The sequence below is a fragment of the Muscardinus avellanarius genome (assembly GCF_963383645.1).
Source record: "Muscardinus avellanarius genome assembly, chromosome: 14".
NCBI classification, from domain to species: domain Eukaryota; kingdom Metazoa; phylum Chordata; class Mammalia; order Rodentia; family Gliridae; genus Muscardinus; species Muscardinus avellanarius.
This window is the reverse complement of record NC_137800.1, coordinates 83,390,085-83,534,263: the sequence shown is the minus strand read 5'-3', so window position 1 is coordinate 83,534,263 and position 144,179 is coordinate 83,390,085. Positions and strand designations below refer to the sequence as shown.

Sequence of the window (144,179 nt, the reverse complement as noted above, 5' to 3'; positions counted from 1 at the left end):
CAGATGTAGAATGACCCTGGATTCAATTCCTAGTACTATAAGAGGAAAAAAATAAAGGAGGAAAAACAAAAGAAAAGAAATCAAATGAGATTGGAATCAGCTTGATTGAACCCAGGGACACTCTGCCTCTGAGCACACCTTCATCCCTTTTCATTTTTTATTTTGAATCAGTCTGGCTAAGATGCTGAGGCTGGCCTTGAACCTTCAAACTTTGATCTCCTGTCTAAGCCTCCCAAGTACTGGAATGACAGGCATGGACCACCATGCTCTGCTCCATCTCTGTTTCTTAACTGAAACATTTAGTCAATCTATATTTTAAGTGATTACTTAAATATTTTGAGTTTCACATATCATCTTACTATTTGTGAAGCCCATTCTTTTGGATTATTACTTTTTGTTCCTCTTTGGTCAAGTTTAGGAGTTATAAATGCTTGCACTATTCTTTTAACAGTTATCGTAGACATTGAAGCATGCATCTTGGGCCTATCAGAATCTAAAGTACGAAGAAAACTTTCTACCTCATTTTAAGATGGCGGCGGCTGCGGGCGCAGTGGAGACTGTGGCCGCCGAAAAGGACAGCATTCCTCGGAGAAACCCTGGACACCAGATTTTGGTTTAATATTTGATTGGGATAACTTAAGGAGGCACTTCCAGCCATGATTTCCTATCTAGAATACAGGAGAGAGAGTGAATAATGGTGGAACTAGAAGTAAGATGGCAAGGAGGTGCCTGCCATGCAAGAAAAGTTATTTTTGGAAGAACATCCCAGAAGAGATTAGAGAAAAAGACTCTTAACAACATAACTTGTAAGAAAAATAATCCGGACATGGTGCAGGGAGCCCAGCAGTGCCAGGCGGGAAGCCCAGCTACGCATCCTGGGGAACTCAGTGTGCCTGGCCACCTCACTCCTCTATGCTGCTCTGGGGGCTGGGATGTGCTCAGAACAGCAGATCCTTCTCCATGCGGTGAGGCTGTGGGTCTTCGCTCTTGGAGGGGAAATAAAATTCATTGCTGCTGAGTGTCGGGTCTCACAACCTTTTCAAAACACACATACTGTCTTCTCTTATTAAAAAATATTAGAGAGGGCGGCGGTGGCAGCCAGGATTCGGGAGATGCAGACAAATCCTATCCAATCCACCTTGAACTTTTGGAAAAAAAAATCTTCATGAAGGGGGACTGCTCCTGCCACACAGGCTTAAGAATTCTGGACATCATAACATGTAAGGAAGGTGCTCAGCAAAGAACCAGGAGGAAGGCGGCGGCAGTCAGTATTTGGGAGAGGCAGAGATCTGATCCAATCCACCTTGTTCTTTTGAAGAAATCTCCCCAAAGGTAGAATGCTACTGCCATGCATGCTCAGGAATTCTGGATAACATGCTGTGTGGGAAAAGTGTTTGGAAGAGAACTGAGATGGTGGTGGCAGCAGCGGTGATGGCAGCCAGTATTTGGGAGAGGCAGAGATCTGATCCAATCCACCTGGATCTTTTGAAGAAATCTCCCCAAAGGTAGAATGCTACCACTGCACATGCTCAGGAATCTAGGACAGCATGCTGTGTGAAAAAGGTGCTCAGAAGAGAACCGAGATGGCAGTGGTAGTGGCAGTGGAGGTTAATATTTGGGAGAGGCAGAGATCCAATCCAATCCACCTTAAAATTTTAAAGAAATTTTCCCAAAGGTAGATTGCTACTGCTGCACATGCTCGGGAATTCTGGAAAACATGCTGTGTGGGAAAGGTGTTCAGGAGAAAACGGAGATGGTGGTGGCAGTAGCGGCAGTGGTGGTGACCAGTATTTGGAGGGGCAGACAGATCCAGTCCAATCCACCTTGAACTTTTGAGGAAATCTCCCCAAAAGTAGACTGCTCCTGCCACACATGCTCAGGAATTCTGGACAACATGCTAAGTGGTAAAAAAAAAAAAGTTTGGGGTGTATCAGAGGGAGTTCCACATAGCTGAGTTGGGCCTCCATGCTGTGTGTTCTTGGAGACATCAGCCCTCATGGCCACTGTGCTCCTCTGTGCAGTGCTGGAGGCCAGGGTGCACATGGAGCCGCAGAACCTGCTCTCTGAAGTGAAGCTGTGGGCCTCTGCCTTCGGAGAGGAGACAAAATTCATTGTCAGTAGGTATTCGGGGTCCCAGCTTTTGCAAAAGACATGTACTGCTTTCTCATATTAAAAAAAAAAAAATGGAAGAACACCAGGCGTGGTGGTGCATGCTATAATCCCCGCGCTTGGGAAGTAGAGACAGGAGGATCGGGCAAGTTTGAAGCCAGCCTCGCTGGCTTAAGAGACCCTGTTTCCAAATAAAAATATAAAAAATGGGTCTCTAGGAGTGTAACCCAGGGGTAGAAAGGTTTCCAGGAACCCCAGTACCACCAAAAAAAAAAAAAAAAGAAAAAAAAGAAAGAAGAAAGGAAACATCTCTAGACAACCTGCTCACAGTGACAGAGACAAGAGCCCGCTGCACAGCAAGGATGGTGCCGGGGTCTCTGAGGCCAGAATAGGAGCCTGCCGGGTGGTGAGGCCAGTGCTGGGGCCAGTGAGGCTGGGATCAGAGCCTGCCATGTGGTGAGGCCAGTGCTGGGGCCAGCGAGACTGGGAAAGGAGCCTGCCTTAAGGCAAGGCCTGTGCTGGGGCCAGCGAGGCTGGGATCAGAGCCTGCCACATGGTGAGGCCGGTGCTGGGGCCTTAGAGACCAGGATCAGAGCCTGCCAAGAGGCAAGGTCGTGCTGGGGTTAGCGAGGCTGGGATCTGAGCCCGCCATGAGGCATGGCCAATGTTGGGGCTTTTGAGGCCAGGATCAGAGCCTACCGAGCAGTGAGGCCAGTGCCAGGGCCAGCAAGGCTGGAATAGAAGCCTGCCTTAAGGCAAGGCTGGTACTGGGGCGTCCGAGGCCAGGATCGGAGCCTGCCAAGGGGTGAGGCTGGTGCCAGGGCCAGCAAGGCAGGATGGGAGCCTGCTGAGGGGTAAGGGCATTGCTGGAGCCAGTGAGTTGGGATCAGAGCCTGCCGAGGAATTTGGCTGGTGCCGGGGCCAGTGAGGCTGGGATAGGAGTCTGCTGTGAGGCAAGGCCAGTGCTGGAGCCTCTGAAGCTGGGATCAGAGCCTGCCATGCGGCGAGGCCAGTGCTGGAGCCAGCAAGGCCGGGATAGGAGCCTGCCTTAAGGCAAGGCTGGTGCTGGGGCCTCATAAGCCAGGATCAGAGTCTGCCATGAGGCAAGGCTGGTGCTGGAGCCAGTGAGGCCAGGATCAGAGTCTGCCAGGTGGTAAGGCTGGTGCCAGGGCCAGCGAGGTCAGGATCAGATCCTGCCATGAGGCATGGCCGGTTCTGGGGCTGCTGAGGCCGGGATTGGAGCCTGCCGAGCGGCAAGGCCAGTGTTGGGGCCTTCGAGAGTGGGATCAAAGCCTGGATTGCAGCATCCACAGAGAAATATCACAGAAAATAATCAGATGCTTTCCCTAATATGCAAAAACTAGGAAGAAATGAGTAATAGGAGGAAATCTAGTTGAAGAAAGGGCCCTATGAAGGAGCAATTAAGGTGACCTATCAGAGGGAATGGGATGGGAAAGATGTAATCTCTTTAAAGCACATGATGTGCTTAAACAAATATATCAAAGTCAATCACTAAATCAAGCATGGGATTGAGGGAGGGGGAGCCAATGGGATGGGGATTGGATAAAGGCTAATTGGATGATGTGTGCTTGGATATCCTCACAAGTCTTGTATTCCATTGAGATGTTTGACTACAATGCACCAATAAAAATATATTAAATTTAAAAAAAGAAAAGAAAATCTAAAGTATGTGTAATTATACTTTATTTTCATCCCAAACCATGCAAAGAACTGAGAGATTTTTTTTTTTTCTTTTTCTTTCTTGGTGCTGAGGATGGAACTCAGGACCTCAAGCCTGCTAAGTATTCTATCTCAGAGCTGCACCCACAGCTCAAGGATCTTAGAATGAGGATTTGGTTCTACTTCCTTCACCAACTTCATTACCATTATTATTATTACTATTATCATTGTTGTTGTTGTTAGTAGTAGTAGTAGTAGTAATAACACTTGGTTTTGGTTCTGGGGGTTGAACCCAGGGGTGCTCTACCTTTGAGTTACACCCTGGGCCCTTTTTCTGAAGCAGAATCTCACTGAGTTGCTAAGGGTTTTGCTAAGTTTCTGAGAGCAGCCTCAAAACTGATTCTCCTGTATCAGCTTCCTAAACACTGAGATTACAGGTTTGTGTCATCATGCCCAGCTATTTTATTATTTTTTTAATTGTGGGGGGAGGGTCATTCCATATTTCCCAGGCTGGCCTTAAACTCACAAGCTCAAGTGATCCTCCTAGGATCAGCCTAGGCTGTTACCGTGGGAGACTGTTACAGGGGCCCTGTTGGGCTCCCAAACTATAAGATTAAGAGATGTAGCTGCGGGTTCTTGTTCTGAGCTTTGTGTAGAAAATAATAGCCCAAACTCTTATTCTGTAAGTTTATGCAATTTTATTATTATGAAGATGGAAAGATAGAACAGAAAGTAAAGCCCTATACCCCAAAGTGGGGGGATATAGGGGGATGACTTGAAAATAAGTCACTGGGGTTCTAGATACAGAATAGTTTTTATAGATACATGGTCTTTCATCTTGCTCTACCAAGTAATCTTCTGACATGACTAGATCAACCCCTTCTCCAGGGCAAGTCTTTGATGTGGGATTCCTTCCTGTGACCTGCCCTGTCTCCTGTACAAACCCCAAGCCTTTTGTTACACCCCAAAATGTGTTCATCGATTATCCAGTCTGGAATCTCTTGAAGGCGCATAGCATTCCCCCACATCCTTAGGGAAGTTTATCATTAAAAAGTAAAAGACCCTGGGCTTCCTCTATTTTCTTGCTAATCACCCTTGGTGCCTGGAACTCTGCAGGGTCCTTTACATTTTGAAGCCCTTTCCCAACACCAGCACATGGGCAACTATAGCTGTGACTCTAGATGTGTACCACCACATCTAGTCTATCACTTATCTTATTTCTGTGTGTATTTGAAACTCCTTAGATAATTTTACTACTATTATATATGGTTGGTGTTCATTTAAATATATAATATTGACAATTTCTTTGGCTTTTTATTTTCTTCTTACAACTCTGGCACTCCTTGTGAATTAAAATCATTCATTAGAATTTTTCTTTGAAGTCTGCTGATGTTGTACCCTCTGTTTTTGTGTGTCCGAAGACATGTCAGAGGCTATTTTTCCAGGATCTGGCAGGTTGTTTCGTTTTGTTTTCCATAACACACTGAAGGACTCACTCTGTGTTCTGCAGACTTTCGCAGTTTATCTCTAGATCTCTGTGAGTGTTTTGTCTCTCTCTTGATGGCTTCTCTAGTTTCTTTCATGATCTTCTGTCTTTGGACTTTTGCAGCTCCACCAGTGGACTTCTATTTCCTGCTTGGCCTTTGAGTGGGGTTGCAGAATTATGTGGATAGATAAACTTTTGTTTTGAAATAAACAACTTGAATATTAGCACTTTATACATTATTCTGTCATGCCATCTCTTTTCTTCTTTTCTCCTACTAAGCATCTTCTTCCTAATTCCTTTGAATTTCTTATTCTACCTTTTGTATTTTCTATCCTTTTGACTTTTGGGGGTTTATTTATTATATTTGTCTCTCTTGAAAAAACTAAAATTGATAGCCCAGTATTTAATTATTTTAATGGATCACTTCCTCAGACCTTAAAATTCACACATTTTTTCTTTATTTATCTAAGTTCCTATTAAATCTTATCCATTGACTTCATTTGTTATTGTATGTTTCTCACCAACACATATACAGGAAGGAGAACAAAAAAGGGGAATGCAGGTTATGAGTAGGTGTCTCTTTAATTGAACAGTTTAAACACTAGAGGGCTGTAACAGAATACAAATCCTGCAGATCTAAAAGAGAAACAGCAGGGAAGGCAAGATGGTTTCCATAACTGGGGCCCTTAGTGGGGCATTCGCCAATATTTCAGTTGCTTATCTGTTTTCAATCCCCCTTTAACAGTCAGGGTGGCTATCTATTACACCTTTTAAAATTCTAGCTGTAAAAAAAATGACAGGCTTTCATATCAGCAAACATGAAGGAAATTAATTAGCAATTGTTATTGTGAGTCCATTCATTTAAATAGTGCTGTTATTACTTTACTTACATAAAATTGATTTTATCTCCTCTGTTTGCCTTATTCTCATTCCACATTGAGAAACAAGTGAGTTTGGAAAGAGTCACATTTTCCCATAGCTGTCAGGAGACTGTGGCGATTTTTATAGGTGATAGGTTGGGTCTCCCCCTTCCCACATGGGACACCACAGCAGGGCCAGGAGGTGGAACCCCAGAAGACAGAAGCGAAGATATCACAAGAATACAGGTGCCTCAAGACTCCAGACATTGTGAGGCTGATGCCAGAGGTCGCGAGATCATGGATGTCGCAAGAGGACCAGCATTCTAAACCTACCCCAAAGCCTGGCTATATAATACCCTGACTTCCTCTCCGCCACTGATGGAGAGACTACAGGGTAGTCTCTGTCTGCTGATCGGGACTACTGACTGACCCTGTACGCCTGCGTGGCTTTGCTGCTCAGTCACTGGTCCTTTCCCCACAGGTGGGCAGACCTCACCCGAAGGTGCTGGGTTTGATTAAAGCAGCTTTTTCTGATGACCTGACGGATGTTTACCTCCTTTGCGACTACCCAGCTCAATTTCAATGTACAATAGGTAGTAACTACACTGTCAAGAATCCATATATCTGATTTATTCTTAAAAAAAAAAAGCTGCTGCATTCAAAAGCGATCACTGGGGTTTTTAATATTAAAATAATTATTTAAAAAACACATGCTAAAACTTATGGATATAAAAAGCCAAAAGGTCTGGTCTTATAAAAGAAATTAGATTTGATTGTACATAGTAGTTTCATTGGTATAGAAAAGTGAAAACTGTCACCGTTAAAACCACAGGTAGCTGATAAAGTCTAAGCTTGAAATGGCATTCACAAAGTCTCCTTCTCCTAAGGAGAAGCAAATCTGCCAAAGAACAGGATGTTAGCTGTGGGGTTGTGCCGAATAAAGAAAAGGAATGGGTGGTCGGCTGTGAAGTATTGCTCATCCATCAACATGCAGTAGGCGACAACTCCAGCGGTGGCAGCCGCTGCCTCTGTGCCCTCTTCATTCACCTCCACGAAGGACTTGTGGACAACTTTCGATATAAAAAGATCCCTGGCTCCAGACATGCCCGACAGGTCTGCCTTGCTGCTGTTAAAGAGATCCTGCACACCCAGGCGGGCCAGGTCGGAGTTGAGGATGTAGCTGTCTTCCAGTTTGAACCTGGGCAAACTGACATTGATCTCAGTCCTCCTCAGGTTCCTGGGGTGGGTCCACTCACGCAGCTTCTCCAAAGTCAGCTGTTTCTCGATCTGGAATTAGAATAAGGCAATAAAAAAAAAAGGCGAAATCAATTTTATGTAACTAACAAAGCACTATTTTAAATGAATGACCTCACAATAACAGTTGCTAGTAGGCTGTCTTCATAGTTTGTGCCAAAACAGACTCCAGTTGGAGGATATCATTCCTGTCTGGCAGTTGGTGAAACAGAACAGAGCTATGTTTTAAGTGCTCAAGGATCTAAGAACAGGATCTTTGGTCATCAGGCTCATCATCTATCCACTACCCTCCTATCCACTTACCCACCCACTCATCCATCTATCCATCCATCCCTGCATTCATACATTCATTCACACATGTCATCCTTCTATCATGTCCATCCATCCCATATCCTCCACTCTCTCCCACATCATATTGTATCTATCTATCCTCCCATCCATCCCTCCATGCATTCATCCATGCACCCATCCCTTTATCCATTCAAGACATAGTAAATTTGTACCACACTGGATCACTGTGACTTCCCTCCCTCCCTCCCTCCCTCCTATTTTATCCAGTCCTATCCTATCCACCCTTCCATCCCTGTACCCTCCATCCCTCCTCCATCTTATCTATCCCTCATACAGCCATCCCTCCCTCCTTCCTCCAAATGTATCCATTCATCATCCCATCCAACACTCATTCAGGACCCATTAAACCTCTACCACACTAGTTCACTGTGACATCCATCCATCTATCCACCTTTTCTCCCATCCATCCATTCATTCATTCTCTTATCCTATCGTATCCATCCCTCCATCCACCTAGGATTTAATAAACCCCTACCACACTGGATCACTGTCACAGGCCACGATGAGTCTATATATTTTCTTCTATGTATTCTGAAACCCACTGAACCTATGGTAAGTCTGTAAACCTCAACTGAGAAAATCCCTAATAACTTTATGAAGAAAGGTAATGTACCAGATCTTGTTCCTCATTTAAAATGGAGATAAAAATTGCACATACCTTAGAGCATGATTGTGAACATAAGTGTTTGGCACATAGGAAGTGCTTGGAATATAACAAACACCATGTAAATGTCAGGAGGAATTAACATTGCTACTATTACTGTTGCTGTTGGATTAGAACTGAACCATCGTTCCACTTATCTTATAATTCCTCTCATAAGACTTTCACTTTGCCATCAGAGAAGAGACTAACACAAAAACACAAGTAAAAGGAGGAATGCACTGACTGAACACACTGAGATGTACATGCAAATGGCTAACACTACATCCTCCTTGATGGCAAGTTGGGCTGGGAAGGAGCGATAGAGAACCACACAGCAGGCGAGAGTCACTGGAGGAAACTGACCGTGACAATTTTACCTGTTTCTAACCTTGTCAAGAGATGCCCCGGCCTTTAAGTTATACCCAAGGTGGACGTGACGTAAAGGGCATATTAGTTCAAGCTAACCTGGCGTAGGAATCTTGTTCTGTCATGAACCAATTTGAAATTCAATTCATGATCCATATAAGTTATGGAGAAAATAAACAGTGTAATAACAAAGTAAAGCTGTAGACTAACATGCTTTAGAGTTTGATACCTCTTGCCTCTGTAAAACAATCATCATCTTACAATACTTTCCTCTAAAGTTAACTCAAGAGAATTTTCAGGAGTTGCCGCCACGTGGTATAAATCTGAAACGTTTACATTTAGTATAAATCTTTACATCTTCCCCATCACAACTGTTCACTGAAAGCAGCTGGGCATCGTGAAAGTGTGAACTTGGGGATTCTGGACCAGGGAGGCTGCTCAGGGCTATAGCACCTGCCTGCCATGCACAGGGCCCTGGCTTTGATCCCCAGCACTGCAAAATAACAACAACCTCAGCAACAATAATAAAGTAAATGTAGGGTTTCCAAGTAGTTAATGCTGGTTGCTCTACTGACAAGGAATGGCAGAGCATTGAGAAGAAATGTTCAGGTAATGGCAGTGAGCACAGATCTAACAACGCAAAGGATTAAGATAGCCAAAGGACACACGAAACCATGAACAGAGAGAAGCAGTTACCTGCTTCAGACCTGTGGACTCGTCCTGGATGTCATCTGGCAGCAGAATGATCATGCTGAGCTCCCGGCCTTGGTAAGGCAGCTCTAGCACCTGGCACTTGAGGTCCCGGATGTAGCCATATGGAAAATATTTCTTCTGAACCATCATCTTCACTGTTTTTGTGTCTTTCTGAACAAATAAGAAAAATCACTCAAATTATTCTCTATGGTCTTTTAGAGCAAAGGGTAATTTGGGGAGTTGGGTGTATCTTAGTGGTAAGCGTGCATGCAAAGTAGGAAGAAGGCCCTGGGTTCAATTTCCAGCATAAACAAACAAACAAACAATCAGGGCTGATGGTATAGGCCTGAAATTCCAACACACTTGGGAGACTGACAGGAGGAGGATCTCAAGTTCAAGCCCAGTCTCAGCAATTTCGTGAGACTGAGCAACCTAGCAAGACCCTGTTTCAAAATAAAAAATGAAAAGGGCTGGGCGTGTTGGCGCACGCTTGTAATCCCCGCGCTTAGGAGGTGGAGACAGGAGGATCGCGCAGGTTCAAAGCCAGCCGCACTGGCTTAGGAGACCCTGTTTCCAAACAAAAAGTATAAAATAGGTCTTGGAGTGTAGCCCGGAGGTAGAAGGGTTTCCCCAGTACCACCAAAAAAAAAAAAAAAAAAAAAAGAAAACGGCCGGTTGTTTAACTTGGAGGTAAAATGTCCTGAGTTCAATTTTCAATTCCCCAGTAACACACACACACACACACACACACACACACACACACACACACACACACAAATAAATATAGCCATGAGTGATAGAGTGTGATCCCAGTACTTGGGAGGCTGAGACAGGAGGATCACAGGTTCATGGCTAGCCTCAGCTACTTGGTCAGGCTGCCATAACTTAGTGATACCCTATTTAAAAATAAAGAATAAAAAATAGGGATGGTGGTGTAGCTTAGAGGTAGAGTGCTCCTAAGTTTAATCCCCAGTACCGCAAAAAATTAAAATAAATAAATAAACTTACAAAAAAGAATACTTTGGTCATTTAATCACTTTACCTTGTTCAGTCTGAATGGTGCATCAGTTGTGGATGTCTTCATGAATTTCTCCTCCCAGAGTCCCTTGAAGTAGATGGCATTCACGAGCACGAGTTTAGTCATGTCATCAACCGTACCTGACGCCAACAGTTCTGGAATTTTCCCTGTACGGAGAAGTAATCTTTTTGAAAGCTCCATATTGGCATTCTAAATTTGAACCGACGATTTATTAGCACTGAGATGTAATTCAAATGCATACGTTCTAGTTCATTTTCTTGTAACATGGTGTTAAGAAAACCAGACTGGGGTAGTTCCACTTTAAATAAACCAATTTGTGAAGCAGACCAGGATGATACACAAACCAACATTTTAAAAACAAAGTCAACACTTTAAAAGCGGTCAAATGTGGGGGTTGGAGGTATTATTCAGGGGTGAACGTATAACCAGCATGCATGAGGCCCTAGGTTCCATTACCAGTACCTCAAGAGTAAAATTTGTTTTAAAAGTCATTAAAACAAGTCATATGTTCTCAAAAGCTAAAACCAAAAAAAAAAAAAAACCCAAAAAACAAAACACAATTATCTTTTCCTGGACTAAGATGAATGGTTATACTTTACAGAAAAAAAAAATTATCACAAAAATGGTTTGGGCCACTCATAAATCACTTCTTCAAATCTGCCAACTTCACTCAAAAGCCTTTCACACACAAAGATTTTAACAAATATCCAAGAGCTAGAACAATTACTCCACAGCAAGCAGGCCTGCCCATGATCACAGCGCTGCCCAAGGACGAGTCCTCTAATACAGACAGGCGATCTCTGGGTGCGCTGACTCACACACAGTGACTGCGTTGGAGAGAAATGTAATAAAGTGAGTCCCGATTTTCTATCACAGGCCCCACCCACCCCGCCTGATTCACTGCACTACATGTTGGCCAAGATATTCATGACCAGAGCAGACTGTGAATACTGTTTATGTATTCCAGGAAGTTCCATCTTCTGCTTCTTTCTGTCTGGGTATTAGAAAATTAGGGGCCGGCACTTTCATTCCTTTATTCTACATTCAAAGTTGGTTTTAACTCTAAGATATGGTTTAGGGAGCTTAGGGTAAGAAGGTATCTAGCTCTTTGGTTAAATCATGGCTGCATGTCTCCTTGGCTGGATTCCTGACACCCAGGCGCCGTCCAGCCAGTGGGCACTGGAAACGTCACACGCTCAGGGAGCAGCCTCTGGAGGAAAGTGTGTATAGGTCAGGGCTGGGGAGGTAACAGGAGAGAGAGGAAAGAGGACGCAGTGATTCTGCCATGGTACGGCCCGTGTTGAAGGCTTGGTCCCCAGCCCCTGTTGAGATTGGGAGGGGGTGGTGAAACCACGGAGAGGTGGGAGGTCACAGACTCTCCACCAGGATGCACTGTGTGGCCACAGGCCCGAAGCCACAGGACCCATTGGCCACCAGTGGAAACCTGCAAGGCTGTGACCACAGCAAACATTTCTTTTCTTTTCTCTCTATAAGATGGTTATCTTAACCGGGCGTGGTGGTGCACTCTTGTAACCCCAGCATTCGGGAGGCTGAGACCGGAGGATCGTGGTTTGCAGACAGCCTCAGCTAATTAGTGAGGCCCTCTGCAACTCAGTGCGACCTGGTTTCAAAATAAAGAATAAAAAATAGGGCAGGAGGTGTGGCTCAGAGGTCGAATGCCCCTGGGTTCCACCCCCAGACCCGAAAAAAAAAAAAAAGATGGTTATGTCAGGTTTGGTACAGTACCTAGAGCTAACAGAGCCACGCGGCCCAGTCTCTCACCTTCTGTCTGACCTTTGACCCACTGGTTAATTTCCTTCCTGGCTTCCTCAGAGGCATTCTGGAAATCCACACTGGCCAAGTCAGCACCGTACATCTTCTGCGTGGAAGCCAAGAACTCCTGTTGGGGGGGGTGGAGGAGAAATTAATGGAAAGACTATATTTTAACCCAGAAGTTTTAAATTTTAAATCTTATAGTGTGTGTGTGTGTGTGTGTGTGTGTGTGTGTGTGTGTGTGTTGTGTGGTGATGAGGTTTGAACCCAGCTGCATTCTACCTCCAAGCTACACCACCAGTCCGATTTTCCATTCTTTATTTTGAAACAGGATCACACTATTTTTTTTTTTTTGGTGGTACTGGGGTTCCTGGAAGCCCTTCTACCTCTGGGCTACACTCCCAGACCTATTTTATATATTTTTTTTAATTTGGAAACAGGGTCTCTTAAGCCAGCGAGGCTTGCTCCGAACCAGCGCGATCCTCCTGTCTCCACCTCCCAAGCACGGGGATTACAAGCGTGCGCCACCACGCCCGGCTCACACTAAGTTTTGAGGGCCTCAGTAAGTAACCTAGATCTTCCTGTCTCAGCCTCTCAAGTACTAGGATTACAAACGTGTATCACCACGCCCGGATACCCTTATGCTTTTTATTTATTTTTATTTTTATTTTTTTATTTATTTTTTTTTTGGTGGTACTGGGGTTCCTGGAAGCCCTTCTACCTCTGGGCTACACTCCCAGACCTATTTTTACATTTTTATTTGGAAACAGGGTCTCCTAAGCCAGCGCACGGGGCTGGCTTTGAACCTGCGCGATCCTCCTGTCTCTGCCTCCCAAGCGCGGGGATTACAAGCGTGCGCCACCACGCCCGGCTCCCTTATGCTTTAAAAAAAAAATCATAGATAACATTTATTAACTTCTTGTTCATTTGTTTTGCAGTGCTGGGGATGGAATCCAGGGCCTTAGGCATGCAAGGTGAGTATTCTTCCACTAGCTAGATGCATAGACCCCTCTTAACCTTTTTGTTTCTTTACTTTCTTTCTTTTTTCTTTCCTTTTTTTTAATGAGGATTGAACTCAGGAGATTTCCACATTCTTTCTTTCCACCTTTTTCTTTCTTTCTTTTTTTTTTTTTTTATGCAGTAACGGGGAATGAACCCAGAGCCATTCTGCCTCTGAGCTACACCCCCAACCCAATTTTTTATTCTTTATTTTTATTTTTATTTTTTGTGGTGCTGGGGGTGGAACCCAGAGGCTTTCTACCTCCAGGCTATACTCTCAGACATTTTTTATATTTTATTTGGAAACAGGATCTCACTAAGTTGCTGAAAGCCTCACTAAGTAGCTGAAGCTGGCTTTGAACCTGTGTGATCCTCCTGTCTCCGCCTCCTAAGCGCGGGGATTAAAAGCGTGCGCCACCACACCTGGCTTATTCTTTATTTTTAAACAAGGTCTCACTAAGTTGCTGAGGGCCTCACTAAGTAGCTGAGGCTGGATGCGAACCTATGATCCTCCTGTCTCAGCCTCCGAGTCCTGGGATTACAGGTATGCACCATACCCTGCTCTTTGCTTTCTCAAGGGCACAGTTAGGTATATCTTTGTTTCCACAGCAGGGATTCTACCCAGGGTCTCACATGCTAGGCAAGCACCCTACAACTGAGTTACATCTCCAGCCTTTTTATTTTGATTTTTACTTTTATTTTGATACAGGGTCTTTCTGAATTACCCAGGCTGGCCTCAAACATCCTCCTGCCTCAGCCTTGTCAGTGCCTGGGATTACAGGTGTTTGTTGTCGTGCTCAGCTGACCCTTATACTCTGGGTATCCCGTAAGCTTGCCAATTATCTTCAAACATTGGATGAACATTTTCATACCTAAGCAAATACTGTGCTCAGAAGTGAATCAGGGGATTCGCACTTGCTTTAAGAAAACATTCCAAAGTGCTCTGTGCATTGTAAAGACTATCAACAAAACCACCACATCAGGTACAGGGGCACTGTCTGCCATACATTTTCATTCTGTATTATTTTAATGAATGTTAATAAATATTAAAACTGACTTCTGCCATTTGATTGTACTGGGAAAAACACTTGCATGCTCTTTCTAGTAGAGCTTTAGAATATGAAATACGAGATACTCACAGGGAGGAAGTTATAGGCTTTCTCTCCATAGAGTCTATTAGCAAGTTTCAGAATATAGGGAGTTCCGGCCTTGTTCATTTCCACACTCAGGCTCTGAAATCTTGAATGGACGTCCTCAACCGAATCAAAATGGAAAGCCTAAAATGGAGAAAACATTCTTTCTACAATCATTTGTTTGGAAATTACCCAGAGACCCCTTGGTGTTTGCTTCCATTGAATTAAATGACTATTTTTTATTCCTAATTATTAATAATGCCCAGCCCAATACTTTATTAACTGGTCATTGGAGAATAAACAATGGGAATTCCAACATTTCTGAGTTTGTGCAACATAATAATTACAATAGAAAGTGATTTTATGTCACTTTTTATTATAATTGCGGTTCCACAAATTTAAGTGGTTAATACACTAAATATTTACATGTTTAGTCTGCTTTTTCTCCTAAAAAAAATCCTGAGTGGTATGATCCTATTTTCAACATTCCATATCAAATACATTTTTACTAAAAGTTCTCAGAAATAAACAGTAAAAATAAGAATCATCCTTTATGCCAGATCACATGATATTACAGATTAAGACCTTTTGCATCGATTAACTTGTGAGCCTCCATAACTCACTTATGTAAAAATAACTTCTTGAAACTTAACCTTCTCGAAGAATTTTAATTTCCCATGTGTCAGATACAAATTAAGAGACCCTGAACGATGTTACGAGGCCTGGGCTGATTCTTTGCTTTTACGATACAAAGAACAAAGCCAAATAGTGTCCAAAGTCCACACTCTTCACCGAGATATGCAATGTTTGCACTATCACTAAGATCCATCTGCTTTAATAAAAAATGTGAAAAAGAAAAAACCCTTAACACTATTTTTTGCTGAGATTCTAAAGTCCCTGGAAAACCTCAAGATATGAGCTCATAGAATTGTCCAAGAAGCAAGCTACAGCATTAGTGGTTTTTAAAAAGCACATTTTAATCCCCCCCCCCAAACCTTCAAATGCTTCCATATCAAGAGTGACTCATAGAGAAGTGTTGTAACTCAGGAAACTTCTTGAACTGGAGCCCAGGGCTACACATTGCTGGGAAACAGGTACCGCCTTCTTCCTGGCGGCTGTGCTGGGGAATCCTCCACTTCACACTCCTTCCGGTTTCTAGAGAAAGCTGGCGTTCCCCTTTCAGAACTAAAGAACAGTAAGCACGGAAGTCCTCCATGCCCATTAAGGGAGGCAAGGAAGCCGGTGCCCCTGCCTCTCCTCTTGCTGGAAGAGTGACCTGTCAGTGCCAGGGGCTTGGTCCTGCTGCCCAAGCTGCCGGGCCTCCTGGCTCCCCTCCTTCTTCGGGGCCTTCTGCTACACCATTGCTCACAGAGATGGGCTGTGCCAGGCCCAGGGCCGATGCCTGGGCAGAGAGTATCGCATGCTTAGATTTTTCCTTGTCCCTGTTAAAAAGACAACCCCACCAACTTCTCTGTAGTGCACTCCCCATTAGAGTAATGACTGTCATGCTCAAAAGGGACATTATGTCGCAGGCATTATTTGCAAGTAGCTGGTCATCACATGCAAAGCAAAAACTGGAAACTGCTCACTCCGGGGGAGGTGGTGGGACTCTCAGGAAAGCTGCCAAAGATTCTCTCCCAGAAACGAGACACCACCCTACAGGGCTTGCTGCAGGATCTGTTCCCTCATCCCCAAAAAACAAAATGCTCAGTAAAGAGCTAAGGACGGACTTGGAAGCCAGCAGGCAACTGGGCTGCCCCTGAACCTTTTCAGAAAGTCTGGCCTCACGGTGGAGCCTTGCTCAACACAGTTCGACACAGGTTTGAAAGCACAAGGTGAGAGACCGAAGGCGCTTGGGATTGAACCAGGGGCATTCTACCTCCGAGCTACACTCTTACCCTACTTTTTTATTCTTCATTTTGAAATAGGACTTCACTAAGTTGCGGAGAGCTTCACTAAGTAGCTGAGGCTGACTGCGATCCTCCTGTCTCAGCCTCCTAGGTATTGGGATGACAAGCATGCGCCGCCATGCACAGCTAGATAGCTGGGGTTTTTTTGTTTTTGTTTTTGTTTTTGTTCTGTTTTGTTTTTAATTGCAGACCCAATGCTGGCAGAGAGACGGCGGGGACAGGCTGCTGACCTTGCTGAGCTGCGTGGCAGTGTCGCCCCTGGTCCCTAGAAGGACCATGCCCATAGCTGATGAAATGCTGAAGGGGGAGAAGAAGATGTTTCCTGTGGGGTTGTTTTCACTCAGGGCGTGGAATAGGTCCAAGGTGAAGAGGGTGTTTGCGGTGCTCAGCTGCTCCATGGTGAGGCTGCAACACAAGCCAGGACAGCCCGTGTCACCCGCGGCCCACACCCACAGCCAGCCCCCTTCCTCCCATCTTCCTCAGCCCTGCCCACCCAGAGCACCCTGACCTGGACTCCTCCCCTCCCTCCACCTTAGTCCAGGGCCCTCGTTCATCTGGGCACGGAACACGCTGCCTGCATTGCCTGAAACAACTTCTCTATTAGGAAAATCAATAGCAATTTGCACTGAAGCAAATGCGAGCAGCTATAATTAATAATATAATTCTTCCCAGTTTTGAGATTCAGCTGTAATTGTCCAAGAGGCCCAGTGTCTCAAGCCTCAGAGTTGGTGTAGGACAGGAGAGTCTGAGACACCCACAGAATCCAGGGTCAGGTGGGCAGGTGGGCAGGGGGAAGGGGACAATGTCCTCTGTCCCTGTCACAGATGGGCTGGTGCCAGCCGTGGGTAGACGCTAAGAGCCCACTGCCCACCTGGCCCTCTACTCTCAGAGTCTTAGAGCAGGGACAGGACAGCGGGGCTGGCAGCTCAGTGCCAGCACCAGGCTGTTTTTTTTTTTTTTTTTTAGGTACTTGGGTGGAACCCAGGGGCATTCTACCTCTAAGCAAACCCCCAACCCTATTTTTCATTCTTTATTTTGAAACAGGGTCTCACTAAGTTGCAGAGGGCCTCAGTACGTAGCTGAAGCTGTCTGCGACCAGCGATCCTCCTGTCTCAGCCTCCCAAATGCTGGGATTACAAGCGTGCGCCCACCACACCGGGCTCAGGCTGAACTAGTGATCTTTGGAGATGCTCCAGCCTCCTCCTGGCTTTGCGGCTGCAGAAAGAAGCAGCTGCGGGCTTGTCCTGGGCTGCCTGGAAACTGTCACAGCTGGTTAAGTGAGGAGGGAGCTCCAGGAGAAAGAGAAATACTGCGGTGTCAGTGCTGAGGGTCCAGCTGGGCCTGGGCAGATGGCTTGGGGATCCGCCCCGCCCACCCAGCCACCTCCCCAAGCAGTCCTCAGGCCTTACCAGCTATGCAGGGCTCTGGCTCGGGCTCAGGCTGGGGTGCGAGGTCCAGGAGAAATCCCAGAGTGTCCGCCCAAGGCGGCCTTTGTAGCTTGTGAAAGGGGAGGGGCTCCTGGGTTGGCCTCGGGCGGGGCTGGTTGGCTGCCTGAGTTCCTGGATTCCTGGCTTCCTGGCTTCCTGGTTTGCTAAGTGGAAGCTGAGGTTTCCTGGACTCCACACAGCGCCCCCTTCCGGAGAGCAGCTCTTTTCTCAGCTCCAAGCCTGACCCCAAATCTCTGGCAGGGACTATAATTGCCAAGGTGTGAATGAGATGATATAGTGGGTCTGCTCTTTACAGCAAACTATTCCCATTTGAACCTCATCTCTAGACCCCAAATGCTAGGGATTTTTTTTTTCCGGGGTGAGGGAGAAGAAAGAGGAGTAAACAAATTTGGGGCCTCTTGCATAGAAGGAAGTGGGGACTCCAGGACATACCACATACCACCCAAAGGGAAACTGTGTGAATAAAGTATCCTACCCATTTTACTCATCTGTAATAGAATAGCAAGCCAGAATGATTAGGGTGGGATAATGAGACACTAACAGTTTTTGTTTGCCCTTTCAAATGCCTGGATATGTAGCATCTCCAAAACTTAGAGTGCTTGAAGGTTTGAACTAATTCTGTGTCCCTGAAACTTCTCCACTTCCTTGAGGCTCATTAAAAAAAAAAATGAAGCCAGGCGTGGTGGCACATGCTTGTAAATCCAGTGTCTGCAGGCGGAGTCAGGAGGATCGCAGGTTCGCAGCTAGCTGCAGTAACTTAGGGAGGCCCTCCCCAACTTAGTGAGACCCTGTTTCAAAAAATAAAGAATAAATAAACACTGAGAGTATAGCTCAGAGGTAGAATGTCCCTGGGTTCAATCCCCAGTACCACACACACACGTGCACACACAAAGACAAAGGGAACATCCGATTGTTTTGTTAGGGTGAATCATACCTTGTGAAAGGGCTGGTAGACTTTTGACTCAGAGCCTATCGCTGATGAAAGGGGCAAAGAAGATCATTGTAATAGGTGATAAAAATATTTTTCATAGTTTGGAAAGAAGCAGTGAAAGTTCAATAACCCTGATTGTATTTTTTTTTTTTGCAGTTTATTAGAATAAAAGAAACAGCTACTTATTGATACCTGGTCATAGCTAAGTTGGTTTGAATCTATCTAGTAACCTGATGACTGTTTCCCACAGAGCTACAGAGCTGCCTCAGTGTCAGAAAATAAGAGTGAAAGGCTTTTTGTTGTTATTGTTGTTTTAAATAAAAGTCTGAGACATACTTACTAAGGAAAATAATATTCTGACTTTGTACTTATTTTTTTTCTTTTGATGCTGTATTTTGCCCAGCTGGAATTTAGAAATGTGGATCACATGTAAAATGACATCATTTCCTAAATAAATATATGTATTGTAAATCTAATGCAAATGTATCTACATTCATTGCTGTACAATTCACCATTGCCAAACTAGGAACCAGCCAAGAAGTCCATCAACAGATGAATGGATTACACAACTGTGGGATATGCACACAATGGAATTTTACTCAGCCATAAAGAAAAACAAAATCAGGTCATTTACAGGGAAATGGATGGAATTGGAGAGCATTATGCTAAGTGAGATTAGTCAGTCACAAAAAGTAAGAAATCAAATGCTCCCTAATATGCAGAAGCTAGGGAGAAAATGGATCATAGGAGAAACTCTAGACAAAGGAGGAGATAGTATAGACGGGCAGATAAGGGGACCTAAGTGAGAGGGATGGCGGGGGAAGAGGGAAATTCCCTAAAGTACATGATGCACATTCACAAAAAACATGAGAAGGAAAGAGGTGGGAGGGAATGGGGCGGGAACTGGGGAAGGGCTGAGTGATGTGTGCCTGTATGCCTCTACCATCTTGTACTCCATGAAGATGCATGACTACAGTGCACCAATAAAAAGAATGACCCTCATACATCATCCAATATATATACTGTCTGAGGTCGAATCAAAAATGTTTATTCTGTAATTTGATAGTGGCCAAGACCACGAGTGAAGCCTCATATTATAAACTGACTTGTCTAATAAGGTTGCCCACCCATCTGGAAGGATCAGGTGTCCCCACCGGCAGGACCCCACTAGCACCCTGGCATTCCTTGGTCCACCTCCCACCTCTGTAGGGTCTCCTAGAGAGAAGTGGCCCAGGGGAAGCACTGCTCCAGGTTAGAGTCATGGTGCCCATGCTGCCTGGGACACCGTGGTGGCCTGAACCACAACCATCCCGATGTTGACTCTGCAGGAGGAAAAGGGAAAAGAATGTCTGGGAACACCGAGGCTGGACTTCTCAGGTCAGTCACTCAGGTGGCTGCCCATCCACTTCCACCCTACGCCCTCAGTGTTCTCTCAGTGTGTCACAGGGCTGGGCTTCCCTGGTGCAGGAATGCAAGCTTGAGTCCATGTTGCCCTAGGCAGACAGCTCCATCTTGCTGTCCTGTCTTCAGTAGCTCCACCCATCAGTGGGTGGGTGGTGGGCTGCGTGGAGAGTCTACCATACCTCACGAGAGTGTCGCCATTGCCGGGGTGCTTGGACAGGGAAGGATGGTTGTTAATCCTAGTGAAGCCCCTCAGTATATATGAACATAAGGTTCCTCTCAGGGGTGGCCATGATAGACCCAGCATCATGTGGGTGACTTGTATGTGTCCCTGTGGGGCAGCAAGTTGTAATTAGTTAGTAACCCAGTCCAGGAGGAGGCCTCGTGCCATGGTCCCTGTCCCCACGCAGGGAATCCTTGAGTAGTCCAGGCACTCAGAAGCCATTCTCCTGACTAGATGGCTCATGAGCTGGTGAACATTTCAGGAAGACGAGGGCGTGGAGGCGACCTGCAAGGCCATCAGCCCCGCAGGAGGTGTGGCCCGTTGAACAGAATGTCCTGTCTCGTCTCAGTCAAAAGATGGTCATCCAGGGACCACAGGGCCACTGCAGCCCAGTGGGCCCCATCAGCGGATCACTTGGTCCCTTCTGGTGAGCTAGCCATTTGTTCATGGAGCCTGTTTGTCCCCGGGGGTCCTGCTTTGGTGGGATCTTGAACGTACCGCTTCCAATAAACAACCGAGCTCTGTTAAGCCTGTTTGTCTCAGTCCGTTTGTGCTGCTGTAACAAAATGCCTCAGACTGTGAAGTTAATAAACAATGGAAATGCACCTCTCACAGTTATGGAGGGTGAGATCTTGGTCAAATCCCGAGATCAAGGCAGAAGCAGAATTGAGGCTGCTCTGTGCTTTCAAGATGGCGCCTTCTTACTGTGCCCCCCAAAGACGAAAGGCTGAATGCTGGTCAGTTGATGTGTCTTGTATAAGGGTCATGATCCTGTTTGTAAGGGAGAAGTCCTCGTGACTTAATCAGGTCCTATAGGCCCCACTTCTAAATGCTATTACACTGAGGACTAAGTTTCTAAATGAATTTTAGAGGAAACACATGCCTTCAAACTATAGAGCCTCACTCTTGGCCTCATGCTGCCTGATGTGGTTTGGGTATGGTTTGCATCTGTCCTCCAAGGGTCCACATGTTGAGATACCACCTCGTGAGGTAAGGAGAGGTAGAAAGTTGATTTAGTTATAACATTTAGGGGTGGGGCTTTGGGACAGGATTAAGATTAGATTAGGATTAGAAGTTATCAGAGTAGAGCCCCTGTGATTGAACACGGGTGGCTTTATAACGCAGGGAGGGAGACTGGAAGAGACTCATGTATGTCTTATTATATGGGCCCCATATTGCCTAGGTACTCAGCATATGAGTTTCTAGGAGACATATTCAGACCATCACACATCTCTTTTGCCATGTGAGACTGCAGCATTCACTCCTTCTGCCTGTCCCATCATTATAAGATGCAATGAAAAATCACTGACCAGACGCTGAATCTGCTAGGGCTCTTCCTGGGAAGACAGCCACGCCTGTATCCCTCCCATTCAGGAGGAGCAAGCAGACACTGCCACGTCACTCTGCCCTCCCCTGAGTCTTCCTGGACCATCTTAGATTATAATATTATGGGGAAATATTCTTTCTTTAAGGGATTTTATTATCTTCTGCCTTGAATTATGGTGGTCCCTCTTATCCATGGGGGACATTTTCCAGGGCCGCCAACAGATGCCTAAAACCACAGATAGCATCAAACCCTATATAAACACCATGTTACCATGATGGTGGATGTGATAACCAAGATGGATACCCAATGTCTAAGAAGTAAGTGGTGTATACAGCATGGACACAGTGGTCAACAGTTGATTCATCCCCCGGGCAGGGCAGAGAGAGCATGAGATTTCATAATGGCATTCAGAGTGGCACACAACTTACAACTTATGACTTGTTTAGTTGTAGAATTTTCCATCTGATATTGTTGAGCTTTGGTTGATCACCAGTAACTAAAACCATAAAAAGTTCGAGACTACTCTATTTCTGAATTCTTCCTCCTGTCTCCAGCTCCTGAGGGAAGAAGTGATTCACTCTTGGACTTGTTTTGATGTACACACAAGCTGTTGATTATTCAGAACTCTCACAAACATCATGAGATTTCTTTGTTGATTCCTCAAAATTAATTTTTGAATTAAGTTGTTTTCTTGTTTAGTTTAGCAAACTCTTTTTAAGTAAATTGCCATGGTTTTAATCGATTTGGAGCTTAGTGGAATTACAATTCTCATCATAGTGTTATATAAAAATGTGAAATGTGATTCCTAGGAGTAAATTATTTTTGAAATTGTACTTTCCAAATACTTTTATTTTAGAAAATTAATCCTCCAAATGTAAACAAAAAAAAATTTTTTGTGGGTCTGGGGGTGAAACCCAGGGGCATTCGACCTCCGAGCTACACCCCCTGCCCTATTTTTTATTCTTTATTTTGAAACCGGGTCTCACTGAGTTGCAGAGGGCCTCACTAAGTAGCTGAGGCTGTCCGCGAACCACGATCCTCCAGGTCTCAGCCTCCCGAATGCTGGGATTACAAGCGTGCGCCACCACGCCCGGCTAACAACAAAATTTACATTAACCCATGAGCACTTTCATACTTGGGAACATTTTAAATTAAAAAAGGAATACTATAATAAAAGAGAAATATAAGAAATAACTTGATATTTGTTTAAATAATTGCTATTTTAATAACATCTTTTAACTTGTTAAAATAACTAGAAAAATAACTCGAAATCACTCTACAGACAGTGTTTTCCCATTACTGTCTAAGGATGTTGTGTGAGACAGTAATTTTCCGACAACGAATACTTTTGGAGCCTGAGCTGTAGGTAACAAGACACTCCTAAGAAAGCCTAGAACCATTTTAAGTTTTTCTATCTCAGGCAGAGTAAGCAATGAACAGAAACAGTTAAATAACGGCTCTGTGTTTCTTCTGTCTTTGTTCTCTGCCATGAATGCATGACTCAGCATTACCATGTCAACCATGAACAGAGTTCCACCTACAGAGGGCAGAATTTCACCAGGATAAAACAACACAGACCCGCTGAGATGCCTGAATGCCAGCACCTTCCTGTCACTTTCCTCTCTCAACCAGCTTGGTTCTCCTTACCCGGGTTGCTAAAAACCCATCATTTAATGTTCTCCTGCAAATAGACGAGAGGTATTGTTCGCTACTAATTCTTATAGGGTCGCTATTCCACTGCCCCATACTCTAGCCCGGCCTGTGTGGAGGAAGGGATGGCTTTCGAATGAATGTGCCACAGTCAGAGAGAGATGCGGGGGATGTTCTGTGACTCGTTTTGGAAGGAATAAGAGAATAAATATCTGACATAGACAGAGAAAAAAACCACAAAGGAGACGTAGATCATTGGATACAAGAATTTGAAAGAGGTTGATGGGTATGGTGGCACATGCTTGTAATCCCAGCGCTTGGGAGGCTAAGACAGGAGGCTCGTGGGTTCAAGTCCAGCCTCAGCTACTTAGTGAGGCCCTTCACAACTTAGTGAGACCTTGTTTCAAAAATAAATAATAGCCAGGCGTGGTGGCGCACACTTGTAATCCCCGCGCTTGGGAGGCGGAGACAGGAGGATCGCGCAGGTTCGAAGCCAGCCGCGCTGGCGTAAGAGACCCTGTTTCAAAAATATAAAATAGGTCTGGGAGTGTAGCCCGGAGGTAGAAGGGCTTCCAGGAACCCCAGTACCACCAAAAAAATAAATAAATAAATAATAATAATAATAATAATAATAAATAAAACTGGGGGTATAGCTTGGAGTATTGGGTTTCGTGTGTGTGTGTGTGTGTGTGTGTGTGTGTGTGTGTGTGTGTGTGTGTGTTGGTTACTAGGGATTGAACCCAAACTTATTTTATACCCAAGCTGTACTCCCAGCCCTTTTAAATTTCTTGTTTTGAAACAGAATCTCCCTAGGTTACTGAGAGTCTCACTATGTTGCTGAGGCTGGCCTCAAACCAGTGATCCTCCTGTCTCAGCCTCCCACGTACTGGGATGGCGGGTTTGCACCACCATGCCCGGCAGCAACTCTTTTGACTCTGACAACTTGCACAGAAGCCTCCACCTGTAAATGGCTGGTTTCTCATATCCCCAGAGCTGCCTCCTATGCATTAAATATAATAGCAGCCTCCTAGGGTTTGGAGGTGAATTGAATGTTGAGTGGACCAAGTCTCCAAATGTTAGAATCCATCTAGATGAGGACTGGAAGTGCAGGTGGAGCTCCCTGCCTAGACTACAGCACATGCCCAGTGTGGGGTTGCAGTCGGTCACGGACATCAGAATGCCTGGGTGTGTTTCAAGTCAGATAATAGGAAGCTTCACGCCAATGAGATTGCACATTCCAGGAACTATGCCCTTTACCCCGCTCACTAGGGCACACAGCACCATTGATCACAGACGCTCATCAGCAGGGCCTCGGCGCTCTGGCTGAGAGACAGACAGATATATTCATTCCTACACCACCTGGGTGTGGAAGGTGGGGACACCTGCTCCACCTGCCCTGAGGATGCGGGCTGATGCGTGGGACGTCGTCCCCTGGACAGCAGGCTCTCAGAGCTCTGGGGACTGATGGACAGACGAGGTAGGAGCGGTGCTGCATCAGGACCATTCTCATCCACAGAGAGCCCTTTATGGAAAAATGATGCTCTTTTTTGTCTCCAGAGTCAATTTGGCCATCTATTCAGGGATAATGCAGAGGAAACTTCTACCTTGGACCAAGGTATGAACGAGTTAATATCCCTCTTCTAATTGTTTCTGTTCATTCTAAACTGTGAAGCCCAAAACTCAGGCTACAGTTTTGTAAAGAACCCAGCGACTGCCCATCACTCTGCATTCTGACAGAGACCGGTACAAGGAGTAAAGGAAGAAATATCTGAGTTCTGTTTGTTGGTTGTGGTGCTAGGGATGGAACACAGGGCTTCATATATGCCAGGCCAGTGCATCGCCACTGATCCACATCCCAGCCTGAGATCATATGCTTTTTAGTGACCAGGGCACTTAGTTTAACACAAGCAAGAAAACACAGTGAGCCTGATGTACCTCTGAGAAATAGCTGCCGTGGAGGAACGGTTTAATACCAGGGGCCCTATGTCCCACCCCAAGTACTGACTCACCAGGGGAATGGTCCTTGAAACCTCCTCCTCCTCCTCCTCTTCCTCTTCCTCTTCCTCCTCTTCCTCCTCCTCCTCCTCCTCCTCCTCCTCCTCCTCCTCTTCTTGGTATTGGAACTTGAACCCAGGAGCATTATACCTCTGAGCTACACTACCAAATGTCTTTCTTCCCCTTCCTTCCTTCCTTCCTTCCTTTCTTTCTTCCTTCCTTCCTTCCTTCCTTCCTTCCACTCGCTAAGTTACTGAGGCTGGCCTCTAACCTGTAATCCTCCTGTCTCAGCTTCCCAAGGACTGGGATTACAGGTGTGCACCACCAGCATTTTCTTCACAGGAAAGGCAGAGCAGAGCATGCGCCTCCTTTCATCTCCTTACACACTCTCTCTCTCCTCAGTATAATTTTTCATTTTCCAAACATGCTCAGAAAAAAAAATGATACTTAGAAAAAAATATTTTTTCATCCCATAGTTCATCCTTGTCCCACAAGCTTCCTGCAGTGGAAAGGCATCTCGTCACCTTCTACCTCCTGATAAAACTCTCTGACACCAGAGTGTCCTGCAGTCCAACTATTCTGACGCTAATGCCCCAGAATCATCACTGGCCCACGTGTAGAGGGCTCAGTTCTACATGACTTCCTGCTCTTCCAATCCAGCCACAAGCTCCGGGCCACTTGCTCCTGTCTGAGTAGACAGGAATCTGCTTGAGCAGACATGAACCTGGGGTTCCCACGATCTCCTTTCTAGCTCAGTGGTTTGGCAAAATGCTTCACAGAATTCAGAGATGCTGTACACTTAAGATGCCAAGTTCTATTATTAGAGATTAAGCCAGGAGCAACCAGGTGGGGGAGATGTATAGGGCAAGGTCGGGGCGCCGGGTGGAGTGTCCGTGCCCCCTCTGGGTGTCCCCCTTCATGGTGCCCTGATGTGCTCAGCAAACCAGAAGCCCCCGTTAAATATTAATTATGGGAGGCCATTGCTGGGTACTAGGTTTCTATCCTGAGCCCAAACCAATAAGACTATAAATCAAACTAGAATCACTCAGGCCAAAATTCCACATCACCACACTGAAGCTATTGTCTGGCTTTCTGAGAAGTGAGAAAGGGCGGGGAGATAACAGCCAAATTCCCCGAGCATTCCAGATTTAGTTGGCATGAGAATGAATTTCCCTCTGCTTTAATCCTTATGACAAGTAACTGGACATAACTTGATGTTAAGGAATATGTTATCTCTATTATTCTGTCTTCCTGTCCTCACCATTAACAAAAGTAACTGCTTTAGGCGCTGATGATGTGATCGTCTTCCGTCTCTGGCCTGAGGTCAGGACTAAGGCTGAAAGCTCTGATCACGACCTGGTCTTTCTGGCAGAGCTAGCCTCTTCTCTGAGGCTATCCAAGGGCCCTCATGAGTTGCCTCATTAGCAAAAGATCAAGTTCAGTCAAAAGGGGCTTTTTATGAATGACCAAAGATGCTCCCATCACTCGGGAAACTCCAAGACTCTTTTTTGTCGTTGATGTTTTATTTTGTTGTGTTTCTACCACCGACCTACATCCCCAGCCTGATTTTATTTTTCATTTGAAACAGAGCCTCCCTAGCTTACAAGGCATTGGCCTTCAATCTGCTATCACCTGGTGACCCTGTTTCAGCCGCCCAAGTCCAAGTCCTGGGGTTACAGGCATAAGCCACCAGGCCTGGAAAAATCAAAGAGGGTTTAAAGCTCTGTGCCAGGACTGAGGGACAAAAACCAACCGTGTTTTGACTACTCCAGGCCTGCATGGAAGAACAGCTCAGCTCTCAGAAATGTCTTAAGTCAGACCAGAGCTCTCACAGGGAGCAGCAGAGAACTCATGAAACATTTAAAATCAGAACATTGTGGGCCTTTGAAGGACCTCCTCCATCCTCCAGTTCACCCCATTTCATTTTCTGGAAACCTGGGGAGCCGAGGAGTCCAGAGACTAGCTCAAATCTTTCTAGTTGGCTGATAGCACAGTATAGAAACTCTTTGCTGTTGTAGCCAAGAGGGGTTTGAAAGTCAGGGATGACCGAGGTGGGGTCCTAAGTTGTCACCCGCGGGTGTATCCTTGACAGTCCTTTACAGACCCCTGCCTATTTGTCAAGCCTCTCCTGCAGTTCCGCATGGTGTCATGTTTCTTTCATGGTTGAAGAAGGGTTGTGGTCTTTGGGGGGGAGGGGGGGAGAGACTACAATGGTGAACTGCTCTTCTTCAACATGGCCAGTCTGGCGGGTGTGGATCTGGGTCTCTTGGCTGAGGAAGTGTATTTTCAGGTTTCTCTACTGTAACTCTCTGACTCCAATGATGGGAAACCTGGCCTCCCCCCACCCCGCATGCATGTACCTAATTGTTTAATGACTAATATCTCTTCTGGTCAAGACTCCAAGCATACCAAAGCGTCTCATCCTTCCTTGATGCTGATACTAGGCAAGAAATGTCACCCGGTCACGATTCCCTCAGTGAAAGCCCCTTCACTGCCCCATGGTTTCATTTCTTTGTCTTTAATCCATCTCTTTAGTAATCTCTGGTATAAGCTTGCTTTCTAGTGTTGGGGAACTTGGAAAGTTTATGTGAAAAATGCCAACATTAAATTTTGGGGCATTTCCAAAACACTCAAAACATGCCCTAGTCTTTTATAGAAGTGGATCTGAACCTTATGCTCTATGGAAAATGTTTCAATTATTTATTCTTTTAATTGTACAAATTTAAGGATAGGGCTTGATAATTTGATACAGTGTGTGGTGATCAAATGATGGTAGTTAACACTTTCATCTCTTTAAATTTTAAAATAATTTCTTAACTAACATATAATAACCATACACATTTTTAGTGTACATTATAGTATTTCAGAATATATTTAAAATATGTACTGATCCTATGAGGGTAATTAATGTTTCTATCACCTTGTCATTACTTTGTGTTTAGAGACATCGAGTTCCTGTCATCCAGTTACTTGTAAAATATAAAAGATTATTGTGAATTCTAGTTACCCCATTGCACTGTTGAACACTAGAGCTTATGCTTCCGACTGGGTTCTGGTACCCGTTATCCATCCTCCTGTTGACTCCTTGTTTCTCTCCACCCTTCCCGGCATCTAGTAATCACTAATCTACATTCACATTGACTTTTTAACATTCACATATGAGAAAGAGCATGCAGTATCTGTCTCTCTGGGTCTGACTTATTTCACGTAACCTTGAATTTCAATCATTTTTCTCAAATAATAGGATCGAATTCTTTTTATGAATGCTATATTTTCTCTATTCATTCATCTATTGATGGGCAGTTAGGCTGATTCTATATCTTAGTTATTGTGAATAATGTCAAAGGCACACATGTATGCTGATATCATTTCCTTTGGCTATAGACCCAGAAGAAGAATAGCTGGATCACATGTTAGACCTATTTTTAGTTTTTTGAGGAGCCTTCATACTGTTCTCCACTGTGACTCTACTAATATACATTCCCACCAACAATGTTGGGAGCTTGTTCTCTGCATCCTCACTAGCATTTGGTGTGTGTGTGTGTGTGTGTGTGTGTGTGTGTTTTATCATTTTTATAATAGCCATTCTAACTAGGGTAAGAGAAAAGAATGAATGTCCAGAATATATATATAATAAATTTTATACATTCTAGAATACATAAGAAACTTGAAGATCTCAACAACAACATAATCCTACTTAAAGTGGGCAAAGGATATGAATAGACACTTCTCCAGAAAAGAATATCAAATGGCGAAAATATTATGCAAAAAAATGCTCAACATCATTAGCCATCAGGGGAATGCAAATTAAAATCACAAGAAGATATCAAACCTACAGCAATTAAATTATTTCCTTCCCTGGAAATAATTCCTTTGGAACTTCTTCTTATAACCCATAGAATGTTATGCCTGTGTGGGTGTCCAAAGGTCTAAAATTCCACTGTTCTATAATTTGTGTTAAGCTCTTTTTGAAGATCTTGTGCCTTAAAAGAAATCAGAATTCACAAACAAAACCAAAGGAAATATGCAAGAGTCTGAAGAGGGCCTATAGGATAGGAGAAAATCTTTGCTAGCTTCTCCTTTGATAGAGGACTAATATCTAGAATATACAAAGAACTCAAAAAACTTAACACTAAATACTAACAACAAATGGCTCATTTTTAAAAACATGCAGTTGAACTAAATAGACACTTTTCAAAATAAGAAACACAAATGGCAATAAATATATAAAAAATATTTAATATCATTGGCAGTCAGGGAAATGCAAGTCAAAACCACCTGAGATTTCATCTAACTCCAGTTAGAATGGCAATCAACAAGAACAAAAACAATGATGAGGACTGGTGGGGATGGGGGAAATAGGAACTCTTCTACACTGCTGGTGTGAGTGTGAATTAGTACAACCATTATGGAGATTAGTATGGAGGTGCCTCAAAAGACTAGAAATGAACTGCCATGTGACCCGGCTATATAATTCCTTGGTATCTTTCCAAAATAATTAGAGTCAGAATAGTGTAGTGACACATGCATGTATTTGTTTATAGCAACATAATGCAAAATAGACAGATTGGAGAATCAACCTAGCCATCCATCAACAGGTGAATGGATGAAGGAAATATATACACAATGGATAGAGTTTGCTCAGTCATCATAAAGAAGATCAAACTATGTCATTTGCAAGAAAATGGATGGAACGAGAAAACATTATACTAAGTGAGATCGGCCAGTCTTAGAAACTCAAGGGTCATATTTTTTGTCTCACGTGAAGAAGCTGGAGCAAAAATAGGAAACCAAAGGAACTTCAGATAAATGAGGAGAGACCAGTAGAATAGTGGAAGAGGATTGGGGTAGGGATGCGGACAGAGAGATAAGGAGGTGTGATGAAGAAAACAGTTCAGATAACGCAATGTCCATATGTGAAGATATCACTACCGATCTCACATCTACAGGGCGGGGTGGGGGGTGGGATGCTGAGAGAAACACACCAAATGCTGTGTGCATGTATGTTTGTTCCACTTTGAATCTCACTATGATGTAGAATGCACCAATAAAAGCCTTTGTAAAAAAAAATACTTGTCTTTATTAAACATTTCCCTCTCAGAAAGAGAGAAAGAGCATGGCCATAAGGTGAGCCAGTTTCTGTGCTAGTCAGCTTTACTCTGCTATTACAAAATACCTGGAATAAACAACTTAAAAGAAGGGAAGATTTATCTTGGCTTAGTTTCAGAGGTTTCAGTCTATGGCTAGTTGGCCTGTGGTGAGTCAGTCCATCATGATGTGGAGTAGATGGCAGAGAGAGAGAAAAGAGGAGAGAGAGAGGGAGAGAGAGAGAGAGAGAGAGAGAGAGAGAGAGAGAGAGAGAGAGAGAAAGAGAAGAGAAGAGAAGAGAAGAGAAGAGGGAGGAGAGAGAAAATAATTGGGGTTTCACAGTCTCTTTTAAGGTCATGGCCCCAGTAACTTATTTTCTCCAACTAGGCTCTACCTCCTAAAGTGTCCATTACCACCAGTGGCCCCATCAGCTGAGCACCAAATGCCAAGAATTATGATATCCTTTGGATGTTTATATTAAACAAATAGTTTTTAATGCAATGCAATGCAATATAATTGTGCTACCCCAAATTAAGTAGGAATTGGAAAACCTTGTTATATAGTTTTTTATGGAACATGAGCTTAATTTTATAATAAAAGTATTTTATATCTAAAAATTTATTTATTTATTTATTTATTTACTTACTTACTTACTTACTTACTTACTTACTTACTTACTTACTTACTTATAGAGTCTCACCAAGTTGCCCAGGCTGGCCTCAAAATACTGGGCTTAAGTAGTCCTCCTGCCTCAGCCTCTCAGGTAGCTCTGACTATAGCTACCCACTACAGTATCCTATTACCCATCTTTTTACTATATCTATCTCTGTGATTCTATGTGATTCTATGTGATTCACTAGAAAAAAATTTAACAGTTTAACTTTGAGGTCTTTTCAATTTTATTTTATTATTATGGAGATGGAACCCAGGAAGTTTCTACCTCCGAGCTATTCCTCCAGCCCTTTTTTTTTTTTTTTTTTTTTTTTTAAACAGGGTCTAGCTATATTGCTGAGACTGGCCTAGAACCTACGATCCTCTGGCTCAGCCTCCCAAGTACTGGGATTACAGGCATGTGCCACTACACCTGGCTGGTAGTATTTATATATATAATCTGCCACCCTGCAGTTATTCATGTATTGCTTGGTAAATGATATTTAAGGGTCTCACATCTCACTGGCAAAGAATTCCACCCACCTCTGATCCTCTGAGTCATTTGGCACCTGATATCTGAGTAATTTTGAAGTGCTAGAAGGCTTTATCTTGGTATGTCTTCTTACATCTAAAAACAAAAATGAAAGTATCTAGGCTATAACCAACTGGCCCAAACAATTCATACAAAGGGGGAACCAGTTGTCCCATCAGGTTTTTGGAAGAAAGAAAAACTAGTGTTTATGGAAAATGGAATCCATATGGCATTTCCACTGAAGGTGGGGACAGAAAGCCCTATTTTCAACTTCCATGAGAAGGCCAGGATGTTGTGGCTAAAACACACGGTTTGGATGTCTTTGAATTCCATCTGGCAGCCTGTAGCACAAAACAAAACCCCCTTTGGAGCACAGAGGCTCTGCTGCCAACTCTGCTGGAGGCTGGGGCAGAAGGCCTGGGAAAGGCAGCCGGCAGCGTCCCCAGATGGTATAACAAGAAAACAGTATTGATGGTGTTCTGTGAAATCTGTCTGGTGTTTTGACCAGGAAGAGAGGACCGCAGTTCCAGGCAGTGTCTGTCCATGGGAACAGAGGTGACGAGCTGACCTGCTGAAGCAAGACAGGGGCTGTGACAGGAGGATTTGCTGATAGGCAGTCAGAACCAGGCCGGGAGGCCCCAGACGATCTTTTAAAAATGAGCAGAGTTGCCGGGCGTGGTGGCGCACGCTTGTAATCCCCGCGCTTGGGAGGCTGACACAGGAGGATCGCGCAGGTTCGAAGCCAGCTGAGCTCTGGCTTAGGAGACCCTATTTCCAAAAATAAAAAAGTATAAAATAGGTCTGGGAGTGTAGCCCGGAGGTAGAAGGGCTTCCATGAACCCCAGTACCACCAAAAAATAAAAAAATAAAAAGAGCAGAGTTCAGTACTTGAGAGCCTGAGACAGGAGAATCACAAGTGTGAGGCCAGCCTCAGGAACTTAACAAAACCCTCATCAACTTGGTTAGGCCCTGTTTCAAAATAAAAAGGGCTGGGAATGTTGCTCAGAGGTAGAACATTTCTGGGTTCAGTTCCCTGTAACACACACACACACACACACACACACACACACACACATACACTTTGCGGGGGGCAAAGAAGGGGCACAAGTAATTTTACAAATAAGGTTTCCAAAGCTGGCCTCAGCCAGGGTCTGTTAAAGGAACCACTTCTTGTTCTCCCTAAAAATATGCTACTTAGAGTGTGGAGTCAAGTTGTAGCAGGACTTTGTGTCATTGCTTCTGACCTTCCCCCACTTGAGTCCTCTGTGAAGAGCCAACGTGATGTGTGAGCACCCAGGCTGCTGTCCCTGCCCCCTTCTTACTAATGGCTGGCCCTCCTACCCTGTTTTGCCACAGAAAATATTGTGGCCTGCTCACTGGAAAGGTGTTTATGGATAGAGAAGTACCTTTCCATATAGAAAGAAAAGTGAAGGGCTGCTGTTTTAAAACCATTGGGCAAGACAGTCCCTGGTCCTACTTTTATGCACTTGAAATTAGGTGCTGCGGCACATAACTGTGGTCCTAATATTCCAGAGGCTGAGACAGGAGGATCATTGGTTCAAAGCCAGAATGGGCAACTTAGCAAGTCTCTGTCTCATCATAAAAATAAATAAATAAATAGGGTTGGGGGAATAGCTCAGTGGTAAAGCACTCCTGGGTTCCATTTGCAGTATCAAAAAAAAATGAAATAAAATAAAAGAGAGATCCAGTGGATAGAAATTCAGGTCAGTATGGTAATAGAACAGACACAACATGTTCCATGTGAGTGGGGGCTAAGGGTTAAAGAAATATATGGTCAGGGGCCGGCTCCAGACAAGGCATAGGTGGGCCTTCCGGGAGAGAGGGCATTTGAGATATGGAGCAACATATCAATGTTGCAGGAGTTCTCTGGAATAACTGACCCGATGCCAATTAGAGTGGAAAGAGGAAGTTTATTACACCAGTGGGCCAAAGTGAGGATAGCTTTTGAAAATCGCTGGCCCCAAACTCTACATAAGCTCTCATTTTATAGAACAAAGGACAGAAATTGGCAGGCGGGCCTACAGAAGTTGAAACATGGCAGTTAGTGATTGCAGGACATTCTTTTTTTTTTTTTTTTTTTTTTTTGGGGTGGTACTGGGGTTCCTGGAAGCCCTTCTACCTCCAGGCTACACTACCAGACCTATTTTTTATTTTTGGAAATAGGGTTTCTTAAGCCAGCGCGGCTGGCTTTGAACCTGCGCGATCCTCCTGTCTCCGCCTCCCAAGCGCGGGGATTACAAGCGTGAGCCACCACGCCCGGCATTTGCAGGACTTTCTTGAGCAAGCTAAGGCCTACATGACATTCAACCTATGTGACTTGGAGATCTTTTCTTGATGTGGTTGGCTGGATACATGGCCTTCCATTTTAGTAACTTTTCTATAACACAAACAAGTGGCTATGAGTAATGTTCCTGTTTTCACAACAAACGTGGGGAGATATTGAAAAGAACACAGAATAAACATCAGAAGTGGAAGGAAAGGTTTCAGCTGAGGACAGAGAAGGGAATGTGGAAAATCTTGCTTTTCTCAGGACTTAGATGTGTTTGCAGTCGACAAGCAAGGGTAATTTCTCACGGAAATCAAGAATGACCTCAGGCAGCAAGTGTGACACTTGGAGAAAGAGTTTATTCTTATTTATATTTTTAAAATGAGGAATAATATTTAAAGCTTAAGCAAGAAAAATGAAAAAGCCCTAGGCAAAGAGAGGGTGCCTCACCCAAGAGCCCCTGCTGTCTCTTGTCGGTGTTTATGTAGTTGAAAGCCTTTTAGATCACTCTGATCCCTTTTGCCATATCTGGGTTTGCATTTTTTAAACTTTGTTTTTCCCCCTGAACTCCAAGATGGATCACCTCCTGCACTTATTTTCTTTCATCTTAAGGTGATTTATGAATGATCTCAGAATGTACTTTTCCCGTGGGCCTTCTCCCTCTCCGCCTACATTTAACTCCTCAGTAAGAGATATTAGGCCTTAAGAGCTTCTATCTATTCTTCCCTCCCTTCCTGCATCCCTTTCTCTTTCTGTCTTCTTTTCCTTCTTTTTTTATGCAGCCACAAAGAAATAATTCTATTCAAGGCCTGCAAAAATCAATTTAGTTTCCTTTTTATTTGCTTTTCTCCAGTTGACTGCAGGTGACTTTCCTGTCGAAACCGGTCATATTTTCCTGAGCAAACAGAGAATTTTGGTGACAAATTCATGGCCTCACTTCTGACTCAGATCCACCCACACCTTGCCAGCCTCTGCTGAGCTTCCAGCTCACTCTGTGAACCAGGGCTTCGGGTGTTTGTTCAATAAACACATGAAGTGTACTTTCCATTAAAGTGCCAGGAATCTGGTTAGATTTGGGGGACTCAAAGCAGAATAAAAGAATGTCCCAGCTTTTAGGGGATTCTGTACCTCTGCTGGTCACAAACAGTGGCTCTAGAATTAACTACAAATACAGCTGTAATATGCCCCTTGCTCTCATGACTCTGCTCCCCACCTCTTCTCTGTGTGTAGCCAGTCACTTCTGTGACTTTTTATGGGGTTTCTCTCTCTACATCTTTACTCGTGTTGGTGCTCTGCTTTGGTGCTTCCTCTCAGCTGTACAGCTTATTATCCCTTCCCCTGAGCTTTTAAGTTTAACCTCCCTCCTCCTCTGTGTTATCGAACACCTAAGGTTAACTTTCAGTTCTGTTGCTCACTACCCATGTGACCTTCCACAAGTATCTTGTTTGATTTTAGAGAAGTTAGTATTGCTCTCAGTTCATCATTTGTAAAAGGAAGGTAATGGGGTCCTGTCTTGGCTGTGGCTCTAAGCTGTTACAAAAAAAATAGCAAGTATAAATAAATGAATAAAAATCAAATAATCAAGATAATAAGCATTGGCAAGGATATGGAGAAAACAAACTCCTTATATTCTTGTTCCATTCAACATTCCTACAGCCATAATCTAAAGACCTGACCATGTAGCTTAGAGGGAGAAAGATTTATTTTCCTACACTTTCAGTTCAGTCCATGTGAGACTGGGGACCCCAGACCTCGGCATGGCGGCAGGAGGTGGAGAAAGACAGAGCACACGAGCTGTGCTCCTCACATCATGGAGGCTAGAAGCAAGACAGCAAGCAAGAGGAGGAAAACTATATACATAACTCCCAAGGAAGCACCTCCAGGGATCCATCCCCTCCAGCCACCACCCAGATAAATCCATTAGAGTGGATTTATCCACTGCTAGGATTATAACCTTCAAGACTCAATGATATCAATTCCAAAAGCCAGGTTATGTGCTCTTTAAGGAACCATTCTATAGCCAACCATAATGACACTGTTGGTAGGAATGTACATTGGAACCAACACTGTGAAAACAGTCTGGAGGTTTCTCCAAAAATTAAAAATAGAATTATTATAGGATCCAGCACTTCTGGGTATATATCCAAGGAAATGAAATTAGTATGTCGAAGAGACATACTAATACAAAGAGACTCCCATGCAGCAGTTCTTACAATAGCCATCACAAGGAATCATCCTGTGTCAATCAGCTGCTACATAGATAAATTTGGTTTATATACACAAGTAAATTCTAATCTGCCTTAAAACAGGAGGAAATCCTGCATTTTTAACAATATAGATGAACCCAGAGGATATTATGCTAAGTTAAATAAAAAAGGCATATAACGACAAATATTGTACAATTTTACCTATATATGAAATCTAAAATAGTTGACAGCACAGAAGTTGAGAGTAGACTGGTGATTTCTAGGGGCTGATAATGGGGAGAAATGAGACATGTTGGTCAAAAGGTATAAAGTTTTGTAAGAGTGCTGTCTGTAAGAAACAGCCCCCTCCCCTTTGAATTGGTGAATTGTAATCATACATTGTAAAAGTACTGAGATGCAAGCTTCTGCTTAAAGGGTTAACGAAGCAACTCTGTCTCCTGAGAAGCAGCTCCTAATGCCAGGCTGGGAGGCAGGCATACTTCCTCTAATCAGTGAGCTATGAGTCTTGCCAAATGGCCTTCAAGGTCCTCTCGCTAAAGGTCCTTCCCCGCATAGACATCTCCCAGGAAACTTATTGGCATGATAAACTGCTTCTGTAGAACTGTTTGCTTATTCCACACCTGCTTTGTCATTAGAAAATGTTGCCTGTGTCGCTCCCTTATCTGGGCTCACACCCGGTACAAAGGGAGGTAACATCCTAACATCCTGCCCCGAGCTCTCTTGACATCCTTTCCCAAGCTTTCTTGAATAGATATGAACCCCACGTGAATACCTCTTCTGTGACTATAAATGTAGAGCTTGAAATGTAGTCGGGGTCTCTTCTCTGAGGACTGGCCTGTGTGCTGGTTAAGGAGATTTGACCCTGGTATACCAGCAATAAACCCTGCCTATGATTTACAGCTTCTGGTGAGTTCTCTGTTGTCGGGGAAGGGGTGACTCTCAGACCTTAACAAGTTTCAGCTGTGCAGGATAGTAACTATAGCTAATAATACCATACTTGCGATTAGCTAAGAGTAGATTGTGTGTGTGTGTGTGTGTGTGTGTGTGTGTGTGTGTGTGTGTGTTACTAGGGACTGAGCATAGAGGCATTCTTCCTTTGAATAATCGCTCCACCCCTTTTTATTTTATTTTTTGAAACAAAGTCTTGCTATGTTGCTGAGGCGGCCTTAACCTGTAATACTCCTGTGTCAGCCTCCTGAGTACTAGGATGTTATTATGATCAGATATAGAATGTTTCCTGAAGAGCTCAAGGTTGGTATAGTTAAGTTATGATGGCTGTAATCTCATCAGTAGAGAAATCCACTAATGGATTTACTGGTGGTAACTTAGGGCAGTGGAGTATGGAGAAGGTGGGTCCCTGGGGGTGTGGCCATAGGAACTGTGCTTGTGTCTCTTAATCCCCTTGCTTGCTTGTTCCCCCTGCTTCCAGCCTCCCTGAAGTGAGGGCAGAACCTTCCCCTCCCTCTCTCTGCTTCCTGCTGCAATTCCAAGATCTGTAGACCTTGGCCTCACATGGACTGAACCTGGAATCTCCAAGAAACTGTGAACAAATCAAATCTTCCTTTCTCTAAGTTGTGTGGTCAATTGTTTTGAGAAGATTGACTAAGAGATAGCTGGGCGTAGTGGTGCACACTTGTAATCCCAGTACTTGGGAGGCTGAGACAGGAGGATTGCAGGTTCAAGTCCAGGCTCAGCTACTTAGTGAGGCCCTTTAAAACTTAGTGAGAAACTGTTTAAAAGAAAGAATAGGATGCTTGGGAGGCTGAGACAGGAGGATCGCACAGGTTCAAAGCCAGCCTCAGCTACTTAGTGAGGCTCTCAGCAACTTAGTGAAATCCTGTTTCCAAATAAAGTATAAAATATGTCTGGGAGTATAGCCCAGAGGTAGAAACTCCCCTGGGTTCCACCCCCAATACCACCAAGGAAGAAAGAAAAACAGGAAGAAAGAAAGAGAGAAAGAAAGAAAGGAAGAAAGGAAGGAAGGAAGGAAGGAAGGAAGGAAGAAAGAAAGAAAGAAAGAAAGAAAGAAAGAAAGAAAGAAAGAAAGAAAGAAAGAGAGAAAAGGGCTGGAGGTGTAGCTTGGAGGTAGAATGCTTCTGGGTTCAATACCTAGTACTGAATGGGATTACAGGTGTGAGCTGCCACACCTGGCCTGAGAGTTGATCTTTAGTGTTCTTACCTCTGACACATGCACATGCACACACACACACACACACGCACGCACGCACGCACGCACGCACACACATGTAACTATATGAGGTGATGAATTTGTTCATTGGATTGACTTTGATGATCATTTCATAGTATTGTGATAAAGTGAGCCTAGGCCTTAGCTTCAGTAACACCACGATGTTACCCTAGGTGACCCCAAGGCACTACTGTTGACCAGCCTGAGAACTAATGTTCATCACCAGGTGCCTTGCTAGTCACACATAACTACCTCTTTGGCTTCTGTAACTCCTGCCCAGCTTGCACCTGCGAGAAACAAAGGCCATTGAGAACTTTCTATCCTTAAAACAGTGAAAAGGTGGGCAAAGAAGGGACAGACATGGGTTGTTGAGCTTCTGTGCAATGTTGTTCCTGGTTTCTGCACTTCCTGCCTGACTTACACACCCACTGAAAGAAACGGTTGGGATTTGTCTATATCTGTGAGAATCTAAACTCTTTACTCTTGAGCTTGTGAATTTGACATATAAAAGAAGCCCTGAGAAATGGCGCAGGGCTGTACTCAGGACTAAACACCCTGCAGTGTAGTCGCCGGCTAATAAAGATTGGGCTTAAACTGAGTGGTCTTCTCTGGTGATCACTCTATAACAGTATATATGTATAACAAAACATTACATTTTGCACTATATGCATACACAATTCATATTTGCTATTTATCAATTAATTAAATATAGAAATGGATTGAGAATGTTTCCTCACTTGAAAAAGCATTTTACATACGTACTTCATTACCATGCTCTATCTTGTATTGAAGATGGACTTGTTTCTCTTTATTAATAGATTGCAAGCTCCTTGATGTATGGGACAGTGTTCTAACCATCTTCCTGTTTCCCAGGGCACCTAGCACCTAAGAGCACTCAGGACAGTTGTATAGACTCTATCGGAATTAAAGCCCAGGCCAACAATACTCCAGGTGTCACCAGAGGACGGTTAGGCCATGGAATTACCACCTCCAGGAAGACTCTTCAGTCACACCCAGTGAGAAAGGTTCCCATTCCAGCCGTGCAGACAGAATGAATGGTCCCTAAGACAAATTCTGAGGAAATGACCCGAGACATCTCAGGAAATGAGCTGGACTCACTTGGCCACCCTTGAAGTTACATTTAATTCTTAGACTGTTAGAGAAATTCAAATTGAGAGGCCACCACACTGGGGGTAGCGGTGGCACTTTAAAATCTGTGTGAACAAATTAAAACCCAATATATAAAGCAACGAAGACTAGAAACCTCAGAAATGACTGCGAAAAACAAAACTATGCCAAATTTAGTTTGAAAATCTTGATTTGCTTTATTTTTTAATGCTAGAGTCTGAAAACACTTTATTCTATAAGATGGAATAAGTGTTCCCTTGAGCGGAGCAGAGAAAGCTGAGCAGAAGAAAGCAGAAACAGAAAACCAAAAAAAGCACATAGGTCATTTCAACCAGCCATGGACTGAACCTCCGAAAGCCTAAGGGGAAGTAAACTTCTCCTATTAAATTGATTCTCTCTGTTATTTTGTCACAGTGACAGGAGGCTGATGAATATCATCAGGTTGTTTCAGGGTCTTTATTTTGTAAGAATCAAAGCAAAAGAAACTTCATCATTACAGAAAATGTAAATGGCCTGTTTGATAAATTGGGCTGTTATCTCCCACCCCTGATGTTTCAGAAGGTTATATAATAAGTTAGCTTTGGTTTGGTTACTTGGAACTTTAGCATGAGTGACCCCATTTTGATTTTTAGACTGGTCTTTGGAGATTCAGTGCAGAAGCTTAGTAAAAAACAATGTCTTCCTGTAATTTTATTTACCACAAAAGAACCTTTAACAGGGAGCTTTCCATTCTAACCAACTGAATTGTCTTTTCCTTGCTTCTGCAGATACTTTTTTTCTTTAATTGAACACAAGTATTCAAAGATGAAAGAGCTAGTCATTTTTTTAGTTTTCTCAAATATTTCTGTTTGCAGACATATTTAACTTGTATCTTCGAAGCATAATGAACAGTTTTCCCTCTTGGAAAAATCTATTACTGTAAAAATGATCATTACTTTTCTATAAGTCTTAATGGATGCATCTTTCCGGAGTTGTTTATCATCCCACATCAGATAAATAAAAGGATGCATATAATACATTCAGTCAGACATAGTAGATCAGAAAAATTGAAGAGGCAAGTTTCCCAGGGTGAATTACCATCAATAAGACATGCAAATCGACATTCTATTCTGAGTCAAGCTCATTGCTCCTACTACTAATTCACTACGTAGACAGGGGGCTTTGGATGCACCTTAATGCATCCCATGTTTTATGCAAATATTTTCTAAAATATTTGATCCCTCTCAGTGTGTCCTAGCCCCAATTTGCGAATCAAGAAGTGTTCAAATAAATTCTTTAAATTTTAAATATGCTTAAGTGTCTCTTTCATCAAAGCCATTTCTAAACCCCAAGAACAGGGGCTAAGACGTGTGTGTTTTAGACGTGGTGGGTAGAGGATAGCACTAAGCAGCATCTACCATGTTTAGACCATAAAGACCCCTCCTGCTGGAGAGTCAGCTGTCCAGATCTGTTCTCCTTCCCAAAAAGGAGCAGATGTCACCAAAACCAGATGACAGTAACCAGATGACAGGAAGAAGAAGTCTAGAAATATAACTTATTAAAAATACCACTTTGACTCAGAGAATACTCACATCAAACATAGGTCAAGAAGCCCGTGATCCTTTGGGCCTTTGAAATGCAAATGATGCCTGAAAACCAGTGTTGATTTCTTCTCTAGCTGCCTCATCATGAAATAGTGAGTTTCCCCCGAGTGTTTGAAACTATTCTTAAATGGAACTTAGAGTTTGTCCTGGCTGTTGCCCCTGCAAGAAATCAAATTATAATCCTTTCTAAAAGCAGTTAGTAATCAACGAAAGAACAATATTGAAGAATTTAGTGAAATTGAGAAATGTTTATTGACATAAGTAACCAGGTTCTGCATCTGGCTTTATACAAAAAGCTTTCCAGGAATGAAGGAATGAAATAAAAAAAAGAGAGAGAGAGAATCCTGCCTCTCCAGGTGTGAGAAATGCATGGTGGCATTGAAGGGTAGCAGAAGGAAGATGAAGCCACATGTGACTGGAGTGACAACCGAAGGGGGTTGTCTGGGATTACACATCGACATCCAGCTTCTCGGGGATCTGACAAATCCCAGGATTGCACCAACAACTTGAGAATCATTTATATACTTAACGCTCAAAATGATTCCCCAGGACAAACACCCCAAGGGAGGTGAGCTTGACGGTTTGAATGTGGGAATCATTTCCAGTTATAATGGAAGCCAAAAGTCTATTAGCGTAGGATAATTATTTTCATCTTTGTATCCCCAACATCTGGGCCCAAATCGGCATTCACTAAGGGATAGTAAATTGGATGAATTCACCCCAGATGCCTGCTACTTCTTTGGCTCTTCTGCCCAGAACTTTGTCTTGTTGTTTCTTTATTGATAAATGTAGAAATAATGAAAAGAAAATTCATTTGCTGATAAATATTGATATAAAGCTTTTTTGGCTCTGGGGATTCACCCCAAGGCCATGCTTGCATCTTCTACCAATGAACTCCACCCCTATCCCCTAAGATTGTGTGTGTTTGTGAGTGTGTGTGTGTGTGTGTGTGTGTGTGTGTTGCTAGGGATTGGATCCAGGGAGTATGCTTGCTAAACAAGCTCTCTATCACTGAACTATACCTTACCCCAAAGCTTTTGAGATAGAGTGTGTGTGTGTGTGTGTCCAGAATAATTAAACATAGACCATTTTTCCTTATCTAATAATTTGCCAATTTATATGTGATATAAAAATTCATGGAATTTCTAGTAACAGCACAAAATAATAGAAAAATTAAAGAGTTTACCTTTGGTCTTTTCTGCCACCCGGGTGTTTGTGTGTTGCCTGGATACACCCATAACCTCAGCCAAAGATGACTCATCTGGCCCAGCTTGATAAAACTTGTTGCATGTGGAGAACATATATTAAAAATGGGATCCACTAACCCCAAAGAACTCAGCTGGCAAAGGATACCTATGCAAGCATGGTGTAGCACATCCAGGTATCAGGGCAGCACACAGGCACCAGGCACAAGGTGCAAGGATGTGGAATGACCACCCAGGCATCAGCAGAATGCGCCTTAGCAACCGACGCTAACACCCAGCAACCTGAAGACGATGGCCATGGGCACTTGAGGTGGAATGCCCACAGCTTCCTCCACCAAGGAGCCCTGCCATTCTGACCACCAATAATGAGGTGGATGCTGCCTCCGCTGGTGGCTTTTGCCACTGGTTTGCCCAGCGATTTCCTCACTTTCCTTGTCAGAGGATTGGTTGGTGTAGAAGAGAAAAGCTCTGCCAGGCATGGCGGTGCTCGCTTATAATCCCAGGACTTGGAAGGCTGAGGCAGGAGGATTATGGTTTATGGCCAGCCTCAACTACTTAGTGAGGCCCTCCCCAACTTAGTGAGACCCCGTTTCAAAATAAAGAATAGAGAGTCTTACCTTCAAGGCACTCCACTGCATTTATCTCTCTAATGCATTGCTTTGCAATTTCTGTCCCTTCTTTCTACCTTTGTAACAATAAAAATTGCTTAAGCCTGCAAAAAATAAAATAAAGTAAAGAATAAAAGATAGGGCTGGGGGTATAGCTCAAAGGTAGAATGCCCCTGGGTTTAATCCCTAGTACCACCAAAAAAAAAAGGAAGAAGAAAAAGAAGGAGGAGGGGGGGGAGGGAAAGAGGGGAGGGGAAGAGGGGAGGGGAAGAGGAGGGGGAGGGGAAAGGAGGGGGAGGGGAAGGGGAAGAGGAGGGGGAGGGGAGGAAGAGGGGGAGGGTGGGAGGAGGAGGAGGGTGGGAGGAGGAGAAGAAAAGAAAAGTTCTTCAAGGTCTTTAATCATACTTACCAAGTATGGCTAAGGCTATAAGTATTTTTCTCTTATCAGTCATGACCTCATTTGGCGTGGCTTAAGAGGAAATCATATTTTCTCTCAAGGAAATCATATTTCCTGCTGTCCATCCTAAGCAGGAACTCATCTCCTAATTTGCTTATGATGTTAATAAGAAGTGAATGGAAACTCTAATGAAGGTCCTCGCCTCGAGTTTTAAAAATCACACTTTAGAAAAATAGGAAGGCAGAGCTCCTTCTGGGTTTCCCTTCAGTTTCCCAAACAACAGCACGCATTTGCCAAGTCAGATCTTTCTTCTTGGATCTCCCAGCTCTTTCTGTGTTTACTGAGAAATGGGACGACTTTGCCTGGCAGCTTCAAACATTGAAAGTTAGAGAATAAATTAGAAAGAGACCCTGCAAGCCGGGCATGGTGGCACATGCTTGTCATCCCAGTACTTGGGAGGTTGAGACAAGAGAATCTCAGGTTCATGCCCAGTATCAGCTACTTAGTGAGGCCTTCCATAACTTAGTGAGACCCGGTTTAAAAACAAAAATAATAAAAAATAGGGCTGGAGTGTAGTTCAGAGGTAGAATGTCTCTGGGTAAATCTCCAATACAGAAGGAGGAGGAGGAGGAGAACAAGGACGAGGAGAGGAGAAGGAGGAAGAGGAGGAGGAGGAGGAGGAGGAGGAGGAGGAGGAGGAGGAGGAGGAGGAGGAAGAGGAGGAGAAGGGACCATGAAGTCTTGTTAACTCTTGGTAGACTGGACCTGGCTCTGTCCATGGGTAGTCAACAGTGAACAAAAATGACAGAGGGAGCATCTGATATGAATATTGCCCTGGGCACAAGCTGTCATTAAGGCTGCTGTGTTAACAGATTTTTGTCAATAGTTTGTGGACAGATAATAAAAGACATGCAGGGCACTCTTCAATTTGAATGCTTCAAGGCGCTGTTATACCTATAGGGTATCAGGGGAGGCTCCTATCATGTCTTTGTCCAATAAAACTAGATTAATTAACATGTTCAGTGTTTTAATCAATGAAAAGAAACCCTTTACCTTAAAATTTTGGTTTCACCTATGTCAGTCTGAAAAAAAATCCAAATGAATTCATACAAAAAGTAAAAACCAGAAGTATCTCGTAGGGACATCAACACGTGGCTCAGAGTTTAGCCTTCGCACCCTCTCTTGCTTCTGCTTGGTTTTCTAAGGTAGCCCAAGCTTAATAGGAATCAAGAAGTAAGCCCTTTAGAAAGCAGACATCGGGGTGTTGCTCCTGCCCCTGGAACTCTACAGAACCAGCCCTCTATCTGTGATTGCTAACCCTAGGCACTCGGGTAGCTAGATCTGGCTCTCAACAAAAGTGTAAACGAACTCTTCCCTCGAGCCCCAGGGAGCCCCAAGCAGGCACATAGAAGAAGGCAATTGAAACTCTAAATAATCATCCCAGGTTTCCTGTCTCCTAAATTCCCCAGCTGGCATGTCTCCTTTTTCCCTGGGTCCCAGGCCCTCAGAGATCCTGAGCAGCCTTGAGGTTGGTGTACTGTGGCTCCAGCCAGGAAGATGTGCTACCTGTCACTTCTCTCTGGGACCCAGCCCCTGCTGCCCCAAAACTCTAGGAGAGCTTGTCTCTACCACAAAGCCTTTCTACCTCTCCCCTCCCACCACCTGGATACTTGGAAATAAGTGGCTCAGCCAAACTTGGCTGATTTCCAGGTACTTCCCTACATTCTGGCCAGCATTGGCCCAGCCTCAGAGTCTTAGGCACTAGGATCCATTCCTCCCTGGAAAGATCCTCCTTCAGAGATCACAGCTACCCTCACCCTCCTGCTGCCCACCTTAGGGACTCACTCATGCTTAATGAGAGCAAGGGGAAAGACAAGCACATTTCCCGTAGGGGAGAGCTCAGACACGGATGCACATCGGGCCCTCCTGGAGTGCGCATGCACCTTGAGCTGGGGTATGTAGTCAGAGTGCTGACCCAGGCCTCGGGCAGGAAGCAGCCAGTATGACTTTGTGGAGGAGCTATCCCTTTTTTTGGTACATGTACAAGGAAGGGGACAGGAGCCACTGGATACTAGCAGTACAATATTTCTCTCAGGAAGAAGCCCTCTACCAGTATTTTCTCCAAAGCTTCTTTGTGATGGACCTTATCTGTGACGGGTACAGATGTGTAAGTCTCTTCCTTTTCAAATCAGCACCTACCCATCTTTCTTTCTGTAGCACTTGCCAGAACTGTTCCTGTGGCCTAGCCAGCCAAGAGGGCTGAGTCCCTGCCAGTATGGAATGACCCTTGAATGCGAGGCCTCTACAAGATCTGACTATCTGATCGAGGACAGGACAGACCAAGGTCTTATGCAGACATTTTGCCAACTGATCTGTCTCAACCAGAGTTCTGGGTTGCCCTGCTGTTCTGAAAGAGTCATGGATGAGCTCTACTGTTATGTGACAGCCTTAAAACAATTCTGACATCACCTCCAGAGATGCTGGGGGTGACCTCGCCAGAAAGGTGAATGCTCCAAGCTTTGTCCTTCTTTATTAGACCGTAACATCTATGTATGGACAAAACGGAAGCAGAAATAACCCCCCTCTTAATGTCATGTTGCAAGACTAATCAGAAAACAATGTGTTTTCTCTTTCCCTTTTCAACAAAGGGTCAGACACTGGAATGTTATCTCAAACCTTAGGTCAGTTGCAAAATCCACAGTAGGTATGTGGTTTGCGTGATTTGCATTCTCCAACTGCAGAATCATGGGACCTTTGCCCTTGATTTCTTGCTATGCTGTCCACATCCTGAAATTTGAAGGAGGGGCCTCACATTTGCATTTTTCACTGAGCTGCACTGATGGTGTAGCTGGTGCTGATGCTGGGGGTACAGTATAAGAAACTCCTGCTCTCAAAAAGTTTACAATCCAGCATGGACAGATAGGAGAGTAGCTCATTTTAATCCAGTACACTAAGTGCTTCTGCCACAAAAGAATGAAACACAGAGGCAAGTCTTTAAAACCTGGCAAGGAATAATGAGGATTAGCCAGTGATGAGGTAGGAGTTTAAGGGAGATTGGTAGAAAGGGTTTCTAGGGATATGATGCTATAGTTTTGATCTGGATGTCCCCAAATGCCCATGTGTTGAAGGTGTGGTCACCAGCTGTCAGAAGATGATGTAACTGGAAGTCTTTCTGTATACCAACTACTAATCCACTGAAAAGGAATCCAGAAAACACTTCCACTCGGGATATTCCACACACAAAAAAATAGAATACTTAGGAATAAACTTAACCAAGGTGGTAAAAGACCTCTACAAAGAAAATTATGAAATATTGAAAAAATAAATTGAAGAAGACTTTAGAAAATGGAAAGATCTTCCATGTTCATGGATAGGCAGAATAAATATCATCAAAATGGCCATACTTCCAAATGTGATGTGTAGATTTAATTCAATACCCATTTAATTACCAAGATCATTTCTTACAGACATCGAAAAAAATCAGTCCTTAAATTCATTTGGAACAACAGAAAACTCAGAATTGCCAGAGTAGTTCTCAACAACAAAAACCATGTAATACCTGACTTTAAAGTATACTACAAAGCCATAGTAATAAAATAAAAAAACTCAGCATGGTACAGGCACAAAAACACAGACCAATGGAGCAGAATAGAAGTCTCAGAAACAAATCTGTACACTCATAGACAATTGATTTTTTACATAGGGCCAAAAACATACACTGGAAGAAATATAGCCTGTTCAACAAATGGTATTGGCAAAAGTGGTTAACCATATGCAGAAAAATGGAAATAAACCCCTTTTTCACCCTGCACAAGAGTCAATTCATGATGGATGCCTCCTGTCCCATGGTGGGGTCCTGTGGGGGAAGGGAGAGATCCAACATATCACCGCAACCTTTTGTTGATATTGGGCGACGACCAAGTCAATAATGACTTCCTGCTGACAGAGAGTGTCATAGGGGTCTCCTTGGCCAGGAGAGGTTGGGTCCTTTGGAAGTGGGCAGGTGGGAGTATGGCTGCAGCAGGAGTTGATTGGAGGTTACCCTGGACAGCTTGTTAATGCATGTTTGAATAAACTTTAATAGATGAGGAGTTATGGCTGTCTGGCACCTAGAGAGGGAGAGTACCCAACTATATAAACAAGTGGACCTGCTGAAATAAAAGCATTAAAGAGAATTATGTCGAAAAAATTGGAGCTGAGTGGGCCCCATCACTGTACAAGAGAATTTGTCATGAGGTTGTTGTAATGGAGCACTTTATAGCCAAGTAAGGTGATGCCAGTTGGGCCCCCCCAGAAGTTTGGCTGTAGTATGTGTGGTGAGGATCACTGTAAAAAGCCCAGTCTACCGTGGTTGGAGATGTTTAGGTTGGAGCGGCTTGAGGAGGACTTGATCCCCTGGATTAAGGGCCTTGACTGCAGTGTGTGGAATGGCTTCTTCAGTCCCAGGTTGGGGAAGATATCAGTCAGCATGTTCCCTAAGAAAGTGCCTGAGAAAATACAAGTAAGAGAGGTAGAAATCCAAGAGAAGGGGACCCAAAGGGAGAGAGTGATTAAGCAAAAAAGGACTTAATTCAATGGGGCTCATGAAGGTGGTCTTCGAGGGGTGGCCCATATGTGGGCCAGAGCCAGTGGTAGGAGTTCAGGCCATACACCTGCAGCTCTAGAGAAAGTTTTGTTAGATGGCTTTTAAGAATCCCATTTATTTTTTTAACCTTTCCTGATGACTGTGGTGGATATAGGATGTGGAGCTTCCAAGAAATGCCAAGGGCTTGTGCCACCTGTAGAGTAACCCACTACCTTGAGATTAACCTGGGATCAACAAGGATGGATTGAGGTTGAGGAGTCCGGGAACCGTCAGTCTTCGGCCAGGTCAAGTAGTGCCAGCAGCAGGGCCTGATCTGCAAGAGTGGTCCTCCTGTGTTGAGGCACCTGGGGCTCACTGCTTTTCCAAGGGCACTGTTCCAGTGGCCCTCCTGGCCTCACGCTGGGCATGCTCTGGTTGGTAGGTGTGGCCTTGCCACACTTGAAGTTACTGCCCTCCACCCCTAAGTGGTGCTCCAGAGGGCTGAGCCACCACTGCTGGCCTCAGGGCAGCTACCAGGGATCTGCATTTTGGCGAAGTCGGAGTGTATGCTCCATTTCATACTGTTTCCCTCAGTAATTAAAGACTTTAAATGCCATGTTCACCAAATCTCAGATAGGGATCTGAGGGCCGTCCTGAGCCTTTCTTAATTTTTTGAATATCGGGAGCTGATTGCCCAATGAAATGGTTGCCAACACCACAGACCCTGCCTCAGTAGATAGATCTAAGCAAGTATAGAGAGTAAAAGCCTCCTGAAGCTGATTAAGAAAAACGGCTGAGTTTTTATCTTGACCTTGGGCGATTTACTTAAGCTTATCATAATTAACCATTTTATGGGAAGCAGCTCACATGCCATCAAGAAGGCATAGTATCATATGGTCTCTCATTTTTATTCCCTCACCCCTACCATCACGGGCAGACTGATAATCCCAGTGGGGATCCTCAGAAGGAACCGTGGCTGCTCCCATAGAGAGCACGGGCTTGGTTAAGTGAGCCTAGTTGGCCCGTTCTTGGGCAGCTTTTACAATATGATCGTTCTTCTGGAGTTAAGGTAGAGGTTAAAGCAACATGAGGATCCCGCCACGTGAGACTGTACACTTGCACAGTGTGTGGGAGGCTGGCAGAGGGGGAAGGAGCCGTCCTAGTGTAGTGTGGTGGTCCGGGCAGTGAGGAGAGATCCTAGAGAATCGGGGATATAATCAGAAAATGGTGCCCGTACCCAATAAGGTCACAAGATGGCGACCGTGCATCATCACAATACAGCGACCACAACGTCACTAGATGACAACCATGTACTGTCACAAGGTCGCAAATGTGTAATGTCACAAGATGGCTACCAAGATGGCAATTGTGACAGCACCTGGTAGTGAATACGTGCCATCACAAAACGGCGGCTAACGGGAAAATGGTGCTTGACAGGGGAGAGCTGTCAGAGGGATGGGAGTGCAGGAAAAATAAAGCCTGGATATAAGGGACTTCCGACCATTTACCAAATCATTTACAAAGTTGCCAAGATTGGTCAGGGTATTAAAATCCACAGTTCCGTTTTTGGGCCACATTGACCCGTTATGTTGGAATATTGGCTTCCTATGTCTGGTCCGCTGGCAAGAAGGAAGAACAGGAAACAGGCATCCCCAATTATTCTGATAAATGTGCAGAAAATGGGTTCAAGAGGGCAAGAGATACTCCCTTCTCAAGACTGGGGAATGACCTAGTCCTCTGGGGGACCTCGATCCGAATAGCCCAGTCGTCACTGGGATCTAACAGGCAAGTGATCCCAGTGGACCAGAAGAATGGGAGGACCCAAGTCCAGAGAGGAGTCAAGAAGCCAGAACCCACTGACCACAGGAAGGGAAGCAACTTACTCTGGAAATCAGAAGCAGTTGGTCCAACTAAGGGTCAGAAAGTCGAGGTTCCTGGGATTAAAGAGGAGGGTTCTCGAGGGAGTCACGGCGGCTAAGGGAGGGGTAAAGAAAAAGAGAAAATAACAAAATTAGTCCTCTTGGGTTTGGAGGGTTTCAGCACGCAAAGGAGGCAAACACCAACCCAGTTATTAAAAGACTCTTCAAGCTACCTGCATCTTAGGGAGAGGTCGGCTGATCGTGGGGGAAGGGACCATGACCCAGCAGCAGAGCCACGTGGTCTGCAGAGTCACAGTCAGTCGGCAGAGTCACGTGGTCAGAGAGGAAGTCAAGGTATTTATCTTGGGGTAGAGCTACCAGCAAAGGAATGCTTGTTCTCTTGCAATAATCAGAGTCCTGCAGCATCTGGAGTCTGTCTCGCGATGTCTGGAGTCTCACAACACCTGGAGTCTCACAATATCTCTGCTTCTGGCTTCTTGGGTTCTTCCTCCTGTCCCCACTGCGGGTCCCATGGTTGAAGGGAGGAAACTGACCTATCAATTGCCATCATTACAATTATTATTACTAGTAGTAGTAGTAGTAATATTTGGTTTTGGTACTGGGGTTGAACCCAGGGGTGCTCTACCTTTGGGCTGTATCCTTAGCCCTTCTGTGGAAGCAGAATCTCACTAAGTTGCTAAGGGACTTGCTAATGTTCTGAAGCCAGCCCCAAAACTGATTCTTCTGACTCAGCTTCCTAAATACTGAGATTACAGTCATGTGTCAGCATGCCCAGCTATTCTATTATTTTTTTACTTGTGGGGGGAGGGTCTCTCCATATTGCCCAGGCTGGCATCAAACTCATGCGCTCAAGTGATGCTCCTGCCTCAGGCTAGGCAACTATAGCTGTGACTCTAGACGTGCACCACCGCGTCTAGGTTATCATTTATTTTAATTCTGTATGTATTTGAAACTCCTGAGATAATTTTACTACTATTCCGTGTGGTTGGTATTCATTTAAATTTACAATGTTGACAATTTCTTTGGCTTTTTATTATCTCTTGCAACTCTGGCACTCCTTGTGAATTAAAATCATTCATTAGAATTTTTTTCAATTCGGCTCATGTTATATCCTGTTTTTGTCTGAAAACATGTCAGATGCTATTTTTCCAGGATCCTGCGGGTCATTTTGTGGTGTTTTCCATAGCGTGCTGAAGAACTCGCGCTGTGTTCTGCAGAGTTTCCCATTTTATCCCTAGATCTCTGTGGGTGCTTAGTCTCGCTCTCTGTCTCTTCTCTAGTTTCTTTCATGGTCTTTGCTTTGTCTTTGACTTTTGCCAGTTCTACCAGTGTGTGCCTACAGTGGACTTCTATTCCCTGCTTGGAGTTTGAGTGGGGTTTCAGGATATGTGGATTGATAAACTTTTGTTTTGAAATAAACAACTTGAATATTAGCACTTTATAGATTATTCTGCCATGCTCTCTCTTTTGTTCTTTTCTCCTACTAAGCATCTTCTTCCTAATTCCTTGGAGTCTCTTTTTCTACCTTTTGTTTTTTCTTTTCTTTGGACTTTTGGGGGTTTATTTACTATATCTGTCTCTCTTGAAGAAACTAAAATAGGATAACCCAGTATTTAATTATTTTCATGGATCACTTCCTCAGACCTTAAAATTCACACATTTTTCTCTTTAGCTACCTAAGCTCTATTAAATTTTATCTCTTGACTTCATTTGTTATTGTATGTCCGCACACCAACATATACACAGGAAGGAGAACAAAAAAGGGGGATGCAGGTTATGACCAGGTGTCCCTTTAATTGAGCAGTTTAAACACTAGAGGGCTGAAACAGAATACAAAGGCTGCAGATCTCAAAGAGAAACAGGAGGGAGGGCAAGATGGTCTACAAACCGCGGCCCCTAATAGGGGCATTTGCCCATATTTAATTGCTTATCTGTTTTCAATCCCCCTCCCCTTTAACAGTCAAGGTGGTTGTCTATTACACCTTTCAACATTCTAGCTGTAAAACTAAATGACAGGCTTTCATGTCACCAAACATGAAAGAAACTGATTAGCAATTGCTATTGTGGGTCCATTCATTTAATTAGTGCTGTTATTACTTTACTTACATAAAATTGATTTTATCTCCTCTGTTTGCCTTATTCTCACTCTACATTGAGAAAGGAGTGACTTTGCAAACACTCTCATTTTCCCATAGCTGTCAGCAGAGTGTGACAATTTTATAGGTAACTACACTGTCAAGAATCCACATATCTGGTTTATTCTTTAAAAAAGCTTCTACATTCAAAAGCGATACCAGGGTTTTAATGTTAAAATAATTATTAAAACACACACACACACATGCTAAAACTTATGAATATAAAAAGCCAAAAGACCTGGTCTTATAAAATAAATTAGATTCTACATAGTGGTTTTATTGGTATGAAAAAATGAAAGCTGTCACCGTTAAAAACAGAGGAAGCTGATAAAGTCTAAGCTTGAATTGGCATTTCCAAAGTCTCCTTCTCCTAAGGAGAAGCAAATCTGCCAAAGAACAGGATGTTAGCTGTGGGGTTGTGCCGAATAAAGAAAAGGAACGGGTGGTCGGCTGTGAAGTAATGCTTATCCACAGAATTGCAGAATTTTTCAATTCTCGCAGTGGCAGCCGCTGCTTCTGTGCCCTCTTCGTTCACCTCCACGAAGGCCTTGTGGACAATTGTCGATATAAAAAGATCCCTGCCTCCAGACATGCCGGACAGGTCTGCCTTGCTGCTGTTAAAGAGATCCTGCACACCCAGGCGGGCCAGGTCGGAGTTGAGGATGTAGCTCTCTTCCAGTTTGAACCTGGGCAAACTGACCTTGATCTCAGTCAAGCTCAGGTTCTTGGGGTGGGTCCACTCACGCAGCTAAGAAAACAAATAACACAATCAAAAATGGGCAATTGAACTAAATAGACACTTCACGAAAGAAGAAATTCAAATGGCCAATAAATGCGCAATAAATGAAAAAATGTTCAACATCATTAGCAATCAGAAAGATTTCTCCTAACTCCAACTAGAATGGCAATCATTCAAAACACAACAACAAGGATGTGGAGAAGTGGGAACTCTAACACATTGTTGGTGGGATTGCAAATTAGTGCAACCACTTTGGAAAACAGTATGGAGGATCCTCAGAAGAATGGGAGTGAACTTACCATATGATCCAGCAATAACACTTCTGGGTATCTACCCAAAAGGAAAGGAAACCAAACTACCAAACTAATGCATGCTTATCTATGTTCATACCTGCACAATTCATCATTACCAAACTATGGAACCAGCCAAGATGTCCATCAACAGATGAATGGATTAAGAAACTATGGGATCTGTACACAATGGAATTCTATTTAGCCATAGAGAAAAACACAATTACGTCGTTTACAGGAAATGGATGGAACTGGAGGGTATTATGCTAAGTGAGATTAGTCAGTCACAAAAAATAAGATATTGGATGTTCTCCCTGATATGTGGAAGCTCGGTAAAAATGTGTGATAGGAGGAACTCTAGATGAAGAAGGAGATACTATAGATGACCAAATAAGGTGACCTAGATGAGGGGATAGGAGAGGCAAAGAGAGAAATTCCCTAATGCACATGATGTACTTTAACGGACATATCAATATCAATCACTAAGCCAAACACTAAGCCAAACATTTGAAGGAGGGAGGGGGAGGAATGGGGCACGAATTATGCAAGGGCTAATTGTGTGATGTGTGCACGGATGCCTCCACCATCTTGGAACCCATTAAGATGTATGACTATATGCACCAATTAAAAAGAAGTTTTTTAATTTTTAAAAACTAAAAAAATTAAGTAATAAAAATAAAACACAAACAACAACAACAACAAAAAGAAGATGGAGAAACTTTAGGAGCTGGGGCCATGTGGGAGGAGGCACTGGAGATGTGCCCTGAAAGGACATAGGTGGGACCTTGATATTTTCCTCTTTCTTCCAGGACACCAAGAGGTGAGGAGCTTTTCTCCCCCACTCACACCCGCCACGTCTCTTTGCCCCCCACAGGCCCTAGAGCATCAGAACAAAACCTCTGAACCTGGGATGACAGGCATGCACCGCCACGCCCAGCTCCATCTTTGTCTCTTAACTGAAACTTTTAGTCAATCTACATTTTAAGTGATTACTTAAATATTTTGAATTTCACATTTCATCTCACTATTTGTGAAGCCCATTCTTTTGGGTTATTACTTGTTTCCCTCTTTGGTCAAGTTTAGAAGTTATAAATGCTTTAAGTATTTTTTTAACAGTCATCTTAGACATTGCAGCATGCATCTTGGGCCTATCAAAATCTAAAGTACATGTAATTGTACTGTGTTTTCTTCCAAAAATATGCAAAAACCTGAGAAATTTTTTTCTTTTTATTTCTTGGTGCTTAGGATGGGACTCAGGACCTCAAGCCTGCTAAGCATGTCTTCTGCCGCTGAGCTGCACCCACAGCTCAAGGATCTTAGAACAAGGATTAGTTCTACGTCCTTCACCAACATCATTACTGTAACATTGAAATTGAGTTGGGGGCCGTGAAGAAGGCAAACACCAACCCAGTTATTGAAGGACTCTTTAACCAATTGGCATCTTGGGCTAGGTCTGCCAACCATGGGGGAAGGAACCATTGACCAATCAGCAGAGCCACGCGGTCAGCAGAGTCATGGTCAGTTGGCAGTCAAAACGTCAGGGAGAAAATCAGGGTATTTATCTTGGGGTGTAGCTAGCGGCGTGGGAAGGCTGGTTCTCTTGCAATATTCGGAGTCTCACAGCATCTGGAGGCTGTCTCTTGATGTCTGGAGTCTCGCGACACCTGGAATCTTGCAACATCTCTACCTCTGGCTCCCAGAGTTCTGCCTCCTGACCCCACTGCGGGGTTCCCTGGGGGAAGGGAGGGACCTGACCTATCATCCAGGTCTGTTGGTGATATTGAGCAATATTGATATTGATATTGAGCTGAGTCCATAACAACTTCCTGCTGACAGGGGGCGTCCTAGGAACCCCTTGGACAGGAGAGTCCAGGACATTCAGAAGAGGACAGGTGGGAGTATGGCTGCAGTGGCAGTTGAGTGGAGGTTACCCTGAATAGCTTGGTAATGCACGTTTGAATAAACTTTAACAGACAAGAAGTTATGGATGTCTGGCATCCAGAGAGGGAGAACACCGAACTATATAAACAAGTAGACCTCCTGTCTCAATAATTTACCAAGTTTCTGAGGACAGCCTCAAAAATGATTCTTCTGTCTCAGCTTCCTAAATACTGGGATTAGAGGCATGCGTCATCATGCCCAGCTATTTTATGATTTTTTTAATTGTGAAGGGGAGGGTCTCTCCATATTGCCCAGGCTGGCCTAAAATTCAAGAGTTCAAGTGATGCTCCTGCTTCAGGCTACACAGCTATAGCTGTGACTCTAGATGTTCACCACCACATCTGGTCTGTCACTTATTTTAATTCTGTATATCTTTGAAACGCCTTAGATTTATTTAATACCATTCTATATGGTAGTATTCATTTAAATTTATAATATTTACTATTTATTTTGCTTTTTATTTTCTTCCTACAACTCTTGGAACTCCTTGTGCATTAAAATCATTCATTAGAATGTTTTTTTAGAAGTCTCCGAATGTTGTGTCCTCTGTGTTTTTTTCTTCTTTTTGTCTGAAAACATGTCAGATGCTATTTTTCCAGGATCCTGCGGGTCATTTTGTGGTGTTTTCCATAGCGTGCTGAAGAACTCGCGCTGTGTTCTGCAGAGTTTCCCATTTTATCCCTAGATCTCTGTGAGTGCTTAGTCTCGCTCTCTGTCTCTTCTCTAGTTTCTTTCATGGTCTTTGCTTTGTCTTTGACTTTTGCCAGTTCTACCAGTGTGTGCCTACAGTGGACTTCTATTCCCTGCTTGGAGTTTGAGTGGGGTTTCAGGATATGTGGATTGATAAACTTTTGTTTTGAAATAAACAACTTGAATATTAGCACTTTATAGATTATTCTGCCATGCTCTCTCTTTTGTTCTTTTCTCCTACTAAGCATCTTCTTCCTAATTCCTTGGAGTCTCTTTTTCTACCTTTTGTTTTTTCTTTTCTTTGGACTTTTGGGGGTTTATTTACTATATCTGTCTCTCTTGAAGAAACTAAAATAGGATAACCCAGTATTTAATTATTTTCATGGATCACTTCCTCAGACCTTAAAATTCACACATTTTTCTCTTTAGCTACCTAAGCTCTATTAAATTTTATCTCTTGACTTCATTTGTTATTGTATGTCCGCACACCAACATATACACAGGAAGGAGAACAAAAAAGGGGGATGCAGGTTATGACCAGGTGTCCCTTTAATTGAGCAGTTTAAACACTAGAGGGCTGAAACAGAATACAAAGGCTGCAGATCTCAAAGAGAAACAGGAGGGAGGGCAAGATGGTCTACAAACCGCGGCCCCTAATAGGGGCATTTGCCCATATTTAATTGCTTATCTGTTTTCAATCCCCCTCCCCTTTAACAGTCAAGGTGGTTGTCTATTACACCTTTCAACATTCTAGCTGTAAAACTAAATGACAGGCTTTCATGTCACCAAACATGAAAGAAACTGATTAGCAATTGCTATTGTGGGTCCATTCATTTAATTAGTGCTGTTATTACTTTACTTACATAAAATTGATTTTATCTCCTCTGTTTGCCTTATTCTCACTCTACATTGAGAAAGGAGTGACTTTGCAAACACTCTCATTTTCCCATAGCTGTCAGCAGAGTGTGACAATTTTATAGGTAACTACACTGTCAAGAATCCACATATCTGGTTTATTCTTTAAAAAAGCTTCTACATTCAAAAGCGATACCAGGGTTTTAATGTTAAAATAATTATTAAAACACACACACACACACATGCTAAAACTTATGAATATAAAAAGCCAAAAGACCTGGTCTTATAAAATAAATTAGATTCTACATAGTGGTTTTATTGGTATGAAAAAATGAAAGCTGTCACCGTTAAAAACAGAGGAAGCTGATAAAGTCTAAGCTTGAATTGGCATTTCCAAAGTCTCCTTCTCCTAAGGAGAAGCAAATCTGCCAAAGAACAGGATGTTAGCTGTGGGGTTGTGCCGAATAAAGAAAAGGAACGGGTGGTCGGCTGTGAAGTAATGCTTATCCACAGAATTGCAGAATTTTTCAATTCTCGCAGTGGCAGCCGCTGCTTCTGTGCCCATTTCGTTCACCTCCACGAAGGCCTTGTGGACAATTGTCGATATAAAAAGATCCCTGCCTCCAGACATGCCGGACAGGTCTGCCTTGCTGCTGTTAAAGAGATCCTGCACACCCAGGTGGGCCAGGTCGGAGTCGAGGCTGTAGCTCTCTTCCAGTTTGAACCTGGGCAAACTGACATTGATCTCAGTCCTCCTCAGGTTCCTGGGGTGGGTCCACTCACGCAGCTTCTCCAAAGTCAGCTGTTTCTCGATCTGGAATTAGAATAAGGCAAGAAAGGGCAAAATCAATTTTATGTAACTAATAAAGCACTATTTAAATGAATGACCTCACAATAACAATTGCTAGTAGGTTTTCTTCATAGTTTGTGCCAAAACAGACTCCAGTTGGAGGATATCATTTCTGTCTGGCAGTTGTTGAAACAGAACAGAGCTGTGTTCCAAGTCCTCCAGGATCTAAGAACAGGATCGTTGGCCATCAGGCTCATCATCTATCCACTACCCTCCTATCCACTTACCCACCCACTCATCCATCTATCCATCCATCCATCCCTCCATTCATACATTCATTCACATGTCATCCTTCTATCATGTCCATCCATCCCACAACCAACCTTCCCTTCTACCTCACACTGTACCTATCTACCCTCTCATCCATCCCTCCATGCATTCATCCATACACCCACCCCTTCATCTATTCCGGACTTATTAAATCCCTACCATATTGGATCACTGTGACTTCCTTTCCTCCTCCTACCTTATACGATCCTATCCTATCCACCCATCCATCCCTGTACCCTCCATCCCTCCTCCATCTTACCTATCCCTCATACAGCCATCCCTCCCTCAATCCACCAATGCCAAGACATCCTGCTGCCTCGGCATCTACGTGTTGAGACCCCACTCCACATAGTAAAAATCGGCAAAAAGCCCCGAGAAGGAGGTGTCGTCTCTGGCCAAAGTACCCCCCACTTTTACTATTATTCTTTTAACTCTCTACACGAATTGCTCCAATGATGTGAAATCAGGACTATGATGAAATTGAGTCCGTGGAAATAAAATCTCTAATAATTTGCCTAAACGTCCTTGGCTCTGCTCAATAATAATAAAAACTGGCCAGAATTCAGATGCTTTGATAAGCATTCCAGCTGCAGCAATCACAAAGGGTCTCCGACCCCCACTATAACTTAGGTTAAGCTATTAACTCCGGTAAGGTAGCTCAGTTTAAGGTAACTCTGTTTACCCTTGAGATCCTGCCTGGAGACAGAGAAGATAAAAACCTTGTGTGTGACCTTAAAGCAATTTAGTTGATAAACAACTTAGTTGCCCAAATACAATAGACTCAAGGAAAAAGATTGGTGACTTTTACGCCCAGTGTAAATATTCCTGAAGACAGAGAGGCTGACCGCATGGTTAATGAATATGACAAAATAAAGGACAGACGTTCTAAATATATATGTATGAAGGAAAGGAAATACCGTGTAAGAGTAAGAAAAGCATTTTTGCATGAAGAAGAGCTTATCATAAGAAAGTCCCAACTGGGAAAGAAAGGAATTAGAAAGTTAGAAGCAGGTTGCAGAGGGTTTGTGACAGAGAAATGGATTATTAAAGATGGTTAGACTTTTAATAGGCTTATTGTCTAAAGAAGAGTGTTCAGCAGTTAAGGAAATACATCTGACAATTAAAACCAAGAACTTTGTGGTGTTGTTTGTGGTACTTTGTCTGCAAAACTGTGTTGTGAGTTTGCTTAAGCTTTCAGATTTAGAAGATAAGATGCCAACACCTGAAGAAACTCCATCACATCCACCTGAATCACCACATCTCCCCACACCTGCTATATGAACTGAGCCCAAAAAGATGGAAAGTTCCAAGAAAGTTAAAGAAGATTCCCCGAGAAGCCCCCAAGCCTTGGGCATGCCTGTTTGGAACTGCTTATCTGCAAAACCTGAGAAAGAATCCGGAGGGAGTTAATCTCTCGAAGATCAACAGCCAGCTGAAGGACTAGTTTTATTACCTTTGTTTACATGTCATTCATTATTATTTCACAATGATTACACCCACCTCCCTTTTCTCTTATTATTAACTTTACTGGTGAAGGGTATAAATTTCTTGGAGTTTTTGTAATAAAGTGTCATTGGCTCAAGAAGCCTTTGTCCATCTCAGGTTCTTTCCAAAGCGTCGTACCTAAAAACTTAAGGAATTCATAGAGGGGAAAGAATCGCTGCAGATAAGTTTCTGCAGAACTCCACCTGCCTTTTGCCCCATCTTTCTGAGGATTTGACCGGGAGCTGACAATAACGACCCAACTGAGATTAGTCGGCAACACACCAATCGTATCCATTCATCATCCCAGGCAACACTCATTCAGGACCCAGCAAACCTCTACCACACTAGTTCACTGTGACATCCATCCATCTATCCACCTTTTCTCCCATCCATCCATTCATCCATCCTCCTCTCCTATCCTATCCATCCCTCCATCCATCTAGGATTTAAGAAACCCCTACTTGGGTCACTGTGACAATCTGTGATGATTTTATTACCACAATTGATTCTGTTTGCAAATGAAATTTTAAGAGGTTTCTTTTTCTATTTATTAAGAAACCCACTGAAACTATGGTAATCCGTAAACCTCAACTGAAGAAATCCCTAATAACTTTAGCTCCTAGGTAAAAACTATGAAGAAAGGTAATGTATCAGATATTGTTCCACATTTAAAATGGAGATAAACCTTGTACATATGTTATAGCATGATTGTGAACATAAGTGTTTGGCACCTAGAAAGTGCTTGGAATATAACAAACACCATGTAAATGTCAGGAGGAATTAACATTGCTACTATTACTGTTGCTGTTGGATTAGAACTGAACCATCGTTCCACTTATCTTATAATTCCTCTCATAAGACTTTCACTTTGCCATCAGAGAAGAGGCTAACACAAAAACACAAGTAAAAGGAGGAATGCACTGACTGAACACACTGAGATGTACATGCAAATGGCTAACACTACGTCCTCCGTGATGGCAAGTTGGGCTGGGAAGGAGCGATAGAGAACCACACAGCAGGCGAGAGTCACTGGAGGAAACTGACCGTGACAATTTTGCCTGTTACTAACCTTGTCAAGAGATGCCCCGGCCTTTAAGTTATACCCAAGGTGGATGTGACATGAAGGGCATATTAGTTCAGGCTAACCTGGAGTAGGAATCTTGTTCTGTCATGAACCAATTTGAAATTCAATTCATGATCCATATAAGTTATGGGGAAAATAAGCAGTGTAATAACAAAGTAAAGCTGTAGACTAACATGCTTTAGAGTTTGATACCTCTTGCCTCTGTAAAACAATCATCATCTTACAATACTTTCCTCTAAAGTTAACTCAAGAGAATTTTCAGGAGTTGCCGCCACGTGGTATAAATCTGAAACGTTTACATTTAGTATAAATCTTTACATCTTCCCCATCACAACTGTTCACTGAAAGCAGCTGGGCATCGTGAAAGTGTGAACTTGGGGTTTCTGGACCAGGGAGGCTGCTCAGGGCTATAGCATCTGCCTGCCATGCACAGGGCCCTGGGTTTGATCCCCAGCACTGCAAAATAACAACAACCTCAGCAACAATAATAAAGTAAATGTAGGGTTTCCAAGTAGTTAATGCTGGTTGCTCTACTGACAAGGAATGGCAGAGTATTGAGAAGAAATGTTCAGGTAATGGCAGTGAGCACAAAGCAAACCACACACACAAAGGGTTCATATAGACAAAGGACACACGAAACCATGAACCCCAGGGCAGTTACCTGCTTCAGACCTGTGGACTCGTCCTGGATGTCTTTTGGCAGCAGAATGATCATGCTGAGCTCCCGGCCTTGGTAAGGCAGCTCTAGCACCTGGCACTTGAGGTCCCGGATGTAGCCATATGGAAAATCTGTTGTCTGACACATCATCTTCACTGTTTTTGTGTCTTTCTGAACAAATAAGAAAAATCACTCAAATTATTCTCTGTAGTCCTTTAGAGCAAAGGGCCATTTGGGGAGTGGGGTGTAGCTCAGTGGTAAGCGTGCCTGCTTAGGAGGAAAGAGGCCCTGGGCTCAATTCCCAGCATAAACAAACAAACAAAAACCAGGGCTGGTGGCATAGGCCTGTAATCTCAATACATGGGAGACTGAATGGAGGATGATCTCAAGTTAAAGCCCAGCCTCAGCCATTTAGTGAAACTGAGCAACCTAGCGAGACCCTGTTTCAAAATAAAAAATGAAAAGGGCTGTGGTTTCGCTTGGAGGTAAAATGCCCTGAGTTCAATTTTCAGTTCCCCAGAAACACACACACACACACACACACACACACACACACACAAAGCCTTAAGTGATAGCACACACTTGTGATCACAGTACTTGGGAGGCTGAGACAGGAGGATCACAGGTTCACGGCTAGCCTCAGCTACTTGGTGAGGCCCTCTGCAACTTAATGAGACCCTGATTCACAATAAAGAATTAATAATAGGGCTGGGGGTGTAGCTCAGAGGTAGAGTGTCCCTAGGTTTAATCCCCAGTACCGCAAAAACCTGATAATAATAAAATTAAATAAATAAATAAAATGATAAAAAAGAATAATTTTGGTCATTTAATCACTTTACCTTGTTGAGTCTGAATGGCGCATCGGTTGTGGACGTCTTCCTGAATTTCTCCTCCCAGACTCCCTTGAAGTAGATGGCATTCACGAGCACGAGTTTAGTCATGTCATCAACCGCACCTGACGCCAACAGTTCTGGAATTTTCCCTGTAAAGAGAAGTGAGCTATTTGGAAGCTCCATATTGGAATTCCAAATTTGAACCCACAATTGATTAGCACTGAGATGAAATTCAAGTGCATGCTTTCTACTTCACTGACTGTAACATGGTGTTAAGAAAGCCAGAATGGGGTAGTTCCACTTTAAATAAACAAATTTTGTGAAGCAGACCAGGATGATACACAAGCCAACACTTTTTAAAAAAAGCCAACACTTTAAAACCGGTCAAGTGTGGGTGTTGGAGATATTATTCAGTGTTAGAGGTATAAACAGCATGCGTGAGGCCCTAGGTTCCATCACCAGCATCTCAACAGTAAAATTTATTTTAAAAGTCATTCAAACAAGTCAAATGTCTTCAACAGCTAAAACAACAACAACAAAAATCTCCTTTCTGGGATTAAGAAGAAACACTGAATGTTACTCTATGAATGGCTATACTTTATAGAAAAAAAATTCTATATCTCAAATATGGTTTGGGTTGCTCATAAATCACTTCTTCAAATTTGCCAACTTCACGCAAAAGCCTCCTTTCACACACAAAGATTTTAACAAATATCCAAGAGCTAGAAAAAGTACTCCACAGCAAGGCAGGCCCTGCCCATGATCACAGCGCTGCCCAAGGACGAGTCCTCTAATACAGACAGGCGATCTCTGGGTGCGCTGACTCACACACAGTGACTGCGTTAGAGAGAAATGTAATAAAGTGAGTCCCGATTTTCCATCACAGGCCCCACCCACCCCACCTGATTCACTGCACTAGATGTTGGCCAAGATATTCATGACCAGAGCAGACTGTGAATACTGTTTATGTATTCCAGGAAGTTCCATCTTCTGCTTCTTTCTGTCTGGGTATTAGAAAATTAGGGGCCGGCACTTTCATTCCTTTATTCTACATTCAAAGTTGGTTTTAACTCTAAGATATGGTTTAGGGAGCTTAGGGTAAGAAGGTATCTAGCTCTTTGGTTAAATCATGGCTGCGTGTCTCCTTGGCTGGATTCCTGACACCCAGGCGCCGTCCAGCCAGTGGGCACTGGAAACGTCACACGCTCAGGGAGCAGCCTCTGGAGGAAAGTGTGTATAGGTCAGGGCTGGGGAGGTAACAGGAGAGAGAGGAAAGAGGACACAGTGATTCTGCCATGGTACGGCCCGTGTTGAAGGCTTGGTCCCCAGCCCCTGTTGAGATTGGGAGGGGGTGGTGAAACCATGGAGAGGTGGGAGGTCACAGACTCTCCACCAGGATGCACTGTGCGGGCACAGGCCCGAAGCCACAGGGCCCATTGGCCACCAGTGGAAACCTGCAAGGCTGTGACCACAGCAAACATTTCTTTTCTTTTCTCTCTATAAGATGGTTATCTTAACCGGGCGTGGTGGTGCACTCTTGTAACCCCAGCATTCGGGAGGCTGAGACCGGAGGATCGTGGTTTGCAGACAGCCTCAGCTAATTAGTGAGGCCCTCTGCAACTCAGTGCGACCCGGTTTCAAAATAAAGAATAAAAAATAGGGGAGGAGGTGTGGCTCAGAGGTCGAATGCCCCTGGGTTCCACCCCCAGACCCGAAAAAAAAAAAAAAAAAAAGATGGTTATGTCAGGTTTGGTACAGTACCTAGAGCTAACAGAGCCACGCGGCCCAGTCTCTCACCTTCTGTCTGACCTTTGACCCACTGGTTAATTTCCTTCCTGGCTTCCTCAGAGGCATTCTGGAAATCCACACTGGCCAAGTCAGCACCGTACATCTTCTGCGTGGAAGCCAAGAACTCCTATGGGGGGGGGGGGGAGAAAGTGTCGTGAATAACTCCTACTATATACAGAAATGTTTTTCAAAATCCTGGAAAGCAAGGGAAAGACTATATTTTAGCACAGAAGTTTTAGCTCGTGTGTGTGTGTGTGTGTGTGTGTGTGTGTGTGTGTGTGTGGTGCTGGGGTTTGAACCCAGGGGCACTCTACCTCCAAGCCACACCAGCCCAACTTTCATTCTTCATTTTGAAACAGGGTCTGTCGCACTAAATTGCTGAAGGCCTTATTTAGTAGCTGAGGCTGGCCACGAACACGGACCCTCCTGTCTCAGTCTCCCAAGTTTTGGGATTAAAAGTGTGTACCACCATACCCGCCCTCCATTATGCATTTTTAAAAAAATATTAAAAATCATTGAAAAATTATTCACTTTTGTTGGTTTGTTTTGCAGTGCTGGGGATGGAATCCAGGGCCTAAGGCATGCCAGATGAGCATTCTCCCACTGAGCTACATGCACAGACACATCTTAACTTTTTTTTTCTTTTCTTTCTCTTTTCTTTTCTTTTTTTGTTTAAAAAAAAAAAATGAGGATTGAGAGCTGAGAGTGGTGGCGCACGCCTGTAATCCCAGCGCTTGGGAAGCTGAGACAGGAGGATCCCACAGGCTCGAAGCCAGCCTCAGCTACTTAGTACAGCTCTCAGCAACTTAGTGAAAACCTGTTTCCATATAAAATATAAAATAGGTCTGGGAGTATAGCCCGGAGGTTGGAAGCTTCTGCGTTCCATCCCCAGTACCACCAAAAATAAATAAATAAATAAATTAATTAATTAATATAAAAAATGCGGATTGAACTCAGGGGAAGTCAGCATATATTCTTTCCTCTTTCTCTCTCTCGCTCTCTCTTTCACTCTCTCCCTCTCTCTCTCCCTTTGGCAGTACTGGGGATTGAACCCAGGGGCATTCTACCTCTGAGCTATACCCCCAGCCCTATTTTTTATTCTTTAATTTGAAACAGGTCTCACTAAGTTGCAGAGGGCCTCATTAAGTAGCTGAGGCTGGCTGGGAACCTATGATCCTCCTGTCTCAGCCTCCCAAGTATTGGGATTACAAGCATGTACCGCCATGTCCAGCTCATTCACCCTTCCTTCTTCCTTCCTTCCTTCCTTCCTTATTTGAAACACGGTCTTAGTAGGTTGCTCAGAGTCTCACTAAGCTGCTGAGGTTGGTCTTAAACCTGCGATTCTCCTGTCTCAGCCTCCCAAGTCCTGCGATTATAAGTGTGCAGCGTACCAGGCTCTTTAACTTTCTAAAGGGCACACAGGCCGGGCGTGGTGGCGCACGCTTGTAATCCCCACGCTTGGGAGGCAGAGACAGGAGGATCGCGCAGGTTCGGAGCCAGCTGCGTGCACTGGCTTAGGAGACCCTGTTTCCAAATAAAAATGTAAAAATAGGTCTGGGAGTGTAGTCCGGAAGTAGAAGGGCTTCCAGGAACCCCAGTACCAAAAAATAAAAATAAAAATAAAAATAAAAATAAATAAAGGGCACACAGTTCAGTACACCTTTGTTTCCATAGTAGGGATTCTACCCAGGGTCTCACACATGCTAGAAAAGCTCTCTACAACTGAGTTAAATCTCCAGCCTTTTTATTTTGAGACAGGGTCTTTCTGAATTACCCAGGCTGGCCTCAAACTTAAGGTCCTCCTGCCTCAGCCTGGCCAGTGCCTGGGATTACAGGTGTTTGCTGCCGTGCTCAGCAGACCCTTACACTTGGGGTATTCTATAAGATTGCCAATTATTTTCAAACATTGCATTAGCATTTTCATAATTGAGCAAATACTGACAAGACTATAAACAAAACTGCCACATCCGTTAACAGGGACACTCGCTGCCATATGTTTGCATTCTGCATTATTTTTATAAATGTTAATAAATATGAAAACTGACTTGAGAGGGAGGGATGGGGAGGGATTGTGGTGGGGACAGGTGGGGCTGGCTGGGTGACGTGTGCATTTATGTCGACACAAGTTTTTTGCTTCATTATGATGCAGAAATACAACGCACCAATATAAATTAAGAAAAAACTGACTATTGCCATTTGATTATACTGGGAAAAACTGTTGCATGTACTATCTAGCGAAATTTTATAATATAAAATACGAGATACTCACAGGGAGGAAGTTATAGGTTTTCTCCCCATACAGTCTATTAGCAAGTTTCAGAATATAGGGAGTTCCGGCCTTGTTCATTTCCGCATTCAGGCTCTGAAATCTTGAATGGACGTCCTCAACCGAATCAAAATGGAAAGCCTAAAATAGAGAAAACATTCTTTCTACAATCATTTGTTTGGAAATTAACCAGAGACCCCTTGGTGTTTGCTTCCATTGAATTAAATGACTATGTTTTTATTCCTAATTATTAATGATGCCCAGCCCAATACTTTATTAATTTGCCATTGGGGGAATAAACAATGGGGTTCCAGAATTTATGAGTTGGTGCAGCATAATAATTACAACAGTAGAACGTGCTTTTACATTACTTTTTGTTATAATTGCGGTTCCTCATATTTAAGTAGTTAATACACTAAATATTTATATATTCAGTCTACTTCCCCCCCCAAAGAAACTCGTGAGTGCTATGTTCCTATTTTCAACATGCCATATCTAATACACTTTTACTGAAAGTTCTCAGAAATACACAGGAAAAATAAGAATCGTGCTTTGTGCCAGATCACGTGATATTACAGATTAAGACCTTTTGCTTTCATTAACTGTTGAGCCTCCATAACTCACATCTCTAAAAATAATATCTTGAAACTTAACATTCGGGAAGAATTTAATTTCCCATGTGTCACTTACAAGTTAAGAGACCCTGAGCGGTGTTCTGAGGCCGGGGCTGATTCTTTGCTTTTATGATACAAAGGACAAGCCACACGGCATCCATAGTCCACACTCTTCACCCAGATATGCGGTGTTTGCACTATCACTAAGATCTATATGCCTTATTAAAAAATGTAAGAAAGAAAAAATCCCTTCAAAGGATTTTTTGCTGAGATTCTAAAGTATCCTCAGAAAAACAAAATGCTCAGTAAAGACCTGAGGACAGACTTGGAGCCGCCAGGCAACGGGGCTGCACTTGGACCTTTTCTGGGCGTCTGGCCTCACGGTGCATCCGTGCTTAACACAGTTCAACAAAGGTTTGAAAGCACAAGGCAAGAGATCGAAGGCGTGAGGGACTGAACCAGGGGCATTCTACCTCCGAGCTACAGCCCCAGCCTCGTGTGTTTAGGCTTCATTTTAAAACAGGGTCTCACTAAGTTGCGGAGATCTTCACTAAGTAGCTGAGGCTGACTGGGAACCTGCAATCCTCCTGCCTCAGCCTCCCAAGTACTGGGATGACAAGCGGGCCCCGCTTTGCCAGCTAGACAGTCTTTTTCTTCTTCTATCTATCTTTCTTTCTTTCTTTCTTTCTTTCTTTCTTTCTCTCTCTCTCTCTCTCTCTCTCTCTTTCTTTCTTTTTTTCTTTCTTTCCTTCTCCCTTTCTTTCTTTCTTTCTTTCTTTCTTTCTTTCTTTCTTTCTTTCTTTCTTTCTTTCACTGCAGACCCAATGCTGGCAGAGAGATGGCGGGGACAGGCTGCTGACCTTGCTGAGCTGCGTGGCAGTGTCGCCTCTGGTCCCTAGAAGGACCATGCCCATAGCTGATGAGATGCTGAAGGGGGAGAAGAAGATGTTTCCTGTGGGGCTGTTTTCACTCAGGGCGTGGAATAGATCCAAGGTGAAGAGGGTGTTTGCGGTGCTCAGCTGCTCCATGGTGAGGCTGCAAGACAGGACAGGACAGCCCGTGTCACCCGAGGCCCACACCCACAGCCAGCCCTCCTTCCTCCCATCTTCCTCAGCCCTGCCCACCCAGAGCACCCTGACCTGGACTCCTCCCCTCCCTCCACCTTAGTCCAGGGCCCTCGTTCATTGGGCACGGAACACGCTGCCTGCATTGCCTGAAACAACTTCTCTATTAGGAAAATCAATAGCAATTTGCACTGAAGCAAATGCGAGCAGCTATAATTAATAATATAATTCTTCCCAGTTTTGAGATTCAGCTGTAATTGTCCAAGAGGCCCAGTGTCTCAAGCCTCAGAGTTGGTGTAGGACAGGAGAGTCTGAGACACCCACAGAATCCAGGGTCAGGTGGGCAGGTGGGCAGGTGGGCAGGGGGATGAGGACAATGTCCTCTGTCCCTGTCACAGATGGGCTGGTGCCAGCCGTGGGTAGACGCTAAGAGCCCACTGCCCACTTGGCCCTCTACTCTCAGAGTCTTAGAGCAGGGACAGGACAGCGGGACTGGTACATCATCGCAAACACCCGGTTGAATTTTTTTTTTAGTACTGGGAATGGAACCCCTGGGTATTCTACCTTCAAGCAACCCCCACAGCCCTATTTTTCATAATTTATTTTTAAACAAGGCCTCACAGAGTTGCAGGCGGCCTCCGTAAGTAGCTGTGCCCAGTGACCCTCCTGTCTAAGCATCCCAAATGCTGAGATTACAAGAGACTGCCACCTGGCCAGCTCAAGCTGAACTCTTGACAAGCTCACCTGCTGCTCAGGGCTCTGGCTCCAACTCTGGCTGGGGTGCTGGTCCAGGAGAAATCCCAGCCAGTCCTCTTGAGGCTGCCTTTGTATCCTGGGGAAGGGGAGGGCCCTCTCTGTTGGCCTCAGGCAGGACCTGGAGGCTTCCTGGAGTTCCTGGCTTCCTGGCTTCCTGGGTTTGCTCAGTGGAAGCTGAGGTTTCCTGGCTCCACACAGCGCCCCTTTCAGGAGATCAGCACTTTTCTCAGTTCCAAGCCTGACCCCAAATCTCTGGCAGGGACTATAATAACCAAGGTGTGAATGAGATGATATAGGGGGTCTGCTCTTTACAGCAAACTATTCCCATTTGAATCTCATCTTGATACCCCTAATGCTAGGGATTTTTTTTTTTCAGTGTGAGGGAGAAGGAAGAGGATGATGCAAATTTGGGGCTTCTTGCATAGGACGAAGAGGGGACTCCAGGATTAGATAAAATAGAGTCAGTTCCAAACTGCATCTTTGAGGTCACTGTCTCTGCATCTGGAGTTCAGCCTCTAAATGTCCCCTCATAAGAATGACTAGACCAGGTTTTCAGACGTACCACATACCACCCAGAGGGAAACTTGTGTGAATAAAGATTCCTACCCATTTTATTCATCTGTATAGAATAGCAAACTAGAATGATTAGGGTGGAATAATATAGATATTAAAGATTTTTTTTGTTTCCCCTTTTAAATGCCTGGATATGTAACATCTTCAAAACTTAGAGTGCTTGAAGGTTTGAACTAATTCTGTGTCCCTGAAACTTTTCTGCTTTCTTGCAGATCATAAAAAAAAAAAAAAGATGAAGCCAGGCGTGGTGGCACATGCTTGTAATCCTAATACTTGGAAGGCTGAGACAGAAGGATCGCATGATCCCAGCTAGCTGCAGCAACTTAGTGAGGCCCTCCACAACTTAGTGAGACCCTCTTCAAAAAATAAAAAAGCTGATAGTACAGCTCTGAGGTAGAATGCTCCTGGGTTCAATCCCCACTACCACATATGCAACCACATTTGTAAAACAAACCCTACTGGACATAAGATCCCAAGTAGACCCAAATACAATAATTCTGGGAGATTTTAATACGCCTCTCACACCACTGGATCGATCTTCAAGGCAAAAGATGAGTAAAGACGCTTTAGAACTAAAGGAAACCATAAACCAAATGGACCTAATAGACGTTTTCAGAGTATTTCAACCAGGAACTACAGAATACACTTTCTTCTCAGCAGCCCATGGAACCTTCTCCAAAATAGATCACATCCTGGGACACAAAGAAAATACCAGCAAATTCAAAAAATGTAATATAATTCCATGCATCTTTTCAGACCACAATGGAATCAAAGTAGAAATCAATAACAGGAAACTTGAAAGAAAGTACTCAAATTCATGGAGAATGAATGATACACTATTAAATGACAAATGGGTAAGGGCAGAAATTAGAGAAGAAATAAAGAAATTTATGGAAACAAACGAAAACAGAGACACAACTTACCAAAACCTATGGGACACCATGAAGGCAGTTCTAAGAGGAAAGTTTATGGCATTGAGTGCCCACATAAAAAGGACGGAGAACCACCAAGTAAAGAACCTAATGACACAACTAAAGGACCTAGAAAGACTGCAACAGTCTATTCCCAAAGCCAGCAGAAGGCAAGAAATCATCAAAATTAGGGCAGAAATAAATGAAATAGAGAACAAAAAAACAATTCAAAGAATCAATAAAACAAAAAGTTGGTTCTTTGAAAAGATTAATAGAATTGATAAACCCCTGGCCAACCTAACCAAAAGAAAAAAGAGAATCAACTCAAATTATCAAAATTAGAAATGAAAAAGGAGATATCACCACTGATAGTGAAGAAATTCAAAATATTATCAGAAACTACTTTAAAAATTTATACTCCAATAGATTTGAAAACATGAATGAAATTGACAGATTTCTAAGCACAGTTAACCTTCCTACACTCAACCAAGAGGACATAGCAAGCCTAAACCAACCAATAACAACCAAAGAAATAGAAATGGCAATAAAAATTCTTCCACCAAAGAAAAGCCCAGGCCCAGATGGGTTCCCAGCTGAATTCTACAAAACCTTCAGTGAACAACTAATACCAATACTTCATAACATGTTCCAGGAAATTGAAAGAGAAGGAACTCTTCCAAATTCCTTCTATGAGGCCAGTATCACATTAATCCCCAAACCAAATAAAGATACCTCAAGAAAGGAAAACTACAGACCAATATCCTTAATGAACATAGATGCAAAAATTCTAAACAAAATACTAGCTATACGCATTCAAAACTATATCAAGAGAATAATACATCATGACCAAGTCGGTTTCATCCCAGAAAAACAAGGCTGGTTCAACATACGTAAATCAATACATGTTATTCACCACATAAATAGAACCAAGAACAAAAACCACATCATCATAGCAATAGATGCTGAAAAAGCATTCGACAAAATCCAACACCCTTTTATGTTAAAAACACTGCAAAAAATTGGGATAGAAGGAAAGTACTTCAACATCATCAAGGCAATATACTGCAAACCCAAAGCCAACATTATATTGAATGGGGAAAACCTGCAAGAATTTCCGCTTCAGTCAGGAACAAGACAAGGATGCCCACTATCACCACTCCTTTTCAATATAGTCCTTGAGACTCTTGCTGCAGCAATCAGACAAGAGAAGGAAATCAAAGGAATCCACATAGGAAGAGAGGAAGTAAAACTATCCTTATTTGCAGATGACATGATCCTTTATCTGGAAGACCCAAAGAACTCAACCAAAAGACTTCTGGAGCTGATCGACAAATTCAGCAAAGTCGCAGGTTACAAAATCAACCTAAAGAAATCAGTGGCCTTTCTTTACGCCAACAACGAATCCACAATGAAAGAAACAAAAACAACAATTCCATTCACTATAACCTCAAAACCTATAAAATACCTAGGAATAAACCTAACCCAAGATGTAAAAGACCTCTACAACAAAAACTATAAAACATTAAAGAAAGAAATAGAAGAAGATCTTGGAAGATGGAAAGATCTCCCGTGCTCATGGATAGGCAGAATAAATATCATCAAAATGGCCATTCTGCCAAAACTGATCTATAGGTTCAATGCAATTCCCATTAAAATACCAGTGACATTCTTCAAAGACCTAGAAAAATCAATCATGAACTTCATATGGAGAAGGAAAAGACCTAGAATAGCCAAAGCAATTCTCAATAACAAGAAACACGCAGGAGGCATTACAATCCCAGACTTCAAACTATACTGTAGAGCAATAATAGTAAAAACAGCATGGTACTGGCACAAAAACAGATATACTGACCAGTGGATTAGAATAGAAGATACAGAAACAAACCCACACATCTTTAGTCAATTAATCTTTGACAAAGGGGCCAAACACATACGCTGGAGAAAAGACAGCCTTTTCAACAAGTGGTGCTGGGAGAACTGGCTAACCATTTGTAAAAAGATGAATCTAAACCCCTATATCTCACCTAACACAGGAATCAACTCAAGATGGATTAAAGACTTAGAAATTAGACCTGAGACGGTGAAGTTAGTAGAGGAGAACATAGGTTCAACACTACAACATATTGGCACAGGCAGTAACTTTCTCAACAAAACCTCCAAAGCTCAGGAAATTAAAGCAAGAATAAACAAATGGGACAACATCAAACTAAAAAGTTTCTTCTCATCAAAGGAAACTATCAATAACCTAAAGAGGAAGCCTACAGAATGGGAAAGGATCTTTACCAGCCACCATTCTGATAGGGGGCTAATATCCAGAGTATACAAAGAGCTCAAAAGGCTCCACACTAGCAAAACAAACAACCCAATCAAGAAATGGGCAAATGAACTAAATAGACACTTCACAAAAGAAGAGATACAAAGGGCTGATACATGAAAAGATGTTCTTCATCACTGGCCATCAGGGAGATGCAAATCAAAACTACACTGAGATTCCATCTAACCCCAGTCAGAGTAGCAAGCATAAAGAAATCAAACAACAACAAATGCTGGCGAGGATGTGGGGAAAGAGGAACTCTTTTACACTGTTGGTGGGAGTGCAAACTAGTTCAGCCACTATGGAGATCTGTGTGGAGATTCCTGAGAAAGTTGGGAATAGATCCACCATATGATCCAGCTATACCACTCCTAGGTATCTTACCAAAGGGGTTGAATTCAGAGAAATACAGCAACATATGCATACCTATGTTCATAGCAGCACAATTTGTAATAGCCAAAATATGGAACCAACCCAGATCACCATCAACAGATGAATGGATAGCAAAACTGTGGGAAATACACACAATGGAATTCTATTCAGCCATAAAGAAGAACAAAATTATATCATTTGCAAGAAGATGGAAAGCCCTGGAGAGCATCATGTTAAGTGAGATCAGCCAAGCACAGAAGGAGAAGATACACATGTTTCCTCTAATATGCCCAAACTAGAAAACACAAAGGATACCAGTAGGACCCCAGATATTAGAGGGGAAATACTAGCTAAGTTTTAATGGAAAGATAGGAGAGGAGAAAGACCGATCTGGATTAATGAGGGTCTACACCTGAACATGTGTAAAATTATGAATAAGACATGGTTAACCTGGACAACCATTGGTGGGGGGGGGAAGGGGGTGGGGGGAGAGGGCACCAAATATAGTATAAATGTATACTACTTATGTTCAATAAAAAATTGTTAAAAAAATTAAATTATAAAAAAATAAAAATAAAAAAGCTGATAGTACAGCTCTGAGGTAGAATGCTCCTGGGTTCAATCCCCACTACCACATATGCACACCATACACACACACACACACACACACACACACACACACAGGGAACTAATGCAGTGCTTTGTAATTTCTGTCCCTTTTTTCTACCTTTGTATCAATAAAAATTGCTTAAGCTTGCAAAAAATAAAATAAAGAAAAAAAATTGGGCTGCGGGTGTAGCTCAGAGGTAAAATGCCCCTGGGTTCAATATGGAGTATGAAGAAGAACAAAGAGGAGGAGGAGGAGGAGGAGGAGGAGGAGAAAACTTCTTCAAGGTCTTTACTCACACTTACTGAGCATGGCTAAGGCCATAAGTATTTTTTTCTTATCAGTCATGGCCTCATTTGGCATGACTTGAAAGGAAGTCATATTTCCTCACTTTCTCACCCTGCACAAGAGTCAATTCAAGATGGATCGAAGACTTGGAGATTAGACCAGAGACCTTGAAGCCCTTGAAGAGATCCAATACTGCAACACACAGGCACCGGTGAAAACCTTCTCAACAGGACTCCAAAGACACAACGGACTAAAAGACGAATCAGTACATGGGATTGCATGAAACTGAAGAGCTTCTGTACTGCAAAGAAAACTATCAACCTCAGCTGAGAGTCAACAGCATGGGAGAAGATTTTGCCACCTACTCCTCTGATAGAGGGCTAGTGTCTAGAATATACAGAGAACTCAAGAAACTCAGCACTAAGAAAACAAATAACACAATAAAAAATGGGCAAGTGAACTAAATAGACACTTCATGAAAGAAGAAATTCAAATGGCCAATAAATGCATGAAAAAATGCTCAACATCATTAGCAATCAAAGAGATTTCTCCTAACCCCAACTAGAATGGCAATCATTCAAAACACAACAACAAGGATGTGGAGAAGTGGGAACTCTAAAACATTGTTGGTGGGATTGCAAATTAGTACAACCACTTTGGAAAACATATAGAGGATCCTCAGAAGAATGGGAGTGAACTTACCATATGATCCAGCAATAACACTTTTGGGTATCTACCCAAAAGGAAAGGAAACCAAATGACCAAACTAATGCATGCTTATCTATGTTCATAGCTGCACAATTCATCATTACCAAACTATGGAACCAGCCAAGATGTCCATCAACAGATGAATGGATTAAGAAACTATGGGATCTGTACACAATGGAATTCTATTTAGCCATAGAGAAAAACACAATTACGTCGTTTACAGGAAACGGATGGAACTGGAGGGTATTATGCTAAGTGAGGTTAGTCAGTCACAAAAAATAAGATATTGGATGTTCTCCCTGATATGTGGAAGCTCGGTAAAAATGTGTGATAGGAGGAACTCTAGATGAAGAAGGAGATACTATAGATGACCAAATAAGGTGACCTAGCTGAGGGGATAGGAGAGGCACAGAGAGAAATTCCCTAATGCACATGATGTACTTTAACGGACATATCAATATCAATCACTAAGCCAAACACTAAGCCAAACATGAGAAGGAGGGAGGGGGAGGAATGGGGCACGAATTGTGCAAGGGCTAATTGTGTGATGTGTGCACGGATGCCTCACCATCTTGGAACCCATTAAGATGTATGACTATATGCACCAATTAAAAAGAAGTTTTTTTAATTTTTAAAAACTAAAAAAATTAAGTAATAAAGATAAAACATAAACAACAACAACAACAAAAAGAAGATGGAGAAACTTTAGGAGCTGGGGCCATGTGGGAGGAGGCACTGGAGATGTGCCCTGAAAGGACATAGGTGGGACCTTGATATTTTCCTCTTTCTTCCAGGCCACCTAGAGGTGAGGAGCTTTTCTCCCCCACTCACACCTGCCACGTCTCTTTGCCCCCCACAGGCCCTAGAGCATCAGAACAAAACCTCTGAACCTGGGATGACAGGCATGCACCGCCACGCCCAGCTCCATCTTTGTCTCTTAACTGAAACTTTTAGTCAATCTACATTTTAAGTGATTACTTAAATATTTTGAATTTCACATTTCATCTCACTATTTGTGAAGCCCATTCTTTTGGGTTATTACTTGTTTCCCTCTTTGGTCAAGTTTAGAAGTTATAAATGCTTTAAGTATTTTTTTAACAGTCATCTTAGACATTGCAGCATGCATCTTGGGCCTATCAAAATCTAAAGTACATGTAATTGTACTGTGTTTTCTTCCAAAACCATGCAAAAACCTGAGAAATTTTTTTCTTTTTATTTCTTGGTGCTTAGGATGGGACTCAGGACCTCAAGCCTGCTAAGCATGTCTTCTGCCGCTGAGCTGCACCCACAGCTCAAGGATCTTAGAACAAGGATTAGTTCTACGTCCTTCACCAACATCATTACTGTAACATTGAAATTGAGTTGGGGGCCGTGAAGAAGGCAAACACCAACCCAGTTATTGAAGGACTCTTTAACCAATTGGCATCTTGGGCTAGGTCTGCCAACCATGGGGGAAGGAACCATTGACCAATCAGCAGAGCCACACGGTCAGCAGAGTCATGGTCAGTTGGCAGTCAAAACGTCAGGGAGAAAATCAGGGTATTTATCTTGGGGTGTAGCTAGCGGCGTGGGAAGGCTGGTTCTCTTGCAATATTCGGAGTCTCACAGCATCTGGAGGCTGTCTCTTGATGTCTGGAGTCTCGCGACACCTGGAATCTTGCAACATCTCTACCTCTGGCTCCCAGAGTTCTGCCTCCTGACCCCACTGCGGGGTTCCCTGGGGGAAGGGAGGGACCTGACCTATCATCCAGGTCTGTTGGTGATATTGAGCAATATTGATATTGATATTGAGCTGAGTCCATAACAACTTCCTGCTGACAGGGGGCGTCCTAGGAACCCCTTGGACAGGAGAGTCCAGGACATTCAGAAGAGGACAGGTGGGAGTATGGCTGCAGTGGCAGTTGAGTGGAGGTTACCCTGAATAGCTTGGTAATGCACGTTCGAATAAACTTTAACAGACAAGAAGTTATGGATGTCTGGCATCCAGAGAGGGAGAACACCGAACTATATAAACAAGTAGACCTCCTGTCTCAATAATTTACCAAGTTTCTGAGGACAGCCTCAAAAATGATTCTTCTGTCTCAGCTTCCTAAATACTGGGATTAGAGGCATGCGTCATCATGCCCAGCTATTTTATGATTTTTTTAATTGTGAAGGGGAGGGTCTCTGCATATTGCTCAGGCTGGCCTAAAATTCAAGAGTTCAAGTGATGCTCCTGCTTCAGGCTACACAGCTATAGCTGTGACTCTAGATGTTCACCACCACATCTGGTCTATCACTTATTTTAATTCTGTATATCTTTGAAACGCCTTAGATTTATTTAATACCATTCTATGTGGTAGTATTCATTTAAATTTATAATATTTACTATTTATTTTGCTTTTTATTTTCTTCCTACAACTCTTGGAACTCCTTGTGCATTAAAATCATTCATTAGAATGTTATTTTAGAAGTCTCCGAATGTTGTGTCCTCTGTGTTTTTTTCTTCTTTTTGTCTGAAAATATGCCAGAGGCTGTTTTTCCAGGATCTGGCAGGTCGTTTTGTTGTGTTTTCCATAGCATGCTTTTAAGGACTCACGCTGTGTTCTGAGTTCCACAGTTTTATCCCTAGATCTCTGTGAGTGCTTAGTCGCTCTCTGTCTCTTCTCTAGTTTCTTTCATGGTCTTTGCTTTGTCTTTGACTTTTGCCAGTTCTACCAGTGTGTGCCTACAGTGGACTTCTATTCCCTGCTTGGAGTTTGAGTGGGGTTTCAGGATATGTGGATTGAAAAACTTTTGTTTTGAAATAAACAACTTGAATATTAGCACTTTATAGATTATTCTGCCATGCTCTCTCTTTTGTTCTTTTCTCCTACTAAGCATCTTCTTCCTAATTCCTTGGAGTCTCTTTTTCTACCTTTTCTATTTTCTTTTCTTTGGACTTTTGGGGGTTTATTTACTATATTTGTCTCTCTTGAAGAAACTAAAATAGGATAACCCAGTATTTAATTATTTTCATGGATCACTTCCTCAGACCTTAAAATTTGTACTAGTGTTGGGAAGAGGTTTTAAAATGTATTAATGTACCAGTATTGGGAAAGATTTCCAATTTTAAAAATACATAATTTGTGCTAGGAAAACCAGGATTGGCAGAAAGGAGGGATTAGTAATTTACATTTCTAAAGGGAAGGAAAGAAAGCAGGAGCCAGGAAAGAGGCTTCTTTACATTTCTACAAGAGAAACAAATGGCCTAAGGTAACTCTGAAGAAATCCCATTTCCTGGAGAAACAATTTCACATATCTTGGGGAATGGAACAAGAGGTGTAGAGGGCTGTGTTTGGAGGCAGGACAGTCCCTCTCCCCCTTCCAGGGCAAATTCGCCTGGAGACAGTGGAGAAACTGGGCTAAAGATATGGGCTAGCATATCTACAGACCAAAGGACCTGCCGTGGACTTGGGCAGGATAAAAACACTTAGTAAACTGAAGTTCTTTGGTGTACCCATTAGAGTCACCCCTCCATGCCAGTCTGGTATGGAGCTGTACCTATTCTCTGTATTTCTATCTTTTAATAAACTTCTTTAAATCTTCAGCAACTGTCTAAACTATGCATATTTATTCTTAGCTTAGGACAAGAATCCACTTTTTTTTCTGTTTCTGGTCATTTTGGTTTTTGTTATGGGTTGGGGTAAGTGTGTCCGGGACCCTAGCAGGGGTTCCCCGTGAACAGTTTCCCCAAACCATATTCTCCCAATTCGAAACAAAATTCACACATTTTTTTCTTTATCTAAGTTCCTATGAAATCTTATATGTTGACTTAATTTGATATTGTATGTTTCTCACACCATCATATATACAGGAAGGAGAACAAAAAAGGGGGATACAGGTTATGACCAGGTGTCCCTTTAATTGAACAGTTTAAACACTAGAGGGCTAAAAAAGAATATAAATCTAAAAGAGAAACAGGAGGGAAGGCAAGACGGTCCACAAACTGGGACCCTTCATTTGGTCATTCGCCCATATTTCAATTTTTTATCTGTTTTCAATCCCTCTCCCCTTTAACAGTCAAGGTGGTTGTCTATTACACCTTTCAACATTCTAGCTGTAAAAATAAACGACAGGCTTTCATATCACCAAACATGAAGGAAACTGATTAGCAACTGCTATTGTAGGTCCATTCATTTAAATAGTGCTGTTATTACTTTATTACAGAAAACTGATTTTCTCTCCTTTGTTTGCTTTATTCTCATTCCACATGGAGAAACAAGTGACTCTGGAAACACTCTCATTTTCCCATAGCTGTCAGGAGAGCGTGGCAATAGGTAACTACACTGTCAAGAATCCACATATCTGATTTATTCTATATATAAACTGCTGCATTCAAAAATGATCACTGGGGTTTTAATGATAAAAATAACTATTTTTTATAAAAACTGCTCATGATAAACTTATGAATATAAAAAGCCAAAGGACCTGGTCTTGTAAAAGAGATTAGATTTGATTCTACCTAGTAGTTTTATTGGTATGGAAAAGTGAAAACTGTCACCGTCACCGTTAAAAATGAAGGTAGCTGATAAAGCACTAAGCTTAGAAACGGCCTACGGTGAGCGAAGAATGACACCCGCAGACCTCAGGAAGGGGAGTAAAAGGTTTATTGGAAGCAGCAGGGAATGGGGCAAGGGTGGCTGAACACTCCCAAAGGGGCTGGAACTCCGGGGTCCAGTAGCTGCCTTTAGGGTCACTACCCAAGTGTCGCCTGAGCCAAGTGCCCATCAGTTGCAAACTACTTTCTCCCAGAGTCCACGCGATCTGCCAGAAAAGAGGTACAGGTCACCCCTAGGGGCCTGGCCAGCCATGATGTCCAGCAGAGACCTTCAGGTCACTACTAGCCCGAGCCACGTGCCCTCAAATGCACTCTGCCTTCTCTCAGGGCCAACACGACCTGCGACCTGCGATAGAGAGAAAAGCTCCCCAAAAGGGGAGGGGTTCCCGGAGTGGGTAACCTTTCTGCTAGGGGGGGACTAAGGCTTTGTCAATTCCTGGGAATCCTTTCTTGGTTGTGGTGACTTTGGGATTCCAAGGAGAATTTGCATAGGGCATTTGCAAATCCTTTGAAGGGTCTCCTTTCAGGAATGCCAGACTTGCTAGGTGGGTTTGTTGATTAGTAAATAGATGGCTTTGTGAAGCTCTGATCCTTCTTATCTCTGAGCCTTTGGAGTTTCAGGCATTTGTCACCCCTCAGGAAACTCAGGAAATTAACTTTTTTCTACCAAGGCCTTTTCCCTATCTGCCTATTTCCTTTCTATCTCCTCAGCTTGACCTGGCATTTCCAAAGTATCCTCCTGAGGAGAAGCAAATCTGCCAAAGAACAGGATGTTAGCTGTGGGGTTGTGCCGAATAAAGAAAAGGAACGGGTGGTCTGCGTTGAAGTGATGCATAGGAATGACAAGGCATTTCTTAACCAACCCAGTGGCAGCCGCCGCCTCTGTGCCCTCTTCATTCACCTCCACGAAGGCCTTGTGGAAAACTGACGATATAAAAAGATCCCTGGCTCCAGACATGCCGGACAGGTCTGCCTCACTGCTGTTAAAGAGATCCTGCACACCCAGGCGGGCCAGGTCGGAGTCGAGGCTGTAGCTCTCTTCCAGTTTGAACCTGGGCAAACTGACATTGATCTCAGTCCTCCTCAGGTTCCTGGGGTGGGTCCACTCACGCAGCTTCTCCAAAGTTAGCTGTTTCTCGATCTGGAATTAGAATAAGGCAAAAAAGGGCAAAATCAATTTTATGTAACTAATAAAGCACTATTTAAATGAATGACCTCACAATAACAATTGCTAGTAGGTTTTCTTCATAGTTTGTGCCAAAACAGACTCCAGTTGGAGGATATCATTTCTGTCTGGCAGTTGTTGAAACAGAACAGAGCTGTGTTCCAAGTCCTCCAGGATCTAAGAACAGGATCGTTGGCCATCAGGCTCATCATCTATCCACTACCCTCCTATCCACTTACCCACCCACTCATCCATCTATCCATCCATCCTTCATTAATACATTCATTCACATGTCATCCTTCTATCATGTCCATCCATCCCACAACCAACCTTCCCTTCTACCTCACACTGTACCTATCTACCCTCTCATCCATCCCTCCATGCATTCATCCATACACTCATCCCTTCATCCATTCAGGACTTAATAAATCTGTACCATACTGGATCACTGTGACTTCCCTCCTTCTTCCTATCTTATCCAATCCTATCCTATCCACCCATCCTTCCCTGCACCTTCCATCCTTCCTCCATCTTATCTAACCATATCTAGCCATCCCTCCCTCCTTCCTCCAAATGTATCCATTCATCAGCCCATCCAACACTCATTCAGGACCCATTAAACCTCTACCACACTAGTTCACTGTGACATCCATCCATCTATCCATCTTTTCTCCCATCCATCCATTCATCCATCCTCCTCTCCTATCCCATTCATCCCTCCATCCATCTAGGATTTAAGAAACCCCTACTTGGATCACTGTGACAATCTGTGATGATTTTATTACCACCATTGGTTCTGGATGCAAATGAAAATTTAAGAGGTTTTTTTTTTTTTTTCTATTTATTCTGAGACCCACTGAACTTATGGTAATCCGTAAACCTCAACTGCGGAAATCCCTAATAACGTTAGCTCCTAGGAAAAATTATGAAGAAAGGTAATGTACCAGATCTTGTTCCTCATTGAAAATGGAGATAAACATTGCACATACCTTAGAGCATGATTGTGAACATATGTGTTTGGCACATAGGAAGTGCTTGGAATATAACAAACACCATGTAAATGTCAGGAGGAATTAACATTGCAACTATTACTATTGCTGTTGGATTAGAAATGAACCATCGTTCCACTTATCTTATAATTCCTCTCATAAGACTTTCACTTTACAATCAGAGAAGAGGCTAACACAAAAACACAAGTAAAAGGAGGAATGCACTGACTGAACACACTGAGATGTACATGCAAATGGCTAACACTACGTCCTCCTTGATGGCAAGTTGGGCTGGGAAGGAGCGATAGAGAACCACACAGCAGGCGAGAGTCACTGGAGGAAACTGACCGTGACAATTTTGCCTGTTTCTTTTTTTTTTTTTTAGGGTCTGGGGATGGAACCCAGGTGCATTCAACCTCTGAGCTACACCCCCTGCCCTATTTTTTATTCTTTATTTTGAAACCAGGTCTCACTAAGTTGCAAAAGGCCTCACTAAGTAGCTGAGGCTGTCCGTGAACCGCGATCCTCTGGTCTCAGCCTCCCAAATGCTGGGATTACAAGTGTGCGCCACCACGCCTGACTAATTTTGCCTGTTTCTAACCTTGTCAAGAGATGCCCTGGCCTTTAAGTTATACCCAAGGTGGACATGACGTAAAGGGCATATTAGTTCAAGCTAACCTGGCATAGGAATCTTGTTCTGTCATGTACCAATGTGAAATTTAATTCATGATCTATATAAGCTATGGTGAAAATGAATGGTGTATAACAGAATAAAGCTGTAGACTAACATGCTTTAGAGTTTGATATCTCTTGCCTCTGTAAAACAGTCATCATTTTACAATACTTTCCTCTAAACTTAACTCAAGAGAATTTCCGGCAGTTGCCACCATGTTGTATAAATCTTAAACGTTTACATTTAGTACAAATCTTTACATCTTCCCCATCACAACTGTTCACTGAAAGCAGCTGGGCATCTTGAAAGTGTGAACTTGGATTTCTGGATCGGGGAAGCAGCTCAGTGCTACAGCATCTGCCTGCTGGGTTTGATCCCCAGCACTGCAAAATAACAACCTCAGCAACAATAATAAAATAAATGTAGGGTTTCCAAGTAGTTAACGCTGGTTGCTCTACTGACAAGGAATGGCAGAGTATTGAGAAGAAATGTTCAGGTAATGGCAGTGAGCACAAAGCAAACCACACACACAAAGGGTTCATATAGACAAAGGACACACGGAACCATGAACCCCAGGGGCAGTTACCTGCTTCAGACCTGTGGACTCGTCCTGGATGTCTTTTGGCAGCAGAATGATCATGCTGAGCTCCTGGCCTTGGTAAGGCAGCTCTAGCACCTGGCACTTGAGGTCCCGGATGTAGCCATATGGAAAAGATTTCGTCTGACACATCATCTTCACTGTTTTTGTGTCTTTCTGAACAAATAAGAAAATCACTCAAATTATTCTCTGTAGTCCTTTAGAGCAAAGGTCTTTTGGGGAGTGGGGTGTAGCTCAGTGGTAAGCGTACGTGCTTAGGAGGAAGGAGGCCCTGGGCTCAATTCCCAGCATAAACAAACAAACAAAAACCAGGGCTGGTGGCATAGGCCTGTAATCTCAATACATGGGAGACTGAGAGGAGTAGGATCTCAAGTTCAAGCCCAGCCTCAACTATTTAGTGAGACTGAGCAACCTAGAAGACCCTGTTTCAAAATAAAACATGAAAAGTGCTGTGGTTTAACTTGGAGGTAAAATGCCCTGAGTTCAATTTTCAATTCCCCAGAAACACACACACACACACACACACACACACACACACACACACACACAAATAAAGCCATGAGTGATAGCTCACATTTGTAATCACAGTACTTGGGAGACTGAGACAGGAGGATCACAGGTTCACAGCCAGCCTCAGCTACTTGGTAAGGCCCTCTGCAACTCAGTGAGACCCTGATTCACAATAAAGAATTAATAATAGGGCTGGGGGTGTAGCTCAGAGGTAGAGTGTCCATAGGTTTAATCCCCAGTACCACAATAATAATAATAATAACATTAAATAAAATGACAAAAAATAATAATTTTGGTCATTTAATCACTTTACCTTGTTGAGTCTGAATGGCGCATCAGTTGTGTACATCTTCCTGAATTTCTCCTCCCAGACTCCCTTGAAGTAGATGGCATTCACGAGCATGAGTTTAGTCATGTTATAAACTGCACCTGACGCCAACAGTTCTGGAATTTTTCCTGTAAAGATAAGTGTTGTTTTTGAAAGCTCTATATTGGAATTCCAAATTGAACTGACGATGTATTAGCACTGAGATGTAATTCAAATGCATACGTTCTAGTTCATTTCCCTGTAACAGGATGTTAAGAAAGCCAGACTGGGGTAGTTCCACTTTAAATAAACCAATTTGTGAAGCAGACCAGGATGATACACAAACCAACACTTTAAAAACAAAGTCAACACTTTAAAACTGGTCAAATTTGGGGTTGGAGATATTATTCAGTGTTAGAGGTATGACCAGCATGCATGAGGCCCTATGTTCCATCACTAGCATCTCAAGAGTAAAAATTTAAAAAAAAATCTTTTTTGTGGATTAAGAGGAAACACTGAGTGTTTTTCTATGAGTTGTCTGGGTATTAGATAGTTAGGGGCCAGCATTTGCTGTGACCAAAGCAAACCTTTTCTCTCTATAAGATGGTTATGTCAGGTTTGGTACAGTACCTAGAGCTAACAGAGCCACGGGGGCCAGTCTCTCACCTTCTGTCTGACCTTTGACCCACTGGTTAATTTCCTTCCTGGCTTCCTCAGAGGCATTCTGGAAATCCACACTGGCCAAGTCAGCACCGTACATCTTCTGCATGGAAGCCAAGAACTCCTGTTGGGGGGGGTGGGGAGAAAGTGTCGTGAATAACTCCTACTATATATAGAAATGTTTTTCAAAATCCTGGAAAGCAAAGGAAAGACTATATTTTAGCACAGAAGTCTTAGCTCGTGTGTGTGTGTGTGTGTGTGTGTGTGTGTGTGTGTGGTGCTGGGGTTTGAACCCAGGGGCACTCTACCTCCAAGCCACACCAGCCCAACTTTCATTCTTCATTTTGAAACAGGGTCTGTCTCACTAAATTGCAATGGCCTTACTTAGTAGCTGAGGCTGGCCACGAACACTGACCCTCCTGTCTCAGTCTCCCAAGTTTTGGGATTAAAAGTGTGTACCACAATACCCGCCCTCCATTATGCTTTTTAAAAAAAATCATAAAAATCATTGAAAAATGATTAACTTTTGTTGGTTTGTTTTGCAGTGCTGGGGATGGAATCCAGGGCCTTAGGAATACCAGGTGAGCATTCTTCCACTGAGCTAGATGCAAAGACACATCGTAAGCTTTTTTTTTTCCTTTTTTCTTTCCTTTTTTTTGTTTTAAAAAAATGGGGATTGAACTCAGGGGAATTCCACATATATTCTTTCTTCTTTTTTCTTTCTCTGCCTCTGTCTCTGTCTCTGTCTCTTTCTCCCTCTCTCCCTCTCTCCCTCTCTCTCTCCCTTTGGCAGTACGAGGGATTAAACCCAGGGGCATTCTACCTCTGAGCTATACCCCCAGCCCTATTTTTTATTCTTTAATTTGAAACAGGTCTCACTAAGTTGCAGAGGGCCTCATTAAGTAGCTGAGGCTGGCTGGGAACCTATGATCCTCCTGTCTCAGCCTCCCAAGTATTGGGATTACAAACATGTACCACCATGTCCGGCTCATTAACCCTTCCTTCCTTCCTTCCTTCCTTCCTTCCTTCCTTCCTTCCTTCCTTATTTGAAGCAGGGTCTCAGTAGGTTGCTCAGAGTCTCACTAAGCTGTTGAGGTTGGTCTTGAACCTGCAATTCTCCTGTCTCAGCCTCCCAAGTCCTGGGATTATAAGTGTGCACCATACCCGGATCTTGACCTTTCTAAAGGGCACACTTCAGTACATCTTTGTTTCAATAGCAGGGATTCTACCCAGGGTCTCACACATGCTAGGCAAGCTTTCTACAACTGACTTACATCTCCAGCCTTTTATTTTGATACAGGGTCTTTCTGAACTACCCAGGCAGGCCTCAAACTCATGATCCTCCTGCCTCAGCCTTGCCAGTGCCTGGGATTACAGGTGTTTGCTGCCATGCTCAGCAGACCCTTACACTTGGGGTATTCTATAAGATTGCCAATTATTTTCAAACATTGCATTAACATTTTCATAATTGAGCAAATACTGACAAGACTATAAACAAAACTGCCACATCCGTTAACAGGGACACTCGCTGCCATATGTTTGCATTCTGCATTATTTTTATAAATGTTAATAAATATGAAAACTGACTTGAGAGGGAGGGATGGGGAGGGATTGTGGTGGGGACAGGTGGGGCTGGCTGGGTGACGTGTGCATTTATGTCGACACAAGTTTTTTGCTTCATTATGATGCATAAATACAACGCACCAATATAAATTAAGAAAAAACTGACTATTGCCATTTGATTATACTGGGAAAAACTGTTGCATGTACTATCTAGCGAAACTTTATAATATAAAATACGAGATACTCACAGGGAGGAAGTTATAGGTTTTCTCCCCATACAGTCTATTAGCAAGTTTCAGAATATAGGGAGTTCCGGCCTTGTTCATTTCCGCATTCAGGCTCTGAAATCTTGAATGGACGTCCTCAACCGAATCAAAATGGAAAGCCTAAAATAGAGAAAACATTCTTTCTATAGTCATTTGTTTGGAAATTACCCAGAGACCCCTTGGTGTTTGCTTCCATTGAATTAAATGACTATGTTTTTATTCCTAATTATTAATGATGCCCAGCCCAATACTTTATTAACTGGTCATTGGAGAATAAACAATGGGAATTCCAACATTTCTAAGTTTGTGCAACATAATAATTACAACAGTAGAACGTGCTTTTACATCACTTTTTGTTATAATTGCAGTTCCCCAAATTAAGTGGTTAATTAAATTTATATAACACTAAATATTTATATATTCAGTCTACTTCCCCCCAAAGAAACTCGTGAGTGCTATGTTCCTATTTTCAACATGCCATATCTAATACACTTTTACTGAAAGTTCTCAGAAATACACAGGAAAAATAAGAATCGTGCTTTGTGCCAGATCACGTGATATTACAGATTAAGACCTTTTGCTTTCATTAACTGTTGAGCCTCCATAACTCACATCTCTAAAAATAATACCTTGAAACTTAACATTCGGGAAGAACTTTAATTTCCCATGTGTCACTTACAAGTTAAGAGACCCTGAGCGGTGTTATGAAGCCGGGGCTGATTCTTTGCTTTTATGATACAAAGGACAAGCCACACGGTGTCCATAGTCCACACTCTTCACCCAGATATGCAGTGTTTGCACTATCACTAAGATCCATATGCCTTATTAAAAAATGTAAGAAAGAAAAATCCCTTAAAAGGATTTTTTGCTGAGATTCTAAAGTATCCTCAGAAAAACAAAATGCTCAGTAAAGACCTGAGGACAGACTTGGAGCCGCCAGGCAACGGGGCTGCACTTGGACCTTTTCTGGGCGTCTGGCCTCACGGTGCATCCGTGCTTAACACAGTTCAACAAAGGTTTGAAAGCACAAGGCAAGAGATCGAAGGCGTGAGGGACTGAACCAGGGGCATTCTACCTCCGAGCTACAGCCCCAGCCTCGTGTGTTTAGGCTTCATTTTAAAACAGGGTCTCACTAAGTTGCGGAGATCTTCACTAAGTAGCTGAGGCTGACTGGGAACCTGCAATCCTCCTGCCTCAGCCTCCCAAGTACTGGGATGACAAGCGGGCCCCGCTTTGCCAGCTAGACAGTCTTTTTCTTTTTTCTTTCTTTCTTTTTTCTTCTTTCTTTCTTTCTTTCTTTCTCTCTTTCTTTCTTTCTTTCTCTCTTTCACTGCAGACCCAATGCTGTCAGAGAGACGGCGGGGCCAGGCTGCTGACCTTGCTGAGCTGCGTGGCAGTGTCGCCTCTGGTCCCTAGAAGGACCATGCCCATAGCTGATGAGATGCTGAAGGGGGAGAAGAAGATGTTTCCTGTGGGGCTGTTTTCACTCAGGGCGTGGAATAGATCCAAGGTGAAGAGGGTGTTTGCGGTGCTCAGCTGCTCCATGGTGAGGCTGCAAGACAGGACAGGACAGCCCGTGTCACCCGAGGCCCACACCCACAGCCAGCCCTCCTTCCTCCCATCTTCCTCAGCCCTGCCCACCCAGAGCACCCTGACCTGGACTCCTCCCCTCCCTCCACCTTAGTCCAGGGCCCTCGTTCATTGGGCACGGAACACGCTGCCTGCATTGCCTGAAACAACTTCTCTATTAGGAAAATCAATAGCAATTTGCACTGAAGCAAATGCGAGCAGCTATAATTAATAATATAATTCTTCCCAGTTTTGAGATTCAGCTGTAATTGTCCAAGAGGCCCAGTGTCTCAAGCCTCAGAGTTGGTGTAGGACAGGAGAGTCTGAGAAACCCACAGAATCCAGGGTCAGGTGGGCAGGTGGGCAGGTGGGCAGGGGGATGAGGACAATGTCCTCTGTCCCTGTCACAGATGGGCTGGTGCCAGCCGTGGGTAGACGCTAAGAGCCCACTGCCCACTTGGCCCTCTACTCTCAAGAGTCTTAGAGCAGGGACAGGACAGCGGGACTGGTACATCATCGCAAACACCCGGTTGAATTTTTTTTTAGTACTGGGAATGGAACCCCTGGGTATTCTACCTTCAGGCAACCCCCACAGCCCTATTTTTCATAATTTATTTTTAACAAGGCCTCACTGAGTTGCAGACGGCCTCAGTAAGTAGCTGTGCCCAGTGACCCTCCTGTCTAAGCATCCCAAATGCTGAGATTACAAGAGACTGCCACCTGGCCAGCTCAAGCTGAACTCTTGACAAGCTCACCTGCTGCTCAGGGCTCTGGCTCCAGCTCTGGCTGGGGTGCTGGTCCAGGAGAAATCCCAGCCAGTCCTCTTGAGGCTGCCTTTGTATCCTGGGGAAGGGGAGGGCCCTCTCTGTTGGCCTCAGGCAGGGCCTGGAGGCTTCCTGGAGTTCCTGGCTTCCTGGCTTCCTGGGTTTGCTCAGTGGAAGCTGAGGTTTCCTGGCTCCACACAGCGCCCCTTTCAGGAGATCAGCACTTTTCTCAGTTCCAAGCCTGACCCCAAATCTCTGGCAGGGACTATAATAACCAAGGTGTGAATGAGATGATATAGGGGGTCTGCTCTTTACAGCAAACTATTCCCATTTGAATCTCATCTTGATACCCCTAATGCTAGGGATTTTTTTTTTTCAGTGTGAGGGAGAAGGAAGAGGATGATGCAAATTTGGGGCTTCTTGCATAGGACGAAGAGGGGACTCCAGGATTAGATAAAATAGAGTCAGTTCCAAACCGCATCTTTGAGGTCACTGTCTCTGCATCTGGAGTTCAGCCTCTAAATGTCCCCTCATAAGAATGACTAGACCAGGTTTTCAGACGTACCACATACCACCCAGAGGGAAACTTGTGTGAATAAAGATTCCTACCCATTTTATTCATCTGTAATAGAATAGCAAACTAGAATGATAAGGGTGGAATAATACAGACATTAAAGGTTTTTGTTTGTTTGCCCTTTCAAAAGCCTGGATATGTAACATCTTCAAAACTTAGAGTGCTTGAAGGTTTGATCTAATTCTGTGTCCCTGAAACTTTTCTGCTTTCTTGCAGATCATAAAAAAAAAAAAAAGATGAAGCCAGGCGTAGTGGCACATGCTTGTAATCTGAGTATTTGGCAGGCTGAGACAGGAGGAGCACAGGTTCACAGCTAGCAGCAACAACATAGTGAGGCCCTCCACAACTTAGTGAGCCCCTGGGTTCAATTCCCAGTACCACATACGCGTGCACACACACACACACACACACACACACACACACACACACACACTAATGCATTGCTTTGTAATTTCTGTCCCTTCTTCCTACCTTTGTAAAAATAAAAATTGCTTAAACTTGCAAAAAATAAAATAAAGAATAAAAATAGGGCTCGGGGTGTAGCTCAGAAATGCCTCTGGGTTCAATCCCAAGTACAGAAGAAGAAGAAAAAGAAGAAGAAGAAGAAGGAGGAGGAGGAGGAGGAGGAGGAGGAGGAGGAGGAGGAGCAGGAGGGAGGGGGAGGACGAAGATGAGGACGAGATGGAGGAGGAGAAGTAGAAGGAGAAAACTTCTTCAAGGTCTTTACTCACACTTACTGAGCATGGCTAAGGCCATAAGTATTTTTTTCTTATCAGTCATGACTTCATTTGGCATGACTTGAAAGGAAGTCATATTTCCTCACTTTCTCACCCTGCACAAGAGTCAATTCAAGATGGATCGAAGACTTGGAAATTAGACCAGAGACCTTGAAGCTCCTTGAAGAGATCCAATATTGCAACACACAGGCACCGCTGAAAACCTTCTCAACAGGACCCCAAAGACACAACGGACTAAAAGACAAATCAGTATGTGGGATTGCATGAAACTGAAGAGCTTCTGTACTACAAAGAAAACTATCAAGAACCTCAACTGAGAGCCAACAGAATGGGAGAAGATTTTTGCCACCTACTAGTCTGATAAAGGGCTAGTATCTAGAATATACAGATAATTCAAGAAAGCACTAAGAAAACAAATACCCAATCAAAAATGGGCAAGTGAACTAAATAGAGAATTCACAAAAAAAGAAATTGAAATGACCAATAAATGCATGAAAAAATGCTCAACATCATTAGCAATCAGAGAGATTTCTCCTAACCCCAACTAGAATGGCAATCATTCAAAACACAACAACAAGGATGTGGAGAAGTGGGAACTCTAACACATTGTTGGTGGGATTGCAAATTAGTGCAACCACTTTGGAAAACAATATGGAGGATCCTCAGAAGAATGGGAGTGAACTTACCATATGATCCAGCAATAACACTTCTGGGTATCTACCCAAAAGGAAAGGAAACCAAACTACCAAACTAATGCATGCTTATCTATGTTCATAGCTGCACAATTCATCATTACCAAACTATGGAACCAGCCAAGATGTCCATCAACAGATGAATGGATTAAGAAACTATGGGATCTGTACACAATGGAATTCTATTTAGCCATAGAGAAAAACACAATTACGTTGTTTACAGGAAATGGATGGAACTGGAGGGTATTATGCTAAGTGAGGTTAGTCAGTCACAAAAAATAAGAAATCGGATGTTCTCCCTAATATGCGGAAGCTAGGTAGAAAACGTGTCATAGGAGTAACTCTAGAAGGAGATACTATAGATAATATAGATGACCAAATAGGTGACGTAGCTGAGAGGATAGGAGGAGGGAAGTACATGATGTACTTTAATGAACATATCCATAACAAGAACTACGCCAAGCATGAGAAGGAGGGAGGGGCAGGAATGGAGCGGGAATTGTGCAAGGGCTAATTGTGTGATGTGTGCACGGAAGCCTCCACCATCTTGGAGCCCATTAAGATGTATGACTACAATGTACCAAAGAAAATTAATAAAAGATTTTTTTAATTTAAAAATAAAAATAAAACCCAAGCAACAACAACAAAAAGAAGACGGTGAATCTTTAGGAGTTGTGGCATCGTGGGAGGAGGCGCTGGAGATGTGCCCTTAAAGGACAATTTTTTGTGTGTGTGGTACTAGGGATGGAACCCAGAGGCATTCTACCTCTGAGCCACACCCCCCAGCCCTATTTTTTATTTGGAAACAGGGTTGCACTGAGTTGCAAAAGGCCTCACTAAGTAGCTGAGGTGGGCCCCAAACCCGGATCTTCCTGTCTGAGCCTCCCAAATGCTGGGATTACAAGCATGCGCCATCGTGCCTGGCTTAAAGGACATATGTGGGACCTTGTTATTTTTCTCTCTTTCTTTGCTTCACATCCACCAAAAGGTGAGGAGCTTTATTCCACCCCTCACACCCGCCACGTCACTTTGTTTCCCCACAGCCCTAAAAGCAGCAGACTAAAACCTCTGAAACCATGAGCCGCAAAGAAACTTTTCTCCCTTTTAATTAATTCAGGCATTTAATTAACTCTGGCATTTTGTCACACTAATGGGAAGCTGACTAACACGGACAGAAAGCATGTAACCCTGAAAAAAAGGCAGAGCAAGGGATAGCCAGAAAACTACAAACAGCTCAGTCAGGCTGGAGTTGAGGCTCGCCATGGAGAAATGGCCAAGGAGGGAGGGGAGAGAGGGCTCCATAAGGAAGTGCCTTGTTAGCTAAAAGCCATGCTCACCAAAGTAGATCATGAGAGCTAGGTCTTCTCCTAACTGGGCACACAGCTGGACCACTTGTTCTAGGCTGTCTGATATCAGCTGAAGACATGAGATGGAGTTTTCGCCAATGATATTTAGGCACATGTGATGTGGCCACCAACAGGCGCTGCCCTTCACGATTCTCCTTTTACTGTAGCTTCCTTAAAAGGTAGGTGTTCTGAGCCACCGCTTGGAACAACCACTTCCGACCTTATCAAAAAATGGTTTTCTATTGTGTTAAGCTACCAAGACTGTGAGTTTTTGTTATAGCAGCTAGCATGACTCGGATTTACTTTTATGCTGTGGAAAATCGGTTGGAGGAGGCAAGGAGAGGAAGAAAGACAAGGTGGATGTCTTTCTAGGAATTATATGAGATAACCTGATAGTACATAAGCCACACCAAAAGACTCTACATGAATTTTATGATAGAATGATATAGGAAAGGCAGTGTCCAGTTGACTGGCTTGAATGGATGTATTAATTGTCTAATCTTTCAGTTTAATATGATTGGTGATTTATAAGGAATACCAGACACTGGGAGAGAGGCTCAGAATGCATATTTGGTGAAGCAAACCTAACTTCTACTCTGGTGACTCCAGTCCTGGAGCTGAAAACTAAAAATGGAAGTTTTGGAAGGTGGGCAATAATCTCAGCTTTGGATTAAAATTGAGTGGTGTGTCTATATACTTCCTGTTGTGATAACAAAATACCTGAGGCTGGGTACTTTATAAAGAAAAAAGTTTATCTGGCACAGTTTTGGAGATATAAGTGCATAGTGCTATTATCTGAAGGAGGGAAACGCTGCCAGGCACGGTAAGCGTACCCCTTACAGAGAGGAGAACCTGCCGCAGAACAGAAGGCTGTTGGTTCTGTTGTGTCTGATGAAGAAGAGGAAGGGGTGGTCCACGCGGAAGATCGGTATGTCCTCTGCACAGTCTTGAACCTCTGATGCGGAAGCCCCCGCAGCCGTGGTGCCCTCCTCATTCACCTCCACGACACTCCGGTGCACAATTGTGGACAGACACAGCCTGCTCCTGGCTGACATGCCTGACAGGTCCGCCTTGCCCGACTGAAAGGCATCCACCATCCCCAAACGCCGAAGCACAGACTCCATGGCTTAATCCTCCTGCAGTTTAAATCTTGGAAGGAACACTTCCACCTTGGTACTCTTCATGGCCTGTGGCTTGGTCCAGGCTGTAAATTCCTCAAAAGTCAGATTTTTTTCCACCTGGAAGAGCAGACAAGACATTAAGATTCAGACCTCAGTGCACGTGTCCAGGTACCCTGTGAGAGGGTGCTGCCTATCCACCTGGGACCGGAAGCTCCTGAGACCTCTGAGCTGCCCTGACGCTACCTGCAATCCCAGGCTTGATGTTCCCGGTGAGCAGAGGAGACGGCATGCAGCCTCGAGACCTCAGGACTGTGGCTGTGTGCTTCTACATCCAAGACAGCTATTTATTTATTTATTTATTTATTTATTTATTTATTTATTGTGGTACTGGGGATGGAACCCAGGGTCATTCTACCTCTGAGCTATGCCCCCAGCCCTATTTTTTATTCTTTATTTTGAAATAGGGTCTCACTGAGTTGCCAAGGGCCTCACTAAAGTAGATGAAGGTGTCTGCGAATCACAATCCTCCTGTCTCTGCCTCCCGAATGCTGGGATTACAAGCATGCCACACCTGACTCTGAGACAGCTTTTATTCTGACAAGTGTCCAAGCCCAGTGTTTAGGCTTTTTTTTTTTCCTTCTTCTTCTTCTTCTTTTGTGGTACTGGAGATTGAACCCAGAGGCATTTGACCTCTGAGCTATACTTCCAGCCATATTTAATTTTTTTTATTTTGAACCAGGATTTCCTTAAATTGCTGGTTCTGATCTTGAAACTTCAGTCTTCTTTTTCTCAGTGCCTCAAGTACCGGGGTTACAGGTGAACATGACCACACCCAGTTTTTAGGCTTACTTTTGAAGACAACAAACCATTACTTGTAAGAAAAAAAAAATCACTGGAAAGGTTGGGCTCTCAGTGTGAACCACCCCAGGAGAGAAATCTGCCCCAGGGGGAACTCTGCTTCTTTCTGGAGAGGAGATCTCACAGTGAGGAAGCAGGACCACCCACTGCTCTGCTCACAAAGAACTCCTAGGTGATAAATGTAAGGTCTACCACAAGAGGACAGCTATGGCTCTGTCACCATAGAGACCTTGCTGCAAGCAAGGGGGCCAGGCCAGGCCATCTGGGGCTGTCTCTGGCTCCATCCTTGGAGCCCTGGACCTCACCCTCCCTGGCTGCAGCATGCTTCTCTTCTCGCTTTGTTAAGTCCAAGTGCAAGCCATCCTAATTCCTTCTTTGGGGTTCTCAGACTTGAAAATGTCGTGCTATAGCAATGACTTCACTATTGGCCAGGTGCCAAGCTCTAAGTTCCTTATCTGCATTGTCCCCATTTTGTAAGCCCATAAAAAAAACTCCAGCCAAGACACCAGGTCATTTCCCCCTTCTAGCAATTAGAAAACCAAGGCTGAAAGGGGTTATATCATTTGATAAGGTCATGCAGAGAGTAACAAAAAGTTGAAAAGTTAGGCTTGAATAAAAGTTTGTCTGGCTTTTCAGGCTGGGTCTGCAAGTGTCACCCACCAGAAAGGCAAATACAAAGGAAGGTGGAAAGGGTTGTAATGGAAAAGGACACTGGAGTGTCTGTCATTGGATGCTTCCAGTAGAAATTCAGAGGGGAAAAGACTGCCCTCCACCCTGCCCACCTCGCCGAGGTCCACGCCATCATCCGGGAGCAGAATGAGCATGCTCAGCTCCTCGCCCTCATAGGGCAGCTCCAGAATCTTCATCTGCATCTCCTTCACGTAGGCCATTTTAAACTCCTCTTCCTGGCACATCACCTGCACTGGCCTTTGCTCCTGCTGATGGGAAGGAATATGTAGGCACAGAAATTAAAGCACATGTCGGTGAAAGGGCCGAGAACATTCCAAAAGAGCTGCCGTGCACTCCACCGGTGTTTACGGTGCCGAGGACACAGTGAGCAAAAGAAGGCTTTCTACTTGTGAGTTTATCTCAAGTATTCTTTTATAATAATGGAAAACTTACTAACACACCAGAGGAAGAAGTCCGAATTTCCTCATTTAAGATGCTCACCAGTTATGGCTAACTGAACAGTATAATAAAATCAAATTGAAAAAAGTTTTTATAAAGTAGGTTGATACACTGAGTTTCCTAGGAGTGTGATCGGGAGTAAAAGCTTCCTTATTTAATTAAATTTTATTTTGGGGCTTTGTGAGATTTTGTAAACTATTTTAATTCCTGATTTAATTAAAGTTATTCTTCAATATCATGACTAAATCCTTTGCCACTTAATTTCGGTATTTTATAGTTCTAATTATGGAAGTAGGAACGATCAGTTGGCTAACGACGATTCGACTAAGTATTTTACTTTTAGAAAAATCCTTGACTAAAGCACTAGAAATGTGGCTTAGTAGTACAGCACTTGCAGAGAAGGCCTTGGGTTCAATCCGAAGCATTGCATACAAAATTATACTTTATTAAAGAAATGTGTTTTCACAGTCCCTGCTTCCATCGTGCCTCATGTTGGAGATACGTTTCACAGTGCTTTAGTATTGACATTTTCTTCTTCTTCTTCTTCTTCTTCTTATTATTATTATTATTATTATTTTTTTTTTTTTTTTTTTTTTTTTTTTTTTTTTGCTTTCTCTCTGAGCAACTTGGTCCTACAGGAAAATCCTTAGTTTCCCAAGCTTGATTAGAGCAATGCATGTCTGAGACTATAAGACTACAGCAGGCGGGAGGAACAGACACAGGATGCAAACAAGGACTGGCACCAGGCAGTCTTTATTCCTACCGTTGTTTTCTACTGAGTTAACAAAATTATTCGGAATTAAGTTTCAAGTTATTTTTAACCAGTCATTTTTGCCTTTAGCAAGCGAAAGCATCTCCAATTCAATTCCATCATCAAACTAGCATGATTTTTAAAAAGTCTTCTCCCTACCTGGTTCGTTTTAAAAGGCATTTCAGTTGTCAAGTCTTTGTCAAATGGTTTGTCCCAGCTCCCTTTGCAGTAGATGGCGTTGATGAGCACCAGCCTGGTCTGCTCATCAATGGAGGTGCTTGGCAACAACTCTTTAATTTTACCTGTGGAGAAAAGCAGAGACAACATTCACCTGCTTTCTATAAACACATAAGAAATAAACCATAAGAGAACCTCTCAGCACATCCAAACATTCTGGTTTCAAATTTGCTGAATATGGATCATTATTTAACAATAACAACAACACAACCCCACAAATGGTATTCATGATTGCAGACACTATCTGGAACATCACACCAGATTGAGGCTAATGAAATACTTCTACGTCACTCAAGCAAAGTAGAGGCTAGAGGCTAAGTTGAAGAACAAGACAAGCAGGAAATGAGTAATGGCCGGGATGGGGTTAAGATTGCAGTTACCTCTTGTAGATAAGTGGAGTGGCAGATCTAACTCTATGTGGTCATACCCACTTCTAACATTACAGGACCACATGTCAATATCTGATAGGCAGCAAAAATGAAGGGCTCCTGACAAAGGGCACCTGAATAGTTTTTGGAAGCCAGATTATACTATTGGATCATCTGAACAGAACACCAGGTATCCAGGTAAAGATAATGGGGCACTGAAGACATTCCCTTCTTTCCCTGGATGTCAAGTAGGACCTTTTCAAAGCACTAAGAGCATCCCTGCTAACGTACTCCCTAAACAGGCTTTAAGTGATCAAGATTCCCAGTGAAATGGGGGCCATCCTTGCTGAGCCTTTAAGGAAGGTTTATCTCTCATTCTTTCCTGTCTCATTTGTTAGCAGAAATTGGAATGTTCAACACTACTAGTGCTAAGGAGTCTGAAAGGTTCGATCATCAGCCCATAATGGATCAGAGGGTCCAGGCATTGAATAGGTCACTGTCTGACCCACAGAGGAGCAAGGTTCAGCCCCACGCAGGAATGTTTTCAGCCTGTGGATCTGATTATCCCTGAGAGGGTCTGCAGGAGACCAGCCAAGTCCAGACTCATCAAGTCTAGTTAAGGGAGCTTAAGTGAGGGGCAGGGAGGAAGCTATGGAAAATGTCACCTTAACATGTGGTGTGGTGGGGTGGAGACCACAGACCCCAGGAAGAGGGCGCCCAAGTGCAGGATAAAGGACAGTCATGGGTCTCCTTACAGAGAAGATACAGTTGCCTGACATGTGAAGATTACAGGCCAGTAACAGTAGGTTCTGGTATCAAGTGTTGAGCTGGAAATCTGGCCTATGAATTTCTTGGGACACTTGTATCTATCTGGATCTGGGAGAACAGACACAATTAATTCTCTGTTGTTGAAAACCTGAGCTTACAACCAGAACCTTGATGAGCCACCTCAGGTTCAAGTACACCTGGAGGCCCCACCTGTCCACAATATTCTGACCCTGTGACACTCCAGTGAAATACATCAGTGGGAGGAGGATGGGGAGGTTGAGAGAAGAGACAAGAGGAACAAGAGGCAAGAAGTAGGGTGGATGGGGAGGAGGGTTAAATAATGCCGAATGCTGACCTTTGGTCTTTTCTTAGACCCAAGTGTTTATATGTTTCCTGGAATTCTCTGGGTCCTTGAAAAAGGACAGCTGCTCCAGCTCCGCGTGGTAGAACTGAAGACAGGATTCCTTAAATGTCTTTGGAAAGCAATATGTAGAGTGAGGTTATATTGCTAAATAAATGGTTAGCCAGCATCCAAGCCCTCTGAATACTATATTCTTTTCTGAAAAATTAAAAAGAAGCCAGATGTGGCACACATCTATAATCCAGGAAGTTCCAGGTTCCTGCTGGTTCCTAGGCAGCCTCAGGAACTTAATGAGACTCTTTGTGACCTAGAGAGACCCTGTTTCAAAGCAAAAAATAATAAAGGACTGAAGGTGTAACTCTGAGGAAGAATGACTGGGGTTCCATCCCCATCCAATATATATATATATATATATATATATATATATATATATATATGTATATGTATATGTATATGTATATGTATATATGTGTATATATTCCATAAATGTCCTTCATATATATATATATATATATATATATATATATATATATTTGGAGTATACATATCTTTTAAATTTGAGTGTCTTACTTACTCCACTAGATAGTAAAAAAATCAAAGTTTGTAAGTGTGTATATACTGAGACATGAATGACCAGAGATGAATAAATAAAACTTAAAAGTAGCCAATTTTAAATAATACAAGATCTAATTATAGGATTGTGAGGCATGTTTACAAAAATGTTAACCATAATTTTTTTAGTTCTTTAGGAGTTTTTTGCTTTGTCTTGTAGTAGGGGAGATGGAATCCAGGGTCTTAAGCATGCTAGGCAAGTGTTCTACCACTGAGCTACATCTCCAGATACTATTTTATTTTTGAGACAAGGTCTCCCTAAGTTGCCCAGGCTGGTCTCAAACTTGCTATCCTCCTGCCTTGGGCTCTCAAGCAGCTGGGATTCCAGGCGTGCACCACCATGCCCAGCCTCTGGGTTCTTTCTTCTGACTGTACATCGCCGGACATTCTGAAACTGACTTGTATGCTTCTACCACTGACTCAACGCACCGAGAGGAAATCACAGGTCTTCTCTCCAAAGAGCCTGTTGGCTGTTCTAAGCAAGTACTTCGTGTCCGGCTTGTTCACTTCAGTGAGTAGCGACTGGCAGCCGGAATGGATGTCTTCCTCTGTGTCAAAAGAAAGCGCCTGCAAAGAAAAACAGTAAATCACAACCAGTATTGTTCTTGGGTCTCAAAAAAGATATTTTCTCAATTACTGCATAAATTAATCCTTGGAAAGGATGTTTTTAAAGAAGATTCCCACTAAACTTCTAAGGGTTTCTCTAAGTCACTGTGGTCGACCTCAAACCTCCAACCCTCCTGTCTCAGCCTCCCAAGTACTGGGATTACAGGCATGTGCCATGACGCCCGGCCCAGAAATTGTTTTCAATTCAGTAATGCATCTTAGACAGGCGACACTGGTGGCATGGGTGGAGAGAGGAGAGAGGGGATAGAAAACAGTGAATGAAAGATGTGGTTTCTCTGCCTGCATAAATCTCTCTGGTTTATACATGAGCAACGGGAAAAAATGAAGAAGTGGGAAAGGTCCAGAAAGGGCTGGTATAGTCATGACCGCACAGATAGCACAAATGTGCCAGGAGGAGGGGAAAACTTACCTTTAAAATTTATAAACAACAGCAACAACGGAGATAGGTGCCGTAAGAAACACTACTTGGCTACTTAGTGAGACCCCAAATAAATAATAAAAAAAAAAATAGGGCTGGGAGTGTAACCTGGAGGTAGAATGCCCCTGGGTTCCATCCCCAGTACCGAAAAAAAAAAAAAAAAGGTTAAAATGGTAAGTTTCATGTGCATTTTCCCACCATTGAAAAATGAAGCCTAAACCTATTTCACTGAGACCGTGATATCATTATTACTACTCGCTAATTTTTGTTTTGACTTGCTTTAAATTCTCCTTGTTGTCTCTGTGGAGTGAGTCCAAAGGGATGTTTTTCCCATTCCTTTTTTTTTTTTTTTTGCATTTCTTAAAATTTCCATAATGGTTTCTTACCACTTATAACAAAACAAATAATTTTTTATAAGAATTCCTAACAGGGCATAGTGGCACAGTGCATACCTGTAATTCCAGTACTTGGGAGGCTGAGACAGAGGCTGGCAGGTTCGAGGACAGCCTCAGCAACGTACCAAGACTCTCAGCAATCTAGCTAGACCCTGTTTCAAAATTTTAAAAGTAAATAAATAATGAGAGAGCAGGAGGTGTGGCTCTGAGGTTGAATGCCCCTGCTTCCATCCCTAATACCACAAAAATGAATGAATGAATTAATTAATTAATAGAAAGAAAAGAAAAGAAATATTTCTGCAGCTGTTAGAATTTCTATTCTCATCATAAGCAGCAAGGTGGAAGGAGGCTTGGTTTATTATCCCTTGAACAAAATAAGCACAATGACTCCCAACTTCCCACCTGATTGAAGTATCCAGACAGTTGTGGTGTTCTCCCAAAAAGCTCCCTATAAGGAAACTTAGAAAAAGATCCTAAGCTGGACGTAGTGGCACATGCTTGTAATCCCAGTACTTGGGAGACTGAGATGGGAGGATTATACAGGTTCGAAGCCAGCCTCAGCTACTTAGGCTCTCAGCAGCTTAGTGAGACCCTGTTTCCAAGTAAAATATAAAATAGGTCTGGGAGTATAGCCCGGGGATAGAAAGCCCCTGGATTCCATCCCCAGTACCATGCAAAAAAAAGTGTACTCCAAATAAAATATAAAATAGGTCTGGGAGTACAGCCTGGAGGTAGAAAGCCCCTGGGTTCCACCCCTAGTACCACAAAAAAAAAAAAAATTCTAATGACTTAGACAGAAGGAACTTCTTCTCTGTGCACAAGCCTTCACTCCATACCGTGTGCTGGGAAATGACTAAAGGCAGCATCATTGTTGAAGAGGGCCCTCAAGGCAAAAGAAAGTCCCACTACAACACGACCTGGGCTCACACGCCCCACCCCAAGGTCCATGCTGGGGCTGCAGCTCCGCGGTGACACAGCTTGTAGACTTTCTGAAGCTCCTGTCTTCCACCCTCTTGGAACCTCACCCTGCAAACCCCTGGGGAACAATTTCAACTTCATTTACTTCTTTTTCTCTCCCTCCTCCCTTTCTTCCTTTTCCACAACTCTCAATCTGTCTCTCTCTCTCTCTCTCTCTCCCCCTCCCTCCCTCCCCCTCCCCTCCCCCTCCCTCCTTCCCTCCCCCTCCCCCCCTCTCTCTTCCTTCCCTTCCTCCCTCCCTGTTTCCTTTCTTCTCTCCCATGCTGAGGATGGAGCCCAGGGTCTCATGCATGCTACCTATACACTAATCACTGAGCTGTACCACCCACACCCAGCATTATTTTCTACACCAAGTGTTAGGCAAAATTTTAAGAGTCTTCTCCAGGTTACTAACTGGGGAAACTCCCCCACAACACACTAAGTCAGATCTCACTGGAGGAGCCTCCTTGTGCTTCCTTCTGAGCACGGTCTCCCTGTAAGGGTGTCGTGCACCCTCCTCAGAGGTTCTGGGGGAACTGAGGCAGTGGCAGGAGGCCACAGCTGCGGGCCACTCCCCCTCCCGTGGCAGCCAGCTTACCTGGGCCATCTGGGCCGCCGTGGTCCCCTTCGCCCCCAGGAACACCATGGCCAGGGCCGAGGAGATGCCCAGGGGAGAATAAAACACGTTGCTCGAAGGGTCGTCTTGACACAGCGTCTTGAGAAGGCGGAAGGCAAAGGTGCAGTTGGCTTCAGCAAGAGCGGCCATGGTGCAGGGTCTGGTGGCAAAGGAGCTAGAGAGAGGGGTGGAGCGGCCCGGGACTGCCTGTGTGGCTTCTGCTCAGATTCCCTTTGCTAGCTTTTCCTGCAAAGTCAGACAGATGGAGGAGCCCTACTCGTTAGTCGCAGCCAAAGGCGTGAGAGTGGACGGCGCAGCAGAGGGACAGAGCATCACATCCCTGCAGCAGTGCACAGAAGAGCGCCAACAACAGGCAGTGTGAAGCCAGGGGCCCAGATCTGAGCCTGAGCTCAGCCCTGCCGCCAGCCCCGCCTGCAGACCCCAGGGCCTCGGAGGTGAGACGCCCCTTCATCAGGTGCCGGCCTTAGACCCTGGAGGCCCCCGGGCTCCTGACCGTCTCTCCATGGTCCCCAGTCCCACCTGAACGCCTGACTTCAGTCCCATCCAGATATCTCCACGCCCTTTGCATGTCTCCCCACCCTGAGACTGGGTCTGGCCTCCAGGGTCCTTCATAGAGTCTCCAGCCTCTCTCCTCTATGCTTCCCATGATACCCATCAATGCTCACTTGAATCCTCACTGTGGTTCCTTATCTCATTGGGTGCTGGCTCCATGAAACCAGAATCTCTCTGAAGGCAAGAACAACCTGCCTGGCATCCTGAACCTAAGCGCCTAACAAGCATGCCAAGGAAAAAGAAGGGTTCTGTTGAATTGCAGGTAAAATATTTAAAACGCTGGGGTGAATGAGGAGCCTTCAGCTTTAGAACTGGAGACTAGTGCTTTTTTTTTTTTTTTTTTTTTTTTTTTTTTTTTGTAGTGAGGATTCTGCTCCAGGGGAATTTCTAACTCCAAGCTACACTCATAGATCTTCTTTTTTTATTTTTCATTTTCAAACGGGGTCTCACTAAGTTACTAAGTACTGAGTCTAGCCTTGAACCTGTGATTCTCCTGTCTCAGCCTCCCAGGTCCTGGGAATACACGTTGTGCCACCTCACACTGCTGAGACTGGTGACTATAAAAAAAAAAAAAAAAAAAAGCAGAGAGAAGGCAGCCGGAAGTCACTCTTGGGGCTCTAAAGAGAGAGGAGGTCAGCAGGGGAGGATGCTGCAGGGTGCAGAGCTGGCCAGGAGAGGGCTAGAGAGAACTCGAGACCAGGAGGTGGTGCAGGGTCCTGGCTCGCTGGGCACCCTGGGGCACAGCTCAGGGACCAGCCCCAGTCAAGTGCTGCTGAGCCGCTGCCACCCCAGAGAAGCTAGTTCGATAAACACTACGATGGCACTGCCCTCTGGGATTCTCTGGTTAGTACCGAGCTCACCCTCCAAGTCCTGCGGTCCCATCTCCCAGGCTCCTCTCCTCCTTCCCACACCGGGTCCTGCACAGAGACGCCCTCACCTGGCTGCTGTCAGCTCTGGTGTAAGCGCTGGGCGTCTGGATGTAGATGAAGTTTAAGTCCCCGCAGCCAGTTCTGTGTGAGGCTGTGCAGCTCTGCAAGGACCTTTTATCACCCGGCCTGGCCCGGGACTTCCAGGTTTCAGATGCGCAGGGTGTGGCTGGGTGAAGGCACCTAGAATGGCTGGGTCCCCACGGACCTGCAGCATCTCCCCCCGCCCGGTCTCACTGAAGTCATTTGCCAGCCTCTGTAACCCACAGAAAGACTCTGACATCAGATAGATACCAGCAGGTCAGTGCTCTAGGGATTTTGAAAGTATTGGAACTGACCAACCACGCAGGGCCCGGGAGTGTAGCTCAGAGGTGAAGCATAGCTCTGGGTTTAATTCTCACTACCATAAAAACAAACAAACAGGCCACAGGAATCCAAAATAAGAACCAGGAGCACTGTTCAGCTCAAGTCAGAAAAAATAAGCCAGGCAGCATCTAGTGGTGGTGTAAGTGGTGGTGAAATCAGCGCAACATTTCAGAGGCAAAAACATAATTAAAAATGTATCAGCAATCAGAATATTATAACTAAAGCCACAATGCCTTAGAAGAAACTTCATGACCTTGGGTTTGGCAATGAATTCTTAGATATGGTGCCAATCCTCCGAGCACACTGAAATGATACCATCAGTGAGTCATTGCGGTGAAAAGCTTTTGTGGATCAAAGATCATTATCGAAAAGGGAAAAAGATAATCTAAAGGATGAGAAGAAATATTTGCAAATCATAAGGGCCTGTCATCCAGAATATATAGAAAAGAAAAAAAAACTCTTAACAAAAAAGACAAACAGCCCAATTAAAAAATGGGGAAAGGTCGTGAATAGGCATTTCTTTAACGAAGATATTCATAAGTCAAAAGCATATGAAAAATGTTCAATGTCCTTAGTGGGAATTACAAATAATAAGAGAAAAACACCAGGAGGCAGGGCATAGTGGCTTGTGCCTGCGATTCCAGTACCGGGGAGGCTGAGATGGGTGTTTTGCAGGTGTGAGGGAGACAGCAGACTCTCAGCAACTTAGCAAGACTCTATTTCAAAACAAAAATATAAATAGGGCTGGAGGTATAGTTCTTCAGTAGAAAGCCCCTCTGTTCAATCCCCAGAAACACACACACACACACACACACACGACACCAGGAGATACCAGAGATACCACTTCTCAACTATTATTATGGTCATAATTTGGAATAATAAGAGTTGGTGAAGATGTACAAAGAAATTGGAATCTTATAAATTGTAGGAATATTACACTTTGATGGATCATCAAAAAGTTCAATGCACATGACCCCAACAATTCCATCCCTAGGTATGTATACACACAAAAGAAAGAAGCACAGGTATTCAAGCAAATACACACATATGCACGTTCACAGCAACACTTCGCAAATAACAAAGGGGGTAAAACCCAAACCCCCCTCAATGGATGAGTGAATGAATGAATTGTGCTCTAGCTATAAAACGGGATACTATTCAGCCATAAAAGGAATAAAGTACTGATTGCGCTTGCCCTGTGAATAAACTAGAAAATATCACAAACGAGTCCCATGTTACAAGGTCAGATTTAATGAGCTGCGCATAGGAGGCAAAGCCGTAGAGACAGAGCGTGGAATGGTGGCTGCACAGGAGGGGAAGGAAGGGCTCCCAGCTCAGGGGGTATGGCGTTTCCTTTGGGGGCGCTGAAGATTTTGTGAACTAGATACGGGAGGTAGTTTTGTCGCTCATGGGAGAACGGTTGATGCTTCAGCTCGGGCTTCACAGGGTCCTGGGCCCTCAGCACATGCAAGTCAGAGGCGTAGATGGGGATTTTACTTAGTAAAGTATGATGGACACATTTAAGGGATAATGTGCGTTACACCCAAAGTGAAGCGAGGCCCACCTGGGGGTGCAGGGCTCCGTTTTCATAGGGGACTTTCGTGAGGGGTGAGGACGACCTCAGTCCTTCTGACACATGATTTGGAGGATCCTGGTCATCTTCCGGGTCTCGACCTTCACTGTCTTGTCAAGACGCGTCCATTTTTTAAACTGGTCAAGGCCAGCCAAGAGCGCCCGCGGAGATTCCCCCATGAGCGACTCTGTGTGTGGGGAGCAGATCCCTCCCTGAGGAGTCACCAGAGCTCAGGGTGCTGAGGAGAGACTTGGAAATGTCTCAGGTACTAGGATCCAGCAGGCCTTGCCACAGGCTGCCGTCTGCAAGTTACACTGAGCTTGTTCTCCTTCGGAGTCTCCTTTCTCCCTGTGTCTTGATTTCTTCTTCCCTTCCTCAATTTCACATCATTGCCCAACTCACTAAAGGGCGCCCAACTGTTTACTTTAAAATGGTTGATTCTGTTATGTGAATGTTACCACACTGAAAATAAAAGCTTCCAAAACGGAACAATAAAGTCAATGAGACCCAACCACTAAAAAACACTCCAGGGTGCACAGATACTCAAATCACTATTGATGCCGTGTGAGCGGCACAGCCTTGGGCCGTCATCATGGGACTGCAGAGGCTTTGGGGGGACACTGAAAGGGGGAAAGGCTGCCAGGCACAGCGAGCGCACCCTTACGGAGACGAGAACCTGCCGCAGAACAGAAGGCTGCTGGTCGTGTTGTGTCTGATGAAGAAGAGGAAGGGGTGGTCCGCGCGGAAGATCGGTTGCTCCTGCAGGCAGCCTCCTGGAAGCAGTATGGCTGTGGCCGCCACTGCTGTGGTACCCTCTTCATTCACCTCCACGACACTCCTGTGCACAACAGTGGACAGACACAGCCCACGCTCAGAAGACATGGCTGACAAGTCGGCCCTGCCCGGCTGGAAGACATCCACCATCCCCAAACGCCGAAGCCAGGGCTCCATGGCGTAAGATTCTTGCAGTTTAAATCTTGGAAGGAACACTTCGACTTTGGTGCTCTTCATGGCCTCTGGTTTGGTCCAGGCAGTGAAGTTCTCAAAATTGAGGGTTTTTTCCACCTGAAAGACCAGAATCAGACGGTATGATTCAGACTTCGGTGCACGTGTCCAGGCGCTCAGGGGCTCCCATGTGAGAGGGTGCTGCCTGTCCGCCTGGGACCGGAAGCTCCTTCAGCTGCCAGGAAGTGCCCGAGGCCTCTGACCTGCCCTGATGCCACATGCAATCCCAGACTTGACATCCCCGGCGAACAGAGGAAATACCAAGCAGCATCCAGACGGCAGGACTTGACTTGTATGCAACTACACCTGAGACAGCTTCTATTCTGACAAGTGTCCAAACCCAGATGTTTACGCTTTTTCTGGGGGAGGGGAGGAACGAATCCAGGGCCATTCAGTCTCAGAGCCAAATTCCAACCCATATTTTATTTTTGCTTTGGAACCAGGCCTCCCTAAATTGGGAGGATCCTATTAAGTTCCTGAGGATGGCATTAAAACTACAATCCTTCTTTCTCAGCCTCCCAAATACTGAGATTACCAGCCAGCATGACCATGAACAGCTTGGGCTAAGTTTTGAAGACAACATAGGATTGCTAATTATATATGTATAATATATTGATACTGAGAGCCCTTCCTTCCTTTCCAGTCATATGAAGTCATAGGAAGGGCTCTCAGTATCAGTCACGGCAGGCGGGAAGTCTTCCCAAGGATTTTGCATTTTTCTGGAGAGAGACCTCACAGTATGGGAGCTGACCACTCTCTTCTCTGCTCTTCTTATGTCAAGGAACTTGCCATTGACAGGATGGCTGGCTCCCTCACCATAAGCATCAATGCTGTGAGAATGCAAGGGGACAAAGGTCATCTGGGGCAGTCTCTGTCTCCACTCGCTGAGCCCTAGACCTTCCTCTGCAGCTGCGCCATACTCCTCCCTTCTTTGATTTGTTGTGTCAGTGTGTAAGGTTTTCTCAATACTCATTTCAGGTTATTACACTTTAAAATATCATGCAATAATGACTCTTAATGGATCTCATTATAGAGCTTACAGTTTGCCAAGCATCATGCTGGGCGTGCTGTCTGAATAGTCCCCATAGCAGTCTCGGCAGGGAGCTGTGATCACTACCTGCGATTTAGCAATGAGAAGACTGAGGCTGAGAGGGGTTACATCATTCGGCAGGGTCACGCAGACAGTAATGGGTTAGGCTGGACCTGGGTGAAAGTTTCTCCCAAAGCCCAGTGCCCACGGGCTGGCTTTGAAGGCCGGCTTTGCATGTATCACCCACTACAAAGCAAATACAAGAGGAAAGTTGTGAGGGCTCTAGTGAAAAAGGACCAGGGTGCCACTGAATCCTTCAACTAGAAATACAGAGGGGAAAGGGCGGCGCTCAGCCGTCTCACCTCGCCGAGGTCCACGCCATCGTCGGGGAGCAGAATGAGCATGCTCAGCGCCTCGCCCTCGTAGGGCAGCTCCAGCACCTGCATCTGCACCTCCGTCACGTAGGCCATTTTAAACTTGTCTTCCAGATACATCATCTGCACTGGCCTTCGCTCCTTCTGATGAAGATGAACAAGGAAATGAAAACGTTTCAGTGAACGAGGCAAGAAAACTCCAGAAAGAGCTGCGGTCCACTGCGGGAGTGTTTTCAGCAGCTGGGAGGGAACCTGTATTTACGCTCCGTTTATCCCCTGGAGAATGTCAGCCGGGTCCTTCCTCTCTCGTCATGAAGCCCATCATCTTAAGCACAAGCAAGGCTAGTCAGGGAAGTAGAGATAACTTGTGCAAACAAAACGTACTATTCTGGATTTTTTTTTTTAATTCTATGGGTTGGATCTGGAATGCCCATGTGTTAAACGTTTGGTCCTCAGCTTCTCTGGGGAGGTGGCCGGATTTGGGGGAGGCGGGGCCTAGTGGACGGAAGTGAGGTCATCGGGGCGTGTCCTTGGAGGGGATCTTTGAATGCCCCCTCTTCCTTTTTTCTCTTGCTTCCCAGCTGTCTTAAGATGAACGGGCTTCTTCAGGTAAGTACTCCTGCTATGATATGCTCTGCTTCAACAGAACCAAGCCACATTAGACTCAAATGAGTGATGTCATGAGTAAAAATACACCTTTCAATTCTTTATTTACTTAAGGTATTTTGTTACTCTAATAGAAATTAACACACCAGGAGAGGAAGTCAGAACTTCCTCATTTAATATGCTCAGCAACTATAGCTAAGGAAACATATGATCAAATTAAGTAGGAAAAAAGTTTTATAAAGTGGGATGAAACTTCTTTCACGTGATACGGTGCAAATCCTTGTTTATTACATTAAATTGTATTTGGGGGAAGTGGGGGATTTTTGCAAACTATTCTAATTCCTGCTTTAATTGAAACAATACCTCAATATCAAGACCTTTGTCACTCATTTTCAATAACAGAAAGCTGTAAATACTGAATTAATAATGATTAATTCACTAGCAACCATTTCAAATGAATACTTATTTCACTTTCTAGAACCTTTGATTAAAGAGCTGGGGATATACTCAGTGGTACGGCACTTGCCTAGTGTGTGCAAGCCTTGGGTTCAATCCCCAGCACAGAAAGAAAAACAATTCATAATTTAAAACGTGTGTCCACATTCGCTCCTCCACCCTCACAGTTGAGATATATATCACAGTACCCTGGTACTTCTGTTGCTTTCTATCCGAGTAGACTGGGCCTACATAAAAACCCATAGTTCCCAAGCTTGGTTGCAACAATGCATGTCTGAGAGGCTCTCACAGACAAGGGGAGCAGAAAGAGAATGCAGTTATGGGCAGCTGATAGTCTACAATCCATCCTTGTCATCAACTGCTGGGTGCATGTGTGTCCCTATCACCCTGAACGTCAATAAGATGAGAAACTACAATGCATAAATAAAAGTGTGTAAAAAAAAATCATGATTTTTTAAAAGCTTCTCCCCACCTGGTTTATTTTAAAAGGCATTTTCCTCGTGGACTTTTTGTCAAATGGTTTGTCCCAGCTCCCTTTGAAGTAGATGGCGTTGACGAGCACCAGCTTGGTCTGCTCATCAGTGGAGGTGTGTGGCAACAACTCTTTAATTTTACCTTTGGAGGAAAGCAGAGACAATATTCGGTAGCTTTCTATAAACATGTAACCAATAAACCATGATAGGTCCTCTTAGCAGTTCCAAACACTCTGGTTTCAAATGTGCTGACTCTGGATCATTAGGTATAAAAATCAAGAATAACAGGGAAGAGTGGTATTCGTGAATACAGACACGCATCAGGAACATGCATCAGGGTGAGGCTGCTCGAAGACGTCTATGCCACTCAAGGAAAGCAGGTTAGGAAGTCAAATTAGAGAAAAGACAAGTAGGAAATGGGAGATGGCCGCGTTCGGGAGTGGCACTCACTACCGTTAGTTTCCTTCTGTGGATAAGTGGAGTGTCAGGTCTAACTCTCTGTGGTCACACCCAGTTCTAACCTTGTAGGACTATGTGTCAACCCCTGATAGGCAGGGAGAATGAAGGGCTCCTGACAGTGGGCACCTGAAAGGTTTCTGGAAGCCACTGGAAAGAGATTATTATACGATTCTCTAAACAGAGCCCCGGGTATCCCTGCAAACGATCTATGGAGAATAGTCTTAAATTAATTCTTTGCTGTTGAAAACCAGAGTTCTTAATGAGAATCTCCATGAATATATACTGTTACAAGTATACCAGAAGCCCTGCCAGTTGACATTACTCTGACCCTGTGAAACTCCAGTGAAACCAGTCAGCGGGAAGAAGAGGATAAAGGGGGGGCCTGGGATCCAGAGCGTAGAAGGCAAAGGTGAGGGGCAGGTAGAATAATGTAACTCTGACCTTCAGTCTTTTTTGAGATCCAAGTGTTTATATGTTTCCTGGAATTCTGTGGGTCCTTGACAAAGGACAGCTGCTCCAGCTCTGCGTGGTAGAACTGAAGACAGGATTCCTTAAATGTCTTTGGAAAGAAATATGTTCAGTGAGACTACACTGCTAAATTAACCATTAGGAAGGTTCCAAACATTCTGAATATCCTTTTTTTTAAAAAAAAAAAATTAACGCCGGGTGTGGTGGCGCACGCTTGTAATCCCCGCGCTTGGGAAGCGGAGACAGGAGGATCGCACAGGTTCGAAGCCAGCCGAGCTGGCTTAAGAGACCCTGTTTCCAAAAATAAAAATAGGTCTGGGAGTGTAGCCTGGAGGTAGAAGGGCTTCCAGGAACCCCAGTACTACCAAAAAAAAAAAAATTAACAAAACCATGTATCTCTTAAATGTGATTTTTGTCTTAGGTGTTAAAATATCAAAGCTTATAAATCAGTATGTACTGAGCCCTCAGTGGCCAGAGATGAATAAGTGAAATTATAGAATTATGCGATTTAAAAAAAATTCATCATAGATATTTCAAGTTCCTTTGGTTATTTTTCATTTTCTTTTTCTTTTTTTTTTCTTTTTTTTTTTTTCTTTTGTTGATGTTTTGTTTTGTAGTACTAGGGATGGAACTCAGACTCTCAAGCATGCTAGGCTACATCTCAGCCTCTATTTTATTTTGAGACAGAGCCTCCCTAAGTTGCTCCGGCTGGCCTCAAACTTGCTATCCTCCTGGGATTGCTGGGATTCCAGGCGTGCACCACCATGCCCGGCCTCTGGGTTCTTCCTTCTGACTGTACATCACCGGACATTCTGACAATGACTTGTGTGCTTCTACCACTGACTCAGCGCACCGAGAGGAAAGCACAGGTCTTCTCTCCAAAGAGCCCGTTGGCTGTTCTAAGCAAGTACTTCGTGTTAGGCTTGTTCACTTCGGTGAGAAGCGACTGGAAGCCGGAATGGATGTCTTCCTCTGTGTCAAAAGAAAGCGCCTGCAAAAGAAAACAGCAAATCACTACCCATATTGTGCTTTGATCTCAAAAAAGAATTTGTTGGCAATATTTTTTCTCAATCACGCTATAAAATTATTCTTGGATGGATAATTTTTTGTCTGTTTTTTTTATTTGTTTGTTTTGTTGGTTATCTTTATGGCACTGGGGATGGAACCCAGGGTCTTTGTACCTCTAAGCTACACTCCCAGCCCTAGTTTTTAGTCTTTTTATTTTTGAAACAGAGTCTCACTGAATTGTGAAGGGCCTCGCTAAGAGCTGAGCCTGTCCATGAGCCGCGATCCTCAAATGCAGGGATTACAAGCGTGTGCCACCACACCCAGCTGGGTAATTTTAATTGAGTAATGCATCTGAGACAAGTGACAGTGGTGTCGTGGGTGGAGACAGGGAACAGAGAATAGTGAGTGAAACCGTGGCTTCTCTGCCTGCAGAGATCTCTCTAGTGTCTCCTTGAGCGTCAAAATGAAAAGGGCAAGAAAGATTCATAAAGCTCCCTCCCTTCCTTCCCTCTCTATATTCTTCCCTCCTGTGCCGGGGATGGAGCCCAGGGTTCAAGCATGCTGGGTGTACAGTCAGCCACTGAGCTGCTCCCCCCCACCCCAGCATCATTTCCACAGAGTGCAAGGCAAAATTTCAAGAGTCTTCTCTGGGTTATTAATTGGTGGAATTTCCACCACCACCACCCCCCAAAAAAATATAAGTGGATGAGTCTCCCTCTGCCTCCTTCTGAGCACTGCCCCCTTTTGAGGGTGGCTGTTGGCCCCGCCCACCTTCCTCAGAGGTTCTGGGGGAACTGAGGCAATTTTAGCATCGTTTGCTCCGAATCCAGGGCCTGCTGGGCATCTCCTCCACCACTGACCTACTCCCCCAACTTCCAGCATCATTTTCTAAACAAAGTGATAGGCAAAATTTCAAGAGTCTTTAGATTATTAGTAGATAAAATCCTTCCCCAATTATCACTGGAGGAGCCTTCCTCCTCTTTCTTCTGAGCATCACCTTTCTGTGAGGGTGTCTACACACACCCAAGCACCCTCCTCAGAGGTTCTGGGGGAACTGAGGCAGTGGCAGGAGGACACAGCTGCGGGCCACTCCCCCTCCTGTGACAGCCAGCTTACCTGGGCCATCTGGGCCGCCGTGGTCCCCTTCGCCCCCAGGAACACCAGGGCCAGGGCCGAGGAGATGCTCAGGGGAGAATAAAACACATTGCTCGAAGGGTCGTCTTGACACAGCATCTTGAGAAGGCGGAAGGCAAAGGTGCCGTTGGCTTCAGAAAGAGCGGCCATGGCGCAGGGTCTTCTGCAGTCTCAGGCTCCCTCTTCTGTGCTCCCCACGGTACTGAGCAGGTGCTCCTCCAATCCTCACTATAATTCTTTATTTCATTGAGTGCTGTCCCCAGGAGACCAGAATCTCTCTGCAGGCAAGGACAGGCTTCCTGGCAGCCTGATCCTAAGCACCTGCAAGCATGCAGAGGGAAAAGAAAGGGCTCCTTGAGGTGGAGGTAAAGTATTGAAAAGATGGATGAATGAGGAGAGCTCAGAGACTGGTGAATAATAACTATTCTCTAATAATATTAGTAATAATATAATTATTATTAGCTTAATAATCATTATAATACAATAATTATTAATAATGATGTGCTGTTATTATTATTGGTACCTAGGTTTGAGCCCAGGAACACTGTACTTCTTAGCTACACCCTCAGCACTTTTTTTGTGTGTGTGGTCCTGGGGCTCCTGGAAGCCCTTCTACCTCCAGGATACACTCCCAGACCTATTTTTTTACCTTTTTATGTGGAAACAGGGTCTCTTAAGCCAGCAAGGTTGGCTCTGAACCAGTGCGATCCTCCTGTCTCCGCTTCCTAAGCTCGGGGATTACAAGCGTGCGCCACCACACCCGGCAGGCCCTCAGCACTTTTTATTTATGATTTTGAAGCAGGGTCTCACTAAGTTGCTGAGGGTCCCACAGGTTAGGTCCCTCTAACCTGCCGTCTTCCTGACTCAGGCTCCCTGGTACAGGAAATACAGGCTCATGCTAGTGAAGCCAGAGACCGGTGACTATAAAAAGAGAGGAAGCAGCCAGAAGTCACTTTTGGGGGCCCTGAAGAGAGAGGGGGTGAGCAGGGGAGGGTGCTGCAGGGTGCAGAGCCGGCCAGGAGAGGGCTGAAGAGAACACCGTAGACAGGGAAGCCTGGAGACCAGGGGCCGCAGCCTTGTCTTGTGCATCCTACGGCCCAGCTTTAGGACCAGCCCCGGCCAAGTCCCGCTGACACTGCCAGCCCGATCTTTAGAGAAGCTAGTTCTGTAAACACCTGATGGAACCTCCTTCTGGGGTTGGTACTGAGCTCACTGTCCACTGCCAGCGCCTGCCTGGGCGTTCCCAGACTCCTCTCCTTCCTCCCACACGGGCCCTGCACAGAGACCCCTCACCTGCCACCTTCAGCACAGATACCTACCGCTCAGGAAGGCGTGCTGGAAGGCATGCTGGAAGCCTGGATGTAGATCAAGGGCAGGCCCCAACGCTGCAGCTCAGTGTGGCGCCCCTTCCCTCCAAGACCTTTTATCCCTCTGCCTGGCCCGGGAACTTCCAGCCTTCAGATCCGAGGGCCAGAGCCAGGGTGAAGGCGTCCAAGGTGGCCGGGGTCACTGTGGACCCGGAGAGTCTCCCCCACGTCTCACTGATGTAACTGGGCAGCTGCTCCCCTCCTGCGTGCAGGCCTCACCTGTGTCTGTCACCCACAGGAAGGCCCGAGGTCAGTAGACACTAGCTGGCCACTGCTCTGTGGATTCTGAAACTGACCACAGGAAGCTTGCTGGAAGAACACAGTGCCCTGGGGCGTGGCTGAGCTCACAGGAGGAAGTAGGGGTTGGGTGCGGTGGGGGAGGGCTTGCAGAACACACTGGAACTTCTTCCTCACTTCCAGGAAGCAAGGCAGAACAGACAGCTGGGACATTAGGGTAGGAAGTTGGAGGAGTCAGTGTTCTGAGCCTGTTGACTTATATAAGGGAGGGATTCTGCCAGGTCTAAACGTGTGTTTCACTTTTCAGTTGTTGGTGGGAATATAAATTAGTTCAGCCACTAGAGAACATAGTAGGGAGGGTCCTCAGCATGCTAAAAATAGAACTGTCACAGGCAACACGATGACTTCTGTGGGTTCTTGGCTTCCATGTCAAAAATAATTTCACCATGAGGCAGTAGAGATAAAGGCAGAGGTTTTAACTAAAGTAAAGTAAAGACACAGGTTCAGGGGAACTGAGGGCCACTTCAGAAGAGCCGCACAGGGAGAGAGGGGCAAGAGCTCAAAAGCTGCCCCAAAATGGCCCCAAATGGCTCAAAAAATGCTAAAGATGGCTAAGGGCTCTTCTGGGCTCTACTTCTTATAGTATATGAGAGCCCTCCAGAGCAGAGGGTGGCAAGGGTTACAGGGGATGGCGGCCTCTTTCTTTGAAGCTTTCTGGTTCACAAGAGGTGAGAATTCCTTTGGGCCAGGACTCCTTGGTAGCTGAGACAGGGAGTCGGTGCTATCAGGGTGCCTCATTTAGCAAAAAGTGTGACTCTCTTGAGGATATTCCTGAAGGCTAGCGGATCTGACAAAAGATGAAGCTCTCTCTGGTTTAATTGCCTCAGGAATTTCCTGAGCCAGCCCATTATGACCTAAAAGTATGGGGCCTGGCTTTTTTTTTTTTTTAAAGAATAACCAAGCTCTGTTAAACTGAAGATTATAGGTTTTAAAACCATGTCTTCCTTCCCTTCCCACTGTGTTTCCTTTCTATCTAAAATTTTATTTCTTCTATTCTACCTCATGATCCCTCTGTACCACTCCTGGGTAGAAATCTAAAGGAATCAGAGTTGGCCTATGACAGACACACCTACATACCCAGGTTCATCCTGGCACTGCTCCCAATAGCTAAGTTAGGGAATCAGCCTGGATTCCCATCAGTAGGTAAGTGGATAAAGAAAATGTGGTTTGTGTATATAATGGAGTATTATTGAGCCCTAAAGGAGAACAAAATTATGAGATTTGCAGGAAAATAGAAGTGGAGAAAATCATACTAACCAAAATAAGTCTGTCTCAGAAAGAGAAGTATTGCATGCTTTCACTCACGTGTGAAATTGGAGAGGGAGGGGATGACATAGACGTAGAAGAAGGTAGAGGGGGAGGGGGAAGAGAGTGATAAGGAGGGTGGATAGGATGGGTCAAGGTGCATTATATGCATGTATGAAAATGAAGCAATGAAAATTATTTTATACAACCAAGATGTCCAAAACATAAAAACAAATAAGTGAAATATTTTTTGTGGTACTGGGGATGGGACCCAGGGGCATTCTACCTCCAAGCTACACCCCCAGCTCTATTTTTCATTCTTTATTTTGAAACAGGGTCTCACTGAGTTGCTGAGGGCCTCACTACAAGTAGCTGAGGCTGTCCTTGAACCACGATCCTCCTGTCCCAGCCTCCCGAATGCTGGGATGACAAGCGTGCGCCACCACTCCCGGCTATAATTGAACTTTAAAAGAAGAAAATGTTTGTTCCAGGTTCCTCCTGCTCATTAGCTCCAGGTCCCAGATCCTCACACAGAACGCAGGTGCCCCAAGCCTTGGTGGCTGAGCGTTCTTCCAAGTGCTGGTGTCAGGCTATGGTGCTGGTGTGAGCAGCCCCAGTCTTCACTGGTGCAGAACAAAAACAGACACTGATGACACTGGCTCAGGACTTTGACAGTGCCCACCAGGGCCTCAGCGCGGGGTGCTTCAGACAAGTGGAGCTGTAGTTCCTGGTGTCATCTAAGATCCACATTCCGCATCCATCCCTCGTGGTACCAGCCTCACCCTCAGGCTGGAAGACATCGGAAACATCTCACGTGGATGCGATGTTGTCCCCAAAAAGACAGCACACCAAGGGACTTTTCCTCTGAAGCAGGGAGCTTTTCCCAAAAGACTTGTCCATCAGCAGATCACTCCTGCTGTTTCAAATCAATCAAAATTAGTGTTTTCTCCTGCGAGCCTGAATTAGGCTCAGGCAAAGCCAGATCTTAAGAAAACGTTTACAGAGGCACACATTCTTAGGTGCCAGTCCTGCCTCTGCCTGACCCTGAGAAGGAGGGTGTCAATTTTGTGCCCTGAGTGCCTTGCTTTTTTATTTTAAATAACACTTTTATTAAAATACAATTCGCAGTTGGGCATAGTGACACATGCTGTGATCCTAGTACTTGGAAGGCTGAGAGCCGAGGATTGTGGTCCAAAAACCAAACAGAGAAAGTAATGGTGAAAAACTAGATAGAAATATATATATATATGGTACTGGGGATTGAACCCCAGGACATTTACCTCAAAACTACGCCTCCTGCCCTTTTTTATTTTTGTTTTGTTTTGAAACAAGGTCTCCCTTGGTTGCTGAGAGCCATACTGTTGTAGGATAGAAGGAATAAGTAGGTAGAAAGGAGACAGACAGGAAGGAAAAGTAAAAATATAACTTTGATATAAGAACCTGGAGCTGAAGTTCTTCTGCCTCTAGTCCACAAACCAGTTCTTTCCCAGACCTGACTCTACAATAAATTCTTGGGAAACCTGTAGATCCTAGAGTTAACAATATTTCCGAGAAAACCTATAATTTAGGATATCCCAGCTTACCCATCAATCAACTAATGAGGACCCTAGTCAACCCAAGATCATCCACCCTAAGGCTGACCAGACCACAGACCATCAGGAAGCGCCTCGGGACTACTGGACTGAGATCATGCACCCTAAGGCCAACCAGACCATCTGCCCACCATAAACCGCCTTGGGACTACTGGACTGAGCTCATCCTCACATGCCTTCTCTAGCCCACCCCTCACGAAAGTCCCCTATAAGAAGAGAACCCTGAACTCCCCAAAATGCCTTCCTCATCTTGAGGGATGATTCTCTCTTGAATGTGTATTTCCTCCCCTTTTCCCCAATAAACCTCTGTGTATGTCTCTGGCATGTGCTGAAATTCTTTTCCATCACGTTAGCCAAGGACCCTGCAGACCCCGAGTTCCTGAGCTGAGAACTCACCCCAACATCTTTGGCACCCCAACAATACTACCTTACTGAGGCTGTCCTTGAACCTGCAATCCTCCTGACTCAGCCTCCCTAGTATTGGTATTACAGGCAGGATTGTACCACCATGCCCTGCTAGAAAGGAACTAGCATCAACATAGCCCTGCTGGGAAGACCAGTAAAAGCAAACCACACAAACCTGTCTTTGCATATACTGCTATGTGATTTAGGTTTAAAGAAAGGAAGATCTTTGGGTCAGGGGCAACAGGTATGCACAATTAATTAGTCTTGGCCAAGCTGTCTTCTGGTTGATTATCTAGAAAATCTGGCTGGTAATCTAGAAAATTTAAATTTATCTATAGTGACACAGATCCAATGAAAGGTTGTCTGTATCCTGAAAGTATGTGTGTGGGTAGGCAAGGGGAGGTGAGAGAAGGAATTGCAAAGGAGGAAAGTTTGGGGTGTGATGGAGGTGTTCATTAAGCTAATTATGGTGATGGTTCTACTGGAGGGTACAAAGTGGAAACTCGTCAAGTTTGTGCACATTAAAAATGTCAGTCATACCAGGTTTGCAGTTTGTTGTTTTGCCAAACCAACGATGGAAAGTGTTTTTCCTGGTATGAATGCTATCTAAAAGAAAACACAGTCTAGCTTAGTAAATTTTTAGGGCGAACTGTGCTGCGAACATTTTGTTTAAACAGACCACGAACTGTGAATTCAAAATAAGATTCAAGAGCAGACACTGTTCAGCTCAAGACATAAAAAATAAGTCAGACAGCAGCTAGTGGGGGTGTAAATGATAGTGAAAATCAGTACGATGTTTCAGAGACCAAAAACCAATTCAAAATGCATCAATAATCAGAATATTATAGTTGAAGCTGTAATGTCTTAGAAGAAAACACAGGAGTGAATCTTCGTAACCTTGGGTTAGAAAAGGCACCAGCAGCCTGATCAACCACCATCGAACTATATGAGCAGGGATTCTGCACATCAAAGAAAGTGAAAAGAAAAGCTAAAGAATAGGAAAAAATATTTGCAAATCACATATTTGATAGGGATCTATTATTCACAATATGTAAAAAAAAAAACTTGACAGAAAGACAAACAGCCCAATTAAAAACTGAGCCAAGATCTTGAATAGACATTTCTCCAAAACAGACATTCAAAGGTCAATAAGTATACGAAAAGATGTTCAATGTCATTAATCACTGGGGAATTACAACTCGAAAAGACACCAAGAGATGTCACTTGTCACCCATTATTATGGTCATAATTTGAAAACAATAAAAAGTGTTGGTGAGGATGTGCAAAGAAATTGAGATCTCATAAACTGCTGGTAAGAATAGCACGATTCAGCCAGTGGGGGGGAAAAAAAGAAGAGTTAAATACATATGACCCCAACAATTCCATCCCTTGGCATGCATACACACAAAAGAAGAGAACACGGGTATTCAGGCAAATACAAATGCCCACACATGGCACACTCTGCAAATAACAAAAGCTGTAAAACCCAAATCTCCCTCAATGGATGAGTGAACAATTGAATTGTGCTTTAGCTATAAAATGGAATATTATTCAGCCATCATGGGAATAGAGTACTGACTCATGCTACCACATGAATAAACGTAGAATATATCATCCTTAGAGAAAGGAGCCAGACAAGAGTCCCATGTTATATGACTGGATTTAATGAGTTTTGCAGAGGAGGCGAAACCGTAGAGATGGAGCGTGGATTGGTGGCTGCTGCCAGGGACTAGAGGGGGAAGGAAGGGGCTCCCAGCTTAGGGGGTATGGCGTTTCCTTTGGAGTTGCTGAAGATTTTGTGGAACTAGATATGGGAAATAGTTTTGTCGCTCATGGGAGAAGCACTGATGTTTCAACTCAGGATCCGCAGGGTCTTTGGCTCTCGGCACATGCAAGTCAGAGGCATAGATGGAGATAGACTCAGGAAAGTAAGACATATTCAAGGGAGAATGTGTGTTCATCAAAAGTGAGAGGGGCCCACCTGGGGGTGCAGGGTTCTTTTATTTATGGGGAACTTTTGTGAGGGGTGGCAGGAGGGCGAACGTGAGGACAACCTCAGTCCTGTTGACACATAATTTAGAGGATCCTGGTCATCTTCCAGGTCTTGACCTTCACCGTCTTATCGGAACATGTGCATTTTTAAAAAGTGTTCAAAGATAGCCAACAGCAACTTAGCAAGGCCCTCAGCAACTTAGTAGGACCTTGTGTGGAAAACAAAATACAATACAATAGGGCTGGGGATGTGGCTCAGAGGTAGAATAAGTTCCAGGTCCCACCGATGATCAAAGACTATTGATGCCATGTGAGCGGCAGAGCCTTGGGCCATTGTCACGGGGCTGCAGAGGCTTTGGGGGGACACTGCAGGGGAGAAAGGCTGCCAGGCACGGTAAGCGCGTCCCTTACGGAGATGAGAACCTGCCGCAGAACAGAAGGCTGTTGGTCGTGCTGTGTCTGATGAAGAAGAGGAAGGGGTGGTCCGCGCGGAAGATGGGTCCCTCGACCAAGCAAAGTGCTACCACGCCAATGGCCGTGGCCCCCGCAGCCGTGGTGCCCTCCTCATTCACCTCCACGACACTCTGGTGCACAATTGTGGACAGACACAGCCCGCTCTCGGCTGACATGCCTGACAGGTCCGCCTTGCCCGACTGAAAGGCATCCACCATCCCCAAACGCTGAAGCACAGACTCCATGTCGTATTTCTCCTGCAGTTTAAATCTTGGAAGGAACACTTCCACCTTGGTACTCTTCATGGCCTCTGGCTTGGTCCAAGCCGTGAATTTCTCAAAAGTCAGATTTTTTTCCACCTGAAAGACCAGAATTAGACATTGATTCAGACTTCGGTGCACGTGTCCAGGCACCCAGGCGCTACCCTGTGAGAGGGTGCTGCCCTGTCCACCCGGCACCGGAAGCTCCTGAGGCCTCTGAGCTGCCCTGACGCCACCTGCAATCCCAGGCTTGACTTCCCTGGTGAGCAGAGGAGACGCCACGCAGCCTCGAGACTGCAGGACTGTGGCTTTCCACTCCTACATCTGAGACAGCTTTTATTCTGACAAGTGTCCAAGCCCAGTGTTTAGGCTTTTTTTTTTTTTTTTTTTTTTTTTTTTTTTTTGGTACTGAGGATTAGGACAGGGGTGATCTACTTCTGAGCTCCATCCCCGGTCACGTTTTGTTTTGTTTTCTTTGAAACAAGGTCTTGCTACATTGCTGAGGGTTTATGTTGCTGAGGGTGGCCTCTAGCCTCTGATTCTCTCATCTCAGCCTCCTAAGTATTGAGATTACAGGTGAGCATGACCACCTCTGGCTTGAGTTTAGGTGTGTGTGTGTGTGTGTGTGTGTGTGTGTGTACTGAGGATGGTACCCAGGGACTTTCCTGGGTACCATCCTCAGTACTGATACTGAGGATGATACTGAGGATGGTACCCAGGGGCTTTCTACCTCCAGGCTACATTCCCAGACTTTTTTTTTTTTCCAGTACTGGAGATGGAACCCAGGGACATTCTACCTCTGAGCTACAACCCCGGCACTGTTTTTTTATTCTTTATTTTGAAACAGTTGCAGAGGGCCTCACTAAGTAACTGAGGCTGTCCACAAACGGCGATCCTCCTATCTCAGCCTCCAAAATACCTATTTTTAATTTTTATTTGGAAACAGGGTTTCACTAAGTTGCTGAGGGCCTAAGTAGTAGCTGAGGCTGTCTTCAAACCCGCACGATTTTCCTGTACTGGGATTACTCAAGTACTGGGATCATACGCATGCGCCACCACGCCTGGCTACGCTTAGTTTTGAAGGCATAAACCAACACGTTTAATATCAAAAAAATAGACTGGCAAGAAAGGGCTGTCAGCATGAACCACCTCAGGAGGAAAATCTGCCTCCGCTGGGACTGTGTCTTTCTGGAGAAGAGATCTCATGGTTAGGGAGCCCCTGGCTCCTCTGCCCACACAAACCTCTTACGTGATAGGCATGCTGCTGTCTACCACTGAGAGGACCGTTGGCGTTCACCAGAGGGACCCTGCCTCAAGGAAGCAAGGGGGAAGGGACTGGCCCTCTGGAGCTGTCTCTGGCTCCGCCCTCACAGCCTGGACCTCATCCTCCTCTGGTAGCTACTTACTTCCCTCCCCACTTTGTGAAATCAGAGTGTAAGATGTTCCTTCTATGGGGTTCTTATACTTTAAAATATCATGCTAATAACAATGATTGTTTAAGGATCACATTTATATTTACCATGTGCCAGGCACCATGCTAAGCATCTTACCTGAATTGTCTGCGTTGCATAAATAACCCCAGCAGGGAGACATGGCCATTACCCCCATCCCAGCAATGAAAAAAAACTGAGCCCAGGAGCGGGTACATTATTTGGCGAGGTCACGCAGAGAGTAACGGGAGAAGCTGGACTTAGAAAAAACATTTGGCCCAAAGCTCAGTGCCCAAAAGCTGTGCCCTGTAGGCTGGGTCTCATCCATTCCCCACTAGTACAGTAAAAAACAAAAGCTGGAAAGACTTCAAGTGTATAAGGACACTAAAGTGTTAATAGAACCTTCCAGTAGAAATTCAGAGGGGAAAAGACTGCCCTCCTCCCTGCCCACCTCGGCGAGGTCCACGCCATCGTCCGGGAGCAGAATGAGCATGCTCAGCTCCTCGCCCTCATAGGGCAGCTCCAGAACCTTCATCTGCATCTCCTTCACGTAGGCCATTTTAAACTCCTCTTCCTGGTACATCATCTGCACTGGCCTTTGCTCCTGCTGATGGGAATGAACACCCGAGCACAGAAATGAAAACAGGTCAGTGAAAGAGACGAGAAGGTTCCAGAAAGAGCTGCCGTTCACTCCAGGAGCGTATTCACCACCCAGGATGGAGCCTGTATTCAGGCTCCAGTTAACACCTGGAAAATGTCCCCCAGCTCCTTCCTGTTGTCATTAAGACTCAACACGTGAAGGCAGATGAAGGACTAGCCTGGGACAGAAGCAGTTTTATTCAGCAAAAAAAAAAAAAGGAATAGTTAGTTTTTTTGAGATGCTATAGCCTGGATCTGAAATGTCCCCCAAAGCCTCATAGGCTAAACACTCCGTCCTCAGCTTCTCTGGGAAGGTGGTGGCATCTTTGGAGGTGGGGCCTAGTGGGAGGAAGTGATGTCATTGGGGTGTGGCCTTGAGGGGGATGTTCCTTTCTGTCTCTGCCTTTTGCTTTCTAGCTGCCATGAGGTGAACAGGCCTCTTCAGCTAAGTACTCCCACATCAGGATGTACTATGTTGTGAAAAGACCAAAGCAACAGGGCCAAGTGACCATGGATTAAAACCTAGGACACCGCAGACAAAAGAAACCTCTCCTCCTTGTAAGTTTATTTATCTCAGGTATTCTGTTACAATAATGGAAAGCAAACCAATTCATTCAAAAATAAGCTTCACATTCTTTTAACCAGTTATTTATGCCTCTACAAAGATAAAACCTCCCCAGTTCAGTTCTATCATCAAACTAGTATGTTTTTTATTAAAACCTTCTCCCTACCTGGTTTATTTTAAAAGGCATTTCAGTTGTCAAGTCTTTGTCAAATGGTTTGTCCCAGCTCCCTTTGCAGTAGATGGCGTTGATGAGCACCAGCCTGGTCTGCTCATCAATGGAGGTGCTTGGCAACAACTCTTTAATTTTACCTGTGGAGAAAAGAAGAGACAACATCAAGATGCTTTTTACAAACACGTAACCAAAAAACCATGAGATGACGTCTTAGCAGATCCAAACAATCTGGTTTCAAATGCGCCGAGTTTGAATTGTTATGTACAAAAATCAAGAACAATGCTGAGGATTGGTATCATGATTACAGACACTTCAGGAACGTCCACCGTGTTGAGGCTCCTGGAAGACTTCGACGCCACTCAAGGAAAGCAGGCTTGGAGAAAAGAGAGACTGGACACCATGTTGAAGAACAAGACAAACAGGAAATGAGAGATAGGGTGGGTAGGACCACAGTCGCCTCCTGTGGATCAGTGGAGTGTCACGACTAGCGCTCTGTGGTAACACCCAGTTCTAAATATTCTACGACCACATGTCAATATCTTAGAAGCAGCCAGACTGAATGGTTCCTGACAACGGGCACCTGAATAGTTTTTGGAAGAGATTATACTATTGGATCATCTGAACAGAACACCAGGTATCCAGGTAAAGATAATGGGGCACTGAAGACATTCCCTTCTTTCCCTGGATGTCAAGTAGGACCTTTTCAAAGCACTAAGAGCATCCCTGCTAACGTACTGCCTCAAACAGGCTTTAAGTGATCAAGATTCCCAGTGAAATGGGGGCCATCCTTGCTGAGCCTTTAAGGAAGGTTTATCTCTCATTCTTTCCTGTCTCATTTGTTAGCAGAAATTGGAATGTTCAACACTACTAGTGCTAAGGAGTCTGAAAGGTTCGATCATCAGCCCATAATGGATCAGAGGGTCCAGGCACTGAATAGGTCACTGTCTGACACACAGAGGAGCAAGGTTCAGCCCCACGTGAGGGTGTTTTCAGACTGTGGATCTGATCAGCCCTGAGAGGGTCTGCAGGAGACCAGCCAAGTCCAGATTCACCAAGTCTAATTAAGAGAGCTTAAGTGAGGGACAGGGAGGAAGCTACGGAAAATGTCACCTTAACATGTGGTGTGGTGGGGTGGAGACCACAGACCCCAGGATGAGGGCCTCAAGTGCATGACTCAGAGGAAGGTCTTTCCATCCACTGTTTTACAGAGAAGATGCAGTTGCCTGACATGAACATTATAGGCCAGTGACAGCAGGTTCTAATATCAAGCACTGAGCTGGAAATCTGGCCTGTGAATTTCTTGGGACACTTGTGTCCATCTGTTCCTGGGAGAATAGACAAAATTAATTCTCTGTTGTTGAAAACCTGAGCTTCTGATCAGAACCTCAATGAGCCACCTAAAGTTCAAATACACCAAGAGGCCCTGTCAGTCAGCATTACTCTGCCCTGTAAATCAGTCAATGTAGAGAAGAGGAGAGGGAAGAGGGAGCGGATGAAGGAGAGTCATGATGTCCAAAGGGTAGAGATTGGGCGGAGGAAGTCAGGAAAAATAACTCTGACCTTCAGTCTTTTTTGAGACCCAAGTGTTTATATGTTTCCTGGACTTCTCTGGATCCTTGCCAAAGGACAGCTGTTCCAGCTCCGCGTGGTAGAACTGAAGACAGGATTTCTTAAATGTCTTTGGAAAGAAATATGGTTAGTGAGACTACACTGCTAAATAAACTGTTAGCATGCTTCCAAATATTCTATATACTCTGTCCTTTAAAATAATACTAAAGGGGTAAGCATATCTCTTAAATATGATTTTGTCTTAATCTACTAGATGTTAAAATATCAAAATAGTTTTGTTCTGAACCCTGAATGACCAGAGATGAATATATAAAATTAGAAGTACCTAAATTTTAAATCAAGTTATATTCATAGGATTGTGAGATTTTTTTAACAATTTTATTTTTTAAATTATTATATTGTTGTTGTTGTTTTAAAGTACTGGGGATAGCCGGGCGTGGTGGCGCACGCTTGTAATCCCCGTGCTTGGGAGGCGGAGACAGGAGGATCATGCCGGTTCGAAGCCAGCCATGTGCGCTGGCTTAAGAGACCCTGTTTCCAAATAAAAATGTAAAAACAGGTCTGGGAGTGTAGCCTGGAGGTAGAAGGGCTTCCAGGAACCCCAGGACCACCAATAAATAAATAAATAAAGTGCTGGGGATAGAACTCAGGGCGGAGCATGCTAGACAAGTCTCTACCACTTAGCTACATTGCCAGTCCATATTTTATTCTTAAGATACTGCCTCACTAGGTTGCCCAAGTTGGCTTCAAACTTGTGATTCTCCTTCCTCAGGCTCCCAAATAGCTGAAATCACAGGCATGTGTCACCATACCCAGCCTCTAGGTTCTTTCTTCCTGACTGAACATCATCAGATGTTTGGGCTATGACTTTTGTGGGTCTACCAACCACTGACTCAACGCACCGAGAGGAAATCACAGGTCTTCTCTCCAAAGAGCCTGTTGGCTGTTCTAAGCAAGTACTTCGTGTCAGGCTTGTTCACTTTGGTGAGGAGCAACTGGAAGCCCGAATGGACGTCTTTCTCTACGTCAAAAGAAAGTGCCTGCAAAGGAAAACAATAAATTAGTACCAATTTTGCACTTTGGTCTCAAAAAAAAATTGTTGGAAATTTTTTTCTCAATTTTTCCATAAAGTTATCCTTGGATGGAAAATTGATTTTATTTAAGCAATGCATCTGAGACAAGTGACAGTAGTTGGCATTGATAGAGACAGGACAGAGGGACAGAAGACAGTGAGTGAAAGATGTGGCTTCTCTGCCTACATAGATCGCTTTAGTGTCTACATGACTGATACAATAAAAAGGGCAAGAGATTTCACAAAGGGGCCAGGAGTGACGTCTTGCACCCCATGGGTAGCACGAATGTGTCCAAAGTGGAGGAAAACTTACCTCTAAAATGCATATGTACATAAAAAGATAGATGCAGCTAAAAACACTAAAAATTCAAGGAATATGAGCAGGAAGACAATCAATACAGCTGCAATAGTAATTTTCAGACAGAAAGAAAAGCACAAAATGATCAATATGATTGATAAGACTAAAACAGAGATCTCAAAATTTAGCCCTTGAGAGAGAATAGGTATTTTTCAATGACACTTTAGTATTTTTTTTTAAAACCATCATCTATTAGGCCATAGGAAAATTCTCAAGTGACTCTGGAAAAAATAAATTATAAAGATTATATTCTCTGGCCTCAGTGTAAGAAACCAAAAATCAGTAACAGTACAAATAAAATTCCAGCAATATAGGGAGTGAGTGGAGAGGGATCCGGAAGGAAGCACAGCATGTCTCTTCCCATCACTGAAGCACATTTTGATGTGAAATTCCATTGCGCCAATGAAAGTATATTTCTTAAAAAATGCCAACAGCATGAAATGACTCTTCTGAGTAACTACTGAAGACACTTTTCTAAATAAATAACTCCTCTAAGCAAAAACTAAAATGCTCTTCTAAATCAGTAACCGCTCTGAGCAATTAGTTTAAATACTCTTCTAAATATATGACAGGTGAGTTAGAAAATATTCAAAGTAAAAGTGCTATATATCAGCCAAAGAGTTTAGCCAAGTATTATTAAAATAATATCAATTCTTTTTTAATATTATCAAGGATAATGTTAGATGGTAGGAAAGGTACAGAAAAATTCTTAGGAATTTAGGGAAAACATGTATAAGTGAATTCAAGAGCCACTTTTTTGAAAGAAAACACACGTATCCATACACAACAAACAAAGAGCTAGCAAATATAAGAAAAAACATTAAAAAGAACCCAGAGGGACAGATATGAATGAAGAAGAAATTACAGAAATGAATACAGGAAAAATTTTAAAGAATGAAAGTTGTCTAAATCATTGCCAGTGAAGTATAGATTATGCATTACCAAGGGGAAGTCAAAACATAGACATAGAAGAAAGGTGGGCCAGTAGGTGCTACATCACACGTAAATGGGAGCCAGGGGTTCTGGCATGCTATTTATTAGGGTGACTATATGTAGTGATAATGTACTGTGCACGTCAAAAAACTACAAAAAAGAATGTTTAACATTTTCACCATAAAGAAATGATGAATGTTTGAGGAGATAGATAGGGTTACCCTGATTTCAGCATTACACACTGTATATATGCATCCAGGCATCATATAGGAGCCGGGCGTGGTGGTGCACGCTTGTAATCCCCGCGCTTGGGAGGCAGAGACAGGAGGATTGAGCAGGTTCTAAGCCAGCCTCGCTGGCTTAGGAGACCCTGTTTCTAAATTTAAAAAAATATAAAATATAGGTCTGGGAGTATAGCCCGGAGGTAGAAGGGTTTCCAGGAACCCCTGTACCACCAAAACAAAAACAAAAACAAAAACAAAAAAATCATCATATAGGTACTGTACAAATATGTATATTTTTAATATATCAGTTAAAAGTAAATATAAATTTTTTAAAACTCAAGAGAATATGAATATATCCATGACAATGAAGAATAAAAAAGGAAATAGAGAACTACTTAAAAGCCTGAAATATTTGAGAGAGTTAAATGTATTCTTATGCAATACATACTGTTCTATAAAACAAAAAAGAAAGCTACGACCTTTGGAAAGCTTCTAAATTACTCAGATACAAATCTGTTAGAAATAGAACAAATACCACTGAATTGTATGCTTAAAAGTGGTTAAGATAGTAAGTTTTACGTGTATTTTACCACAATTGAAAATGAAAGCTAAAGCAATTTCACTTAGGACCGTGATATTGTTACTAATAGCTAACTTACGTTATAACTGGCCTTACTTGGAGTGTGTGTGTGTGTGTGTGTGTGTGTGTGTGTGTGTGTGTTACTAGGGGTGGAACCCAGGGGCTTTTCTACCTCCGGGCTATACTCCCAGACCTATTTTATATTTTATTTGGAAACAGGGTCTCACTAAGTTGCTGACAGCCTCACTAAGTAGCTGAGGCTGGCTTCGAACCTGTGATCCTCCTGTCTCAGCCTCCCCAGCGCTGGGATTACAAGAGTGTGTCATCAATGCCCAGCTCTTACTTGGATTATGACACTGAATCTTCACAGTAAATGAAAGACTTATATAAAACAAAGATATATTGGATTACCAAAGAATAAAATTTAAAGCCAAAATAGGTATCTGAGACTGAAAGAAATACTTTACATTCTTGATGTTAATCTCTGTGGAGTGAGTCCAAAGGTCATTTTTTCCCTTCCTTTTACTTGCACTTTCAAAGATATTTGTAATGATCTCTTACCACTTATAATTAAAAAAATAAATTTTAAGACTATTTCTGCAGCCATCAGAATTTCTCTCTCTGTAGGAAACAGCAAGATGTAACGAGGGCCTGGTTATTATCTACTTGAACCCTAGAGGCATGAAGAACTCCCAACTTCTCACCTGGCAACATACCTGAACAATTGTGGTGTTCTCCCCAAAAGCTCCTTTTAAGGAAACTTAGAAAAAGTTTATAATGCCTTAGAAGGAAATTCTCTATGCTTAAGCCTTCACACCACAACACATGCTGGGAAATGACTACAGGCAGCATCATTACTGAAGAGGCTCCTTAAGGGAAAAGAAAGTCCCACTACAACATGACCCTGGCTCACAATCCCAGCACCGAGGGGCTGGGGCTCCGCAGGGAGGCTTTTTTCTGGGGCACCTGCCTCTGGCCCACTTTGTAACCCCTCCTTACAATCCCCTGCAGAACAATTTTAGCATCATTTTTCTCAGAATCCAGGGCCTCCAGTGTGCTGGGCTTATGCTCCAACACTGACCTTCTCCCCCAACCCCCAGCATCGTTTTCTAAACAAAGCGTTAGGCAAAATTTCAAGAGTCTTTGGGTTATTAATTGATGAAATATCTCCCCAATAAAATCTTACTGGAGGAGCCTCCTTGTGCTTCCTTCTGAGCACGGTCTCCCTGTAAGGGTGTCGTGCACCCTCCTCAGAGGTTCTGGGGGAACTGAGGCAGTGGCAGGAGGCCACAGCTGCGGGCCACTCCCCCTCCCGTGGCAGCCAGCTTACCTGGGCCATCTGGGCCGCCGTGGTCCCCTTCGCCCCCAGGAACACCATGGCCAGGGCCGAGGAGATGCCCAGGGGAGAATAAAACACGTTGCTCGAAGGGTCGTCTTGACACAGCGTCTTGAGAAGGCGGAAGGCAAAGGTGCCGTTGGCTTCAGCAAGAGCGGCCATGGTGCAGGGTCTGGTGGCAAAGGAGCTAGAGAGAGGGGTGGAGCGGCCCGGGACTGCCTGTGTGGCTTCTGCTCAGATTCCCTTTGCTAGCTTTTCCTGCAAAGTCAGACAGATGGAGGAGCCCTACTCGTTAGTCGCAGCCAAAGGCGTGAGAGTGGACGGCGCAGCAGAGGGACAGAGCATCACATCCCTGCAGCAGTGCACAGAAGAGCGCCAACAACAGGCAGTGTGAAGCCAGGGGCCCAGATCTGAGCCTGAGCTCAGCCCTGCCGCCAGCCCCGCCTGCAGACCCCAGGGCCTCGGAGGTGAGACGCCCCTTCATCAGGTGCCGGCCTTAGACCCTGGAGGCCCCCGGGCTCCTGACCGTCTCTCCATGGTCCCCAGTCCCACTGCTAACATCTGCCTTCATGCCTCCACACATTCTTCTGCTCTTTTCCTTCTCCCCACTCTGCCAGTCAGACCCCAGCTCCTCTGCAGAGCCTCGGGCTCCCTCCTCTGTGCTCCCCATGGTACTCAGCAGGTGCTCCTCAAATCCTCACTGTAATTCATTATCTTCTTAAGTACTGGCCCCACAAGACCAGAATCTCTCTGAAGTCAAGGACCAGCTAGCTGCCTGGCGTCCTGATCCTAAGCACCTGTAAGCATGCCCAGGGGAAAGGAAGCTCCTTGAGGTGGAGGTAAAGTATTGAAAAAATAGGGTGAGTACGGAGTGCTAAGACTGGGAACTGGAGAATTGTGGGTTTGTTTGTTTGTTTGTTTGTGAGTGGAAATTGAACCTACAGACATTCTGCCTCTGAGCTATACCCCCAAGTCTTCTTATTTTATTTTTATTTTGACACAGGCTCTCATTGGTTTACTGCGAGTCTTGCTAAGTTGCTGAAGCTGGCCTCAAAGCCGTGATTGTCTTTTCTTAGCGTCTGAGGTGCTGGGTATACAGGCGAATGCTGCAATGCCTTCTGAGGCTGGTGATTCTAAAAGGACAGAGAGGAGATAAATCAGAAGTCATACCTGATCTCCCTAACTAGAAGTGGTCAGCAGCCGGGTGTGGTGGCAGACTCTTGTAATCCTAATTACTTGGGAGGCTGAGGGCAAGAGACCAAGACAAGTTTTAGACCAGCTTCAGTAACTTGGTGAGACTCTCGGCTACCTACAGAGACCCTGTTTCAATACCTAAATAAATAAATAGGGTTGAGAGTATAACTCCGAGATAGAATGCCCCTAGGTTTAATTAAGAGGGAGGGAAGGAGGGAGAGAGAGAAGGAAAAAACAGAGAGAGAGAGGAAGGAGGAGGAGGAGAAAAAGGAGGGGGAGGAGGAGGAGGAGGAGGAGGAAAGGAGGAGGAGGAGGAAGAGGAGGAGGAGGGAGGAGGAGAGTAAGACAGAAACAGAAGGGTGCTGCAGGGTGCAGACCCGAGCCAGGAGAGTGCTGGAGAGAACAGAGAAGCTTGTTGAGCATCCTACGGTACAGTTTTGGGACCAGTCTCAGCCAAGTCCTGCCGAGCACTGCCACCGGGATCCCCAGAGAAGCTATTTCTGTCAGCAGTGGGAGGTACGGCCTTTCTGGGATCCCTGGTGAGTACCCAGCTCCCTCTCCACCTCCCCGCGGCCCCGGGCTCCTCCCTCTTACACGGGTTCCAGAGCAGAGAAGCCCTTTGGTGCAGCCTTCAGGACCACTTTCGCCCTTTCCTGTCCAGGGCTGGAGCCAGGACCTAGATGGAGAGCAGGCACCACCGCTGCGGCTGCAGGAATCCCCCACTGGCTCTGAGGCGGTGACACTGCGCAGACCTTTAATCACCTGCCCGCCCCCGGCACTTTCAGCCTTCAGACCCTCGGGGCGTGGCCGGGGTCTCCCCCAACCTCTCTGACGTCACTCAGGACTCCTCCCCCGTTTGGCCTTTCCTGCCTCAGGCACCCCCTGGAAGCCTGGACCCGAGGACAAATAAGCAGAGGCTAGCCCGCCAACTGTTTCTGGGAATCGTGAAACCGAAAGCTGAAGGATCTGACCACCCGTGCTGGAAGCACGTGGTGCCCTGGACGCTGGCTGAGCGCCATCACTGGGGGGTGTGGGGAAGGGGAGGGGAGGGCCCCGGAGACACGGGACCTGGAACCTGGCCTTTCCCACTCCCAGGAAGCAAAGGTAGGCTCGCCAGCTGGAATGTAAGGGCAGAAATCCAGGGGAGTCCATATCCTGAACCTCTTGACTTACTCAAGGGAGGAATTTGTAAGGGGTTGCCTTGACTTCTTGTTCTTAGCTAGTTTAAAAAAAATAGCCAGAACTACACTGCTGCAAGCTTAAGCAAAGTTTTATTATTAAAAAGGTCTAAAGAAGGGACAGAACCAATCAAAGCACTTTGCTGGAGGGACGCAGTAGAGCCCCTAGGAAGTAAGACACTCAAGTCTCTGAACACCTAACATTTTTTTTTTTTTTACAAAAATTCATGATCTCCTTCCTCCCATCCTGCCTAGCCAATGGTCCTCTTTTCCTACTCAAAGCCGGTGCAGGTCTACCAGTTATCTCTGCGGTGTAAACCTTTTCTGTTAGTCTTCTTTGTTCATCCTTATAGGGACAGATAGGTCTGACATCACTGATGAAGGTGTGTTATTTGGTTAGCAAGGTCAGGGGGCTGCATGGTAGAAGCTTGCTTTGTTTGGGGCTTTATTTTTATTCTTAAAGTTTAAAGCATACATTCCCCCTGTGTCCTTGGTGAGTTCTCAGCCTTTCCCTGTCTCTGTCTGCTAGAAGTTACTATGTTGAAAACTTGTTTTATGATAAAGAAAAGACACAGGAATATAGTCTTTTAAAGTATGGAGGTTTGGGGAGCTATAACTGTTTTGTTATTAGTAATTAATATCAAGTGACTATAGCTTGCTTTTTATCTCTTAGTTTTAGTCCAAACTGTTGTAAGAGTCTATATAATTCTTTTTCTACGTGTAGGGGTCTGTGTTTTAACATTCAGTGTTCACCTGGGCTAACAGCCAGCTTTTAGCTGACCAAGGTCAACCCTAGCTGCAGCCCTTGGCTGACAGCTTAGAGACAAAGATTTTATCATTTTGCCTAAGTATGAAAGCTTGTTCTTATTAGCAATTAATACTGCCCTTATGAGCAATCAATACGGGCTCAATCCCCATCAGAATTCAGCTAGATCAAAAGGGTGTGCCCACCCCAAACAGTTGGTGGAAATGTAAATTAGTTCAGCCACTAGGGAAGACAGTGTGGACAGTCCTCAACACACTGAAAATAGAACTATTTCTTCATCACCTACAGGCTGGGAGCATACATCACTCCTGGGTGTATGCCTGAAAGAATCCAAGCCCCATATGATACAGACATCTGCATACCCCAGTTTATCCCAGCACTAGGCACTACTCACGACAGATAAGTTAGGGAATCAGACCAGATGCCCATCAGCAGACGAGTGATTAAAGAAAATGTGCTGTATATACACGATGGAGTATTACTGAGCCACAGAGAAGAGTGAATTCATGGGATTTGCAGGAAAAATAGAACTGGAGAACATCATGTTAAGCAAAATGAGGCCATTCCAGACAATTATTTCATGTTTTCACTCATATGTGGAATCTAAGGGGACAAAGATGACATAAAATAGAAGAGGGAATAAGGAAGGGGGGAGGAAGAGAGGATAATACAGAAGGTGGATGTGGTCCATCCAAGCGCATTACATGCGTGTAGGAAATTGTCACAATGAACCCCATTATTCTGTACAACTAATATGCCCTAATTATAGAAATATATAAACCTGAAAAGAAAGAAAAGTGTGTGTTTCAGGTCTGTCCTCCTAAACAGTGCCAGGTCCAGACCCTCTCAAAGAACCCGGACACCCTAAGTCTTGGGGGCTGAGTGCATTTCCAACTGCTGATGTCAGGCTGTGGCGCCGGTATGAGCATCCTTGCCCTTCCCGGGCAAGTAACAGAAGCAGACGCTGAGTCCCACTGGCTCAGGACCTTGACTGTGCCCACCAGGGTCCAGAGGCGGGGAAGCTTCAGGCATATGGATCTGGTCATTCATGATGTGGTCCAAGATTTAAGTTTAAGTAGAAGAAGATCAGGCAGGGGCAGGAGGGAGGCCTAATTAAGCTGTCTTAGTCAAACAGCCTTCTGGCTAGTTCTCTCTGTGTATGCTGTGTCCGGCGGGTACAGGGAGTCCCATGTTGCCTGAGGGGGCCGCCTGGGGGCGGTGGGGTGATGGCTCCGGCTTAGGGGGTGACCTCAGTTCCTGTCATGGGGTATTAAAAGCCTTGCCAAAAAAAAAAAAAAAAAAAAAAATATATATATATATATATATATATATATATATATATATATATATATATATATAGTCTCTGTGTTTCTATCTACATAAAGTTCTGGAAATTTTCTGTCCCTGCCCCACCCCCTCCCTTTTGGAGATTTTTACAGTCTCAAAAGCTGGAAATCACCTGATGCGGGCAGAAATTTTGAAAAAGAAGTATCTGCCCCACACTTACTTCAAATGTGTTACTTTTATTTTCAAAAATGTTCATAACCCATTGGTTATAGGTACATTTATACAACACATATCACTGCTCTAAGTCAGAGAAATAGGTTGACAAGACAGACCGATCAGGGCTCAGAAGTCTGCCTACTGAAAGAGGAGGAAATTGGCAAACCTCTGAACAGGAAGTGGGACAGACATCCTGCCCTGGAGTTAGCGTCCGGTCCTCTGAAATCTATAGCCATTCTCTTTGTCCACAAGGAAGGCAGAAAGAAGCGTGAGGAGGCATCCACCTGCATCTTTCCCCTTCCTTCCCTCCTGGGTCCTCACACAGGTGCCACTGCAGTGATGGATTCCAGTGATGGATTCTATCCCCCCAACCTCTCCTAATTCTCCTCAGTAGCTCCAGCATGCCTTAGACTTGGCTTGTGTCAAGCGCCTTCAGGACTCATAGGAGAAACCAGAGAAATCAAGTAGCTGTTATGCCTCCCGCCTTACAACTTGGCTCTCTCTTATCCTAAAGGATCTTTCTTTTCCATAATGGGAGAGGTCTCTCCTACAGTCTAATTGGAATTACTTGTGTGTACGCTTGATGCCCTCCACATAATGCAACTGGGCGCAGTGGTGCGCACGTCTAATCCCAGTACTTGGGAGGCTGAGAGAGGAGGATGACAGGTTTGAAGACAACTTCTGCAACTTAGCGAGGCTCTCAGCAACTTAGTGAGAGAGGTCTCTTTCTTATAGATGGCTGCCGTCTTGCTGGATCTTCACAGGGTCTTCACTCTCTATACAAGTCCAGAATTTCTCATTAGAAATTTCTCACTACCAGTCAAACTGGATGTGAACCCACCCTACTGCCTTGATTTTAACTTATTTACCTCTGTAAAGATGCTACTTCCAAACACAGTCGCTTTCTAAGGTCCTGGGAGTTAGGACTTGAACATATGCACTTAGGGGGACAGAGTTCAGCCCCTAGTGGTTCAAATATACATTGACATTTGGAAAATGGACCTAGCCAACCCTTATGTTCTCTTCCAAGACTTGTGCTCAATAATTATTGGGCCTCCAGCAAGCCCCTCTCTTCAGAATAAAGGATAATGTTTTTATATTTCTGAAACTCTTTCTTATAAACTAAATCGACATTTGTCCTCACCAGCAATTCCACTATTAGATACTCAACAGAAATACACATACATAATAACCGAAACACACCGTGGTGTTGCACCTCCCCTATCTGAAATCTAAACTATTCCAAATTTCAAAATTTTCAAGCACCAATGAAATGCCAAATTTGATGCTTCAGTGTACATAAACATTGCTTCAGCTCAAAAAATTTTAAAATATTACATAAAATTACCTTTTGGGAAACATAAAACAAACCAATTGTCTATTTAAAAGAATATATCTCTCGGGGGGGGGGTGGCACACGCTTGTAATTCCACGATTTGGGAGGCTGAGACAGGAGGATCATGGTTCGTGGACAGCCTAAGCTACTTAGAGACACTGTTTCAAAATAAAGAATAAAAAATAGGGCTGGGGATGTAGCTTGGCGGTAGATACCCCTGGGTTCCATCCCCAGTACCAAAAAAGAAAAAAGAAAAAAAAAGAATATATCTCATTTTGTTTTGTTTTGTTTTGTTTTTTAAACAATGTCTTGCTAGGTTGCTGAGAGTCTTACTAACTTGCTGAAGCTGGTCTTGAACCTGTGATCCTCCTGCCTCAGCCTCCCAAGTACTGGGATTCTAGGCATGCACCACTACACCCAGCATCTCATGATTGTATGAAAATATTCTAAAATCCAAAAATCATCTGAAATCCTCAACACTCTGGTCCCAAGTGAACTTCTTTTCCCTTCTCCCCATAGCCTTGTCTGATTATTTGACCACTCAGACAAGAACAGAGATTTTTGTTAACAGTCCCACCCAGCTACTGGGAACTGAAGTGGGATTGTCATATGAGCCCAATTTAAGGCCTGTCTGGACAACATAGCCAAACCCCATCTCGAAAGAAAATAAAAAAAGATAACATAATTCAAACATACTGGCTGTTTCCATGATCCAAGGATTGGAGGAGACTCCTTCAATCTAAATGCTATGACCAGTGATAGAAGATAAATTTAGTCAAGGATGGATAAAATTTACTAGTAATACAAAATTGTTATAGTTTTTCATATCTCTTCCTTCCCCCACTGAAAGATCTACAGAGAACATAGAATCCATTCAGAAATAGATTAAGAATCAATATATTTGAGATAAATTATTTCTCTTTCTTATTCAAAATCTTATCATTGTTAGGAATATTTTAAAATATTTCCCTACTCGATTGACATCTAAGAGTCTCCCCAAATGATCGATGCACGGGGCCCCAAAGAGAAAGCATTTTTCTGGAATTCCCCAGCACTGTGTGGAAGGGAGGGAATCTAACCTCCTGACACTAGTTAGAGTATTTTCCAAAAATCACAACTTCAGGCTCAGACAAGCCCAAGAGGAATAATAAAATTCCATAACTAGTCAGAAAACCTGGCAAATACATGCAAATAGATGTCCAGTAGTTGGGCCACAGTGGCAGCTCTGTGGAGGTTACTCCCAGCCAAGTTCCACTGGTCATTCCTCCAAGTTTGTCTCATGGACATTCTTTTCTCTGAACTATTGTTTATTTGTTTCAGGACTCTTCTTATCTCTGGCAAGGGCAATTCCTCCAATCCCACTTGGCAGGATTCCTAAAGAGCCTACTAAGAGCAAAGGAAAACGGATGAAGGAAACAGTTGCAATAATGGTATGTCCATACATGAAGGAGGGCAGAGATGTCACTGCTGGGAACCGGAAGGGTTAAAGAGGCCATCTGTATCACCTTCTGTGAGGGACAGGGAGGTGAGCGACCGGCGGGCACCAGGGGTTTAGAGCCCACCAGCCCACGAGATAACACTTCAAATTAAGAATTGAAATGAGGCAAACGTCTTGGTCCCCTAAGACCCAATTCTGACCAATCATAAAAGAGCAGATAAGGAACCTTCCTAGTTTTCAAAGCAGCCCACTTCCCAAGATCCTCAACAGCTATTCTCTTTGGGGGACCCCTTCCCACGGAGTGAGGGAAGCTGTTTTTGTCTTCTGTCTCTTCTTGATTTAAAATAAGTTTTTGTATTTCTATACCCTTCGCTAGTCCTTGGAATTCTTTCACCAAAATCCACTGGACGCCGGGCGTGGTGGCGCACGCTTGTCATCCCAGCATTTGGGAGGCTGAGATAGGAGGATAGAGGTTCTCAGACAGCCTCAGCTACTTAGTGAGGCCCTCTGAAACTCAGTGAGGCCCTGTTTCAAAACAAAGAATAAAAAATGGGGCTGAGGATGTTGCTCAGAGGTAGAATGCCCCTGGGTTCCATCCCCAGTACCGCACGCACACACACACGTGCGCGTGCGCGCGCGCGCGCGCGCGCACACACACACACACACACACACACACACACACACACACTCCACTAGACAAGAATCCAAAAAGAGGAGACATCCCTGTATCACTTCCAATCTCACTAATATGTAGGGGAGGAGCAAGGAGCAGGTGGCATCCAGAGGGAATCACACCAAGTACTGTGTGTGTGTATCACTTAGAACCTCACTATGACGCAAAATATACATATCACATATGCACCAGCAAAAGTATTTTTTAAAGAGCAAAGTACTAAGCTCATCCCTGTTCTGAGAAGGTTTCCACAATTTTGAAAATGCCATCCCTCCTCTTTACATATTTCTCCCCTTAGTGCTCACACATGGGTCATGCTGTGTTTTAAGATTCATTAATTCAGTTCACAATGATTAAAAAAGAAAGGAAAGGCTGAGCCTTTACCACGTGTTTGGCACTGCACGAGGGGCTGACACCAAGTTAAGACATGACGTCTGATCTGAGGGCGACAGTCTGATGGAGCCATGCATCCTACGCTACTTGGCAGAACTATGATATTGGGCAGCCCGCCTGGCTTTTACCCACTAGATATCAGGAGTAACCTTCTTGATTATCACAACCAAAAATATCCCTAGAAATTGCCAGTGTCTCTTGAGATAGAATTAAAGAAATAGGTAGAACAGAGGTAGAAAGGAAATGTAAAATATAACTTTAAAAGTTCTAAGTTTCTTCATTCCTTTACTCCCCAGACCGGTACCGGGGATTGAACCCTGGGACATTCTACCGCTGAGCTATACTCCCGGCCCTTTTTATTTTTTATTTTGAAACAGGGTCTCACTAAATTGCTGGGAGTCTCACTACTTGCTGAGACTGTCCCTGAACCTGCAAACCTCCTGTCTCAGCCTCCCAAGTACTGGGATTATAGGCGTGCACCGCCAGGCCAGGTGAAATCTTTAAATCTTAAAGTCAGCTGGAAAAAACTATAGTTATTCTGTGCACTATTACCAAGACAGATACAATTAGTTGTGAAATCTATAATTTAGGGGACTTCCCAGCTTATCTGTTGATCAGAGGATGGAGACCACAGTCTTCCTGAGGGTAATAATGAGACCACCATAGACCAGCTTGTGGTCACTGGACAGATGTCATCCTCGTGTACCTTCCCATACCCACCCTTCACCAAGTTTCCTCTAAAAGAAGAGTCCCGAGCCCCCAAAACGTGTCTCTCGCTTTCGAGATGGCCCACATTTCCCCTTAAATTTATATCCTTGTTTTCCTAAATGAATATCCATCTATGTCTCGGGCACATGCTGTGAATCTTTCCCATCATGTCAGCCAAGGAGCCTGCAGGTCCTGAGCTGTATTCTTCTCTCTCCTCGACCGAGAACTTCTCTGGACCCTTCATAGCATCATCCCTTCTCCTGCGATACTCTGAGGGTGTAGGGTCACATCCCCGGGTGAGATCCACTGGTCCAGAGGATTCATGATGCCAGGAGGAAGATAGACCAGAAAAATGAAGTCTTAGGGAATAAATCTAACAAATCCCCCAGAGAACAAAAAAGGGCATACAGGGAAATGACAGGGAAATGAAAATGTCTCGCCAGCAACTTTACAGAAGTCCTCTTGACCATGGTCAAGTCAGAGTGAGAATGAAGGCTGCTCCTCTATCGCCCTCCCACCTCCAGCCCAAAGCCTTCCTCCTCCGGCGAGCTGGGAGGAGCAGCCCCAGGAAGCTCTCCAGCTGGGGTGTGAGGATGCACTTGGGAGGTTGCCCAGACATGCCAAATATTACCTGCAGAAGTTTGTGCCTCTGCTTATATTTTGGGGGTACTGTCACCAGACTATCAGTAAAACCTAACACTCAAAGAGGTTAAGGACCACTTCCCTAAAGTATTATCCACTACCCTGTTATACACTTCCCTCAAGTATTACCCACTACCTTATTTTTATAAACGGTCACACGCTGCCCATTTTGGAGCAATCACATGCTACCTTCCTTCTATATAACTCCAGAAGATGTAAGTTCTCATTTGTGTCTTTTTTTTTTTTTTTTACTTATACACAATCATCACTACAAATAACCCATTTTATAAAACAAAAAAGACCAACTGCACAGCTGCATTTCCATTTTAAATATGATCTCAGAAAAAGCTTACAATGTAAGAAAAGATAAAATTATTTGACTTTGGGTGGGATAGAGTTGCAGTGTTTGCCTTACTTATTTAAGATGCAGTTAGCTATAATATAGTAATGCTTTTGTCTAAATAAAATAGTTTAATCATTTGATTTCTCCCATAAATCCTACAGGAAGATTCCCTGCCCTACACAGTTTGGCTTTCTACCTATGTCTTGTGTTGACCATCACCACTTACAAATTATAAAAATATTTAGGAGCCAGGTGTGGTGGCACACGCTTGTAATACCAGCATTCGGGAGGCTGAGACAGAAGGATTGCGGTTCAAGGACAGCTTCAGCTACTTTAGTGAGGCCTTTTGCAGCTCAGTGAGAGCCTGTTTCAAAAAAAAGAATAAAAAATAGGGCTGGGGTATAGCTGGGGGTAGAATGCCTCTGGGTTCCATCCCCAGTACCACAAAAATATTTATATATAGTATATAAATATATTTTATATAAACATTATACAAATATTTACTTCATCCTGCTACTTAAAGATTGACTTGACTTTGATCAGTTAGGATAATTCTGAAACAACTCTCCATGGAAACATGGGGGAGGGGGGACGTGTCCCTCTTCTTCCTTTAGGACAGGAATATTCCCTCCTTTTGGCTTCCATGAAGACCATGGCAAGGTCTTCAGGGACAAGAAAAACATTTGATGAGTTACCCACATTATCTGGCATTCTTAATAAATCTCTGGTCCTCTGCAAGGAGAGATCTGAGTCAAAAGCACAACCCAGAAACACATCAACCAAAAAAATCCTCTTGTGGTTACCTAGTCTTTATTACCCATCAGTGGACACAGAATAAGTTGCGCAGAAGAACATCCCCCAAAGATGTCCACATCGCAATCACAGAACTTGTGTTTGTGTTGCCTTATATGACATGAGGGACTTTGCAGATATGAACCTCTGAGTTAAGGATCTTGGGACACCATCCTGGTTATGTAGGTGAGCTCCATGTGCTTTCTGGGTCCTCATAAGAGACGGGCAGGAAGTCTGAGGACAGAGCAAAAGGTCAGAGTGATGGGTGGCCATGAGCCAAGGAAAGCAAGTGGCTTCTAGAATCGAGAAAAGGCAGCAAAGAAGATTCTCCTCGAGAGCCTCCAGAGAGACCTATTAGAGTTTAGATCTGGATTGCTCTCCAAAGGCTCAAGTGTAGAAGGATTGGTCCCCAGCTGGTTGTGCAATTGGGAAGTGGTAGGAACTTCAGAAGGTGGGGTCTAGTTGGAGGCAGTAGGTCACTGGGAGTTTGTGCTTGAAGGGATATCTTGTCCCAGCCCCTGTCTTTATCTCTTTGTCTCTCTTCCCAACCCCTTCCCTGCAACCAAGAGGTAAGCAGCTTTGCTTGGCCACCCCATTCCTCATTGCTGTGCTTTGTCTCACCACAGGCCCAGAAACAACCGAACAAGCTGACCATGGACTAAACCTCTGAAACCGTGACAGCCAAAATAAATTTTTCCTCCTTTCAGTCGATTTCCTCAGGTATTTTGTCATAGACCCCGAAAGCTGACTAATACAGGGGCAGAATTGCTGACCGATTTTTGAGCTTCTGACTTATAGAATTAAAGGATAAAAAAGTTGGGTTGTTTGCAGCCATAAACTTTGTGGTAAGTTTTTATAGCGGCAACAGGAAACTAACAAAATAGTTCACTCACAAAGTGGCCAGTTCTGATAAACCCTCAGCAACAGGACCTCTGCGGGGTTTATTAATACTCTCAAAAATCTGTTTCCTGTTCCCTACCTTTGATAACTATGCACAGCACCTCTCGGTGCCACGTGCAACTCTGAGTACTTTGGACCCATCATCTCATTTAACACTTAAAACAGCACACTGAAGCCCACATGTTATTACCTCACTATTATAGTTTAAAGCTTAAATGTCCCCCAAAGGTCCATGTATTCCTCCAAAGGCTTACTCTCCAGTTTGACCCTATTGGAATGTGGCGAAACCTTTAAAAGGTGGAGCCTAAGCTGGGCATGATGGTGCATGCCTGTAATCCCAGTACTTGGGAGGCTGATGCAGGAGTATCAAAGGTTTAAGACCAGCTTCGGAAACATAGTGAGACTCTCAGTAACCTAGTGAGACCCTATTTCAAAACAAAAAATAAAAATGACTGGGAGTGTAGCTCAGAGATAGAATGCCTCTGGATCCTTTCCCCAGTACAACACAAAACGGAAGTTAGGTCACTGGCGGCAAGCCCTCAAGGGAAATATTTGAAGCCTGACCACTTCCTTTTCTTACCTTTTAGTCTCTGTCTGCCATGAGATGAGCGGCTTCCTCCACTGTTTATTCCCACCATGATGTGTGGCCTCTCCACGGGCCCCAGAGCAATGGGGCTGACCATCAGGGACTACAATCTCTAAAACTAGGAGCCAAAATAAACTTTTTCTCTTCATAAGTTGATGGACTCAGGTATTTCATTATAGCAACGAAAAGCAACAGCTATGATGAAGTCAGGGTTGGAGCTACAGTTTGGTTCCAGAGCCTGCCTTTCTGAGTTAATACAAACACTCCACACACACTGTTAGTTATGTCTCAGTTTGGGATTGTGGCTGTAATTCATATGCCACATTTTGCGAATAAAGAGCATAAATTTCTGTAAATAAGAACTGCATTTCTGTCTCCACGTCGTGTAAAACATCTGGGCAGATTTAATCAAATCTGGAGAAAGTCCCACCAAAACGTGGGCGAGGTGGAAGAGACAGTTGCCTTAAATAAGAGGAGTCTATAAAGACATATCATTTTTCACTAGAGTTACCACTCCGTCTGTGCTCCCTTTTATAAACAGACAGATCACTGACTGATCTCTTTCTTTCCTGGTTTCCCAGTGCACTGCAAAGTGCCTCCCACCACAGCTTTGAAGCTGTATTCCGTTAAGCCTTAGCAAGCCTTTCCTGAGTCCCTCAGAGCTGACGAGGTGGATGAGGGCTGAGGAGGCTTCCAACCGCACCTCTAAACTCTTAGTTGTTTTGTTTTAAGCTTCCTGCTCAAAAAGTTCTGTGTTTTTAAGAAAATGTCTCGCATTTTACAAACAGAAATAAAGTCTGAAGGTCACTTTCTAAATAGAGATCAGCAGCCCAACAAAAGCAAATATTTTAAGTTTCAAATAATGGGCAAAAATGTAAACCAAGAAAATATAATAGAGTCATAACTTGCAAACCAAACCCTACACATAATGGGCTAAACTTATTCTTGAGAAAATTTTGTTAGTTGTCCTTGAATAGCTGCTGGAAACGGTTGCGTGACTGTCCTGCACAAACCTCAGGCCAGCAGGGGCCAACCTGCGGAAAGATTGACCACATTTCAAATGAACTGAAGAGACGGCTTTCAAAAGGAGAAATATAGATGGCCAACAATATATGGGTTTTTTTTTTTTTTGAAGATTTAAAGAAGTTTATTAGAAAGATAGAAATACAGAAAATAGAAATACAGCCCCATGCCAAAATGACATGAGGGGCTGACTCGAAATGAATACGCCCCAATATATGTTTTTTAAAGGTTGAACGACACCAGCAATCAGGGAGTTAGATTCCATCTAACTCGTTAGAATGGCAGTCACCAAGAACACAGACAATAATAAATGCCAGTGAGGATGTGGGGAAATAGGGACTCTTTTGTCCTGTTGGTAGGACTGTAAGTTGGTTCAACTGTATGGAGACCACTATGGAAGTTCCTCAAAAGACTGTGAAGCTGTATATGGAACCAGTATATGACTGGGCCACACCTCTCTTCGGCATCTTTCCTGAAGACTTAAAGTCAAAATACTAGAGTGATATATGCATACCTGTTTATAGCAGTTCAATCCACAACGGCCAAATTATGAAACCAATATAGGTATCTGTCAACAGATGAATGGACAAAGAAAAATGTGATTATATACCCACAGTGGAGTTTTACTCAGTCATCGAGAACAAAAGTATGTCATTTTCAAAACGATGGAACTAAAAAATATTAGGCTAAGATCAGCCAGATTCAGAAACTCAAGGGCTCTATGTTTTTTCTTATATGTAAAAGCTAGAGAAAAAATAGAGAGCAAAAGGGACTTCAGATAAATGAGGAGAGAGACCAGGAGAACAGTGGAAGGGGCTTGGGTGGGAAGTAGGGAGGGAAAAAGGGAGGACTGAGGAAGGAAACCGATTGAATAATGTTATGTCCACAGATAAAGGTGCCACTACCAATCTTACTAAATAGTTAGAGGGAGGAGGACAGAGGACAATACAATCACCAAGTGTTGTGCAAAAGTTCAGCTGTACCACTTTGAATCTTACTGTGATGTACAATTACAATTCACCAACACAAGTATTTTTGTTGGGGGGGGGGGGTCTTGAGATGGAACCCAAAGGCATTTGACCTCTGAGCTACACCCCCTGCCCTATTTTGTATTCTTTATTTTGAAACAGGGTCTCACTGAGTTGCAAAGGGCCTCACTAAGTAGCTGAGGCTGTCCCCGAACTGCAATCCCCTGGTCTCAGTTCCCGAATGCTGGGATTACAAGTGTGTACCACCATGCCTGGCTAACACAATTTTTTTTAAATTGGCTATATTCAATCTCACCTTATACTTGAAACCATTTCAGGAAATACAATGCTAGGAGCCAGAAAGGGTTATTCAAATATCCAGCACTGTGCCCACCAGAGGTTGGCACCAACAAAAGAGATCCAGACAGGAAGGGAATTAAGTAAACTGGAGATGACTCATACAAGGAAAATTGGAATTTGACTCTCTCTCAGAATGAGAGCTTTGCTATTCAGGAGAGGTAGGTAGGTATAAACCTGGTGTGTGTGTGTGTGTGTGTGTGTGTGTAAGTATATAAGTAAATTTCTGAAAGTCTCACTACACTGCTGAGACTGGCCCCAAACCTATAATCTTCCTCTCCCAACAATCCAAATCCTGGAATTATAGGCATGAGCCACCACGCCCGGCTCATGAATTGCTCTTTGCAGAAGGAGCAAGCACAGGAGGGTGAGGTTGGAGGTTTGGGAATCACAGGCCTGCGAGGCTCCCAGGGATCCATGTCATATACCTGGAAGTGGAAGGCTTGCTTTCCAGATCCGCTCTACCCCTTTTTCTGGGAGGACAGTTAAGTGATTGTCCCAGGCCTTGTTTATGTGGCAGTAAAAGGGAATCTGGTGTGATGTCAGATTACATTCAGGGCTGGCAAGTTAACCTTTCCACAGTGCAATGCGTACATCACTGTAAATGCAGTGCAGCTGCCTGCATTGTTTTATATTGTATTGAAATGAAGGACATTTCAGCTTTATTTACTGGGAAAATCCAGGTTACAAAAAAAATCCTCTACAAAACCTTAATATGCATGTGGGCCTGGAGCACCAAGAACAGAAGAGAGAGCCATTCTGTTACCAACGCATCGGTCTCTGCCTGGCCCTCCTAGTGAGTGGGGACATACTCACAACCCATTTATGTGTGAGCGTGATTGCGATGAGGTAGATGATGCTGGGAAACACCGTGTTGCAAATCTGCACCTGGACACTGGAATGGAATGGAGGAACAGAGATGAAAGAGGAGGAAAGACAGGAGATGGCAGAGGTAGGAGGCTGTAAGGACGGAAGGCCGTTAAAACGGAAAGTAGGAGCCAGGCGTAGGAGTGCATGCCTATAATCCCAGGGCTTGTGAGGTGGGACAAGAGGATCACAGGTTCAAGAACAGCCTCAGCAACTTAGGCCCTGTTTAAAAATTAAAAAAAAATAAGATAGAACTAGGGGTGAAGTTCAGAGATAGAATACCCCTGGGCTCAATATCCAGTACTTACTGTTTTCTTTTGTAAGGAAAAATAAGAAAACTAGGCATGGTGGCAGTACTTAGGAGGCTGAGATGGCAGGATTACTGCAAGTTCAAGGCCAGCCTCAGAAACTTAATGAGACTCTGTTTCAAAAAATAATAAATAAAATAGGGTTGGGGATATAGCTTAAAGGTAGAATGTCCCTGGGTTCAATCCCCAGTAACACACATAAACACACAAGCCTTTCTGCAGAATTTTCTTATATGTTGCAGAGTTGGGGGTGATGCAAACTAGATGCCCTAAATCCTGAGCTGGAGCTCACATCGGAGCAGAGACCCCGTACACAGATACCAGTCTCGGCCCTGTGCTCATTGCCTGCAGGAAGAGCCAGGGGTGTGGGCCTGCATGGTTTCCTGTGAGAGGGGTGGTGGTGAGACAGGATGGGAGGCTCCAGACCACCCCTGGCCTCTTGTGGCTGGTGGGAAGAGGCTGAGAACCTGTTGGTAGACCACTGTAATAGACCAGCAACTGCCAGAATGTAGAGGAAACATCTGTGTTGGAGAAGTTGAAGACGGGATTGCCTGGCTGGTGCCTCATCACACAGTTAAGGAGCAAGCTTTATTCTATAGCTTGTGGGTAGGTTTCTGCTGAATGTATCATTGAACACAGAGATACTTCCTGGAGAAGCCAGGTCCCAGTGGGGGAGGGAGGTGTCCATTGGAGACTCTCTGGACATCCCAACTGCGCCTTTAACCAAAGACAGTCAAGGGATGTCATCAGCGTGGGTGTGGACTCATGATGAGTAGTGGTTCCAGAGAGAGACATTGGCGCCATCAGCATCCTTGTTGCAGGAGGTTCTGTATGAGGGGATTTCTTGAGTTGGTAGGCCAGGCATCCTGGCACATGCCTGTAATCTCAGTACTTGGGAGGAGACACAGCCAGGCTCAGCTACTTAGTGAGGCTCTCTGCAACTTATCAAGACCTTGTTTCAAAAATTATAGTAAGCCTGGGGGTGTAGCTCAAAGGTGAAATGTCCCTGGCTTCAATTCCCAGTACCACAAATAACAACAACAAAAATGATTTGGTAGGTCAGAATTGGGAAACCCCCCCCCCATTTCTGGGTAATTCCCAATATTTGAAGATGTTTTGGGAGACAGGGGTGCAACAGTGGGGTCTGAGAACAGGTGGGTTGAGGGAGGGGATTGAAGGGCCGCTGGGTACCCAAGCATACTTCCAAGTGACGGGGGAAACCATGAAAAAGGAAATACGAAAGAGGTTTGTTTGTTTTGGTACTAGGGATTCACCCCAGGGACATTATACCTTTGTACTAACGTCCAATCTTTTTTTATTTTTTAATTTTTAAACAGGGTCCCACTAAGTTGCTGAGACTGGCCTCAAACCTAGG

At 44.1% G+C, this 144,179-nt stretch overlaps 4 protein-coding genes across 4 annotated transcripts; all 4 read right to left on the bottom strand.

Moving 5' to 3' along the window:
- Positions 1 to 7,017: 7,017 nt before the first annotated feature.
- LOC308272943 (leukocyte elastase inhibitor-like) lies at positions 7,018 to 16,694 on the bottom strand (the record flags this gene model as incomplete). Its single annotated transcript, XM_080709984.1, has 6 exons — positions 7,018 to 7,422; positions 9,446 to 9,613; positions 10,485 to 10,627; positions 12,264 to 12,381; positions 14,393 to 14,530; positions 16,527 to 16,694. 6 exons carry the CDS (start codon positions 16,692 to 16,694, stop codon positions 7,018 to 7,020), a joined length of 1,140 nt encoding a protein of 379 aa, XP_080566110.1.
- A 35,400-nt stretch (positions 16,695 to 52,094) lies between these two features.
- On the bottom strand, positions 52,095 to 100,039 carry LOC308273238 (uncharacterized protein; the record flags this gene model as incomplete). Its single annotated transcript, XM_080710322.1, is given in 24 exon segments — positions 52,095 to 52,410; positions 56,965 to 57,053; positions 60,590 to 60,757; positions 61,426 to 61,568; positions 63,217 to 63,334; positions 65,477 to 65,614; positions 66,948 to 67,122; positions 67,227 to 67,314; positions 78,977 to 79,400; positions 81,673 to 81,840; positions 82,508 to 82,650; positions 83,132 to 83,285; positions 84,973 to 85,110; positions 86,368 to 86,542; positions 86,647 to 86,762; positions 87,315 to 87,588; positions 91,513 to 91,751; positions 91,842 to 91,910; positions 93,434 to 93,589; positions 94,690 to 94,832; positions 96,259 to 96,271; positions 96,275 to 96,376; positions 97,306 to 97,443; positions 99,872 to 100,039. Coding segments are annotated over 24 exon segments (3,855 nt in total).
- A 3,948-nt stretch (positions 100,040 to 103,987) lies between these two features.
- LOC308272946 (serpin B9-like) lies at positions 103,988 to 110,493 on the bottom strand (the record flags this gene model as incomplete). Its single annotated transcript, XM_080709987.1, has 6 exons — positions 110,323 to 110,493; positions 109,052 to 109,189; positions 108,172 to 108,289; positions 107,271 to 107,413; positions 105,725 to 105,880; positions 103,988 to 104,392 (listed from the first exon to the last, which is right to left on the bottom strand). The coding sequence occupies exons 1-6, from the start codon at positions 110,488 to 110,490 to the stop codon at positions 103,988 to 103,990; spliced, it is 1,128 nt and encodes a 375-aa protein (XP_080566113.1). The 5' UTR covers positions 110,491 to 110,493.
- Positions 110,494 to 117,645: 7,152 nt separating this feature from the next.
- LOC308272944 (serpin B9-like) lies at positions 117,646 to 126,994 on the bottom strand (the record flags this gene model as incomplete). The annotated part of the gene is made up of 6 exons (XM_080709985.1): positions 126,824 to 126,994; positions 123,229 to 123,366; positions 122,318 to 122,435; positions 120,752 to 120,894; positions 119,833 to 119,988; positions 117,646 to 118,050 (listed from the first exon to the last, which is right to left on the bottom strand). Exons 1-6 carry the CDS (start codon positions 126,989 to 126,991, stop codon positions 117,646 to 117,648), a joined length of 1,128 nt encoding a protein of 375 aa, XP_080566111.1. The 5' UTR covers positions 126,992 to 126,994.
- Between the last annotated feature and the right edge of the window lie 17,185 nt (positions 126,995 to 144,179).